Source organism: Cajanus cajan, chromosome 3 (assembly GCF_000230855.2).
Source record: "Cajanus cajan strain Asha chromosome 3, NIPB_CcT2T_4, whole genome shotgun sequence".
Classification (NCBI taxonomy): Eukaryota; Viridiplantae; Streptophyta; class Magnoliopsida; order Fabales; family Fabaceae; genus Cajanus; species Cajanus cajan.
The window spans coordinates 19,372,196-19,516,374 of NC_138519.1; the positions used below are offsets into that span (position 1 = coordinate 19,372,196).

Below are 144,179 nucleotides of genomic sequence, written 5' to 3' on the forward strand. Positions count from 1 at the left end.
TTATTTATACATAATTCTTAAATATAATAATTGTATAATAAAATTTTCTATTTTGAGAGGGATACATAATCCCTCACAGATTGTGACGGAATTTGTGACAAAATATTTAGAGAGGAATAAAATCCGTCACTAAATCCGTCGCAATTTTTTTTTATTAGTGACCCCGTTTGTGACGGAATTGTTAGAGACGGAAATTTTTCCATCACAAAATCCGTCACAAACTCTAAAAATAAGTAGTCCGTCACAAAAATAAAATTTTCGTCACAAAAGTCGTTACTATTAGTGACGATATTTTATCCGTCACAAATTTTCGTCACAAATTTTAATTTTTTTAGTAGTGTATGTTCTCATATAGTAAAACTCTAACAGTAATAATTATAAAAATTGAATGATAAAAAGGTTATAAATACCTTCAGTAAATCAGAAACCTTCTCAGCAATATATCTTTGTTCAATATTGACTCCCTCCTATGTTACTTATGAACATGAATGCACAGTATAACTTCATCAACACATTACACCTAAAAGTAAAACTTAATAAATTCTAGGAACAATATATATAAATTATTGCAACCAAAACTACATGCCTGGGTGGGTTCAAAACTATATACGGAATAAATAATACAAAAACACAATAACAAAACTCCAGCAACTTAGGTACTCACCAATTCCAGTTTCTGAATTATCAAGATTCCCCTACTTTTGATCTAGAGAAAAGCCAGATCCTACTTTTTCCTGAAACAGTTTTTAATAGGCAAACTGAAGTCAAGGCAATACAAAATTGCATTCTCTTAACATCACATCAGATACCAAACGTATCATGATTACCTTTATAGGATTCAAAGACACTGATGCTTTAGCATTATCTGACTCACTATCTGAATCTGCATTCCACAATTGGAAGAAATTCAGAAAAGAATACTATATATGTACTGAATAATAAGAGCAACAAACCAACAACGAATGAATTATCAAGCAAATTTGTGAACATGTGAAACTCCCAATGTAGCACTAGTAAATTTTTGTATTAGTCATTAAAAATAATATAGTTAAAAAAAATTATGAACATCAAGTGGTAATTTTTTTTTATTATCAGTATAGAAGTATAGCTATAATAACAATGTCAATTCTTTTTTTATTTGTCTTTTTTTTTATATATATAATACGATGATAAAAATTAAAATGTGATATTACCTTTAGTGTGTTTTCCTGACTGAAATATTTTGAATTTCTTTTCCTTCTATGAGTAACCCTTTTGCTTGCCAACTTGGAGAGACAGAGAGAGAGAGAGATCATGTCACAAGAAGCTAAACATGTGTCGTGATTTGCCAAAGCCCTGTCAAGTTACTAAGAAATAAAAGTCTATTTTTATAGCAAAGCATTATATGATAAAATTATATATGCAGGTAAGGATTCCAATTAGTGAGTCAAAATACCAATAAAGAAATTCAAAACTAACACTGGAATTTGAGCTTATAACAGAGGGAAAAGAAAGCAAGCTACAGAGACGGATCAGCACAAGAATTTCTAAGTTGAATTAGATACCTGTATGTCCCCTCTGGTTGCTTTACAACTGCATTGAGGAAAAAGGAAGCAGCAAGGCATCTGCGAAATTGAAGCATATCATCTCCACAAGATGAAGGATTCAGACCCATTTGTTGAACATGACCCTGAATCTGCCTGCAAATAGTATTTTAGAAATGAGAAAGCATAAATGTTTGGACTAGAGTACATTATAAATAATATTTTTATATTTAACTTAAAAATAATAAAATTACTTGTGAATGTCACGAGCATGTCTAAGAGACCGGCTATTAATAAAGTTTTCCTTGCACCATTTTCTATAAACCTTTTATAAAATAATGCAGATTTGGACTAATATTGCCGTAGAAAGATCTTCAACACCTATAATGAAATTCTGTTAGAGAAAACGAGAGAAAACGACTAAAATTGTTAGAGAAATATAAAATAAAAGGGATATAATTGTTCTCACCGAGTTCAGCCAGAAAATCAAAGGCATCTAGCTTCCTAAAACCACACAAGAACCAAATAGTAAAACACTAACAATTCTAACCAAGATCTTACCTATCAATTCGGGTAAAGATATTCTCAAAAGACATAACCACCACTGGAATCTCTCTAAATACAGACGACTCCTGCAGAGATTAACAGAAGGAAAAAAATTAAAAATCAAGAAGAAAAGGGGGAAAACCCACTACTATTAAATCAGCAAAACACTAACAATTCTCCCTTCTCTCTTCCATTCATCTACCACAACAAATTAAATTTAAAATAAAAAATAAAAAATCTGATTTCTCACCTTTATCTTCTTGAGTAATTCATATCCAATCATCCCCGGCATAGAATAGTTTGTCATAATCAAATTAACCTTCATACCCTCTCACCACAGAAATCATACAACAACATAAGCATCACTTCCAAGTGCCAAGTAAAAACCCCAAATTATTAAACAACCCAAAAGCCAAATTTGCTTACATCAAAACCAATGGAGCTCTTATCCCCATCCAACCCCAAATACTACAGAGCCATGCTCCTACTCTCCACCACCGTCACTGCCAAAACCAAAAACCCATTTCCAAAAACCATCAAAACCCGATCCAAGTGCAAGAGAAAACACCAAAATTTTCCACCTTTAGTTACATACCTTTGCAAGACGAGATTTTTAGCAAGCGTTCAATGACCTTGCGGTCGACGTGGCTGTCATCAACGGCGAGCACGTGCAACTTTCCAGCACCCATTTCCGGCATGAGAAGATCAGCGGCGGCAACCATGTTCCCTCGGTTGAATGAAGAAAGAAAAGGGGTGTGAGAAAAATAGGAGAAAAAAAGGGATATGTGTAGGGTTAGGAAATCGGGGACGGTGATGCGGTGGTTGAAGGAAGTGGTTGGAGTGGTGTTGGACGAGGAGAGTTTATCGAGCGCCGTGGAGTCGAGACGCACTTGAGCGCGGGACGTGGCGACGGCGAAGACGGAGGTGGAAGAGGGAGGCGCGGGTAGTTTAAGGGGGAAAATGTGAAGAGACAGAGAATGTGTGAAGAGGGCTCCCTTATGCCCTCTTTTAGGGTTTCTGAAATTACCCTTTTTCCCTTCTAGAAGGCTTGGGTCAAATTGGGCCCAAACTGATTTGAACATTGCAAAACAAGGCCCAAAACGTTTCCAGATTCCGTGGGTCATTTTCGGGCTCCATTTTGACCATCTTAGGCTTCGAATTAGGAGATGCACATTAGTGAGACATTTGTAGCTTTTTCTCTTAGCTTTCCAACGCCACCAAGATTGCTCAATTCGGAGTCCTGTAGCTCCAGATATGGCCAAAAAACCGAGAGAAGGTCAAACTGTCCAGAAACAGAAATTTGATTAGTTTTGCAATTAGGCCCATAATTCAAATGATAATTAGCAAACATGATAAAACCACGAAATTAACCCTAAATGTAAGAAGTAATCAATGCCTTAATGATATGAATTGAAACACTAAATTACGGCTCATCAATCAGTTTATAAGAAAAAGGACTACAAATTTTAGTTCCTAGTCAATCAAACCATCTTGAAATCAATTTTCTTTCCACCCTAATAGTCACAACTGCACTAATAAGCTTTTTCATACACAAAATTACTACAATTACAACAACATGGCTGAAGTTCAGAAAAACCTTGCACTTCCAATCATGAAAAACCATAACCATAACCTCTATCAGATAACCCCTCGCATTGGCCGCAACATCCATCAAAACCCTCATACAAACACAATGGATGCAAAAAAATTTGGAAATCACTCAACTCTCCAACTAAAACCAACAAGGAGAAAGCCTCATCTAAAGTAAATGCTATAAAACACGGGTTTGTGGAGTAGTTTTATATTGTTATAAATTTGTTGAAATGATTTTGTAATATAGCTTTGTTGAAATGATTTTGTAATTTTAAGGGAAATATGTTAACTGATATGTCAAATAAATATTCTAATTATTTTATAATAAATTAAAATAAAAATATAATAAAATATGTTAACTGATATGTCAAATAAAATACATTAAAATATTATAATCAAAAGAAATTTATTATTAAATCAAAATATTATATAAATCATAATTAAAATTATAATAAATTTTTCTGATATTAAATTTATTATATATTAAAATTAATTACAGATTTGTATCAAAGAAATTGCTACAGATTTAAGATTGTATTTATTATGTTTTATAATAAATAAAATCTAATATTAAATCAAAAGATTATAAAAATCATAACTCAAATCTAGGTAAATATTTTGATATTAAATTTATTATATTAAAATTAATTAATTAAATATTTGTATTTAAGAAATTGTTAAAGATTTTAGATATTTATTTTAAAGTTTTTATTTTATTAAATTAATTAAAAATTAATTAAATTTTATCACTTTTTAATAAAGTGAGTGAATGATAATCAATTAACTAAAATTCAAAAATATATTTTAATTAAAAATAATTTTTTGGTTAATACGGTAACTAAAAAGTATTATAATAAATAATTAAACTAAAAAAAATAAATTTTATAATGGTTATTTTTTTAATGATGCTAAATTTAATATTTTAATTATTTTACAATAAATTAAATAAAAAAATAAAAAAATATGTTAATTGATATTTTAAATAAAATATATTAAAATATCATAACCAAAAGAAATCAAGTATTATATCGAAAGATGAATAATTGATTTTGTAACATCCCAAATTTTATTCAATGAAAAAGGGTTATTTTTATGTATTTTAAATATTTATGAAATTATTAAAGGGTTTAAAAATGTAATATCCCAAATTTTAATAAATAAAACAAGTTATTTTGATTTTAAATATTTATTGAGATTATTAGAAGGTTTGTCATATTTTTATTTAAGTATTTTACTATTTACGTATTTTACTATTCATGTATTTTACTATTCACGTATACGTTTTTCACTATTCATAAATACGTATTTACGTATTTGTAAATAGTATTTTACTGTGCATGTGCACAGTAACTGGCGGCTACAGAGGGGCTGCGGATCTGAAGTTTATAAATTTTAATAAATTTTATTATTTTAATGAATAGTGCATAGTGCATAGTAATTTATAATATTATTTTAATGAATAGTGCATAGTGCATAGTATTTTCAAAATTTCTATAAATAGGGGCCTAAGGTTTTGAAAATTTAGAATTCTAGAGAGAAGGAAATTCTGGAGAAATAGAGAGAGAAAGTAAGAGAGAGAGAAGGAGAAAGAAAAGGAGGTTCTGCTCTAGTGCCTTGTTTAAGAAGAAAGAAGAGAGGAGATTCTGCCCAAATTTCTGTAAACCCAGGTAAGGGGGGGAGTGGGAAACCTCGCTTGGGGGTGTGGGAATAATTGTTAAATAGTTTGTTTGTTGGATTGGCTCCCGATCCCTTACCTGTTGTTTATTTCTTTGAATATGTATTATTGATGTGTTTTGTTTTATATCTTATTTATTTACATATTAGAATCTGTTATTTGAATGGAAGGCTAAGCCTCCTAAGTATTTATAAATTTGTAATCTATTATTTAAATGGAAGGCTGAGCCTCCTTATTATCTTATATTACCTTTTAAGCTTCCTACTTTACTTAAAAGATCTTAATATATTATTATTGAAAAATATGATACCTAAGCAACCTCTGGACTGTTGGATTGTTGGACTGTTGGACTGTTGGACTATTTGGACTATTGGACTGTTTGGACTGTTGGACTATTGGACTATTAAATTGGATTATTGAAATAATTCTTAATTATGAAATATGAATATAATATGTGTAACATGCTAAAGGTTGAGTCTGTGAATGTATGACATGCATCATATGCACATATTACTCCAGGTGTGCCGCTGAGGCCGCATACCCACGACTAACAAGGTGTACCTTTGAGTCACCCACGATATGCTAACGAGGTGTATGAACACCAGTGATAGGTGTGCCTTCGAGACACCAGTGATGTAACATGCTAACGAGGTGTATGAACACCAGTGATAGGTGTACCTTTGGGTCACCAGTGATCAATTCTGCAACTTCTGTATGGCGCCACATGCATACATTAGTGAGTCAAGTCAAGGAAATCATTATACATAAGCATATATGTGAGATTGATTATATATGTGAATTATATTGCGTGTGTGTGTGCTATTTAACTTTTATTTCTATATCTGCAACTGAGTGAGAAGTTTCTCACTCCCTTGTCATTTTTGTGTATATTTAAATTATGATGCAGATAATTAGCATGAGGCTAAGGATGTTGGTGGTGAAGCTTAGGCTTCTGTTTGGGTTTCGCTCTGATAAGATGTGACATCGGGATTAGCTAGACTTATAGTTAAATTATTATTATTTTTCTTTTGTAATTTTTATGTTATTTATGTTGAAAGTGTGTATTTTTGTCATATTATAATTTTACTAAAAGATTATAAGTTAATTCCTAACTAGGAGGCCCTGCCACCTTTACTGGGATTAATTTATAATCTTTGTTTTATAATAACTTCTTGAGTGTAATATTTATGTGTATGTATTATGAATGTGCATCTTCTACCTTATGATACTTATTGTTTTATATCATTCTATGAAAATCTTTTATAAATATAGTTTATGTTTATTAATGATATTGGGGTAGAGGGTGTCACAGATTTAGTATGTATATACCTAATTTTATTTAAAATGTGATCCCAGAACGGGCGTTCTGGTTTCGGAACGGTCCGTTCTGGTTGCAGAACGGGCCGTTCTGGCCGCAGAACGCTCCGTTCTGGAAAATATAAATATAAATATACGTGCTTCTTTTGTTGTTTTTCTTATATTTAAATATAAATGTATAATTTTAATATCTCTATGATTCCTATGAAAAAGCCTAATGGTGTGTTTGGATGAGAATTTATATAAGGTAATTTATTTATTTGAAGAATTTCAAATTTCTTGAGGTGAAATGTTTTGTTTGGATGAGGAATTTACAAAGAATTTGAAATCCAAACATTTGTGAAATTCCTTAAAATAGTATAATTTCAAATTCTCCCAAAAATAGCAGAATTTGAAATTCCTCATATTTGTTTTTCTTATTTCACCTATATATTTTATCTTTTCTTTTCATTCTTTTAATTATTAGATATTCAAAAATATTTTTAAAATTATTAAATATTATCTTATATTAATTTTTAAAATTCTTAAATATTTAAAAATTAGCTAATATTTATTTTTATAAAATTTATTTTAAAAATCTCAACATATAAATATATTTTTAAAATTAATTTTATCATGATGGAATCAAATTATCATATCTAACCTAATAATTTAAAATTTGAGATATTTGAATTGACTTAATTATCCAAACAAAATATTTTAACAATGATAGAAATTGAAATCAAAGTAATTCAAATACCAAGAATTTCAAATTCCTTGAATTTTTAAAATTACTCATCTAAACACACCATAAGGGAATGCAATTGTAAGAGACAATTATATGAGTAAGATATTTATTGTATGGATTATAGTACTTTGTGGGTTTTTAAGAAAACCCTGAGAGAAACAAATAAACTATGCAAGTTTATATTTTGCTTTTTGATTATTCTGTTGTATTCCTTGTTGCGTGAGATGTATGAATATCTATTTAATTCCACAAATACATGAGTTTTGATTTGAATTAAACATGTTTGGTATTTCAATTATGAAAAAGATTATGTTATTCAATTTTTGTTATTTGTGTTATGGTATGTGGGGTAGAGGGTGTCACACAAATGATATATTTATTATTAATAAATACATAATATATATATATATATATTATTTTTATAATATTATTCATAAATTAATATCAATAATATTATTAGTATATTTATACATAAACTAATAATTTGATAAATATAACTTATTATATATTAATATAATTTTACAAAAATATAAATATACATATCTTATCTACTATATTTATATTTTTGTAAAAGTATATTAATATATACTTACTTATATTTATCAAATTATCAATTTATCTATAAATATACTAAAAATATTATTGATATTAATTTATTAGCAATATTAAATTATTAATAATATATAAATTTTATTTATTTAGTAATAATAAATATATATCATTTGTTACATTAATAAAAATTATAGTATATGTTAACTTAAATAAGCAAATAATTGTATAATTTTAAATTATTATATATATATATATTAAAATTTTAAAATTATTAAATTTTTAATGGGAGAGATTCAAATTGCACAATTATGATTTTTGAGGGACTAAAATTGTTCAATTAAAAATTAAAGGACTAAAATTGCACAATTACAATTATTTAGGGACTAAAATTATCCAATTAAAATCTTAGGGATCAAAATTGCACAATTACAATACTTGAGGGATCAAAAATGTAATTAAGCCAAAATTAAATGAATATTCTTTTTTTTTTTTAATTTCACAAGTTTTTTTTAAATATTTTTAATGAATGTCTTAGTTTCTTATGTTCAAAATTGATAATTTTTTATTTAATTAAATGAATTTCATAATTTTTTCAGTCCTTTAATGAAATAAAATTTTTTAATTTTATTATTTTTTTAAAAAAAATTTAACATATTTTCTTTAATTATGCATAATTCTTAAATATAAAAGTTTCATAAATAAAATTTAATATTTTGAGAGGGAACAATTTGTCACAAATTTTTTCACAAAATATTTTAACCTATTTGTGACGGAATTTTGAGAGGGAACAATCCGTCACTAAATTTTTTCATTTTAGTGACGAAATTTGTGACGGATTTTTTAGAGACGAAGTTCATTCCGTCACAAAATCCGTCACAAACATTTTTTTTTATTTAGTGATGAAATTTGTGACGGATTTTTAGAGACGAAACTTTTTCCGTCACAAAATCCGTCACAAATATTTTTTTTTTGATTCAGTGACGAAATTTGTGACGGATTTTTAGAGACGGAATATATTCCGTCACAAAATCCGTCACAAAAGTCAATAAATTCTTGTCCGTCACAAAACTTAAAATTCCCTGACAAAATGCGTCACTATTAGCGATGCTATTTTTTCCGTCACAAAATTCGTCACAAATATTAATTTTTCTAGTAGTGTTAATTTATTTAAAAGAAAAAATTAACTTATGTATAAGATATTTTATAAAAGTTTTATCATATAAACTTATATAAAAAATAATTTAAATTTATAAAAAAAATAATTTTAACTTACAAAAAAAATATTTTTATATTTTTTCACAAAAAATATGTAACGACCTGCCAGGTCTCACACTATCTATAGCGTTCAGATACAAGTATAAAATAAAATCTCACTACCAAACAATTATATATATAACGAGAATACACAACTAAAAAATCCCATAATATATATATAACTAAAAGTAGGGAAATAATACCCTATACAACAACTAGGTAGTCAAAAGCTACCAATCAACTAACTACAACGTTAGCCCTCTTCCTGAGTCCCGAAGCTCACCTAGTCCAGTAGAGCACCTATCCTGATCTGCTCGCATACCAAGGTATGGTCATCGTAGTCCCAACCACATAGGAAAAACACGTTAGGGTAAGCTCACAACAATAAACATAAAAAAATAACATCAACATATAATAAACAACAATAGAATTCTACTTTCAACTTGCAACTTAAAGCAACACAACATCTACAACAATAGATATACAATATCATCTACTAGCAGCAATATTTTCAACACATCACACTTTATTTAAATTGGCCGCTTGTAATCGATATAGCTTTGCCTGGCCCCTATACCGTGGTCGCTTCATACACGTGCGCCTCGACCTTGCCCACACACGGGACCAACCAAGTCCTAGAGGAGAACAACACATCATCCACTCCAAGGGATAACTTTTCAAGGAGGGTTTATAAACAAATTGGGCTCTTAGAGCACCACAACTATCTCAATCCGCACAATGGAATGAGCAACTTTGAAAACTACTCCTCTAGTCCTAGTGATCAACAACTCATCACAACACAATCACATAGTATTTATCACAATAGCTCAACTATCAACTCATTCATACAACATCATATACAACTTGAATGCAACAACCCATGCAACATCAACTAATGCATCGTTACGTATATACAACTAGGATATCTCCAACAACTGAGGTTGAGCAGTCTAGGTGGTATAAACCCTACCGAATCCAGCATTTGACCTATCTCAACCGTTCAGGTATAGGACATCGTTAAGAACTCCGAAGAGAACCAGGTATAGACAACAATAGGTGATTGCTCAGGTGTGCCACTTAGACTCGGAGGTCCAGTACTACTGTCAGGACAGAAGGGTTTGGGTATGAGCCTACCACGGCCTTGGCTAGCATCACCAATCCACATATGGAGTTAGCCCACCCACTTTCCTCCAAGTACCACGCACCCTCCAGTACCTAGTCAAAGACTACATCTCTAACTAGATACCTTACTCAAATTGGTCATTCAACCATAACATGGATCGACTACTTCCATGTTGCCCATACAGTAATAAGGGATTCAACTTTAAACAACTTTCAACTTATCTCCTTAGTACTATGTATCTCAACATAGGACATATATCTTCACCATATGTCCCCAACTTTTCAAATTTACAACAATAGGCAGCTTTACAACTTTACAACAATAGGCAACTTTTTCAACTTTACAACAATAGACAACTTATACAACTTTACAACTATAGACAACTTATACAACTTTACAGCAATAGGCAACTTATATAACTTTACAGCAATAGGCAACTTATACAACTTTAAACAACTTTTACAACAATAAACTACTTCAACTTATACATCTCAACTTATTAATAATTCAACGATAGACAACATGTAAACAACTTAATTTCATCAACCACACAACCTATAAACAACTTAAGCCAACAACTACTCAACTCATCTTGATTAGACAACTTAGCAACTTAACCACGTTATAAACAATTTCTAAAACACAAGAACAGCTACATGCAACCACTAATTTAAATCAATCATCATCACAAATAACCACACAGTTCAACATAAAACCCAACTTTTTAACTCAATCTGCACCCAACAACTTAACCATTTTCAAGGAAAACAATACATGAAGCTTCCCTAACCTGAAGATTGGCTCAGCATTGCCAAGAGCTGAGAAGAAGTAGAATTTCCTTCCGAAGCTCAACCTGGAAACCTCAATCTTCCAAAAGCAAGCTTCCTGGCCCACAGTCATTCTCTCTAAAACTTCTCTCTAAAACATCTCTCTAAGTTTTCCTTTTCTCCCCCTCCTCAACCCCTATTTATAGAGGTCAAGAGTGGCCAGAACGACCCATTTCGAATCTGGAACGGCCCGTTCTGGGCTCCTTCATTATGTGTAAAATTCACATGTAGAACGACCCATTCTGAAACCAGAAGACCCGTTCTGGCACGTCCCAAACCAAAACAGCCCGTTCTGGAGTTGAATTTAAATAACAACAACCGCGTTTGGAACCGGCCCGTTCCAGTCTAGGATTTATAGGCCAATTTAGTAGTTTGGAACGACCCGTTCTGAACTACTAAATCACCTATCGCCTTCTAAAATACTTATTACGTTACAAAATACATATGAAAAATTATCCAAACATGTGCTTATTTTTCAATAGTGAAATAATATCCCAAAGTGACATGTAAAAAACGTGCCCAATAGATGAAATAAAAAGTGGTTGGCAAAGACCAATAGTAATCAATAATAATAAAAACGCTTCTGGCCTAGTTAACCTAACCTTTACATGTTTCTGTACTGACTACCGACAATATTTATCAACGTAATTGTACGAAAAATATATTTATTTTATATAATTAAATTTTATAATAAATAATTTTCTTAACATATAAATTATATTAATATTAGAATTTCTAATAAAAAAAATATGTTTAACATAAATTATATTTTAGATGTACGAAAAAAATTATATTTTAATATAAGATTCTTTTTAATTATAAATTTTTTGAAAGATAGTAAAATTTAATTTACAATAAAGATGAAATTTAATATAAGATTCTTTTTAATCTTTTATCTTATTTTTAAAGTTATTTTGGTCTTTTACTTTTTAAAAGCATTATTTTAGTCTTTTTATCATTTAAATTTAGTCAATTTGTTCATTTTGAAACAATGATGATTTTTAATTTTTGAAAACGACTTTGAATCTTTTTTAGGCTGATTCAAAATCTGTAACTTATCTCATTAAAATTACTTACATGAAACTATTAAACTCACACTACAAGAAAATTGTTATATAGTGACACACATCCTATAGTGACATAATATGTGTCACTAAAAACTTCTTTTACTTATACAATAAATATAATATATGTTGGTATATTGTTAAAAAGTGTGAGGATAAGCTATAGTGACACATAAAATATGTTGTTAAATCTCATTCAAAATCAACACTAAAATTGTGTGTAGCTATATGTCAAACAGATATATACATACATATATTATACATATAGTAACATTTTTTGTATGTCACTATATGTAACATTTATTCACTACAAAAAATATGACATTTAGTGAACACCAAAAAATTAGTCGCTAAATTCGGTCTTTAAATTGACTCTTTTTTTTTTTTTTTGTAGTGATTTTAGTGTCAACTAATGTTTAAACCAAAGAGTCATAACATTGATGTATATCTTGTGAAAATGAGTTCATTCAACCACTAGAAATTTAAATATCATATTTTTATTGTTAGTCGTAGAAATTATTTTTTCATGTGATTTTCACTATATTTATAACCTCTTTTTGATTTAAACATCAATTGATTTTCATATAGATAAGTCTAAAAAGACAAGTTTTATGTCTATAATTAATCAAAAATCGATTCAAAATTATGCCCAAAAATTGAAATAATCACTGTTTGGAAAGGAAAAATTGACTCAAAATTTAAAACTAAAGGACTAAAATAATTTAAAAAAAAATAAAAGATCAATATGAATATTAAAAATAAGATAAAACACTAAAAGTATAATTTAACCTATTTTAAATATTTTTTTCTTTAGAAAAAGTTTTTCAAGGATTTTTTTAATCTTTTATGCTTTTTAATTTATTATTTCATATTTACTTTTAAGTTAAATTTTAATATTTTAGAAGAAATTATTAATAGCTAAAAGAAATTACATTACATAACTAATTTTTTAGAGGTGTAATTTCAATAACTTTTCTATTAGAGGTAAATTTAGTAGATCCAACCATTGAATTAAGTGATCTTCCAGACATGATTATGTGTATCAAATTTCACATGATTCATATGTTATTCAATAATAAATATTTATGTATATTTTAAATATCATATTATACATTAACATAAAGTAATGTCATGAAGTAGCAAATCATTTGTGAATTGTATGAAATTTTGAATATTTGATCTAATAAGTAAGAATATCAAATACAACAATTTGATTGATTAAATTTGTATTTTACAAAAAAAAATTGTTTAATAGATCCTACCCCAATATAGACAAAGTCTCAAAGAAATCCTTCACAAGACTCATGTGGTAAGTACATCTAGAATCCATAACCCGATCCCTTTGCATTTTTGATGTCGATGCTACTAACACCCCAACACCCTCATAACCATATGAAACAACAACGACATCTAAAGAATCCACCAAGTTTTTGGATTCCTTGCCTTCTTTCTAAGGACAATCTCTCTTGTAATGACCAGTCCTATGACAAATATGACGTCTAGGTTTAAACTTGGTGTTACTCTTTCATTTTGATGTAGACTTCTTTCCCTTTGCTCATTTCTTCTCACTCTTCCCCTTTGAGACATTTAAGTTGTCACCACTATTCTTTGTCTTCAACTCTTGCTTATTTTGAAGTTCCTTAGTCTAAATTGAACTATGAACATCCTCCAAGGTAATGGCTTGATCTTTGACATATAAAATAACATCCTTAAAATTCTCAAAGGATTTTGGTAAATAGTTGAGTATGAGAAAAACTTTATCCTCATCTTCAAGCTTCGCCTCAATGTTTTCCGAATCATCAAGAATCTTGTTAAAATCTTCAAGTTGTTCTTGAATCAATCTTGCTTTTGTCATCTTGAAAGAGTAAATTTGTTGCTTCAAACATAACCGACTTTCCAAAGACTTTGTCATGTATAAAGATTCCAATTTGACCCATATGGCAACAATTGTCTTTTCTCTTGCAACTTCCCTTAGGGATTTATCACCAAGACACAAGATGATAACGTTTCTTGCCTTATCAATCATCTTGTTCTTATTTTTTTGCGTTAATGATCCAGACATTTTCGCCTCACCCTTTAGAGCTCCTGCAACTATCTATTGCAACAAGATAACTTCCATCTTTATCTTCCATAACCCAAAATCATTGTTCACCAAAAACTTCTCGATATCATACTTGGTTGTTCCCAATATTCAACCTTTCTTTCTCTTTCTTCTCCCCGCAGATGGTGCCATTTGTTGGTTCTAAAACAAGAAAAAAAAAAAAAGAGTAGACCCTATGCGAGAATAAGCCAAAACCATAGAAAATGAGAAAACCCAACAAGAATGTAAAACATAAACGTAAGAAAAAATGCAACAGCAAAACGAAAAAGATCGAGAGAAGAGAACACAACAAATTTATGTGGTTCAGCTAATTTGGCCTACATCCACAGATTCCACTTTTTGAAAAACAAGATCAAGTCTTTAGAATAAAGCAACCTCTTACTCTTCTCAGAAACTCCTTAATCTCTCTAACTGATTCTCGTTTCCTCTCTGCGTATCTTCTTCCTAGCCTTCCGTGCTCACACTTAGTACTTTGCTCTCACTTTCTCTCTCTATATCACTCATAGAAAGAATCCCCAAATATATATATATATATATATATATATATATATATATATATATATATATAAGACACTAATACCAAGTCTTATAAAATAAAACAAATTGAATCCATTAGACTAATAGAAGACAAATTATGTATAATATGAACCTATTAAATGAATAGAGATAGACCGATTGTATAGTCTAAATCCATCAAATAAAATAGAAACAAATTAAATTTATAATACTATACAAATAAAAGACTTTACGAAACATATATATGATATATTATATTTTGAATCATAATCAACAATATTCTTAGAAACTGTTTGACCCGACTTTTGTTTTTATTATATTTTTTTTAACTTAAAGGTAAAATTAAGTTGGGAAAAACATCTTTTAAAAAACAAGTTCTTAAAATCAAAAGTGGCTTTTTTCAAAGAGTAAATTGCTAGAGAAAAGCTTTAAATACCGTAAAATTTATAGCTTTTACGGAACTTTTTCCGTATCACCCTTGCTTCGAATCGCTATTTCATATTTTTATTTTTTAGTCTTGCTAATGCCATTAAACTACTGCGTTTTGAACTCTTTAAAAAATTAGCTCATCAGTGTTGTTTTGTCTTGTGTGCATAGATGCTTTTAAAAGACGAAACACCACTGAGTCAGCTACGATTTGTTATCTTATTATGTCTTTTGTGTTATTTTTTCCTGTATTTTGTCCATATCTATTCCTATATATCGATTTATTTATTTATTTTGCATTTGGAAATATAAAATTACCTACAATTTCTATGTAGCCCTTTTTCTCCTTGCTGGTGTATAATATATTGATTTGTAGCTGTTCTACTATATTGATTTGTTATTTATTTATTTTTACTGTTTCTTATTTATTTACCACCATTATTTATATAATACCTTAATATATCCATTGGTTCTTTAAGAGGATAAAATTAATTTAAGTGAAATTATTACTTGAATTACTTATTAAACATTTTTTAATATTGATATTATTGAATTATATCTAAATAAATTTTTATTATTTTCTTAAACATTTATTTTTATTTTATAAATATCATTTTTTTACTTGACATGATTTTTTTTTAAAAATAATATATTTTTCACCAAGCAACTTATAGTTTAAAAAAAAGTTTTAAGTTAAAAAAAATGAAAATTGAGAAACAACTTCTAATTTTTATTTTGAGTTCTTATTTTAGTTTTAACTTAAAAGTAACTTTTAAGTATAAAAAAATAAAAATATTTTAAATATTATATGCAAAATATTTTAAATTTCCTTCTCTCTTTTCCAATTTTTTTCAATATTGAAAGAAAAGCAAAAATTAGACTAGAGTTAAAGAAAGATTTTAATTTTTCTCAATTTTTCTTCCTCCCCTCCTTTTCTTTTAAAAATTAAATCAAACACCACAATTTTGTAAAACCACTTATCTCCCCTCCCCCGTCCTTCATCTCTCCCCATCAATTAAACACTATGATTGGACATTGATTTTTAATTATGATGAGAGAATAATATCATTCCTGCAATTTATTTTCCCAACAAACAAGATTTCTTTGTAACTATTTATGCGGAAAAGCAATAAAAACAAAGTGAAGAAAAACGATCATCCATGCTAGGGGAGAAATCATGAAACATTTTCCTTGCAGGCTCCAAAACTTTCCCATTTTGTGACCAATTGAGACAATGTAGTTGTCGAAAATCCATCAATTTTCATTGCACTAGCAGCAGCATCTTGAAGCACTTTCATTCTATTACGAATCTCCATTCCTTCGTCACCCACCATTAAACTCTTTATGGCTTTGGCAACTTCACACCTTTCCACAATGCCACTCTCACTAGCCTTTGGCCTTACGGCAACTTTGAGGCCATCAACTAAAATGGTTGCAATCATTCTCTGCTCAGCAAAGAGAGGCCAAACAATTGTTGGCAACCCATTGACCACAGCCTCAAGGGTAGAAAACCAACCACAATGACTAAGGAATCCACTTATAGCTTTGTGGCTAAGGATCTCAACTTGGGGTGCCCAAAATGGAATCACCAAACCTTGGTTTTTGGTTCTCTCTAAGAACCCACATGGTAAGAAACTCAAAGGATCTTCTTGTCTTGAGGACCCACCAAAATAATTGGCACTAGGTAAGTCATTTGGTTCTCTCACAACCCACACAAACTTTTGGGAACTTTGTTCCAATCCAAGAGCTAGCTCATTCATTTGGTGTTGAGAGAGTGTGGCTCCACTACCAAATGTGACAAATAGCACAGACCTGTGTGTTTGTTCATCTAACCATGCCAAACAATGTGACCCATTGTAGTTATTGTGAGTGATGTGACTCACATTTTGTACAATAGGTCCCACCATGTACACTGAAGGGTTACCCTTGCTTTCTTCCGTCATGGCCCTCAATGCCCCTTCTTCCAATTCCACAAAGCTATTGACCAAGATACCATCAACAACACGTAGTGCTTTGGAACGCAAAAGAAAATGCTTGTAAACTTCACTGGATCGATCCTGAAATGAGGTTGGGAGATCTCTTCCGTGAATTGGTATACAACCTAAAGATCCAGGAAAAAGATACAGGATATTAAAAATATGAAAATAGAATTGTAACAAAAAGAAAAAGATTAGTAAACGTTTGACATTTAAAATAAATAATTTAACTCTAATTTAATATAAAGAATTATTTGTAGAAAGATGAATTATTTTAAGAATCATTTAGATTGAAATTTAATCTTAAAGTGTTTATGAGTAAAAAATAGTAAAATTTAGGCTAAAACCCTATTTTGGTCCCTTATAATAATTGTTTGTTTCAATTTAGTCCCACTTTTATTTTTTGTTTCAATTTGGTCCCAAATAAATTAATTGGTTTCAATTTTGGTCCCAAATATATTAATTGGTTTTAATTTGGGAATTCCGTCCAAATTATTTAAACAGAGTTAACTTTTAGCCACGTGGATGTCATGTAGATACATACGTGGATGCCACGTGAATGACAATTTTTTTTTTGAAAATACCTGGACCCAGAATAGCCCGTTCTGAAACCGGAACGGACCGTTCTGATTACACTTTTGGTGTGTTAATTTTGCATCCGGAACGGGCCTTTCCAGGTACAAAATTAACACACCAAAAGTGCAACCAAAACGGCCCGTTCCGATTTCAGAACGGGCCGTTCCGATTTCAGAACGGGCCGTTCCGATTTCAGAACGGGCCATTCCGATTTCAGAACGGGTCGTTCCGATTTCATCCTTTTTTATATATAAAATATTAATAATTTTATAAAATATATATTATTAATTATATTTTAATTATGTTGTTATATCTAATAAAATAAATATATTAATATTTTTTTATATTTTATTTTATTATTTTTATCTTATTAATTTTTATCATTTTATTCCTCTAATTTTAAATAAGTTGCAAAAAATTATAAAGTGATACTTAAATATTTCTTCAAACAGAAAGAGAAAAAGAAAAAATTATTACTCTATTTATAAGACAATTTTATTTTATAAAAATAAGTAATTTTAAAATTTTTACCATAAAAAAATATTTTTCAAAATTATTATATTTTTTAATAAAATTAATAAAGAATATTGGTTTAATTGCATTTTTTATCCCTCAAATATTACAATTGTGCAGTTTTGATCCCCAAGATTTTAATCCCCAAGATTTTAATTGGGTAATTTTAGTCCTTAAAGAATTGCAATTGCGCGATTTTGGTCTTTCAATTTTTAATTGAACAATTTTAGTCCCTTAAATATCATAATAGTACGATTTTAGTTTCTCCTATTAAAAATTAATAATTTTAATATATATATATATAATGTTTTAAAATTAAACAATTATTTATCTATTCAAATTAACATATATTATAATTTTCGATATTATATCAATAATATTATTAATATATTTATAGATAAACTAATAATTTGATAAATATAACTTGTTATATATTAATATACTTTTACAAAAAATATAAGTATATTAATTAGAAATATATATATGATCTTATATATTTATATTTTTGTAAAAGTATATTAATATATATTAAGTTATATTTATCAAATTATTAGTTTATTTATAAATATAGTAAAAATATTATTGATATTAATTTATCAGTAATATTAAAATACTAATAATATATAAATTTTATTTATTTAGTAATAATAAATATATATCATTTGATACATTAAAAAAAATTATAATATATATTAATTTAAATAAGCAAACAATTATATAGTTTTAAAACATTATATATATATATATATATATATATTAAAATTTTAAAATTATTAAATTTTTAATGAGAAAGACTAAAATTGCACAATTATGATATTTGAGAGATTAAAATTATTCAATTAAAAATTGTGAGACTAAAATTACACAACTGTAATCTTTTAAGGACTGAAATTACTCAATTAAAGCCTTAGGGATCAAAATTGCATAATTATAATACTTGAACGATCAAAAACACAATTAAGCCAAGAATATTCTATTCTCAGTTTTAGAACGGCCCGTTCAGCTTCACTGGTGGTGTGTTAATTTTTGCATCTGGAATGGCCCGTTTCAGTTGCAAAATTAACACACCAAAAGTGCAACCAGAACGGCCCGTTCTGGTTTCAGAACGGACTGTTCTGGGTCTAGGTGTTTTCAAAAAAATTGTCATCCACGTGGCATCCACATATGCATCTACGTGGCATCTACGTGGCCAAAAGTTAACTCCGTTTAAATAATTTGGACGGAAGTCCCACATTGAAACTAATTAATTAATTTGGGACTAAATTGAAACTAATTAATTAGTTTGGGACCAAATTGAAACCAAAAATAAAAGTGAGACTAAATTAAAACAAACAATTAATATAAGGGATCAAAATAGGGTTTTTGTAACATCCCAAATTTTATTTAATGAAAAGAAATATTTTTTTTATGTATTTATTATGTGAATAAGTATTTTATTTATGTATTTTACTATTTACGTATACGTATTTTACTATTTATGTATACATATTTTTACTATTTATGTATACGTATTTTACTATTTACGAATACGTATGTATGAATAGTATTTCACTATGCAATTGCACAGTGAAGGGCGGCTGCACGAGGGACGCGGGTTCAAATTTTATAATAAATTTGAATATAATAATGAATAGTGCATAGTAATTTATAATATTATTTTAATGAATAGTGCATAGTGCATAGTAATTTATAATATTATTTTAATGAATAGTGCATAGTGCATAGTAACTTCAAAAATTCTATAAATAGGGACTTAAGGTTTTGAAAATTTAGAATTCTAGAGAGAAGGAAATTATGGAGAAATAGAGAGAGAAAGTAAGAGAGAGAGAAGGAGAAAGAAAAGGAGGTTCTGCTCTAGTGTCTTGTTTAAGGAGAAAGAGGAAGAGATTCTGCCCTAATTCCGATTCCTTTTAAGGAAAGATAGAGAGGAGGAGATTCTGCCCAAATTTCTGTAAACCCAGGTAAGGGGGGAGTGGGAAACCTCACTTGGGGGTGTGGGAATAATTGTTAAATAGTTTGTTTGTTGGATTGGCTCCCGATCCCTTGCCTGTTGTTTATTTCTTTGAATATGTATTATTGATGTGTTTTGTTTTATATCTTATTTATTTACATATTAGAATCTGTTATTTGAATGGAAGGCTAAGCCTCCTAAGTATTTATAAATTTGTAATCTATTATTTAAATGGAAGGCTGAGCCTCCTTATTATCTTATATTACCTTTTAAGCTTCCTACTTTACTTAAAAGATCTTAATATATTATTATTGAAAAATATGATACCTAAGCAACATCTGGACTGTTGGATTGTTGGACTGTTGGATTGTTGGACTGTTGGACTGTTGGACTGTTTGGACTGTTGGACTGTTTGGACTGTTGGACTATTGGACTATTAAATTGGATTATTGAAATAATTCTTAATTATGAAATATGAATATGATATGTGTAACATGCTAAAGGTTGAGTCTGTGAATGTATGACATGCATCATATGCACATACTACTCCAGGTGTGCCGCTGAGGCCGCATACCAGTGATGCTAACAAGGTGTATGATCACCAGTGATAGGTGTGCCTTCGGGACACCAGTGATGTAACATGCTAACGAGGTGTATGAACACCAGTGATAGGTGTACCTTTGGGTCACCAGTGATAAATTCTGAAACTTCCGTATGGCGCCACATGCATACAATAGTGAGTCAAGTCAAGAAAATCATTATACATAAGCATATATGTGAGATTGATTATATATGTGAATTATATTGCGTGTGTGTGTGCTATTTAACTTTTATTTCTATATCTGCAACTGAGTGAGAAGTTTCTCACTCCCTTGTCATTTTTGTGTATATTTAAATTATGATGCAGATAATTAGCATGAGGCTGAGGATGTTGGTGGTGAAGCTTAGGCTTCTGTTTGGGTTTCGCTCTGATAGGATGTGACATCGGGATTAGCTAGACTTATTGTTAAATTATTATTATTTTTCTTTTGTAATTTTTATGTTATTTATGTTGAAAGTGTGTATTTTTGTCATATTATAATTTTACTAAAAGATTATAAGTTAATTCCTAACTAGGAGGCTCTGCCACCTTTACTGGGATTAATTTATAATCTTTGTTTTAAAATAACTTCTTGAGTTTAATATTTATGTGTATGAATTATGAATGTGCATCTTCTACCTTATGATACTTATTGTTTTATATCATTCTATGAAAATCTTTTATAAATATAGTTTATGTTTATTAATGATGTTGGGGTAGAGGGTGTCACATTTAGTGGTATCAGAGCAAGTCGATTTTATCAACCGTGTGTGTTATGTGCTTATCATGACTCTGTTGTGTACTCTGACTATGTCTTGTTTGTTGTGTACTATGATGATGATGTTCGTCCTGTGTTGATATTGTTGAGTTTGAGATTGTTAAGTTAGTTTGTAATCAGAGGAATGATAATCATGATAGTGTTAGCCAACTCGAATTATTAGAACCTTGGATGGGAGGTGATATATTGAGTGTACTAAGAGTTTATGATTGGTGAAGTTTCTGACATCTATAGTTGTAGCAGGTTAAATCTAAAGGTGGTTGTCTCTTTGGTGAGAGATCGAAATGATGTTAATTCCCTTAAGTGTTATTATTGGTATGTTAATTATTTATGGTTTAGGTAGCATGTGAGTTGTTTTGATTGAGAAAAGTAAGGAGAGACTTGAATGAGAAATTAAGTAGTGAATTTGGAAAAAGTTGAGGTATTTTGTGGCATTAGATATATTGATACATTATTGCTATTTGGTGTCGAAAATATTTTCATTATAGTTTGTTATGATAGTATGAGTATTATATCGACAAAATTTATATTTTGAGGTCTTTATGAAGAATATGGCTTTAGATATTATCTTTTCAATAGAACTAGGATAAGATGAAACAAAAATCTAGAACTTCAAGTTATGACTGCCTTGGTGATTAGAAATTTAGTAAGCATTGAATTTATTAGTGGTGATATTTGAATCTTTAGCTAAAGAGATGATCTCTTGGAAATCTTATCTCTTCATAAAGAGTTGTAGCTTATTCACTTAACTTTCGTTTGAGATAGGTTTGAAATCATTTGGACGAATACAACTCTGTGTGTCAGGTAGATATATGCTATCATGATATTTTGAGTTGTTAGGCATAAAAATAGATTTAAACTAGATTGTCTAAGTATGAATTTGGATTGTATGAGGTGAGTATTTTAGACCATGAAATTTCTTGCGGAGGAAGATCTACCTAAGTTGTGCTTAAGTGAGAGATACTTGAGTCAATTAGTAAAATCAGGAGTCTTGTTTGATAGTTTATATGAAAATTCAGTGAGTAATTTTTTTTTAACAGCTGTTCATGGTTTAAACTGCTCTCACTATAAAAATTGCTTTTGCCTTCGTTTCTTTGGTTATTAAGATGTTTCAGTTCACTAGGTTGTTTCTTGCCTACCCTTGGAATCAACCGTAAGGATAATCTATATCAGGAATTCTTGAACCTATGTATATTTTTTAACTACCCAAATCATTTTGTTGCTTACTTCTTTGAATTACTTACTATTACCTTTGACTGAATTGACTAGAAAGGAGTTACATTAGTATGGGATAACAATTGAGGAAGTAGTTTTCAAACTCTTAAGGAAAGATTGACTAGTGTTAATATTACTAGATTTTAGTAAGATTATTGTGATATATAAATATGTCTCTGAAAATAGGTTTAGGAAGAATATTGTGGCAAGAAGAAAAGATAGTAGCTTATGTTTCTAAGAAATTGAAAATTCATGAGAGAAATTACCTTACCCATAACCTTGTTAGCGACTTTGTCATTTATACTAAGATTTGGAGACACTAACTATATGATTCTATGGTTGAGGTATTTAGTGATCATAAGAACCTTAAATATCTTTTGACCAAAGGGGTTGAATACGAGATAAAAGAAATAGTTGAAATTTCTTAAGGAGTAAAATTTTGATCTTATTATTTGGCTAAAGCCATTGTGGTGATTGATGTTTTGAGGAAATCTTTATCTTTCATTATGATTAGAGAGATGAATCTTTTTGGCTCAAATTAGAAATTTAAGTTTGGATTATAAGGTTACTTCTAGTATTGTGAGATTAAGTATGAACAACGAATGGATTGTTGAAGAAAATTATAGGAGCATAATTAGTTGATTTATTTTGGTAACAAGTTATAAGGCTATAGGTTAAGGTGATGGATATGATTATGACTTGGGTGAAGATGAAATGATGAAACTAGAGAACTGATATGGATACCGAGTGTACATTATGCTTAGGTACCTGATCTTTAGAATTGATCATAGAAGAGTTTGAATTGGTTGTAGATAGAGTAGTAAAATTAGTGATCTGATATGTGTATCTAATGCTTAGGTGTTGATGTTGTGGCAAATATCTGGATTACAATGATAACCAAATTATTATTTTGATGATTTAAGGATTGAATTTGATTGCAGAATTTAGAAACTTATGCTTGATGTGTAAGATTATCCTAGTAGCATTGAATTATTTATGTTGGAAGTAACTATCAGATTAATAGATGAGATTAGAGGAACTAGGAGTTAGATCCTTTATTAGTGACCCAAATAAGCAAGAGATTAGAAAGGACACAGTTGGATGTTTAGTTATAAAACTTGAAAGGACATAAGAGAACTCTTAACATTTATTTAGGAGTTACTAAAATGTATCAGAGTGGCGCAAGGGAAGCGTGATGGTCTAATATGGAAAGAGAAGTAGAGAACTTGAATCAAGATATGGAGAGTGAGTTTAAATTTGGAGTGGATGGAGTTTTGAGATTTAAGGATAAGTTGTGCATTCCTAGTGTGCTAGAATTTAATAAAGCAATCCTAGAAGAAGGTCATAAGAGTATCTTTAGTATCCATTCAGAAACTACTAAGATGTACCAAAATCTTAAGAAGATATTTTGTGATCTAAGATGAAGAGAAGAGTAAAGCAATTGTATATTTATGGTTAGCATACTAGAAGTTTTTAAGAATCTTGTAGCACTTAGATGCTCCATTTTGGAAGTAAGATGGTGAATAGATAGATCCTAGTGGAAGATTTGTCTAAGACGCTTAAGAAATTGATTTTGTTTGTGTTTAAGTGGATAAATTCGTCAAGATCTTTCCCTAAGCAAATCCTTTGAGGAAATTGATAAAAGTTGTACATCAACAAGGTAGTGATGTTGCATAAGAATTAGAAGTAAGAATGCAAAGAGTTTACCATTGCAAAAATTTCGGGGACGAAATTTCTAAAAGGAGGGGAGAATTGTAACATCCCAAATTTTATTTAATGAAAAGAAATATTTTTTTTATGTATTTATTATGTGAATAAGTATTTTATTTATGTATTTTACTATTTACGTATACGTATTTTACTATTTATGTATACATATTTTTACTATTTATGTATACGTATTTTACTATTTACGAATACGTATGTATGAATAGTATTTCACTATGCAATTGCACAGTGAAGGGCGGCTGCACGAGGGACGCGGGTTCAAATTTTATAATAAATTTGAATATAATAATGAATAGTGCATAGTAATTTATAATATTATTTTAATGAATAGTGCATAGTGCATAGTAATTTATAATATTATTTTAATGAATAGTGCATAGTGCATAGTAACTTCAAAAATTCTATAAATAGGGACTTAAGGTTTTGAAAATTTAGAATTCTAGAGAGAAGGAAATTATGGAGAAATAGAGAGAGAAAGTAAGAGAGAGAGAAGGAGAAAGAAAAGGAGGTTCTGCTCTAGTGTCTTGTTTAAGGAGAAAGAGGAAGAGATTCTGCCCTAATTCCGATTCCTTTTAAGGAAAGATAGAGAGGAGGAGATTCTGCCCAAATTTCTGTAAACCCAGGTAAGGGGGGAGTGGGAAACCTCACTTGGGGGTGTGGGAATAATTGTTAAATAGTTTGTTTGTTGGATTGGCTCCCGATCCCTTGCCTGTTGTTTATTTCTTTGAATATGTATTATTGATGTGTTTTGTTTTATATCTTATTTATTTACATATTAGAATCTGTTATTTGAATGGAAGGCTAAGCCTCCTAAGTATTTATAAATTTGTAATCTATTATTTAAATGGAAGGCTGAGCCTCCTTATTATCTTATATTACCTTTTAAGCTTCCTACTTTACTTAAAAGATCTTAATATATTATTATTGAAAAATATGATACCTAAGCAACATCTGGACTGTTGGATTGTTGGACTGTTAGATTGTTGGACTGTTGGACTGTTGGACTGTTTGGACTGTTGGACTGTTTGGACTGTTGGACTATTGGACTATTAAATTGGATTATTGAAATAATTCTTAATTATGAAATATGAATATGATATGTGTAACATGCTAAAGGTTGAGTCTGTGAATGTATGACATGCATCATATGCACATACTACTCCAGGTGTGCCGCTGAGGCCGCATACCAGTGATGCTAACAAGGTGTATGATCACCAGTGATAGGTGTGCCTTCGGGACACCAGTGATGTAACATGCTAACGAGGTGTATGAACACCAGTGATAGGTGTACCTTTGGGTCACCAGTGATAAATTCTGAAACTTCCGTATGACACCACATGCATACAATAGTGAGTCAAGTCAAGAAAATCATTATACATAAGCATATATGTGAGATTGATTATATATGTGAATTATATTGCGTGTGTGTGTGCTATTTAACTTTTATTTCTATATCTGCAACTGAGTGAGAAGTTTCTCACTCCCTTGTCATTTTTGTGTATATTTAAATTATGATGCAGATAATTAGCATGAGGCTGAGGATGTTGGTGGTGAAGCTTAGGCTTCTGTTTGGGTTTCGCTCTGATAGGATGTGACATCGGGATTAGCTAGACTTATTGTTAAATTATTATTATTTTTCTTTTGTAATTTTTATGTTATTTATGTTGAAAGTGTGTATTTTTGTCATATTATAATTTTACTAAAAGATTATAAGTTAATTCCTAACTAGGAGGCTCTGCCACCTTTACTGGGATTAATTTATAATCTTTGTTTTAAAATAACTTCTTGAGTTTAATATTTATGTGTATGAATTATGAATGTGCATCTTCTACCTTATGATACTTATTGTTTTATATCATTCTATGAAAATCTTTTATAAATATAGTTTATGTTTATTAATGATGTTGGGGTAGAGGGTGTCACATTTGGATATAGTCCCACATCGGTTAGGAAGGAGAACGAAGCATGCCATATATATGGGTGTGGACACCTTCCTTGTGTAGACGCGTTTTGGGGTGGCATGCGTGCCATCGCCAAGAACAAATCCGTGAGGGCTGCGGCCAAAGCGGACAATATCTACATGCGGGTTGCTTGGGCTGTTACATTAGTATCAGAGCCGGGGCCCGGATCGGTGTGCCAGCGAGGGCGCTGGACTCCCTTGAGGGGGGGTGGATATAGTCCCACATCGGTTAGGAAGGAGAACGAAGCATGCCATATATATGGGTGTGGACACCTTCCTTGTGTAGACGCGTTTTGGGGTGGCATGCGTGCCATCGCCAAGAACAAATCCGTGAGGGCTGCGGCCAAAGCGGACAATATCTACATGCGGGTTGCTTGGGCTGTTACAGTTTTAACCTAAAATTTAACAATCAATTGAAATTAAATTAAATTTATTATGGTGTGGTTATTAATAAACAGGATAAGGTTTAAGATCAATTAGTTTAAAATTAAAGTTTAAGATATATATTTTTAGATAGAGTAAAGTTCATGGATTAAATAATCTTTCCTAGAAAAAAGATATTATTCCGATCTTTCTTAAAACTAGGTTTAGCCTTATTTGTACTTGATCTATAATATCCAACTAATCAAGTAATAAAAGAAATTAAAAATTTACTGTAAAAATATAAAAATTTAAATAAAATCTCAAAAGATGTATGTTCCGGTATACCTAAAAGTCCCGCATCGCTTAAGAGTCGATGCTAAGGGTAGTTTATAAACACCCTTTCTCTTTAACCCACCGAGACGCCTTTTAAAGGACAAAACCGTGACGGCCCAACGAGTGCCAAAACGGACAATACCTCGGATGCGGTGACCCTAACGATGACAGTGGACTTACGGTAGGAACATTGGTGCTAGAAGGAGGGCCCAGACCACTCTTGCCCCTTAGCATCGACTGGGGGGCTTGTTCCGGTATACCTAAAAGTCCCATATCGCTTAGGAGTCAATGCTAAGGGTAGTTTATAAACACCCTTCCTCCTTAACCCACCGAGACGCCTTTTCAAGGACAAAATCGTGACGGCCCAACGAGTGCCAAAGCGGACAATACCTCGGATGCAGTGACCCTAACGATGACAGCGAACTTACGGTAGGAACAATGTACAAATAACTAAGAACTCTTAGTCTTATTTAAAAAAAAAAAACTAATAAAATGTTTAAAATCTTATAAGATTTCAAAACAGAAAATCCTAGTTATATATATATATATATATAGAAATTCTAATAAAATCTTTATCCATATCATTATAAAAATGGAATATCTATCATGATAGCTATTTTTGATTCCTATTTTTACATGGACCATTTTCTTCTTTATTTATTCTATAATTTTCTAAAATTGCCTTTTCTTTTACAAGTAATTTCTCATTTTGTAATTCTATTTTAAAACTACAATGATTATCTATAAAAATCATTAAAAAATTATTTTTTTCTTTTAATACAGTACAATGCAGACATAAAACACTTTTTTTTCTACTAATAAAAATAGTGGGAATATATTCCTAATGAAATTAGCAGATAAAATCTTCATAATCTCTTACATAAGTCTATTTAATGTAATCGATCCGATCACATTTGTTCAGATTGAGACCTATATTACTTCATTGTCCCTAAACTTTTGGAAAATATTTTGAGTCCTCCAAAATTATGTCCTCATTCCATTAAAACTCTGAGTGCTAATGAATATCATGTCTCGATTATTGTAATTCCTTTAAAATAAAAATAAAATAATCTGTCGATTGATAGTACCTGGGATGTTGATTGGTTCTTGCAGCTCTTTGTATTCACAAGAAATTGTTTCATGTAGTGTTGATGAATGTAAACAAAGTGAAGTTACTGTGGCCGCTGAAGGAAAAAAAATGTATGACAAAATGTTAAGTTCCTTGGCAAACGGTAGCAGTTCATAGGCAAAGTAATCTGCAACGATAGCTGCAACGTGTGATGTTGAGGTGATTGACTTGAATAATGCATCATGGAGTAATGGCAGAGACTGAGACTTGCAAGTGGAAGTTTGAGTGCTGGAACAGTTTCTTGAGGCAAGTTCACTGGAGGAAGAGCAATGGTGTGTATGTTTAGGGCTGAAAGAGAGGCAAAGGATGGATTTGGAGGCATTGGGAAGAGAGTCTAGCACTGGAATGATGAAGGTGATCCTAATGATGGGATTGAGCTGAATGAGTCTCTTGCAGAATTCAGAAATTGCTATTTGGTGGCTAACAACAGGAACAGAAACTACTGCTATGTGAGTTCTCCTCTCCATGGATACCTTGGTTTAGTTTCCTTCAATGCTGTTGTTTATGAAACATTCACTTCAAGAAATTTGAGTTGTAGCGACAAACAAAGGAGAAATTATTAGGTATGTAATGCAATTAAATAAAGAAAAATTTCATTAATTACTCCAGTAAAGTAGATTCACATGAAATCCACATTTGAGCATCCAAACAATTAAAAATATACTGATTATAAAATACAAGATTTTCAACAATGTTTAAGTACGAAAATAAAGGTAATCAACATAAAAGTAAACCTTATTCTAATCTCATTGGCCAGATGTCATATTATTAAAGCAAATCCATTGCTTCAGCTCTCAACATCTTGAGTGTCGATCTCATTATTGCTTACACCATTACCTAAAATACACCACAATAAATACGGGTGAGAAAAATGATTATTCACATATATGACACAAGAAAAGAATAACATATAGTCAATCCTCATACAATTTATAGTAGAAATAAATCACAATAATATTATCATTTAACATATTTGTCAACCAGTATCATCATACATGCTCACATCAATATAAATGCAATACAATCTCCTAAGAAACATAAACTTAGAACGTCATACAATGGGTGCACTTCATCAATCTCCTTAGACACCACCACACATGATCACATCATTTACATCACTTATGATCAGTGTCACACTGTGAATCATCACTTATGGCTAGTGTATAAAAATTTCCTTGTTAATTACCACTTGTGGTCAGTATGAATGTGTATGTAACATGCACCAATGCTTATGTCACCTCATCCTTTCATCATTTCTATCCATGCTAATGCACATTTAAATATAAAGTTACACCCAACCACATTTATACATCAACTCATCCAAATATAAATCATTCATACTCAATTATATTAATCCAAATACACACCATTCATACTGAATTATATAATATCATTACTAAACATTATACCATCCACATTCATCATCAAAATTCATCAATATATCACTACACCAAAAGTGGCATTAGATAGCGCTATTTAGAGAGCGCTTAATTAATAAGTGTTGTGTTTTAAAACATAAAACATTAAAAGAGTGCTTAATTAAATAAGCGCTATAATAAGGTTTTATATAAAGAGCGCTTATTAAAAAAAATGCTATCTTTGTATTATTTTATTTATGAAAAAATATGTTATAGCACTTTTTTAAAAAAGTGCTTTCTAAAAAAAATAAATAGATAGCGCGTTTGAATAGAAGCGTTATTTATAAGATTTTATAAAAAGTTTTATATAGAGAGCGCTTAATAAAAAAATGTTTTCTTTGTGTTATTTTATTTAGAAAAAATATGTTATAGCGCTTTTCTAAAAAAGTGTTTTCTAAAGAAAATAAATAGATAGCGCGTGTGAATAGAAGCGTCATTTATAAAATTTTATAAATTAATTATTTTTTTAACTAATTATTATGGCGCTCATTGAAAAATCAGTTTTGTAAATAAATAAAAACAAAGCACTTATTAAAAAAAAATGCTTTCTATTGGTCCCTCACGCTTTTTATTAAAAAAATTAATCTGAACAGATTTTTATTCACGCTTTCTATTAATTGGTCCCTCACGTACGTTCACATTGTTATACTGTTCAGATTTTTATTCATGTACTGTTCAGATTTTTATTCACACTTTCTATTAATTGGTCCCTGATGACGTTCACATTAATTGTTATTCACTGTTCAGATTTTTATTCATTGTCTCTAGCCTTTCAGTTCTTTTCCTATTCTCTAGCCTCTCGGTTCTTTTCTTATTCACTGTCCCTCTCGGTTCTTTTCTTATTCACTATCCCTCTCGACCTTCATGCCATAATCATCTTTATCCCTCCCGATTGTGAAATCTTCCTTCACCATCGTTGTTGTTCGATCGTAAAGTGTATCTCAAGTTACGCTCAGCAATCACGTTATTGACTCATATTTCAGGTTTTTATCATTAGGTGTTTCTTTTTTGTTTCTTTATCGAATATTTTTTTCCATTAATGCTTAACTTTGATACAAGTTTGAAACAAATATTAAATTTCGTTTCTTTTCTTTCTGTATATTAAATTTTGTTTCTTTTCTTTCTGTACTTTTTCTTTAATCAATTTTCTTTGATCAATAGATGAATGCAATGCACCGTGACAAATTACGTGATGAAGACGTTAATTTATGACAAATTTTAAGATGCTAATCTCTTCCATGAAAAAATCTAGGGCTTTTTTTTGCAAGATTCATCCTTGACTAGACTTTTTGCAAGATTCATTGAAGTTACGTTCGTTTCTTCTTATAAGAAATAAAAAAAGTGAGTTCTTGTATATGCGATTATCTTATTTTAGTCAAATATTGCATTTATTTTTTATTTTTATATTTACTATTTTTGTTTTTAGTTGCGAGTTTGCTGCGAATGATGTATGATGGATTTGTGTTGTTTTGAAATTTTAATAATTAGACAAGATTATCTCTGCTTTATTGCATTCGAATTTCTGGTTTTGTAACCTTTTACACTTACTATTATTGCATTCTTTCTGTAACCTTTTATACTTACCACTGTGCCACCGAATAAGAAGGGGCTTGGTTCATAGGGTTGTAGTGATTAGTAATCTACATATTTTACAAAAAAACATTCAATTAATCACAAGACACAAATGCACAAAAAAAAAGAAGAAGCTTTGCCTCCTATATTATCAAATATATGTACAAGGGAATGAAGTGGTTGAATCTCTTACTCTTCGTAAGACTTCTGTTCCCCACCCTGACAAAGGAAGAAAACACGAGGCACCTATAGAAGCAATTATCAACAAGCCTCACATTCACCTCACCCGCTTCAAGTGCCATTAGGGCACTCGGAATCCCCCCGAACAAGTAGTTCCCCCCCAACAGAAGCCTCTCCAACCGCGCCACTCCACCTGAGGGAAAAACCACCTTCAACGCATACTCCACCGGCAACATCCCCACAAGCCTATTCTCCTCCAACGACAATGACGCAAGCCTCGGCAACAGCGGCAAGAACACCGGCACAACCCCTCCAATCTCGTTGTTGCTCAGATCCACCGCCCAAAAGGCAGAAAGCTAGAGGTGTTCAAACAACAATGGCGGGAAACAATCCAAAGCCAGAAAGCCAGAGGTGTTCGGCAAAGACAAAGTCACTCCCACTCAGATCGCATTCATCGTCGACAGATACCTCTACGACAACAACTTCTCCTCCACTCGCTCCACCTTCAAAAATGAAGCCTCTTCCCTCATCGCCAATTCACCCATTCACGAGGCATTGAAGAGTTTGTTGACTTTGGGTGAGATGCTGGATGAGTATATATATCTTCTTGAAGGAGCAGAAGGTGATGTTGGATCAAGATTGGGTCGTTATGGAGCAAGAGAAGAACCAGGTTCAGATGCTGTTGCAAGGCATGCATAATGTGATGACTGCTGCAAAATCAGCGGTTGTAGCGGTTCCTCAACCAACTTTTAGTTACAAATCTCATCCAGGGAATCCTACTTCTGTGCAAAAAAAATTGAACACACCATCAGTGCCTCAATCTAGCAATTCAAATGCCGAGGGTGGAAACATGTCGACAGTACCAACAGTGAATGTATCTGACAGAAAGAGAAAGGATACTAAAACTGTGGATGCTCCTCCCGCTGCTAAAAAATCTTGTGGTAGATCATCCAGTAGGAAAATCCCTGTCCAAGGTCAAAATGCTCCTCAACAATCTGATAACGTTGTCAATAATACAATTGTAGCTCAGCCTTCAGCCATTCAGTCTTCATCAGAGAACTGCATACCCAGGCAATCACAAGTTCAGGGATCCAATGTTGCTAAATGCTTATTCAACCAGTCTACACCATCTGTTCCAAGTAATTCACCGGTTCCAAAGACACCACCTAGAACAAAATCTTCTCATAGTGATACACATGTATCCCCTTCTGAGATTTCTTCAGTTGCAACCGGTAAATGTGCAATTACACCCAGCCGTTGCACTGTAAAGCCTCCACCGACCAAAACCCGTTGAATGACAGCGTCACCTGCTGCAGCGCGGGAAGCTCGAACAGCGCAAACGGAACGGCGCAGTTTAGCCTGTTGGAGCTCAAATCCATAACTTGCAAATAGTTTAACCTTGATGTTAATATTATCAATGACTAATATGATAGATCAAGAAAAAATGGATCGAAAATGGATGTTTGTTAGTCGATTGTCAAAAGAATATGAAGATGGGGTGAAAGAGTTTCGTAGATTTGCAGTTGAGCATGCAAAAGATCCTAGTAGAATTATTTGCCCTTGCTTGAAGTGTTGTCATTCAAAGGTGGTTAATGCGGATGTGTTGGAAGAACATTTAGTATGTAATGGAATTGATAAAAGTTATTCATGTTGGACAAAACATGGTGAAACTAGAAACATGGATGTTGACCATGATTTACAAGATAGTGTTAATTATGCACCAAGCGAGCCCGACACAACATATGAGTTTGACCAAGTTGAAGAGATTGTAAATGTTGTTGAAGAGGATCTTCGTGATTGTCCTGAGATGTTTGACAGATTGGCAAGTGATGCAAATACACCATTATATGATGGTTGTACTAAGTTCACAAGACTGTCAGCAGTGTTAAAGCTACTCAAATTAAAAGCAGGGAATGGATGGTCTTATAAGAGTTTCACAGAATTACTCACCCTTTTAAAAGATATGTTGCCAAAAGATAATGTACTTCCTAATCGGATGTACGAGGCTAAAAAAATGTTAAGCTCCATTGGCATGACCTATGAGAAGATGCATGCTTGTCCTAATGATTGCATTCTTTTTCGAAATGAATACGCATCACTAGATAAATTTCCTAAATGTAATGTCTTGCGTTATAAGAAAAACAAAGTGGCAGCCAAAGTGGTATGGTACTTTCCTATAATACCAAGATTCAGGCGCATGTATCGTAGTGTAGAAGATCCAAAGAACTTAAGATGACATGTAGAGGAAAGAATATATGATGGAAAACTTCGACATCCTGCAGATTCTCCTCAATGGGCAAAATTTGACCATGATTACCCTAATTTTGGTGAAGAACCAAGAAACCTACGCCTTGCATTGTCTACTGATGGAATAAATCCGCATGGTATACAAAGTAACTCCCATAGCACATGGCCTGTTGTTATGATTATATATAACCTACCCCCGTGGTTATGCATGAAAAGGAAGTTCATGATGTTGTCTATGTTAATTTCTGGACCTAAACAACCAGGGAACGACATAGATATATACTTGGCTCCTTTGATCGAAGACTTAAAGTATAATTCGCCGCAATCTTCCTGTATGGTGCAACTACCTCTCTTTACACTTGAAATTGAAGTCGATAGAGTCACTCCCCCCTATAGAAATGGAGAAAGGTATATTTGGACTTGATGAACATAAAGAAATAGTAAATGGAGAAGTTATTGGAGAAGTTATTGATCATGGATGGCTGGGTGCTGCTGTAATTTCTATATATATATTAGGTATGTCATAACTTTGCATCATTAACTTTTAAACTTTAATTAGCTCGTTTATGATATTACTAATTCATTATTATATTGTTTTTCTTTCATAAGGTACCTGTATCACACAATTGTTAAGCCAAATCATATGGTGTTCTTCTTATCCCCTCAGTTAACAACACATGAATTACCTGTTAAAGAACGAATGCAAAAAGTAGTTAGTATTTTTGTTGATAATGGGGTGCTTGATAAGTTTGTTCTTGCACCAATCAATACAGGGTAAGACTTTTTTTATTGAGAACTTTATTAGCAATAATTATTTTGAAAGTTATAAAAAATTTAGATTTGTTGATTCACTTTATTTTTTTTAGCCAACATTGGGTGTTGCTTGGAATCAATCTTAAAATGGAGATAATTCATTATCTTGATCCATTGGAGAATGACATAAGTATGTGGCAAGATTTGAAGAATTTGTTTGACATGTAAGAATATACACATGGTTGACATTTTGTGTGTTTTGTTGTACTATATTTTTTACTTATATGTATATATATATATATATATATATATATATATATATATATATATATATTATCTTTATTAACTAGGGTTATACAAGCCTACCGAGCTCAAAGAGGAGCTATGGTTTCAGTCTAAGTCAAGTAACATCAATTGGATAACAATTAAGGTAAATTATAATTGTTATTTAAAAATCAATCACTGATGATAATTTTAATTATATTGATATTTTTGCCTTTTGGTTATAGTGTCTGAAGCAATCAAATGGCAACGATTGTGGATATTACATTTGTCGGTATATGAAGGAAATTATCACCTATTGTGAAGGGGGGACAATTCCAAAAGATGTATAAAATATATTGGTTCCTTATAATTCCTTTTATGTACAATCTCAGTTGGTTTATTTTTATTTTTTTTCAGTACTTCCCTAGATGCAGCGTGAAACGATATTCTAATGATCAAATCACAGAAGTTAGAGAAGATTGGTGTTTATATGTCATTAAAAAATGCTTGTAGGTTAGTATGTTCTGCTATAGCATTTTTAGGCCATGCCACTTTTCTTTTATGCTATTTTTTTAATCTTCATACATTTTATTTTATATTGTATCTTGGTGACTTATAATTTTTCTTTTCTTTGTAGAACCAATGGGGTGTGGAATATTCTAAGAGAGAGAACTACATGATATTGGACAAGCATTGATTATATGTTACTGTCGAGCTAATGTCAAATAACTAAATATAATATGTTAGGTCTATATACATTTCCTTTTTTTTTATTTGAGTCTAAGACTAGGAGTTGCATGGTAATGGACAAGCATTGATTGTGTTTAGATATATGTAATTATTATTGCAACAAACTAAATGTAATACATGTTAGGTTTATATAAACTAATCTTTTAATTTTGATGTATTACATTATACATTATATTTTTGAATCAAATTTGGCTACATTGTTGATTGATTGTTATAGTTCTATGTCTTGGATTTATTTTTGCATGCATAGCAAAATCAACAAGTGTCAATGATGTAAAAAAATTATTAAAAAAAGAATTAAACATATAGATAGAGTTTATATAAGGAAGCGCTTTCTATTGGCTAGAATATAAAAAGCGCGCTTTAACATAAAGTGTTGTCTATACATTCAAAGATAGAGAGCACTTCTTTTTAAAAGCGTCATGTAGGTACTTAGACATAGATAGCGCACTTAAAAGAAAGTGTTTTCTATTTGCATATACATAGTTAGCGCACTTAAAAGGAAGTGCTGTCTATACATTCAAAGATAGAGAGCACTTCTTTTTAAAAGCGTCATTTAGGTACTTAGACATAGATAGCGCACTTAAAAGGAAGTGCTTTCTATTTGCATATACATAGTTAGCACTTAAAAGGAAGTGCTTTCTATTTGCATATACATAGATAACGCTTTTTTAGAAGCGCTATCTATTAATAGACATCGTTCAAATAGAGAGCGCTTTTTAAGCGCTGTCTATCATTAAAATAAGCGTCATCTATTGATGTTTTTGACGTAGTGTATATAACATATTCATGATCTGCACTTGGCTTCACCAAATCCTAAACATTTTCATGCCCAACTTAATTATAATTATGTCCAGCGCTAAGAGCACCATGTCTCCCTCATGCCTAACATCAGGGAGTCACGCTCGGTGCTAAGGCCAAACAGAAACTCCCCAAAGTGGTCACACTCAACATGATACGTTCCACACCCGACTTAACCCCTTTAGGCTTCACATTCATCTATATGAATGCAAGTCCGACACCAAGGACTCAAGCCTGGTGCCAAACACATTTTCCATAAAACGTAGCACGAACAGAATGTTACCAAAATTTATAAGCAATCATGTAATCATCTTTTTACTAATTCAATCGGTCATAAACACTTATTTTTACACAAAAACACATCATACAACATCAATTCATGAATTCATATATCAATTAAAAATATCCCAATTGCTCAAGAACCTATTCAAATGAACTCAGTTATCTATCAAATCATCGAGTTTAGCAAACAATACAATAAATAAGTTCTCAATTCAATATAAAACCTAGTTGGATTGTTAATTACATCTTCAAAATAGAAATCGAAAACCTTAAGAATTTAGGGATTGCTCCCACTACCCATTCTATCTTGTAATCTCATACATGAACAACTTTTTTCCCTCCCTGTACCTTATTGTGATGATAAGAATAGTCTAATGCAGTTTGAAATAATTTTGAGTACTTCTTTTCAGAGTTCCTTCCTTCTCCCTTAAAAGTCCACTAAATTGGATCATCTCGACCCGTTTCTCTTCTCCCATTAAATCAAATAAATAAATATAATAAAATAATTTCTCATGTGTAAAAATAAATAATAATTTTGACTATAATATAATAATATTTAATGATATTATTATTTTAATTAAATAGGATGTTAGGGATGGAAAAAATACTCATACCCGCGGGTATCTGCGGGTAAAATCCGCTACGAATAATAAATGAATAGGTTAATTGGATATCCGCGGATAATGAGGACGGATAATTTTTTACCCGTTTATAAATAGGGCGGGGGTGAGTATGATGATATCCATACCCGCGAGTACTCGTTTAATAATATTTCTTAGATATTCTAATTATCCTTGTACCACATAACCCTAAAACTACACTCTCTCATCTTATTTTCTTACAAAAGTGAGGTTGATGAAGTTACTATCATGTGTTAAGCATGTTATAGAATTATGTTGGATGTAATTTGATTATTGATTTTCTAGCTTTGATTGGATCAATAAGATTTATGTATTTTAAGTTGTTTACTTTCGTTTGGAATTATGAGATTGAATTATTGTAACTTTGTGATGAGATTTTAACTTACTTGTGAGATTGATGTATTTTAAGTTATTGATTATCTTGCATTTTTATTATTATTTCAACAAAATTAACGTTAAATACAAGTTCAAAATTAACATTGAATTTTTATTTTTAATATTTCAATGATATTAAATATAAACTTAAAATTATTTGTAATATAATTTTTTAATTTCTTAAAAAATTTAGAAATATCCATGGATATTCGTGGGTATTCAAGAAATTCATAGATACCCGCTTAATGAATACCTGCACGGATATGGAGTGAATATGTGGGATCATTTTTCATCTAGCGGGGCGGGGGTGGGTTTACTATTGCCCGCCCCCATGGGGCCCATTGCCATCCCTAGATGTTACAATGGTTTAAGACTATGAAGTGTATGATCTTAGTTAATTATTATATGATATATGAAATTGTTTTTAATAATACTTCTTTATATAGCATATAGAGACTAGTTAAGAATTATGTGGTTTAAGATCACCTAATAATATTTTCTAAAAAAGAATATTTGTTTGGTTACTTTCTCCAAAAAATTCTTATAGAAGAAAAAAATAGATGAAAAAATGAAATAATTTTTTTCATAAGTTAAAATTAACATATGTATAAACTAATAAATTTGTAGAAGTTCTACTATATTAATATTTTTAAAATCTTATTTTTAAATATGCATAAACTAGTTTTAGTTTATAAAAAAACTGTTTTAATTTTTCTTTGTATTTTCTCCCAATAAAAGTGTTTTTTGGAGAACCTTATTTTAATTATAGGGTCAAAAACTTTCATTACAAGTTGTAAATATGTAGGTATAGTTATATGTGAGCTAGACATCGACCCAGAAATATTGGTTGGTTAATATATAAAAAATCTGGAAACGACTAATTAATTTGCTAGTTCTTAATTTGTATATATTGGTATAACTACTCCAACTTAATTATTTTTTAACACCCTCAAACCCTACATTTACTCCATTGATATCAGTTTGTCAGCACGTTAGTTTATTTGTTTATAAAATTATTGTCAATTAGTCACTTAAATTACTTTAGTACGGTAACATTATTTGCTCGAGCAAAATTGCTTTTAATTAGTGAAAGATAATTGTGATTTATATAATAATTAAAATATATTCTTAATTCTTACAGAGTAATATATTTGTTTACAGAATGTTGAAAATATATTGTTTTGTCTCGGTCCTTGACTCCTTGTTGATGAAAGGGTTAAATATCTCTTTTTTTTTTTCTTCACAAATATGTTCCTTTTAGTTATCTGTTTTTAAAATGTTGATAATTGTTAAAATATGCATATAATTTTTATCCAATTAGGTAATTATTAATTTATTTTATACTTTTAAATCTTGATTTTAGTCACAAAAATAATTACTCAAGAGTTAATTTTTGTTTAAGATTTAATTGCTTAAATATTATGTATTTTTAATATTTTTAACATTTAAAAAAGTGAAAGATTAAAAATTGACGTTTTGAAAATAAAGACTAAAATTTAACTTTTACACAATTATTGAAAAATGAAGACTAAAAACTAAGTTTTACACAATTATTGGAAGAAGAAAAAAATTCAGTTTTAAGTTTCCAAGAATATAAAAATATTCCATGTATCAAATATCCCTTTAATGAAAATAGGTCATATATATGATCTGTCTTTCAAAAAAAAATTTCTTTCCTTTTCAGCATCTTAACAAAAAATTAGCCAGACAAAGACGTCCGTACACTTTGTGCTTGCACTGTACTAAAAGATTTTTTTATAGGAGCGATTCATAAATAGTTTTAAAATAAAATAAAAAAGGAAAAAAAATAAGCAGTTACTTATAATAATTTTAGGAGGAAAAAAGTTGCACAAAAAAAAACATTAAAAGAAAAAAAAATACTAAGTAGAGGGTAGTTTTTAGAGAGTTGTAGAAAATAAATAAAGATAAAAATCAAAATCAAAGGAGATATATTAATAATATGGATAAAAGTCATATAAGAGATATTTTCATTATCGAAATATTATAAAGAGCCAATTTATTTAGAGAAAAAAAATGAACATTGATATTTGTAGACACTAAAACATATTTAAATCGTATATATAATATTAAAAAACTACTTTTTATATATAGTACGATAGTAATACAATTTGATTTTTTTTTCACTACAAAAATATTATCAAATTATGAGTAAATATTATTAATATTTTTTTATATATATTATATCAAATGTACAATAAAGTCTATATGTTATTAAATATTTTTAGTAATATTTTTTCATATTAATGATAACATTTTAAAAAATATTACTAAAATGATATTTTTTTAATATTATTAAATTTTTATAAATTTTATGAAATGATAATTAGTTTTAATATAGATAGTGTTGTCATTTATATATATATATTTTTTTCTACAAGTCTTTTAAAGTATTTGAAGACATCCTAAGTTACTTATCACCACATCTAGATTGAATATCAAATTTTTTTTTGTGTAATTCTTTTACTCAATCTCAAATTTTAATTTTAAAAAAATAAAAATGAATAATATTGATATAAAAATTATTATTATACTTTTAATAACATTTTCTGTAAAAAAAAAAATATTACAATAACCTATTAACATAATCAATAATAACATTTATTAATATAATTACTCAAATTTAGTTAAAAACATCGGATGTTAGCCGTATGTGAATACCATGCATAAAGTTTTAACCTAGCTAGTAAAACCAATAGTAGTGACTCTAGTGGATACTAATTTAGTGATTACTGATTAGTGTATACCATGTGAATGAGAATATTTAAGAATCGATCAAGATTTTTCCCCCCTTATTAATATGTATGTGTATTTAATAGAGAAAAAAATATGGTTTCAACTTGTTTTTAGTACATTTAATATTTCTATTCAATTCAACTTCTCACGTTGAATTCCCTTTTATTATCCAATCCGTACTAAATCTACTGCTGGTACTGGGCACATGAATTTGCATATTATATACTTCATCAAAAATCGAGGTAATTGTCGACTAACGTTAGCCATCTTTTATTATAGAAACCAACTTATTAAATTGCAAATAAACAAACAGTGTCCAGTTCCAGCGCTGAGAGAGAGATTTTATATACAAATTGATTTTAATATACTTAAACTTTGCACTTGATCCAAAACATAATGTGGTTTATTATTATTTCGTATGAAGTGGATATAACTTTTACGTGCAGCGTAACGCAACTCTCGGGACAAAAGTATGGGGTAATTCAATCGGTTAAGCAATGATTTATTCGAATTTTAATATACATATATCAAATTTATTTTTTATGAATAAAGAAAATATTGTTTTAGTTGATGTGAACACTACAATAAATGCTAAATATAGTGATTAGTGACATATAAAAAGTGTCATTATAAGAATAATATATGTAGGTATATATCTATTTGGCATATAGCTACATACAATTTTAGTGTTAATTTTAAATGAGATTTAACAATATATTTTGTGTGTCACTATAACTTATATTCACACTTTTTAACAATATACTAATATATATTATATTTATTGTGTATGTAAAAGTAATTTTTACCTATACAATGTGTCAAATATATGTTATTATATAGTAATTTTCTTGTGGTGAAAACACTAAGAAAGGTGAGTCTCGAGAAAGAGAAAGAGTAAGAAAAACAAGGATGAAATTACATGATGGAATATTGAAAGTTATCGTATATATATCATTCTCAAGGACGGAGTAAGACATAAATGATGGGAGAAAATAATATTTGTTAAATAAATATATAACACATTTCTTTGTTATATAATGTGTCCTATTTGAAAGAAGAAGAAAAAAAGTTCTCTATCAATAATGTTAGTTTTTTAATATATTATTAATTATCTATTTTTCATTTATATATTTCATATTATTATTTAGAAAATGATTCTGTGTTGTATCATTTCTAGTAAAAATAAAATCATAAAGTTAAAATTTTAAAATTATTATTATCTTTCATTTATTTATTAGTTTTTTATTCGTATAAAATAACCTAGAATGGCATTTATTGTAAGACAGGGAAATTGTAAGATAGGGAAATTGTAATTAATTTTATATGAAAAAAACATTCATATTTAGTTATTTTGAAATGTTAAATGTATCATTAATCTATTAAAATACAAAACACATTTTTCCTACATGTCATAAAATTCATTTATATTTAAATTAATACCAAAACTTTTAATATTTCTCTTTTCAATATATATAATTAATAATAATTAATAAGAAATCAATCTTAATGGTTGTAAAAATAGAAAGTGTGAAAATAAAAACTATCACGATGAATTTGAGCTTTTTTAGATTTTACCGACTGATGACATAAATCAAATATAGTTTCCAATTAATGCTTCATAACATGAAGTTACCTCATGTGATCAATGTGTCCATGTTGCATTCTCAATTGCATAATTTCATATTCTACAAAATTTTGTGAGTGAAATATAGTTACCAACTAACGAATGTCATCCTCTAAACTAAGAATAAGTAATTATAATATGTTATCATTAAATTTATCATTCAAATTCTACAATTGAGAGTCTATCATAATATTGAAATGTTTGTGATGAAAACTTTAAGAAAAAGTAGATTGATGTAACTTCTTTTTCAAGTTTCTTGCATGAAATTTTCACTTCTTGAATTTCTTCAAGTTTTTTCAATGGCTTTTATTGATGTTAGAAAGTTGTGACACCCTCTATTAATATATGTAGATAATTGAAAACTTCTTAAGACATATAAAAATACGATAAGTTCATGCTCAAATAGTTAATTAGTTGAAACGTTCAACTTGGGGGTAAAGAGTCTTACAAAACAAACTTTAAAACAAACTGCAGACTAATGTATAAATATAAAACTAAACATAACTTTTGTACTAAAAATTAAATCAGAATATCCTTAATCTAAGTTTCAATGTCACATATCATATTAGAGCCCTCCCAAGATAAGGATTAAGCCTCATCACCGACATCATTAACATCTTGATGAACATTACCTCCAATAACATACATATAGCTAAGTCATGGAAGCAAAGAGGAGTGAGAAAACTTTTCGCTCTAACTCATGGCATGAAATAAAAGATAAATAGTTAAACAAAATCCATACATTACTAATGCAATAACATGACAATAGCAATATTTATCATTATCAATAACTCATATATCACCATCACACAATCACTCATTTATACACATCGATAATAAATAATTTACATGCAAATATGGAATGCAATGGATACAAACTCTCAATTTGCATGCATGTGATACCAATATCAAGATATACATAATACATATAAAATGATTTGCCAATTTGTGTGCATATGATACATGTTACACAGACTTTTTGTATCATGAAGTCATTATATATATATATATATATATATATATATATATATATATATATATATATATATATATAGTCAATGATTTGCCACACATAGATTTGTCATGCATGCTCATAATTGTTATCAATTATATATACACTTTACCATATACACAATTTGTCAATAGGATTTAAATTACTCTTCACATCTCTTAGCTCTCATAAGGAACCATCTTTTAATATACAGCTAGTGCCCGATGGAAATCCATCTACACTCGCTGTAGATCATCTAGAGAACACTCATAGCTTTTGAGATAACTCACATCTAGTGTGACCTATGTCATGACAACAAGATAGCAACAAGGAATCCTATAAAGCCCCCACACCTAATAAGCCTCAACTCATGCTCAACGTGAGTATCACAAATACTTGCAATCTCAAAAATGCATGACGAGGTGTGCCTTACACTCGGCGTAAACAGAACAAAGAGTGAACTTTGCTCTCTAGCACCATAGCGCCGAGCGAGATGTAAAATGCATGACGAGGTGTGCCTTACACTCGGCGTAAACAGAACAAAGAGTGAACTTTGCTCTCTAGCACCATAGCGCCGAGCGAGATGTAAGTGGTACCCGACGCCATGTTAGAAACACAAAACTTGCAGAATTTGTGAACAGGGAATCCAAAAACATGCATTCATCATTTCAATCAATAAAAATACTTTAAATTACTCATGTAATGCATCTATAAGATAGAAATTTCATAACCATTCTCACGCATACTCTTAAGGTTTCCACAATAACCCACAAGCAACTCAATACATACCAAAATGGGCTCAATGCATGAAATTATTGATATATAACCATAATTAATAACACTTCAAGAACAACAGATTCACATGGAAAACAACTAACAAGAACAAAAAATAATTGTGATTTTCTCTTCATATAATGTATACAACATACAGAGGTTAGGGGCCAACCTCACTACCCATCAATTACCCCACACTCTACGATGTTTTCAACTTTACTATTCATCTATTAGGGATTCCACTAACTTTTATTCCATTTGTCTAGTAAATTAATGCTACTGATCTCACCGAAAATATGAATGTACGAGTCACTTCGATATTTTCGTCTTTATTGTTCATCCATTAGTAATCTCTTAGACTTTTGTATCATCCGTCGTACAAATTAAAGGTCTCACTAGTACAAAAGGGGTGTACTACGTCAGACATTTTCAGCTTTTTACGTCAGAAAACATACCGACGTAGAAGCGGGAGACGTAAATTTTACGTCAGATTCGCAAAACCGACGTAAATTTACGTCGGACATTACTACATCCGACGTAAAAAAGTAGGAAAAAAAATAAAATAAAAAACATAAAAATGCCAGCAGAACGGGCCGTTCTGCTTGGAGAACGAGCTGTTCTGCTTGCAGAACAGACCGTTCTACTTGGAGAACGGGTCATTCTGCTTGCAAAACAGGTTGTTCTGCTTCCAGAACAAGCCATTCAGCTTCGTATAACAACTTAAAAGAAAATTTCCACTACCTATACAAATAGAACAACCAAAAAATCAAATAAAACAGATAGCCAGAGTAGCAATGCGAAGTAGAAAAGTGTTAAGGAAACCTTGATTCATACCTGAGGGGCAGCAATAATGTGCAAATGAGTAACAAAGGGTTCATCCCTCTGCAAAAGACAAAAAAAAACGATTTAGTAACAAAGGAGAGGGAGAGGGTTTAGAGAGAAAAAAATGAAAAGTGAGGAAGAGTGAATGCGCGCGGTGTGCCTCGCGCTCTCTTATTCAAATTTGCGTCCTTTTTTACGTCGGACCTGGTAGGGTCCGACGTAAAAATTCCAATCTACGTCGGACACAACACACCTCCGACGTAGATTGGACTTTTTACGTCGGACCCTACCAGGTCCGACGTAAAAAAGTTTGTAAAAATTACAAAAATGCCACTGCATTTTTTTTACGTCAGATTTAAGTACTTCTGACGTAAAAGAGGTGACGTAAAATGCTAATTTTCCACTAGTGTCTAGATCTCCTCGAAAGAATGAATGAACGTGATCGCTACGATATTTTCAACTATATTGTTCATCTGTCATGATATGCGCAAACTTTTGTATCTTCCATCATACAAATCAATAGTATAGATCTCACCAAAGATATGAACCAACAAGATCGCATCAAAGTTTTCAAGTGAGAATTATCACTCCCCCTTACCTCTATTAGCAAATAGCGAAGCAAGTGAGTCTCCCAGATAATCTCCCCGTGTCTCCTCTCCTCTTGGTTCTTCAAAGCATAAAAAAAAGGTGAGAGCATGAGCAGAAAACTAACATGTCTCTATTTTTAATATTAAACCTAATTTTAACCTCCCCTTAACTCATCCACGATTACTCAACCTTAATTCTGATTATAAATCTCCCCGTCATCAACATTAACCATTCATTCCACTCAAGGTATATCAATTATGAAATAATATTCATGCAAATGCATGTACTTGACTTATATGCATGTGGTACCAATCATTTCATCATCATCTTCTCAAGGAAGTCTAGAAGTCATGGAATAGAATCACCACACACTAAGTAATCCCCCCAATATATTCTCAATTAGGGGATGTCTATCAGGATATAGTCAAATTGTCACTGAGTGAAGCCATCGAAACGTCAAATCTACGAGGTGTTACAATAGAGATGGCACAAAACACAATTAAAGTTTACAATGAAAATGGAATCAATATGTCAATTTAGGTAATCTTATATCATCATTATTTAACATCAATGTAATTATTCTTTTCCTATTATTGATTTGTTTCTTTTGTTTTCAAGGTGCATAAAGAAACAAGACAGCTCCAATTTAAGGTGATTTCAAACTAAGATGATATATATAGTGGACTTGTGTGTTAAAGATAATGTCATTGTACATGGAGTTGAGACTGTTATGGATGCTTATGAGGTCATGAGAAAAGAAATAAATGCAAGGGAATCACTAGTACAGAATGTACATTCTACGTCGGTTATTTTAGGGGTTTTACGTCAGAAAAACCTTCGATGTCAATGCGGGAGACGTAAATTTACGTCGGTTGTGATGACCGACATACATTTACGTCGGACAAGCCAAGAACCGACGTAAAATTGTGATTGCACAAATTTAATGCATCTAAAACGGGTCGTTCTAGTTGCAGTCATTGTGTGTTACTTATCCATCTGGAATGGCCTGTTCTGGTTACAAAATGGCCCATTCCAGATGAATAAGTAACACACAATGACTGCAAGCAGAACGGGCTGTTCTAGTTGTAGAACGGCCCGTTCCAGATGCAAAATCAACAAATTAGCTAATGCAAGTCAGGATTTTTGAAACGAGAAGAAATGAGAGGGTGCAGAAGAAAGTCAGGATCTTTACTCTCTTGTTTAGAAATAGCATGCGGGAAGAGAGAAGAGAGAAGAAACGAGAGGGTGCAGAATTCTTTATCAACGGGAAGAGAGAAGCAGTCAAGAGGGTGCAGAAGCCTTCATCAACGGGAAGAGAGAAGCAGTGACGAGGGTGCAGAGGCCTTCATCAACGGGAAGAGAGAAGTAGTGAAATCCACTTTGTTTCTTTTTCGTGTTGGTCAATTAAGCACCTTTACCTGCAATGTGTGCGTATAAAGAAACCTTTTTTTTACGTCAGACCCCCTTATTTTTGACGTAAAAAAGTTCACAAAAATTATAAAAATGCCACCGCATCTTTTTTATGTCAGTTTTATATATGTCCGACGAAAAAGAGGTGACGTAAAAGACTAATTTTTCACTAGTGAATTAGGTTTAGAAGGTGCTAGTGATAATATAGATTTAGATGAACCAGACTTTACTACATAAAGAAGGAGGCAATCTACAACTTATACTATCACACAATCTCAAAAGGACAAAGACTGGAGAAAAATATGGAATAGTTAATTTGTTAAAAGAAGTAGTTGAATCTATAAAGTAGTTTGTTCAAGTATTTGATGTTACAGTTGATGATGATGTTTTTATTCAAAAAGTACAAGTTGAGGTAGCTTTGATACCAAACCTTAATCAACATCAATGGACTAAAGTTTTTAAATGTTTATTTGAGAATCCAAAATAGTTAGCCATTGTGAAAGCTCTTCCAATTGAGAAAAAGAAGGCTTGTGTTTTAACACATATTTCATGATGTAATTTTTATTCATAACTTCTTCATTTTGATTATTTTGATTGATTATTACAAGTTAACTTCCTAACTTTTTTTTTATGTATTTTGTATATTTTAGGTTTGAGACTTTTATGTATTCCAGCAATACTTGGATGTTACTATTAGGTTATGTACTATCCGTACCACGAAGCTGAGCTTGAGCTCAGTATCATAGCACAGATTGACATCGGACATGCGCCACACGACATCGGCCAAGACAAAGGCTCATTATCTGAGCAAACCGTAACTTATCTCGGGTCCAAGGCCCAGTGAAACCCTAATTCACACTAAGGCACATGCATTACTTATACGAGACCCATACATCCACAAATACTAACTTTAGCATCGGAGTCTCTTTTGCAGGTACCACCCCCGCCTTGGAATAGCAAGCGTACCCAGTGAAAGAGGCTCACAAATCTTGCCCAGAAGATCTTCCTCTACGATCGATCTCCGGTAAGAACATTTGGTGTCCACCGTGGGGCCAATCAAGACATCTCTTATCGGCCACGCTTGTGGTTTTCACCCAAAGCCATAGTAGACGAGCAATAGACGACCTAGATGCACAACTAGAATGGAAGGTCAAGCAACATTGAGGAGACTGATCGAGCAGGTCGACCAAATGCAGCAACAACACGCCGTCGACCTAGAGAACATCCGTGCCAGGCACAAAGCCGACCTAGCGGCACTGCGCGTTGAGAATGAGCGCATTCGCGCACAGCTTCCTCAGCGCCCTTCTGCTCAACCCCCTCAACCGAGTAATCAAAACGAGGAGGAGGGACACTCGGTCTCCCAACCACCAACTGCACAGGCGGTGTAACGTAGAATGGGCCGTTCCGGAAGGAGAACGGGCCGTTCTGGAGGGAGAACGGGCCGTTCCGGAGGGAGAACGGGCCGTTCCGGATGAATTCCGGAACGAGCCGTTTTGATTTTAGAACGGGTCGTTCTGCAGGTGATTTTTGTGCGTATTGAGGGAGTTCAGAACGGGCCGTTCCGGTATCGGTACAGGCCTTTCTGGCCAATCTGAAAAGTCTATAAATAGGGGTTGGGGGCCTTCAGGAGAATGTCAGTATTAGAGAGAAGTTTTAGAGAGAAGATCTCTGGGTCTGTGAGCTCCTTTCTCTCCCAAATTTCTCTGTATGACTCCTTTCCTTCTCTAGATCACTAACGCCTTTTGGCTTTTCTTGAAATTCAGATTAGGAAGCTTACTTTGGGAGGATTGAAGTTCCGGGTTGAGCTTCGGCAAGGAATTCTACTTCTTCTCAGTTATTGGCTATTTTGAGCCAATCTTCAGGTGAGGGAAGTTAGAGTGTAGATTGAATAAGTTATTTTTATGTTGTTTATATAAGTTGACCTTATAGATGAATTTTAAATATGTTGTATATTGCTGAAGTTGTTTATAAAGTTGTTAAGTTACATTAAGTTGATATTGTAATTACTATAGTTGTTTAATTAAGTTGTTTGCATGTTGTAAGTTGTCTATTATCGTTAAGATGTATATTGCTGTAAAGTTGATGTGATGTCTATTGCTGAAAAATTGTATGTTGTTTAAGTTGTTATGCTTATTTAAGTTGTGAGTTCATTGTGTTGTTCAAGTTGAAAGTTGATTGAGATGATGAGTTGAAAAGTTGTGTGTTGTGTAAGTTGTTGAGCTGATATATGTTGTTGATTTATAAGCTGATTAAACTGTGATGATAAGTTGTTGATCACTAGGACTAGGGGAGATGTTTTCGAAGTTGCTCATCCCATTGTGTGGATTGAGATAGTTGTGGTGCTCTAAGAGCCCAATTTGTTGAAAAACCCTCCTTGGGAAGTTTTCCCTTGGAGTGGACGTTGTATCGTTCTCCTTTAGGACTTAGTTGGTCTCGTGTGTGGGCAAGGTCGAGGCACACGTGTGAGTTTTGGTTGTTTAAGGTGAGGTTTTTGGGGCATGTGATATCGACAAAGGGGATTGCAGTGGATCCAGTCAAGGTGGAGGTTGTGATTCAGTGGGAGCGTCTGAGGACTGTTACGAAGATTGAGAGTTTTGTTGGGTTAACGGGTTATTATTAGAGATTCATAGAGGGTTTCTCTCGAATAGTAATGCCTTTGACTTAACTGACTCGGAAGGATCAGCTTTTTGTTTGGATGGACGCTTGTGAGCAGAGTTTTAGGAATTGAAGGGGTGATTGACTACTTCTCCTGTTTTGGTGTTACCTAACACTGGTAAGTATTTTGAAGTGTCCTGTGATGCTTCTCACTAGGGGTTGGGCGCTATGTTGATGTAGGGAGGGAGAGTAGTGACATGTTTTAAGGCAACTTAAGACTCATGAGAGGAATTATCCTACTCATGATTTGGAGCTTGCAACTGTTGTTTGCTTTGAAGTCGTGGAGGCACTATCTGTGTGGTGTGAGATTCAGTGTATTTAGTGATTAGAAGGAGTTGAATATGAGGTAGAGAAGGTGGATGGAATTCCTAAAGGACTTTGATTTCCAGTTGATGTATTATCCTGGGAAGGCGAGTGTGGTAGCAGATGTATTGAGTAGGAAATCCATTCATGTGTCAGTTATGATGATTAGGGAGTTGGAACTGATTAAGCAGTTTAGAGATTTGAGACTAAAGGTGGAGGTTGTTCAAGATCACATTAGTTGTTGTATGATCACCATAACTAATGAGTTCTTGAGACAGGTGGGAACTAAGCAATTACAGGATCCAGAGTTGTTGAGGATTTTGGGATTGCTTGGTACTGAGAGGGCAGCTGGTTTTAAGCTTAGTGCTTTGAGCTTAGTGCTGATGGAGATTCCCGAGTGGAAGTATGATAGTGTCACTATGGACTTTGTGGTTGGGTTGCCTAGGACAGCTAGGAATAGTGACTCTATCTGGATGATTGTTGATAGGTTGACAAAGTGTGTGCACTTTCTTCCTGTCAAGAGGTGGTCCTTGGAGAGACTTGCACAGTTGTATATTAGAGAGATAGTATGGTTGCATGGAGTGCCTTCCAGTATTATCTCTCATAGAGATCCAAGGTTTACTTCCAGGTTGGCAGACTCTGCATCAGGCTTTGGGGACGAGGTTGAGGTTGAGCTTCGCTTATCATCCACAAACAGATGGTCAGTCGGAGAGGACAATTCAGTCATTGGAGGATCTCTTGAGATCTTGTGTGTTAGATCATGTGGGTAGCTGAAAGGAGGTGTTACCATTGGTAAAGTTCACTTATAATAACGGTTATCACTTGAGTATTGGCACGACGCCTTTTGAGGCTTTGTATGGCAAGAGGTGTAGGATTCCATTATATTGGTATCAAGAGGGTGAGTCAGTAGTGGTTGGTCTAGAGTTAGTTCTTTAGACTACTGGGATGGTGAGATAGATTCAGGAAAAGTTGAGGGCTACCCAGAGTCGACAAAAGTCCTAGCTGATAGGAGGAGGAGACCTCTAGAGTTTGAAGAGGGAGAACATGTTTCACGTTTCATAGTTGAGGAAGTACATCAGAGACCCGAGTCATGTGGTAGAGATGGATGAGGTGCGAGTTAGAGAGAACTTGACCTATGAGAAAGGATTGGTAGTTGTGGTTGATCCCAAGTTGAAGGAGCTTCGTGGCAAGTCCATCAGCATGGTGAGGATTGTTTGGGATGCAGCTACTGGTGAGGCTACCAGGGAGGTGGAGAGTCAGTTCAAGGAACAATATCCATTCCTCTTTTCAAGTAGACCTATTTTCGGGGACAAAAATTCCTGTTTGTTGGGGAGTATTGTATCGTAGAGAAAAAAAAGATTCAGTATCCAGAACGGGCCGTTCCCAAATTGGAACGGGACGTTACAAACTACTGAAGGAGAACGGGCCGTTCTGAAAGTTGAACGGGCCGTTCTAGAGGGAGAACGGGTCGTTCCGGAGGGAGAACGGGCCGTTCCGGATGAGTTCCGAAATGGGCCATTTTGCAGGTGATTTTTGTGCGTATTGAGGGAGTTCAGAACGGGCCGTTCCGGTATCGGTACAGGCCGTTCTAGCCAATCCGAAAAGTCTATAAATAAGGGTTGGGGGCCTTCAGGAGAATGTGAGTTTTAGAGAGAAGGTCTTTGGGTCTGTGAGCTCCTTTCTCTCCCAAATTTCTCTGTATGACTCCTTTCCTTCTCTAGATCACTAACGCCTTTTGGCTTTTCTTGAAATTCAGATTAGGAAGCTTACTTTGGGAGGATTGAAGTTCCGGGTTGAGCTTCGGCAAGGAATTCTACTTCTTCTCAGTTATTGGCTATTTTGAGCCAATCTTCAGGTGAGGGAAGTTAGAGTGTAGATTGACTAAGTTGTTTTTATGTTGTTTATATAAGTTGACCTTATAGATGAATTTTAAATATGTTGTATATTGCTGAAGTTGTTTATAAAGTTGTTAAGTTACGTTAAGTTGATATTGTAATTACTATAGTTGTTTAATTAAGTTGTTTGCATGTTGTAAGTTGTCTATTGTCGTTAAGATGTATATTGCTGTAAAGTTGATGTGATGTCTATTGCTGAAAAATTGTATGTTGTTTAAGTTGTTATGCTTATTAAGTTGTGAGTTCATTGTGTTGTTCAAGTTGAAAGTTGATTGAGATAATGAGTTGAAAAGTTGTGTGTTGTGTAAGTTGTTGAGCTGATATATGTTTTTGATTTATAAGCTGATTAAACTGTGATGATAAGTTGTTGATCACTAGGACTAGGGGAGATGTTTTCGAAGTTGCTCATCCCATTGTGTGGATTGAGATAGTTGTGATGCTCTAAGAGCCCAATTTGTTGAAAAACCCTCCTTGGGAAGTTGTCCCTTGGAGTGGACGTTGTATCGTTCTCCTCTAGGACTTAGTTGGTCCCGTGTGTGGGCAAGGTCGAGGTACACGTGTACAAAGCGACCACAGTAAAGGGGCCAGGCCGAGCTATACTAATTACAAGCGGCCAGAAGTTGAGATACATAGTACTAAGGTGATAAGTTGAAAGTTGTTTTAAAGTTGAAAGTTGTTTTAAAGTTGAATCCCTTAGCACTGTGTGGGGGACATGGAAATAGTCGATCCATGTCATGGTTGAATGACCAATTTGAGTAAGATATCTAGTTAGAGATGCAGTCTTTGACTAGATACTAGAGGGTGCGTGGTACTTGGAGGACAGTGGGTGGGCTAACTCCACATGTGGATTGGTGAAGCTAGCCAAGGCCATGGTAGGCTCATACCCAAACCCTTCTGTCCTGACAGTAGTACTGGACCTTCGAGTCTAAGTGGCACACCTGAGAAATCGTCTATTGTTGTTTATACCTGGTTCCTTCGGAGTTCCTAACGTTGTACTATACCTGACCTGGTGGAGATAGGTCAAATGTTGGATTCGGTAGGGTTTATGCCACCTAGACTGCTCAACTTCAGTTGTTGGAGATCTCCCAGTTGTACATGCGTGACGATGCATTAAATATTAAGTTGTATATTGTTGTTGTTGTTGTATTAAAGTTGCTTCTAAGTTGTATGAATGAGTTTGGTTTTATGTTGTACTGCATGGTCGTTTGTGATGATGATTGTTATGTATTTATTGCATGATTGTTAATATGTTGATTGTGTGGTATGGACTATTGTCTGTACTTGTATGATTGATTTTTTTTAAACTCTAGCTGACCCTTCTGTTTCCATGTGGTGGAACTGCGATGATCATACTTGGTATGGGAGCAGGTCAGGGCTAGGTTGGAGTCGAGGTGACCGTACCACGAAGCCGAGCTTGAGCTTGGTATCATAGCGCAAATTGATATTTAACATGCACCTCATGACATCAGCCAAGACAAAGGCCCATTATCTGAGCAGACCGTAACTGATCTCCCGCCTAAGGCCCAAAGACTAACTTTAGCATCAGAGTCTCTTTTGCAGGTACTACTCCCGCCTTGAAACAGCAAGCGTACCTAGTGAAGGAGGCTCGCTAATCTTGCCCAGAAGATCGTCCTCTACGACCGATCTCCGGTAAAAACAGGTTAGTTACTTTATAAATTTTATAATTAGCTTCCATAGTTAGTGTTCATAGATAATGTTTTTGATAATTAACTTCCTCATTTTTATACTAGATATAATGCTAACAACCTATTCTACCTTTTTTTTTCATCATTTCCTCCTTTTAACATTTCATAGATATTTTATCTATTGTTTGTTATAATTGAGAAATGATTGGGTTTGTTAGATAGATTTGGTTCACGACTAAAATTTATAACACTTTAATTATCTTCGTATCACTAATTTTCAAGTGTTTTACCTTAGAGAAGTAGCTTTATATGTTTTGCCAGATTTTTCTATTTAGTTTCCCTTTTTCTCTTTGTTTTATTGCATTCTTGTTTTGGATATTAGTATTTTGTCTAAGATGGGTATAGTTCTAGTGTAACTCTACTAGACATCTATTATAGTTTATCACATCTTGTGTATATTTTAAGGGTGATAACAGAAAGGCTTGATACTTAACTTTTGATTTCCTTTACTATTTTAGAAGTGTCACCAAAATCCTTGAAGTATGATTCATGTGAAATAGGAAATAAATTTCTACATATGTGAAACACATCCCATTTCTGAAATGTCAAAACCATAATATTTCTGGACATTTAGTAGAAATGTTCACAATATGTTTGATCAAAGGGAAATTACCTCTCATGCTCTTTTGCAATATGCATTATCTTTTAATTTAATTTGTCTATTTCTTGTCTACGTGAATGTGAGTGGGAGCTCACTATTACATACAGGAACTTTTTCCTTTAATGGATTTATAATTTTCTTTCAACAGAAAGGAAAAAAAACACTATTATAGATAGGAATTTTTTTAGCTGGGTTGGTGCCTTTGTATTAGACTTTATTTGCTAGTTGTTAGCATTTCTATGTTGAAGTGCAACTTTCTTAATTCAATTTTCATTTGTTATAAATTAGTAGAAACAAGTTGACTACGACTAGGGCTAGTGAATTAATGAGTGTTTTTAAGTTTAATTGATTATATATATAATGATGGATCCACTTATTTTAAGAATAAGTTTTTGTTGACTTACTTTAATCAATAAATCATGTTTTATATCAAATTTATATAATCTAACCGTTGAATCAAAAGTTTTTAATATATAGACCAAGTCTATAAATTTTTAAAGAATTTGAAAACTATATGATACTTCGTTATATAAATTCAAATCAACATATAAAATAATTTTATGATTATCTATTAATTTGAATTAATGAAATGATATGTACCAAATATTTTTTAATTTTTTTAAAAAAATTGTACATTTGATCTATGCGATAACAACTTTTAATTTAATGTTTGGATCGTTGAATTTAACGTAAACTATGAGTTATGAGGAGATGAAATTTTATGGTTTTGAAAAGTCAAATTTTATCAACTATTTGTTGAATAGATTAAAATGAAGTTGTGATTTTCATGTCTTTCACAAGCTATCTTTTGTTTTTGTTATCTTGATCTGGACAAACATACAATTGGAATCTCATTAGTGTTTTTAATCGTATGTGATATTATGATTTTGAACCATCTATAATCAAAGTTAAAAATTTTCTATTTTTTTTAATTTAAAATGAACTCACTTCGTATTATGAATCAATGTATTAATCATCTTGTGGATGTTAATAGTGTTTCGAAGGTTTTAAGTGTATTGTGAATTTAAAATATTTCTTAAATTTATAAAAAAAATAATTAAATATAATATCTAGTATTGTTTTTGAATTATTAAAAATTTTCTAATATAAAAATTAATTTTCAATCATTAAATATTTTTTAAGAAATTTAATATTAAAACTAATTTTTCAATAAATTTTTTAAAATAAAATTTCGCTTCGATGAAAATTGAATATTCTATTAAAACAAGATAATTAAAATACAAGATATTAAAAAATAATCTATCCAAATAAAATATTTTTAAAAAAATAATTGAGTAATTCAAATTTTAAAAATTTGAAATTACCTAAATTTTTAAAATGTCTTATCCAAACACACCATTAAGCAATTTCTAAAAGATCAAGAAAGTTTATCAAAGATAATTTTTCAACAAAGAATTTTTCGAGCATAAACAAGGGAGAAAACGTTTCTACTTTATGAATTTTTTTTTACATCGATTGAAACCCTCTCCAATTTCCAGGTGAGCCTACATTTTAACAAACTAGCTCCTTCGTAATTTGTCAAAGCTTGGGAAAATATCTTGTGATTACAAATGCATAAACAATTTCTTATATATATATATATATATATATATATATATATATATATATATATATATATATATATATATATATTATTGGGGTAAAATCGTTAAATTTTGAAGTAATTGGAGGACTCTCAAAGGATCATTCGACAAATCAAAGAAGAGAAGTTATAAGCGGTTCGAGGAGGTTACCTACATTCGCGTGACTAGCACTAGTGCAAAAATTGAATTTAAAATCGGAGTTTTAAGATCGGTTACAAGGTAACCGATCTTAAAAGTGACGCGGTGGCAATTTTGTAAATAATATGAACACTTTTAAGATCGGTTATTTTATGACCGATTTTAAAAGTGCTACTTTTAAAATCGGTTATTTCATAACCGATTTTGTATGTAGTATACAAAATCGGTTCTTAAATAATTGATTTTAAAAGTATCGTCAGAAACCTTTTATATTTCCCTCCATTCTCATTCTCTTTAATTTTTCCCTCCATTCCTTTTTTTACTCTCTCGCGCTCTCATTTTCTAAAGTTTCCAATAAGGTAAATTTTGTTGTCGTTTTCATCTTCTCATGCTCTTCTTGTATTTCTTTTCGTTTTCTCATGCTCTTCTCTTGTCTCTATTTTCGTTGTAGGTTCAATTTTGGGTAAATTTTGAATCTAGAACGGTCCGTTCTACAAGGAGAACAGGCCGTTCTACAAGGAGAACATGTCGTTCTTCAGGGAGAACGGACCATTCTGCAAGGAGGACAACCCTTTCTTTAGGGAGAACGGGTCGTTCTGCAAGGTGAACGGGCCGTTTTGATGTCCGTTCTGGATTGGTTAAACTTATGTCAAACTATGCTAGAATGACCCATTCCACACTATCTTTTTAGGCCATTTTAACAACCTGGAACGGCCCATTCCAGTTTAATTTTTTTCGCAGCCAGGACTTTTAAGATCGGTTATAAAACAACCGATCTTAAAAGTTAACTTTTAAAATCAACTCTTTTAAAATTGATTACGAAACCGATTTTAAAAGTTGAAAATAACCGATTTTAAAAGCCTTTTTTCCACTAGTGTAGCAGGACGATTATGGACCATAAGGGATTGATATATATTAACCGTTTCTCGAAATTAAACTTGAAGACCTTGAAGGAATTACTCGAGAATTGAAAAATGCAGCAGGTAGTTGCGGGAAGTTAAGAACAGTTGAGAAAGGTTATCCACGTCGCATAATGTGGAGCGGTTACACATACCACGTCGAACCAATGCAAAAGTATCTACTCCTCCCTATCCTCTATAAATAAGCGAGGTAGGCCCATTTCAGGAGGTCAAAAATTCAATACTTACACACTTATATACATATATTGCCTACGTTCATGGCTCCCATGCACACTTATATGTTGTTCATTCAATTCATTTAAATGTCTATATGTATGAATCTCGTTTCATGATAGTCACCAAGAGCATCTAGAAATCTTTACATGTTAAAAAAATGTTAAAATTGAGCCTTGATTGGTTTAATTGGTTAAATCATTGTATTTGGTGCACGTGAGCTTCATTCAAGAAAGCTTTTGCACGTTAATAACATATAGAAGTTAGCTACATAGAAAACTTCACTTGATATACATACCTAAATTGAAAACTTTGCTAGCTCGAATAAAAAGAATTCATAAACAAATTTCACCGCAAACAATTATATAATTTATATCTATAATAAATATGTAAGATAATTATGTCTCATGTGAGAAACATGTGATGTATAAAGGGACTAATAAATAAATAATTAAATAATTAGGGACTAAATCATAAATGGGCTTAATGAAGCAGTTTTGAGAATAATTGTTATTTGATAGGAATAACAATCTTTAGGGGTTATAAATATCCACTAATGTAAATTAAGGTCCACACCCTTGATAGAAAATATTCTCTCAAACTCTAGTCATCACGAAAGATAGAGAGAGTAGTAAGAAAAATCAAAGGGAGTGAAATCTTGATTCTCTTCTCAAAAAGATTAAAGTACTTTAAGGATCAAAAGAGATTTGCATTATGGAGAAAGATACATACTATTTCTTATTATTTAGGCCTGGGCAAAAACTTCCGGCCGATCCGAAACCGGCCAAACCGACGATCAGATCGGGTGAAGCGGATTAATTCTCAGGTATTTCGGATTTTTTCTGAAGCAAATTTCGGGTTCAAACGGGTTTTAACGGTCGGATTCGGTGTTAGAATTTTCTCATCCGATGCACCCGAATCCGACCGTTCGTCTTCACCGTTTATTTTCTCCGTCTCTTTTACTTCGTCTTCTTTCTTCTTCTTCACTCCGTCTTCTTTCCTCTTCTTCTTCACTCCGTCTTCTTTCTTCTGCTTTTTTCTTCTTCTTCACAGTGTCTTCTTTCTTCTTCTTCTTCACTCCGTAAACATCCTCTTTTCTTCAACTTATTCCTGCCATGGCTACCGCCGCTGAGAAGCTCCCTGTTCTGGTTGATGAAGGTGGTGATGTGGAGATCTGAAACTCCGTGATTTCCCCCAAATGAAGCAGTAACAGAGACCGGCAAAGAGTGATGAAGGATGGCGGCACGAGACGCTAGAGGAAGCTTCTCAAACCGATGAATCCATCCGATGAACCCGTAACCCGCACGGATTGAACCCGCTAAAACACGAGTTCTTCGTCGGTCGGAAATGGCTCCTGATTTTTCTTAATCGGTTTCGGATGATTTTAAGAATTTTGGTCCGAAACCGACCGTGACCGACCGATGCTCAGGCCTATTATTATTATGTGAATATCATGAATTTCAAAGATCCTTTTAATTTTCTATAATTGATGTATTAGAAAATCATAAAACTTACAAAATAGACATCTAAAAAAATAATAAATACAATATACTTTGTTGGTTTACACATGTTTTTTTTCCTAATTTTATGATCAACTACAATACTGTTATAAAACAAAGGTTTTCAGTTTTCTCTCTCCCATTCACGCTCTCGACATCCAATTTCATATTCGGTTTCCTTCTCTTTTGTTTAATCCTTTGATTTTTATTCTCACTATTTTATTTCAATTCTTATCCTCCAACATCAGTTATATTGATAAAAAAAATAATAATAAAAAATAACAACTATATAAGAACCCATTTTTAATTCCAAAAATAAAAAAATACATAGAAGCACGTCTTTCCATTAATATAACATGGTTAAATCAATTGTGCAAAAAATTTTAGATGACATTTATTTCAAGTTATCCTTCGAACATTTTTGGAAATAAATGAATAAGAAATACGTTTTCCCACGTTGGTTAAAGGTTACAAATTTTATTCCTAAATGTAGATCATTTTCAAAAATAAAATTACTTTCATATTCTCATAATTTTATTCTCAAGAGAAAAGGTGGATAAATTAATTTCCATGACATGATAATCAAAAATTTTGTTCTTATTTATTTTAATTAACTTTTTTCGTATTCATTTTCATAAAAATATTTCTATCACTAATTAAATACATTATTATTTTAATGTACTCGAGAATGTCATTCTCAATTCTCATCATTATATTACAGAGAATACTCGGAAATAGAAGTTACACCTTAGACTTTATTAGTACATCATGCAACTCCCAAAGTTAAACGTTTCCATTTGTGCACCAACTGTGTTAGGGTTCTTGTTGAGGATCCATCATCCTTCAACGCATTAGCAGCAGCATCTTCCAACTTTTTCATTCTCTTACGAATTTCTTCCCCTTCTTCACCCACCATTAGATTCTTTATAACCCTAGCTACCTCTTCCCTTTCCACTATACCCTTCTCATTCACCTTAACCCTAAGAGCCACTTTCAAACCATTTGTCAGCAAAACAGCATTCATCTTTTGCTCCGCAAAGAGTGGCCATGCTATGAGTGGAACCCCAAGCACAACACCTTCAAGCGTGGAGTTCCAACCACAGTGACATAGGAACCCACCAATCGCACCATGACCTAGGATTTCAACCTGAGATGCCCAATAAGGAACCACCAAACTACTCCCTTCTGTTCTCTGCAGAAACCCTTCTGGTAAAAACTGAAAAGGGTCCTCATTTTTAGCACCAATGTCGTTAATGATTCCAAACTTGTTTGGTGGTCTTAACACCCACAAGAATCTTTGGCCACTTAGTTCCAAACCCAAAGCAAGCTCGTTTATTTGGTCATGAGAAAGTGTGCCACCACTTCCGAAAGAAACATACAAGACGGAACTGTGTTGTTGCTTGTCTAACCATCTCAAACATTCTTTGTCACTTTCGTCGTTGCATGCCACCTTTTGCTGCACAAAGGGTCCAATTGCATAAACAGAAGGGATTCCTCTTCCTTCTTCTTGTTGTAAGGCCTTTATGGTCTCTTCTTCTATCTCATAAAAGTTATTGACCAATATACCATCAGCTAAATAGAACCTTTCATTACCTTCAAACAAAAAGTTGTTAACCAATATACTATTAGATTGATATATTCATGATTATTCTCGTATCTAACCCAAAAAGATCAAAGGTTATTGTGATATTTTGGAGTCTCACCGGAATGAAATTATTACATGATTTTTTACTAGGATGATCGATCTTAAATTATTTCCACGTGACAAACTTTCGGATGTTATCAATTAATTTGGAAATTTTAGTGTGTTTAGATGAAGAATTTTAAAAATTTAATATTCTTAAAATTAAATTATTTTGATTTTTTTCTATCATTATTTAAATATTTTATTTGAACAAATTAATTTAAATTTTTGAAATTTTAAATTTATAATTTGGATAGGACGATTTGATTTTCTACATTGACAAAATTGATTTTAAAGACACACATATATATATATATTAAAATTTTAATATTAAATCTTATGAAATTAAATATTATTCATTTTTTTAGTATTTAAAAATTTTAAAAATTGATATTAAATAATATTTAATATTTTTAAAAATATGTTTTAATATTCAATAATTGAAAAAAATATTAAATGTCCACTATAAAATTTAGTATTTAAAAATTTAATATTTTCACTTAAGGAGTTTGAAAATTTTGATTTATCTTATCTCTCCTAAGCCATTTTTGGGTTGTTGGATTTCAACAATAGTAAAGAATATATCTTGGGTTTAACAATTTTAGGGTTGAGATGATATAGACAAAATTTCAAACACTATTTACTAATTTCTCCTCGCTTAGAAGCCCAAGGCCCTAGTTATTGTTGCCACCAAAAAGTAAATAAAAATATAGCATTTCATTACCTTCAAGAAACTCCTTGTATGCTACACCTGATCGATCTTGAAGAGGGTCCGGTAGATCAGTCCCAAGAATAGGAATGCAACCAGGAATCTCCATAGGTTCTAAAAGGTCTTTGTACTCACAAGAAATTGTCTTGTCTAGCATGGAAGAATACAAGCATAGTGATAGTAACATAGCTGTGGATGGGAAATACGTGTAGGACAAGGTATCAAGTTCCTTGCCAAAGTGCAACACTTGTGACATCAAACCATCAGAAATGACTGCAACGAGTCTTCTGCTAGCATGCAGTGTCTTCAATGCATCATAGATTAGAGGTAAAGAACGAGAGATGGTGACTTGAACTTGGATTGCGGGGTGAGTGTCATGTGGAAGGTCCTCCAAGTTTATTGGTGGTAGGAACATGTAGTTAATTGTTGAGGGAAGAGAATCGAAAAGGGATTTGGTGTTGTTGCAAGGTGAACCAAATGTAGGGTTGATGCATGTGACATTGATGTCATGGTGGAGATGAACTAGTCGCTTGGAGAACTCGAGAATTGAACGTAGATGGCTGTATACTGGGACCGTGACTATGGCTATGTGAGTTGTGGCAGCCATGAAAATGAAATTTGATCGCTTGATGTGCACTTGGTTCATAGAAACATTGATGAATTTATAGAAATGCAAGAGTTCTAAATTTACTTCATGTCCCTTGGTTTGAAACATCTTCTAATATGAAAATACAAACCGAAGGATTTTGGGATTGTACCGTAAAGGCACCATAAGTTGTTGTAGAGGGGAACTGTAGTTATTGGTGTTTGTGGAAATTTATTAAGCTAATTCTACAGATAACGTTACGTTTGCATTTGAGGTTTTTTTTTCTTCTTTTTTATGAGTCATTTTCATTTGAGTGCATGATTCATGGAGAGATAATACAATTAATAATTTCACGCGTTTGTTAAAATCTTTGTTTTGAGTTTTGAAATAGTGGGAGTTAAAAATCATTGATATATAAATTAGTAGTAACTTAAACGAAGATAATGGAACCGACAACTTTTAACCAGAATCATAAGAATCGATGATGACCAGTATTTTAGTCTTACAACATTAATTAATTAATTAATAATAATAATAATAATAATAATAATATTATTATTATTATTATTATTATTATTAATTGGGTGATTCAAGTAATACGTGTTTGTTTTGTGGATCACGTGATATTGTTGGATCCATTTAAACATTAATTAAGAAATTAAAATTGAAAAATTATAATAAAAAAAATTGGCTAAATTGATTTTTAGTCCCCTTACACTAGTGGAAAAAGGAGTTACTACGTCTCTTCATTTACGTTGGAAACTAGCACACCCGACGTTGTAAAAACGCGGTGGCAGTTCCGTAAATAATAGGAGTTATTTACGTCGGACAAAGATGAGTCCGACGTAAATGAGATAATTTACGTCGGACAGTAAAGCAGCCGACATAAATTATCTCATTTATGTCGGACCCATCTTTGTCCGACGTAAATAACTCCTTAAATCATGGGCGCGCACTATGGATTTCAAATCGTAGCATTCTTCCTCATTTTCACGTTCTCCCGCGCGTTGTGGATTCTTCCTCATCCCTCCGCCTCCTCCTCAAATCGTGGTTGTCTTCCTCATCTTCACGTTCTTCTATTTTTCTTCTTCGGAGTTACGTTGTTTCTTCTTCGCGTGTTGATGGAAATGGCTTAACCATACATCCATCTGTTTTTCTATGAGGTAGTGACCACTCCTTAACCGATGTTTGTGTTTTCTGGGATGTATTTGTCGTAATAATGTTTGTGCATTTCGTGTTTGTGAAGCTGCAGAAGTAAGTGACCACTGCCTGGGTTTATCCAGCAGAACGGGCCGTTCTGCTTGGAGAACGGCCTGTTCTGCTAGCAGCACGGCCCGTTCTCCATGGAGAACAGGCCGTTCTCCAAGAAGAACGGCCGTTCTTCAAGGAGAACGGGCCGTTCTCCAAGCAGAACGGCCCGTTCTGCTTGCAGCGTTTTTTTTTTTTATAAAATTTTTACGATTTTTTACGTCGGGCCTTTGTGTGTCCGACGTAAATTTACGTCGGTTTTTGACCCCCGACGTAAATTTTACGTCTCCCGTAATGACGTCTGATGCTTTTTCGACGTAAATGGCTTTAAATGCCCGACATAAAAGGGGTCTTTTGTACTAGTGTTATAATAACCAGAACCGAGACTCTCTTTATAAGTTTTACTATCTAAACTACTAGGGTTGAAATTTATGGTCTAATTTGGTGTAAATGTTTCTTTAAAGTGATTTTATCTTTAAATTTTTAAATAATAAAAATAATATTAAAAATTAATATTTTTTTAAATATAAGACTTGAGATCAAAATTTTAAGATTTGAGAGTTAAAGATAACATTATTTAATTTAATAAATATTGATAATTTTTAAATATTTTTATTAAATAAAATATAAAAATAGGGAGTGTCTTGATTTTATTAGTTATATATAATATTATTACATGAGTCAGTTTTTTTTTTAAATTTTTTATACAATGCTAATTTATTTGAAACTTAAGAAATAATAAATTTACTTAATAAAAATAATATTTTAATAAATTAATTATATAATTTATTATTTGATATATTTTATACAATAAATATAAATATATATCTAGTATTTTAACTAGTACAATAAACATACATGTTCATTATCTATACATCTATACATATTATAAAGGGAATAGTAAAGTATGTAACCGCTTTTAGTTTCCATTTTTTAGCAGACCATTATACCTTTCAAATAAAAAAAAAATCATATATTCTCTAAATAACTACATACAATCTTTTAATATATTTATTGTATATAATTATTAAAGACACGAAGTGTCTCAATCCCTCTAGTATATAATAAATTATATATATATATATATTTGAATATAAAAATTATATTAAAAATTAATATACATATATATTTTTAAATATAAATTATATTTTAAATTTATGGTAAATAATTTATATCGTATCTATTCATATTATAAAGGGGATAGTGAAGTATGTAACCGCTTTTAATCTTCATTTTTTAATGAACCATTATACCCTTCAAATATAAAAAAATCATATATTTACTGTATATAATTATTAAAGGCACGAAGTGCCTCAATCTCTCAAGTATATAATAAATTATATATATATATATATATATATATATATATTTGAATATATAAATTATATTGAAAATTAATATACATAAATATTTTTAAATATAAATTATATTTTAAATTTATGGTAAATAATTTATATCGTAATAATTTTTTGTATATTTATTGATAATTTATTTTAAAATATTAATATTTAGTTTATTTTAAAATATTAATATTTAATATCGTAATAATTTGATTAATATTAATATTTAGTATTAATATTTAATACTGAAATTTATTAACGGTCAACTAACAATTCTTTAACAAAAATTGCAGATCAGAAATTATAAGAAGATAAGTGTAATTTTAAAAATAACTAATGTTACCAAAAAAAAATTATGATTTTTAATAAAAAAATTATTTATTAATTTTATTTTGGTACAGGAAACTTTTTTTTTAGTACAGAAATTGTTTATTAATTTTATTACAGATGGAACATTCATTAGTATAACTTTTTAAAAGGGTACTTTTATTTATTCAAAACGGGAATAAATTAATCTTTTCATTGTTTTTATCACAGATCTTAACCCTCCAATAAATTTTATTAATATAATACTATATTTTTATTAAGTGAAAGTTTAAAATTAAGAATTAATTGTGAGATTTTCACACTTGAGAATCTCAAGTTTTTTCTCCTTAAAAGAGATTTGTTCCCAATTCAAAACACATCATGACACCTTTTGGTTTAGTGCGAGTTGGTTTTCGCTTGGTGTCTATACATAGATATTGGGAAAGTAACTATTAGTTATTTATTTTTGTGCTTTATGACGTGAAAAGATAAGAAAATTTGGATTACAAATGTAACACCGCATGTTTTTATTATTTATTATTTAAATATATGATATGTGTTATTTTAAATGTTATTATATTGTAATTATAATTGTTTTAGAATTTTATAAGGATCAAGAGATCCTTGAAGTTACGTTGTTATTCGGATTGTTTTAAGTTGAGATCAAAGTTGACCAAGTTTGAAGGAAAGATATTTAAGGTTTTATTCAGACTTGAATTCTATAAGTTCATATTCTAAGAAAATTTAGAGAGAAATTTACAAAGATAGGCTCTAGAACTAAAAGAGTTCTTTTCTTCTTTTAACTCCATAGAAACGTCTCAATACTTCCTTATAGCAAAGTCGTGGTGTTCGATTAGAGATTCAAAGTTAGAAACTGAGAATCAAAGGTCGAGGTTGTCACATGGCAAACTCTTGGGAAGCCTTCATTCTTCGTCGTTCTTTTTTCCTTTTCTTGTTTTTGAGTGATTCAAGGTAAGAGAAACTTGTAGTTTGATTTTCTAAATTCTATTTGTTGATTTTACTCTTGTGATTCATGCTTTTGAAAGCATATAAGTTGAAAATTGAAAGGTAGAACCTTGAGTTCTTTGTTCTTGGGGTTTGTTGGTGAAGGGAGAAAAATTGATGATCTTGTGGTCCATTGTTGTTGTATGTTGCTTTTCTTTCAATTTATTATTTGTATAATGCTAGTATGTGGTGGATTCTGGGTCAAATGCATGATTCATGAAATTGGAAGAGAGAATTTTAAGTTGTTGAACTTGTTCTTAAGACATGCATGTTTTCTAGGCTTGCTCACTTAGAGTTGGCCTTTGACTTGGGTTACTTGGAGCACTTACTTAGTCACTCTAAGGGAATTTTTATAGCTTAGAGTGAGAACTCACTCGCTTAAACGAGCTGGGGTGGCCATTTCAAGGGTGTTCTTTAACTTGGCTCCCTTGGGGCGCTCGTTGGTTACTTTGAGCGAATTTTCATCACACAAAGCACAAACTTGCTTGCTTAAACAAGCTAATCACATCTCCTAAAGATGCTCTCTGTCTAAGCTCGCTTAGAGCAAGTTGTGAGCACTTGGAGTGAATTTCCATTTGCTCAAAGTGTAACATCTCAAGTTTTCTAAAATTATTAAAAGGATGTTTTAATTAATTAAATGAGTTTTAGAGAATATTTTAGAAGCTTTAAATAACTGAGTATTTATTAGTTTGTGAATTTATTTTGTTATAGAAAATATTTGAAGAAAATATATATTTTAATTAATTATGTAATTAAATATATTTTAGAAAATATGTGTTTATATTATAATTATTTTATATATTCTATTTTATTTATATTTGGATTTGGAGAAATATGTTTATTTTATTATTTTATATACAATCTATTTATAAGTTTTAATATTTTAAAGGAAGGGGAGTATAACCATAGTTTAATGGTGTTAATGGAGGGCACTACTAGAAAAATTAATATTTGTGACGGAAAAAATAGCATCGCTAATAGTGACGCATTTTGTGAGGGAATTTTAAGTTTTGTGACGAAATAGAATTTATTGAATTTTGTGACGGATTTTGTGACGGAATATATTCTGTCTCTAAAAATCCGTCACAAATTTCGTCACTGAATCAAAAAAAAAAATTTGTGACGGATTTTGTGACGGAAAAGTTTTCGTCTCTAAAAATCCGTCACAAATTTCATCGCTAAATAAAAAAAAAATGTTTGTGACGGATTTTGTGACGGAATGGACTTCGTCTCTAAAAAATCCGTCACAAATTTCATCACTAAAATGAAAAAATTTAGTGACGGATTGTTCCCTCTCAAAATTCCGTCACAAATAGGTTATTTAAGTTAACATATACTATAATTTTTATTAATGTAACAAATGATATATATTTATTATTATTAAATAAATAAAATTTATATATTATTAATAATTTAATATTGCTAATAAATTAATATCAATAATAATTTTAGTATATTTATAGATAAATTGATAATTTGATAAATATAGCTTAGCATATATTAATATACTTTTACAAAAATATAAATATATAGTAGATATATAAGATATGTATATTTATATTTTTGTAAAAGTATATTAATATATAATAAGTTATATTTATCAAATTATTAGTTTATGTATAAATATACTAATAATATTATAGATATTAATTTATGAATAATATTATAAAAATATAATATATATATATATATATATATATATTTTATGTATTTATTAATAATAAATATATATCATTTGTGTGACACCCTCTACCCCACATACCATAACACAAATAACAAAAATTGAATAACATAATCTTTTTCATAATTGAAATACCAAACATGTTTAATTCAAATCAAAACTCATGTATTTGTGGAATTAAATAGATATTGATACATCTCACGCAACAAGGAATACAACAGAACAATCAAAAAGCAAAATATAACTTACATAGTTTATTTGTTTATCTCAGGTTCTCTTAAGAACCCACAGAGTACTCTAATCCATACAATAAACATCTTACTCATATAATTGTCTCTTACAATTGCATTCCCTTATGGTGTGTTTGGATGAGTAATTTTACAAATTCAAGGAATTTGAAATTCTTGATATTTGAATTACTTTGATTTCAATTTCTATCATTGTTAAAATATTTTGTTTGGATAAGTCAATTCAATTTTTTTTAAATTTTAAATTGTTAATTTGGATATGATAATATGATTCTATCATGATAAAATTGCTTTTAAAAAGATATTTATATGTTGAGATTTTTAAATAAAATTTTATAAAAAAAATGTTAACCAATTTTTAAATATTTAATAATTTTAAAAATTAATTTAGATAATATTTAATAATTTTTAAATTATTTTTGAATATTCAATAATTAAAAATATGAAGATATAAGATAAAATATATAAGTGAAATAAGGGGAAAAAATGAGGAATTTCAAATTGTTACATTTTTGGGAGAATTTGAAATTCTACTACTTCAAATAATTTCACAAATGCTCTGGTAATCGATTACAGCAAATGGTAATCGATTACAACGGTTTAGTTTCAAAATGTTGGAACGTTGTAGTTTAAATTCAAATTTTGAAATTTTCATCTTCTGGTAATCGATTACATGGAATGGGTAATCGATTACCAGAGCATGTTTTAAAGAGTGACTTTGAACATATGAGATTCATCCTTTGGTAATCGATTACATGTAATGGTAATCGATTACCAGTCTCTTAAAAACAATAATTGCCTTATTAAAACTTAAAATATTGAAAACCTTTATTTTCAAAACCTTATTAATATAAATCATATTTGGGTTTTCTTTGAAATTCTTTATTTTAAATGGCCAAGAACTTTATGCAATATTTCTAAAGATTTCTTTTTACATATTAAGCTAGGTTGACAAGACTTATCTAAAATATTTTGAGATTTTTGTTTCTTGGTCACCTTGCTTTAACTTGACCTCTTGTTTTCTTTAACTTCTTTGGCATCATCAAAATCCTTTAGATACGTTCTTCCACATTCTCTCCCTTTTTGATGATGACAACATACTGTAGATGGAAAGAAACATAAAATAGTGTATATCGATCACTCCCCCTTAGTCTCCCCCTTAATAAATCATTGTTTGATGTTAATTTTTATATTGTAAAAATTTGACTTTAAATAGACAGTTGTAATGATCAGATTAAATTGTTCAATTCAAAATATCTAATATTTGATCAGGACCCTTCTTTCCTTTTCTCTCCCCCTTTGGCAACATCAAAAGGAATGAGACAATATATAAAAAAAATTGAATAAGATAAACAAACACCATTCAGAAACAAAAGTACAATATGTCCTATGAGCAAAATAGTCTGAGTCAAGCGAGCAGAATTAATCTAAAACATACTAATCAAAGATCCAGAAATTGACTAAAAAATATTCCAAAACATAAGATAAACTAAAATAGCAAATAACAGAATCAGAGTCAACTAGCTACTCGGAAGGGCGTCTAAGAGATTTTACTTCCTCCTCAAGACGAGTCATGCGAGTGTCAAGAGAATCAAAACGTTCACCAACATAGAACCGAAGATCTCTAATTTCATTGAGAACATCCGAGAGAAGTGCTGATGAAGGATCTTGAGGAGGTGGTGACGGAGTTCGATCGTCAATGTCTACTGCTTGAAAATCCCGCTTCCTGACCCAGGTGTTGTCCAGTGTTTTCTTGTACCCAAAGGAAGCAATTGCATTTGCTCCAATCTCAAAGACCCTCTTAACTGGAACCCAGGTTTCATCTTCCAAAGGAACTTTAAAATGTTCCAAAATAGTAGTTACAAAATGTGGGTATGGAAGAGAAGCATTAACCCGCAAGGCCTTCTTCATTCGACTCCTAATCAGAAGAGCCCAACTAAATTCCCGGCCAGTGATTAGAGCCCACATCAAAATTAAGTCCTCTTCTGAAGCCTGGACAAGGTTAGTCGTGCGTGGAAGCAGTACCCGAACAATTATGTAATGCATGATTCTATAATCAAATTTCATTGAGCCAGCCAATAATCTTCCAGTCATGTCAACATTATCCACACAAATCATACTTCGGGCATTGGGATGGGAATATTCTGGTTTCCATGTATCCGGAATCGTTCCCTCAAACAGAGTACCTTGATCTTTTAATTTTGATAAATCCCGGAACAGAGACTGATTTATCACTATTGGAATCTTTTTAACCTCACTGTAAAGAACTCCATTCCTAATTTCCAAATTGCTGTAAAAGACCCTAACTAATTCTGGATAAACAGGGTTTTTCATAGTGTAACACCCCAATTTTCAAAAAGGTTATTATTATTATTATTATTATTATTATTATTAGATGGTATTTGGTCATAATTATTTTAATAATTATAGAGGAATATTATTTTGTACGTTTTAAATAATTATTATTTTGGACAATTATTTTGTACGTATTAAATAAGTATTTTTTTTAGCATTTTTAAATAAATATTTATATGTTTTAAGAGAAGGTTGATTTTATATGATATTTTGTTATTGAAATTATATTATTATATTTAGGGTCAGAAATATATTATTATTATAGAGAAAAAATATTTTATAATATACATGTATTTATTTTATTTAATTATTTTGAGGAAAATTAGAAGTGGGTTAGAAGAGAAGGAAAATGGGTTGGGTTGACCCAGTCCAATGGATTAATTTTAAGAAAGGAGTCAGGTGGTGTTAACCCTATCTGCCTCATTTGCGTTCTGAAGGGTTAGGGAAAAAAAGAGGAGAAACAAAGAGCTCTAAGGAAGAGTACTCAGGAACGATCTTAGATCACACCAAGACCATTCATCTTCTGCTCATCCAGGTACGGGGGAGATGGGTTTCTTCATATGTGAATATAGGGGTGTTCGGGTAGTGAGGGCAATCCCTAAGTCCCTCTAGGAACTCTATTTAAAATTATGAATGATTATCTGTGCAATCGATGTTCTAAATTCTTAATTCATTTGGAAGAACTTATTTCTTGAATTGTCTTTGAATTCCATTGGGGCTTTCTTGTTAATTCTTTATCCTTAAAATTGATGACTTGAATTTTATGTGTTAAGAAGAGTTTAGATTTTTTTTTTGTAAAACCAATGGAAACCAATTTTTGAGGCTTGAGATGTGTATGGATTGATTTGGAATGTATGAAGAATATAAATGGAGTTAAACTGAACCAACGGGGTGTAGAAGTAGTGAAAATTGGTAAAAACCTTGTTGAAACTCGTAAAACGCAGGTTTAATTTCACAGAGGGGAGTCTGGGTAGAGATTTGGGCGCTCAGCGCCAGTTTTGGGCGTCGGGCGTCGGGACCCCGATATACGTTTGTAATTTTGCGATATCTTTCTGTGTAGTTATCCAAATCGAGTGCCGTTTGTTTTGTTAGAAACTAGACATCTGGGGCTACCATTTAGACACAAGAATCATGTAAAAATATTAATATTTGATCAAGTTATGTGAGTTGCAATTTGAGCCTTCCAATCTGTGTGCGAACACAACATCAATTTTTGTAAGCCCTTAATGGTAACCTAAACGACTTTATTAGGATTTGTGTTCTTCATGAAAGTTGTAGATATTGATGTTAGGATTCTAATGGAGTTGGGATCACTAAGAAAGGATATGTATATCTCGAGTTATGGTTAAATTATTAACTGAATGTCATAGATATTGTGATGTGTGTGAAGAATTATGTGAAATTTGTGGTCTATGATGTTGATAACTTAATGATAGGTACCTAGCATGTGAGGATGATATTGCATGGATTGTTATTGACATGTGATGATGTTATATAATGAAGATGCATTAATTATGAGTTACGTGGGATGCATGAGTTGCATGAGACTTATGAGTTGCATGTGGTGCTTGAGAAGCCAGACGTGGCTATATTGCATTGGACCCTGGGCCCAGAGAGGGGTTGAGACAGGGGGGACCATGACGGGAGGCATTCCATGCGTGGGCCGTTGGGTGTTTAACTGCGCAGCTCACTGACCACAGAGGGTTTAACGGTGGGTGGATTGCCTTTGCACGGGCCGCTGGGTGTTTAACCGTGCAACATACCGGCCCTGGGAGGGTGTGAGAACGGTATGCCCGCATTGGCAACAACTAAGGGAATTGACGAGGTATGCCCATTGTGCGGAGTGCCAAGTTGAGACTCTTAGGAGAGGAGATGTGTATGAGCATATAGTGATTATGTGTATGAAAGCTTGTATGATTGAAAAAAAATGATGTTTGGTAATTATATGAGATGTATTTGTTGTTTATAGTTAATGATGATATTTTGGTGCACGGTGTGGGGTGGGAATTGGGTAGCTCTATGTTCATATATGATGTTATCTATCTCTCACCGTCCTGTTTTTATGTGGTTTTCTTTTAGGTAAAGATGAAGGCACTCATAGTGTTGAGTTCTAAAGGGAAAGGGTTCTGCTCTGATAGGATGTGACATTGGGGCATGAATTTAGGATGCTTTAGTTATGAATTGTTATTTGTCGTTTGAGGAGACTTATTTTTAGGAGTTTTATATTCACCTTATATTTGTAAATTCTGGATCCCTTTCATTTTTCTTTAGAGACCTTGATAATTTTCTTTTAAGAGTAAAACTTTATTATTATTATTATTATTATTTCTATTTATTTCAAGACTTGTGAACCTATGAGTTTTTATTAAAATATGTGGACCCTTCTTGATGTTATATTTATTGAATTATTCTTATTGTTGTTACTTATCTATTATGGGGTAGAAGGGTGTCACATTTAGTGGTATCAGAGCAGGTCGATCCAATCGGCCGTGAGTTATGAGTCTACTATGCTTGTTTGGTAGATGAATGATGGAATATGTTTTGCTTTATGATGAGGATAATGATGATGATGATGATGTTTCCCTTGTGTTGTTAGTGTTGTGCTTACACTTATATTGTTTTCTCAGAATTTGGCTGAAAGACATGATATAGCTTAGTTGAGGCTATTCATGATTGCTTATTTGTTTTGATACTTCTTGCTTACGTAAGAAGTAGTGGTTAAGTGGTATCGCTCGTATTGCAAGCATATGTGCCAGTAGTAGTGGATGAAGCCTTGCTAATCAACTAGAAATTATTGGGACCTTAGATTTGGGTGAGACATTGATTTGTCGAGAGTTTACGGTTAATGGAGTTTCTAGAATCTATAGTTGTAGCGATTGAATCCAAGGAGGATGTATATGAGAATTGGAGTTTTGGTATCCATGATGAGAGATTGAAATGTTGGTAATTCCCTTGAGTGTTGGTGTTGGCATGTTTACCGTTTATGGTTTAGGTAGCATGTGAGTTTTATTTTCTAAGTCTGTTGTGCTAAATATGTGAGTTGTTTGGTTTAGGATTGTAGTGAGAAGCTTGAATATGAAGTTGAGGTGTGAGTTTGGAAGGGTTGATGTATTTTTGTGGCCTTAGATATATTGATATACTATTGCTGTTTGGTGTAGAGGATATTTTCACTGAAGTTTTGTTGTGCCATTATGACTACCATATTGACAGATTTAGATTTTATGATCTTCATAAAAGTTGTAGCCTTAGACGTTATCTTTCCAATGGAATTGGAATCAGGTATAACGGAGGTCTAGAACTCCAGTTATAGCTACTTTGGTGATCAAAGGTCTAGCTGTAAGCGCCGAATATATCTGCTGCGGTTTTTGAAATTTTTAGCTAAGAAGAGGATCTTTTAGAATTTTATGTCTTCATAAGAGTTTTAACTTATTCTCTTAGCTTTCTTTTGAGATAGGTTTGAGATCATTTGGATGAGTATAACTCTCTAGGTATCATTTTCTTTGATCATTGTTGAAGGGATATGTATGGTGTCATGATATTTTTGAATCGTTAGACAATGCAAGGATAAAAATTGATTTTTGTCATGATTCTAAGATGTTAGGTGGATTGAGAGGTTGTTTAAGATTGTATGATGTTATGTGGTAAAGTTGATTCATGCTTTATGGTGTAAACGATGATTGATTCGTATATGCTTAGGGATAGTATATATGAAGATTTTAAAGTAGGTATTCTAATATGATTTGATATGCATGTATGTATATATGAGGATAGATGACTTTATGGATCAATTAGTGGATGTTTGTGTATTAATGAGATTGATCTTAGGATGTGATATCACCATATTAAGAGTTAAGTGTGAAGATATATCCAAGATAAATTTAGGATAGATTATCTAAGTATGATTTTTGACTGTATGAGATGAGTGTTCTAGGCCATGTAATTTTCTTGCGGAGGTATAACGTAGATCTATCTAAGATAAAAGTTGTGCTTAAGTGAGAGATACATGAGTCTATTAGCGAGGTTATGAGTTTCTTGGATTAGCTCATTGTTGTTGGATATTTATTGAGTAACTTTCTAAGATAGCATTACCTTTGAACATATTGAGTAAGAAGAGTGTTATTTTTGTGTGAGATAGTAAGTGTGATAGTAGTTTCCAAATTCTTAAGGAAAGATCGACTAGTGCGCTAGTGTGAGCATTGGCCGATCTTAGTAAGCCTTTTGTGATATATAGTTATGCTTCTAAAGATATGTTTGGGAGGAGTATTGTGACAAGAAGGAAAGGTAGTAGGTTATGATTTTAGGCAATTGAAAATTCATGAGAGGAATTTTCTTATCTATGACCTTGAGTTAGTAGCTTTAATATTTATACTAAGATTTGGAGACATTATGTATATGATTCTAAGCTTGAAGTATTTTTTGATCGTTAGAGCCTTAATTATCTGTTGACTGAGTAGTTAATTATGTGACTAAAGAGATAGTTTAATTTCTAGAGGACTAATATTTCAAACTTAGTTGTTAATTGAGTAAAGCTATTGTGGTGACCGATGTTTTGTGTAGGAAACCTTTATATTTATCTTCCCTTATGATTAGAGAGATGAATCCTTTTGGCTCAAATTAGAGATTTAAGTTTGGCTTATAAGGTTACTCTTAGTAGTGTGAGACTAAGTATGACTTGAGTAACGAATGGATTGTTGAAGGAAATTGGAGAAGCACAATTTTGGTGACAAGATATGAGGCTATAGGATAAGGTGATGGATAAGAGTTTGACTTGGGTGTAGATGGAGTGGTGAAATTAGATATCTCATATGTATACCTAGTGAACTTACGCTTAGGTGCTTAATCTTTAGAGATGATCATAGAAGTAAAACCAATGTTGTAGCAGATGCCTTGATTATGATAACCTCTGGTATATCGTTTATGATGATTTAAGGGTTGGATTTGATTGAAGAATTTAGAGACTTATGCTTTGTGTGTGAGATTATCCTTAGGAGCATTGAATTGATTATGTTGAAAGTGACTAGTGAATTAATGGATGAGATTAGAGAAGCCTAGGAGTTAGAGCCTTTCTTAGAGAACCAAGTGGAAAAGATTGGTAGGAGTGTAGATAATTTTTTTGAGTAGAATCGATGTTATTTTGAGGTGCAAGAACAAATTTGGGTACTTAGTAACCTTCAATTAAGAAAGATGATTTTAGAGGAAGGACATTCATTTAGGAGCTACTGAGATGTATCGGGACCTTAGGAGGATGTATCAGAGTGGTGCAGCGGAAGCATGGTGGCCTAAGGTGAAGAGAGGATTAGAGAAATTGTATGCTCGTGTTTAGTATGCAAGAAGTCTTTTGGAATTTTGTAGCACTTAGACGTCCCATTTTGGAACTATAATGGTGAGTGGATAGACCTTAATTGTAGGTTTGTCTGAGATACTTAAGAGATCGATTCTATTTGTGTTTTAGTGGATAGACTCGCCAAGTTTACTTGTTTTACCTTTAGATATCCTTTGGTGAAATTGATAGAGTTGTACATCAATAAGGTAGTGAGGTTGCATAAGGATTAGAAAGTAAGAAGAGAGAAGTCTACCATTACAAAAATTTCGGGGACGAAATTTCTTAAAGGAGGGGAGTATTGTAACACCCCAATTTTCAAAAAGGTTATTATTATTATTATTATTAGATGGTATTTGGTCATAATTATTTTAATAATTATAAAGGAATATTATTTTGTACGTTTTAAATAATTATTATTTTGGACAATTATTTTGTACGTATTGAATAAGTATTTTTATTAGCATTTTTAAATAAATATTTATATGTTTTTGTAGACCCCTAAAATTGTCCGGGTCGGAAATAAGACTCGAAGACCCTCAAAGATCGAAGGAAAGTCAGCCAGAAGGACTCCTAGAAGACCATAGGATGGCTATCTGTAGGTTTAGAGGTCTTAGAGTAGCTTAAAATAAGGAAGTGGAGGGAATGAAGCCCAATACGGCCGTACTAAACTTAATACGGCCGTATTGAAGCTTCAACACGGCCGCAGTGAACTCAATACGGCGTATTGAAGTTTCTGAAACTTCAATACGGCCGTACTGAAATCAATACGGCCGTATTGAAGCTTCAATACAGCCGCAGTGAACTCAATACGGGCGCATTGAAATTTCTGAATTTCAATACGACCGTATTGAACTCAATACGACCGTATTGAAGTTCAAAAATTTCAATACGGCCGTATTGATTCTGTAGCCCGTATTGCGCCTATTCCCTATAAATATGACGTCAATTGGACGTCATACCACACTTTTACACACAGTTTTAACCCTCTTCTTGAGTATTCTGGGTTTTTTTGAGCAGTGCTCTGCCTAGAAATCACTCGGAGAGTTGATCCGACGAAGTTCTTGAGCCCCGAGCCATTTTGCTTGAGGATCGAACCTAGTCGAAGGGAAATCCTCCGGATTTCCATAGTTAAAAGTTTTTAGGAAGGAGCGAGCGAGCTTGTAGAGCGAGGGAACGCCAAAAAGCTTCCCAGTTTTACGAAATATATAAAAGCACGCTTCAAAGGTTTCTTCTTAAATCCTTCCTTTTACTGCTTTCTGTGTGCATATTTAAACTGTCATCATGTAGATAGTTAATTTATAATTGCTTAGAATAAATAGGGGTAATTTAGTAATTTTACGCTATTATTTTAGAAATAATCTGTCATAGGGAACCCGAAAGGGGCGCTGTGGGGTGCTAACACCTTCCCCACGCGTAACCGACTCCCTTACCCGACTCTGGTTGTAATGGCCGAAGTCGATTTTTGAATCGATTGCCTTATCCCTTTTTCCAATGTTTTGAGTAAAACATTGGTGGCGACTCCACGAACCCTTTTACTACGAAAACCACTAATCCATGGAGGGTTCCGCTTGGGATTAACATGGATTGGTGAGACATTTAATAAATAAATTGGATAAGATCGACAAGGTCTCAGTTTGAGAACAAGTCGTTCTAATAATCCAATACATTTTCAAAACTAAAATAAAAGCGAGCACGACCGTCTTCGCGACCGCCGAGGCCCGTTTGGGCCGGTGGCGACAGATGGCGACTCCACTGGGGAAGTGTTCGAGAGTCAGTCCCATTTAGTGACAGATTGTTTTTAACAAATAATAGTTAAAAATTACTTCGTTACCCCTTGCTTGTATGATAACATGATTTATTATATGGCTTTAAATAACTGTTGTATGTTTAAATTCCGCAATTGTTTGAAATACAAACTGTACACAAACCTTTGCACACAACAGTTCCCTCTATACCCGGGGGCATGAGTGATTAACCATAGGGAGTGGATGTTAGTACGGCCGGTTGTCGAATGGGTCTATAGGTGCCCGTAGACCGTTGTCGGAAAACATCACTCAAGGTGATAACCATGAACTTGAGTCCGACGGTGCGTTGGAGCTTTCCATCGACCTACGATGAGAGGAATTGGGTCCCTATAATGGGGGCACCTTGGGGGCCTTGGACTGGTGAGAACAGTTAGAACCTACCTTGAATATGCACCATTTCTGCAGGATACCCCTACCTCGTGATTCGCTCGTGACTGTTCGTGGATAAGTGAATTGTGTGTGCATTTTTTATGTGACATTGTATGAGCATATATTTACACCTTTTAAACATACAACATTCTTGTTTACAATAAAAAATAAGAATAAATAGAAATAAAGATTTTCTAGTACATGGTGTTAACATCTGCCTCCATTGCATTCATATAGGTAGTTTCCCTTTTCACCCAAAATATACAAAAATACAAAATGCTCAAAAAGAAAAAAATACGTATTTATCCAAACCAAGCAATATCATGCATCATCTTAGGAATATCCCGAAAACATGATAATGCTTAGTTGAATAAACACTATGCATGCATATTCATCGCCATCATCTCATATCATGCATTGTATTGTAGATTATGGAGAGGTCTAGGGAGGTGCAAAGGCCATTAAAGAAAGTGGACTTCCTATTATACCGTGCTGAGAGGTTGGATCACCTCTGTACCTTGATGTCAAGAGAGGCTCACGTCGAGTTTGAGAAATCTTATGGGCGAGTTCTCGATTTGATGAGGATTTGTGTGGATCCAGCTTTTCTGAGGGCATTGGTTCACTTCTGGAGTCCCGATCTGCACTGTTTTGAGTTCCCCCAGTTTGACCTGGTTCCTACTCTAGAGGAGTACGAGCTCATGTTACGGTGGCCTAAATCAGCTGGGGTCTACCTTTTTCAGGGGAACCATGTGGCCGTAGAGAGAGTAGCCACTCAGGTCAAACTACCACTACGATCAGCTGCCTTAGTAGGGAACGGCAGTATCAAGGGTTGGAAGCTTGCTATGATCGAAGACCACCTTTCTTCCTTGGCTGGTGAGGGAGATTGGTTAGCTTTCAACAAGACTCTTGCGTTAGCCGTGTTTGGGACGATCCTATTCCCCTTTCACGCTAACACAGTGGACCATGCTGCGATGGACGCTTTCTTTGCTTGGGACGTACATATGAAGAGTCCCGTGCCCGCTATTCTTGCCGACACCTTGCTATCTGTTCATCTATCTCAACAGAAGCAAGGGAAGATCATCCGATGCTGCACCTCCTTGCTATATGTGTGGGGCATCACACATTTCTACGCCTCTAGTCACATGGGGACTTTGCCCGATCCGTTGAGAAGCTTCTCAAAGATCCCCGTCTGCCGCCGATATGCTTCCGAGTGGAAGGATGAGATGGAACAGTGGAGTATCGAGCACTTCACGTGGGTTTGCCCTTGGTTCCGTCCGAGCCATGTACTGACAAGATGCGGCAGTTATTCGAGCATACCGTTGATGGGCCTCAGAGGTTGCATAACCTACTCACCTAAATTGGTTATGAGGCAACTAATGAGGACCCAAATCATTCCTACCATAGAGGAGCTGGGAGGGTTGTGTTTCTCTTTCGATCCCGAGCATCAGAGAGATATGCACGCTGTTATAAGAGCGTGGGAGAGACCAACCTATGAGGGAGATCTCGAGCTTGAAAAGCCTCGGGTGTCCGTTTCCATTGATTACGAGAAATGGAGGAATGAGAGGGGGGTGTCACAACCATCCACCTCTTGTGCAACCACGACTACAAGGAGGGTGTTGCAAGAACAGGTCGACGCCTTGACCAAGAAACTGGAAATCATGGGAGCTCAGATGAGAGTTCTTGAAGAGAAAAACGAAGAATCCAGTTTCACCATTGATGGTCTTCAAAGGCAATGCAAGAAGAAGGACCATGAGATAGAGCGGCTCAAGGATGAGTGTGCTAACCTCAACGAGGTGACTACTCGGGCATCCAAAATGCCAAAGGTTGAACCGAGTAGTCAACTCCAAGAAGTCAATGTGAAGATAGCACGCCTTGAAGCCGAGCATGCAAAGCAGGCACAGTTGATCAAGGACATGCAAGATGATTTGTTTCTGACTCGATCCGACGCACAGCAATGGCGGGAAGTCGCTCAACGACAAGCCGCAAACCTTTCCGATTTCTGCAGAAAGGAAAGGGAAGGATTGGCACAAATGGCCAAACTCCAAGAGGAGAAGGATCGAGCCGAAGACGAGCTTAATGAGCTACAGGCCATGATCAACTACTATACTCAGAAAGCGAAGGAGGCTCAGAAAATCAGTGACGATATGAGCCAAGCGGTCCATACGCAGATTGAAGCAATGGGTCGTCATGTCGAGGAAGCCGAAGATGAATGGCAAAGAAATATGAACCCGCCTGTGGGTTTTTACCGGCTTTTCTCTTATTGTAAAAAATTGCTTCAAAGCATTGTATAAAAGTTGAACACTTTCTTTAATGAATAAAATCGTATTTTTGAGATTTATTGCCTTTGCATCTCATTAGTCATTCATTTTGCATTTATCTCTCCTAGTAATTAATAATAAAGATTAATAAAAAGAAAGAATTAATCGATGCGTATGTTCAGAATGGATCGCACGCCATTTGTGATAAAATGCAAACCAACAACTGTGCAAAGCGAACGCACGACGACGCCGTTGTTGGTAATCAAGACAGAAAAAGGGGAAGGTCCCACGCCGTTAAGGATTGTCGCTCCAAGACCTTTCCCTTACGAATCGAATAAGGCTGTGCCATGGATATACGACATCCATACTTCTGCCGACAGTGATATCTCCAATATCACTGGACTTGGGGGCATGACTAGGAGTGGCAGGATCTACACTCCCGAAGATCTTCATGATAAAGCTCCCAAGAATAAAGAAAAAGGAAAAGATAAAACCGAGGAAAAGGAATCCGAGGAGGAGCCTGATGAGCTGTTAAAATTCATCAGACAGAGCGAGTACTCCATTGTGGATCAACTTCACAAGACACCAGCGAAGATCACTTTGTTGTCGTTGATCCTAAGCTCCGAACCGCATCGGCAAGCTCTGTTGAAAGTCTTGAACGAGGCATATGTATCACACACCATATCCCAAGACAAATTTGAGGGGATTGTTAGTCACATCACGGCTAATGATCACCTCACCTTCACAGATGAAGAGATCCCCACCGAGGGACCACACCATAACAAGCCCTTGCACATCTCTGTAAAGTGCAAGGAGTATCACATCGCGAAGGTCTTGGTGGATAATGGATCTTCCTTGAACGTGATGCCAAAAAGAACGTTCGATCAGATGGCAATCAAGGGAGTCCAAATGCGCCCAAGCAACATGATCGTTCGAGCTTTCGACGGCTCTAAAAGAGAAGTGGTGGGAGAAGTCAGTCTTCCAATCCAAATCGGACCCACTATCTTTAACGTCGAATTTCAAATAATGGACATTACTCCTGCATACAGCTGTCTCCTCGGCCGACCTTGGATTCATGATGCGAAAGCTGTACCCTCTACGCTCCACCAGAAAGTCAAGTTCATAGTGGGTGACAAACTGGTGACTGTTCAAGCTGAAGATGACATACTCATCAGCAAGCCATCCAACATACCTTATGTGGATGCAGCAGAGGAAGCTTTGGAAACCGCCTTCCAAGCATTGGAAATTGCCAATGTTGAGACGTTTCCCCGAGAAATGAAGAAGGTAGCCCATATGCTCACAAAGCACGGATACTTGCCTGGACAAGGACTTGGCAAGGATTCCCAAGGAATTCCCGAGCTACCCATCATTAAGGAGAACTCGGGGAAACAAGGGTTAGGATACAACCCCGTTAAAGATCAAAGAACGAAGAGGAATCAAGATCCTCCTCGACGTTCTTTAAGCCAGATCTTTAAGAAGGCTGGTTCACAAACGTCAAGGCCAGCTGTCGTCATCAAGTGTCCTTTTCCTTCTAATAGGGATGTGTAAATTCAGTGACTATTAGAGATCACTCCTCGGGGACAGCCCGACCCCCGAGCCTCGATAGGGCACATGTTTCCACTATGATTATAATAAAATCATTCATTATTATTTCTTATTGCTTCTTTTCTCGCTTGCAATAAAATTCTAGACCGCGTTATTTAACCCTGTTTGAATAAACATGAATGAGGTTAAAATCATCTTAAAAAATAAACCCACATCATTTTGCGTGGAAGTGTGCACGACAACTTGGAGCACCTTTTATAATTAATATATTTATATTTTTGTAAAAGTATATTAATATATAATAAGTTATATTTATCAAATTATCAATTTATCTATAAATATACTAATAATATTATTGATATTAATTTATCAATAATATTATAATAATAATAATATATATTTTTTATTTATTTATTAATAATAATTATATATCATTTGTGTGACACCCTCTACCCCACATACCATAACACAAATAATAAAAATTGAATAACCTAATTTTTTTCATAATTGAAATATCAAACAAGTTTAATTCAAATCAAAACTCATCTATTTGTGGAATTAAATAGATATTCATACATCTCATGCAACAAGGAATACAATAGAATAATCAAAAAACAAAATATAAACTTGTATAGTTTGTTTGTTTCTCTCATGGTTCTCTTAAGAACTCACAAAGCACTCTAATCCATACAATAAACATCTGACTATTTTAGTAGTTTAGAACGGCCCGTTCCACTATGGGAACGGGCCGTTCTGTATTTGCGTATTGATCATAAATCTGTTCCGCTTTAGTTTTAATAGGCTATTTTAGTAGTCTAGAACGACCCGTTCCAGTTTGAGAACGGCCCGTTCTAGCTACTTAAAAATCAAAATATTACAAAAATTAATTTTCATAAATATTCATTATTAAAATACTAATAATTATTAAAAACCTTTAAAACATTCTATAAAACTCATTAAAATAACTATAAGAAGATAATGTCCACAAATATAAAATAAATAATAATTAACTAATTTTGTTGTTTATTGAAAAATGTCTTTCTAATTTCATAGCATCAAATAATTCAAATAGTAAGAATTTAAAATTATTTAAATTTGTAATATTTTTCATCCAAACACACATGATAAGGATTATTTTCCTTATCTTCTTATCTTGTCCAATATATATATATATATATATATATATATATATATATATATATATATATATATAAAAGCAAAACTCAATAACATTATTGATTAAAAGATAAAGTATACAAATATGTAATTAATATTGAATTTTATTTATTATAAAACATAATAAATAAAATCTAAAATCTAGAGCAATTTCTTTGATACAAATATGTAATTAATTTTAATATATAATAAATTTAATATCAAAATATTTATTATAATTTTAGTTATGATTTATATAATATTTTGATTTAATATTAAATTTCTTTTGATTATAATATTTTAATATATTTTATTTAAAATATCAGTTAACATATTTTATTATATTTTCATTTTAATTTATTATAAAATAATTAGAATATTTACTTTAACATCATTAAAAAAATAATCATTATAAAATTTATTCTTTTTTAATTTAATTATTTATTATAATACTTTTTAGTTACCGTATTTACTAAAAAATTATTTTTAATTAAAATATATTTTAAAATTTTAGTTAATTCATTATCATTCACTCACTTGATTAAAACGTGATAAAATATAATTAAAATTATTTATTATAATACTTTTTAATCACCGTATTGACTAAAAAAATATTTTTTAAAAAAATATATTTCAAAATTTTAGTTAATTCATAAAAAAAAATTATTGTAAAAACTAAAATTAAATAACTTAGATAAAAAATGACTATAGTTAATAAATTAATGTAGAATTTGTTTAAAAAAGTGTTTTCAAAAAAATCTGAAAATAAATACAAAAATAATTTCCCTTGCGCGCGGCCCTGAAGCTGAAACCCTAAAAAGTCTCGCGCGCCCCTGGGATAAGCTCATGACCTTCCGTGGGCACCACATCCGGCCTTACGTGGTGGGAGACTAGTGCTTCCCCCTCCTTCCCTTCCTACTGACCCCGTTCTCCCCGAGCGACATGGGCACCCCTGCCCAGAACCTCTTCAACGACATGCTCATAAAGGGAAGGTCGGTGGTGGTGGAAGCCATTGCTCTTCTAAAGGGCCGGTGGAAGATTCTTCAGGATTTGAACACCGGGGTTCATCACGGGCCTCAGACCATCGTCGCTTGTTGCGTCCTGCACAACCTCTGTCAGATTTCCAGGGAACCCGAACCCGACCTCTGGAAGGAGCCTGATGAGACTGGACCTCCTCCCATGGTATTTCTTTTGTGTTGGAATGGGCAGCTTCTCTGACCCATATGAAGCGCAGGGACTAGCACATTTTTTAGGTTTCGAAATTTACTTCATTTAGGTCATTTTTTTAATATGCATGTTATTGGTGAGTAGGATCCACTTACTTCACTAATAATTAATCTCTATCAAAGAACTTGATTCATCACCTTTAGTGGGGTTGAATCCGTAATTTAAAATCAGCTCATATACCATAACTCTTATGGAAGCCCTATTGTCTATCTTCTCTAAATCAAATTCAGGATTATTACCTGTCTTTAGTCAAGAAAGTTTTCACTATTTGAGGCACCTTGTGTTCACTGCTTGATATATTGGTTTGGAGCTATTTGCTACTTAAGTTTAGTGTCTGTAATGATATTAAAAATCTCTTGATGTGCAGTTATTAGAGCAGCTGCCCGCAGTGATACAGAGGTAGTTTCTGAAACCACAAAGGCTGGTGGCCTACGTGGAAAATTGAATAAGGTGGTGTTGGCTTAGTGGTGGCTTAGACACATCAGTCATTGTTCCATGGCTAAGGTATAGATGTTTCCCCCTTTTTACCCCATTTTTTTTTATCAAACATCCATTGCAAGTTTGCAATATTGGATATTTCCTTCTCTTCGCATATATTCTGAAATCTGAATGACAAATCTCAGGGACTTAGAGATGAGTTATTTTTTTTTTGAATTATTGATTTCTCTTTAGAAAATAATGTTTAAATATTTATTAGAATTTGTAAATTGAGATCAGAGACCATTTTGAGATTTTGTAGATGATATGATTGGGTTTAAACTAAAAAATGATGTAGTTTTGTAATAAAGCATGGAAACTATAATTGGTGATCCTTATTTTTAAGAATTTGGGATGTGAACTGGGATATTGAGCAGTGGATACCCTTGTCATTTTTACCTGTTATTGTATATTTGTGTTCTTATTATAATATTTTATTGATGATTTTTGCATTACAGAGAATTATGGTTGTGAAGTTGTTTGCTTCACTACTGATGTTGGCCAAGTATGTTCTGAATTTTAAATTCATTTTCTGTAATTGAGATTTTTGTGTAAATTGTGTTGGAAAATGTGTTTTAAGGTTATAAGCTTCTGACGAGGGGAATTACTTTATGCAATTTTTGTTACAATGCCGCATCATCTTAACAACACTAAATTTAATAGGGTATAAAAGAATTAGAAGGTTTAGAAGTGAAAGCAAAAGCCAGTGGGGCCTGTTAGTTAGTGGTAAAGGACTTGAGAGAAGAATTTGTTAGAGATTATACATTTCTTTGCCTGCGTGTTGGTGCAGTTTATGAGAGGAAGTATTTGCTTGGGACCTCAATGGCCCGCCCTGTAATTGCAAAGGTACTTTTGCTCAAAGTTTAATATATTTATCTTCCTTGGTAAGGCCATTTCTTCTGTTAGCTCTTAGTGCAGTATTCCCTCTTTTTATATTGAAGAAGAATTATAATGACAATGATAGTGGAATATACTTATCTAGTTATCTTTATTTCCCCATTTTATAAACATAGATTGATTGATATCTACTTATTGATAGGCGATGGTTGATGTTGCCAAAGAAGTTGGAGCTGATGTTGTCTCTCATGGGTGTACAGGGAAAGGAAACGATCAGGCATGTCTTACTATTAGTCTCACAACACTAATTATGTCATTTATTTTATGTTAACACTTTACTATGTAAACTTTTAGGTTCGATTTGAGCTCACTTTCTTTGCTCTGAACCCCAAGCTAAACTTTTAGGTGCAAATAATATTTTATTTTGAGAATGTTCACGTAAAAGTAATTTTGTTATGATACATTGTTTTGTTATGATTCAAGTTTTTTCCTTTGTGGACTACCCAAGGAAGAACCTATTACTGCTTTCAAATAAGGAGTTCTCTATGGAATCTATGATGATTTATAGTCTCCAGATCTTGGAATAATTCTGAATTCTGATATTATTTACTACTATGGAATTGCATACAAGCTTTTTCCTTTGTGGACTAGGTTTTGTTCCACTTTTCTATATACTTTTTGTACATCTCTCTCGAATAATGATATTACTTCGATGGTAATTAGTATGCCACTAGACCAAATGATTCTCCGAAAAACTTTCTTGCTTGTCTAAAATGATGACTCCCTGCCAAAGTCTGCATGTGTCTAACTACCTAATTCTTCAAAAATTTATAAACAAGCATATCCTAATCCCTATTAATACAAATTGTTATTGGATTCTTTGACATCTAAACAATTTTGAATGTAACTCTGCTTCTCATAAATTAGTATAGTACTCCCTCTAATCCTTTATTTAAGAAACAAATGACTAATTAATCAAGACCAATAAAAGTAGTTAAGGTATTACATGAATAATGTCATAAATTTAATTTTATTCTAAAAAAATCCTTTAAATTGAATGGTTTAAATAGTGGTTACATTTAATGACACTACTAATTCCAGAGATAACTTTTTTCTACCAATGACTGTAAATGGTATTGTTAATAGATTAATAAACACATCTACTTGCATTGCATGAGAGGCAAAGAGACTTTGTTAGAATCAACACAACGCCACTATGGCATACCCTGTAGTGGGCAGGGGCTGTTCTGCACCGATAGACTTTCTATAGTGCACTATTTAAAGCCTTGATCTTAAGTTAACCATTCTTAAATGAATTTTGATTTTACTGCTGCAGGCTGCATATGTAATAAATGGTAATTGCAAGAATGTCATGAACATGTCGCATCCTGATCAGGTGGAGCTTTGGGGCTCTGTTTTAAATGGTACAGTTGCTAATTACTTGATATTAAATCTGATACTTTGTAATTCTTTTATTCTGTTTCTTTCCAGGATAGGCTACTTGCCTTTGTTGATTTCGCTTTTGAAGCCTCACTTCAGCACCGCGCTTCCCCCTGGAGTTGACACCATTTGGTTTGAATACAAGGGCCTTCCTCTTAAGTGGTGCGTAAATGTATCATAATGCTTTTCCATTGAATATATATATATATATATATATATATATATATATATATATATATATATATATATATATATATATATATATATATATATATATATGAGTTAGGATTTATTGATAATAGTCCACATTATGTATACTTTCTAATTAATTAAATAATTTTGGATACTCTCCCACTAATATATTATGTTTTTCTGAATTCAAGCTCCCAACAGAAGATCAACTAAAAACCGTTCTTGATAAAGTGAAAGACTTTTTCAGAGATGCAAAGGAATCTTTTGGGAAGATAACATTACTGGCACTACTGCAACAGAGGATTCAGACGAAGATACAAAAGAAAAAACCAAGTGAGTTTATTATTTTAATTTTAATTTATTTTAAAAATAGACAAACACTCAAACACATAATGTCTCTTCTTTCCTGGCATAATTGAATGTAATTGCTACAATAAATTTTACAAAATATTTTTAATCTTTTTAATAATTAATTTAGATGTAACATCTTGCTAACTTACACTTGTGCTTGAGTTGTACTAATTTGATGATCTTAAATTTTATAAAGTTTTACTTAGATACAAAGAAGAATTTAAATTTTAAACTCGATGGCTCGTTAATTTTATAAAGTTTTCTGGTAATCGATTACAATAAATGGGTAATCGATTACCATACAACGTTTTAATAAGTAATTTATTGTCTGGTAATCGATTACAAGAAAAGGTAATCGATTACCAGAAAACCTTTTAATAAGTAATTCGTTGTCTGGTAATCGATTACAAGAAATGGGTAATCGATTACCAGAGAACGTTTTAAGAAGTAATTCATTGTCTGGTAATCGATTACAAGAAAAGGTAATCAATTACCAGAAAACCTTTTAATAAGTAATTCATGTCTGGTAATCAATTACATGTATAGGCCCAGTTAGTGACGGATTTTATCCCTCGCAAATTGTGACGGATTTTGTGAAGGAGTCCAATCCCTCTCAAATAGCATTTGTGACGGACTATCAATCCCTCTCAAATAGCGAGGGATTCTTTCATCACAATTTGTGACGGACTCACATACATCTCAATCCCTCTCAAATAGCGAGGGATTATGCGTCATCACAATTTGTGACGGACTCACATAGCTCTCAATCCCTCTCAAATAGCGAGGGATTTAATACCTCACAAATTGCAAGGGATTTAATCCCTCACAAATTGCGACGGATTTTTATTAATTTCTAAACATTTATTGTTACAAATTAGTGACGGAAATTATATTGTTTGTGACGCCTTAATTCCGTCACTAATTGTGACGGAGAAAATAATCCGTCACTAAATATTTTGTGACGCCAAATTTTGTGACGGAATCATTTCCGTCACAAATTCCGTCACTAACTTATTTGTGACAGATTTTATGAAGATTAGTGACGGATTTTTTCCCTCTCTAATTTTAATTTTTCTAGTAGTGGGGTTAAATGTGGGTTAAGGGTTTTATGAAGGGGTTACGTTAGTTTTATTTTCATGTTTTTCACATTTCTCTCTTGTGTTTCATGCTCTAAAAACTGGGAGAACTAGAGATAATTGAAGATCACCCCAAAAATCTACGTGCTATTCATCGAGGTAAGGGAGAGTGAAGATTTTCTCCTTTGGAAGCCACTTAACCTATTGAGTTGGGATTACATTTCATTTTTACTTGTGTATACATGTTTAGGGTTTAGGATATGAGAAGATAGATGCATGTGTTAATCATTGCATGTTGTATTATAAAGAAAATAGTGATAAGGATGTTTGCTCAGTATGCAAACAACCGCGATTTAAACCAAAGGCAAAACATTCTTCAAAATAGAAAGATGTCCCTTACTCAGTGTTGAGATATTTCCCCATTATTCCAAGACTCCAACGTCTTTTTAAGTCTAAAAATACTTCAAAATATATGCATTGGCATGTCGATGGTGTGCGTCAAGATGAATCAATTATGACACATCCAGCTGATGCTGATGCTTGGAAGAAATTTGACCATACCCATCCAACATTTGCACAAGAGCCGCAAAATGTTAGGCTTGGACTTTGCACAGATGGCTTTAATCCATTTGGTAATTCAAGTACCTCATATTCCTGTTGGCCTGTTTTCCTCACACCATACAATCTTCCCCCAAGTATGTGTATGAAAATGGAATATATATTTCTCAGTCTTGTGATTCCTGGACCAAAGTCTCCCGGTAGAAGTTTAGATGTGTATCTTAGGCCTCTAATTGATGAGTTGAAAATCTTATGGAACATTGGGGTTAACACTTTTGATGCATGTAGGAAGCAAAATTTCATTATGAAAGCAGCTTTATTATGGACAATAAGTGACTTTCCAGCATATGGAATGTTATCTGGTTGGAGCACTCATGGGAGACTTGCTTGCCCCTATTGTATGGAGCATAGTAAATCATTTTATCTGAAACATGGAAGGAAATGTTGTTGGTTTGATTGTCATCGTTAATTATTGCCTATTGATCATCAATTTCTTTGTGATCGACACTCTTTTAAGAAGTCAACTGTAGTAAAATCTTTACCTCCACAAGAATTTAATGGCATGGATGTCTTAAATATGGTGAATCAACTTCATTATATCACTTTTGGCTTGAAGGAACCCAAACAACAACAACCTGGCTTTGGTACAAGGCATAATTGGGTGAAGAAAAGCATATTCTGGGAATTACCTTATTGGTCCACTAATCTAATACGACACAATTTGGATGTCATGCATGTTGAAAAAAATGTGTTTGACAATATCTTCAACACTGTCATGGACATAAAGGGAAAGACGAAAGACAATGCAAATGCAAGAGCTGATTTGAAAGATATTTGTAAACGCCCAAGTTTAGAGTTGATATTTGAGAATGAAATGTATAAAAAGCCAAAGGCGACATATGTCTTGAATGATAATCAAAGAAAGAAAGTGTGTGAGTGGATAAAACAATTAAAATTTCCAGATGGATATGCATCTAACATATCACGTTGCATTAATATAGATGAAGGAAAGATATATGGAATGAAAAGTCATGACTGTCATGTTTTTATGCAAAGACTAATTCCTTTGGCATTTCGTGATATGTTGCCAAAGCCAATATGGGGAGTATTAACAGAACTCAGCTTGTTTTTCAAAGAAATTTGTGCACATGAGATACGTACTTCTTTCATGGACAATGTTAAGGTTTCCATTATTGAAATAATTTGCAAGCTTGAAAAGATTTTCCCGCCAGCATTCTTTGATTCCATGGAACATTTAATTGTGCATCTCCCTTATGAAGCCAAGGTTGGAGGACCAATGCAGTACAGATGGATGTATCCATTTGAGAGGTTCATGTTGTACTTGAAAAAGAAGGTTCAAAATAAAGCAAGGGTTGAAGGATCCATTTGTGAAGCTTATATTGTGGAAGAAATTTCTAATTTTGCTTCTATGTACTTTGATCCAACTATACAAACAAGACACACTCAAGTTCCTCGAAATGATGATGGTGGTGAAGATGCCAATGGTGATGATAAGTTGTCTATTTTTAAATACCCATGTCGTCCTATTGGCAAGGGTCAAAAAATAATATTAACAAATAAAGAGTTTGAAATTGCTGAGACATATGTTCTTGTAAATTGCAAAGAAGTGGAACCTTATCTCCAGTAAGTTTGCTCCCTAATTTCTCAATTTTGGTAGTTTATAGTGAAATTAGTTTTCTTATTAATTTTATTATATGTATTAGACAATTTGAGGATTCGCTAAAGGAAACAAATCCCAATAATGATGAGGATGAAATAGTGGAAACTCGCGATAAAAACTTCAGTAAATGGTTGAAACATCAAGTGAGTCAACTTACTCATAAATGTATATAATGTTCTTTTTAACGTTCATAATATATACTAAGTGATGCAACCATTTTTTCTCTTTGAAATCATTTATAGGTAAGTACAAATCAAGTTGATGATCAAATGATTAAAGAGATAAGTTATGGTCCATCTAAATTTGCAACTTCTTTTAATGGATTAATAGTTAATGGATATAGATTTCATACTAAGGACTATAGACATAATAAAGCCACCATGAATAGTGGGGTATGCGTTCGGGGAAATATATATGGTGAGAATGATTTAGACTATTATGGAATTATTGAGGATATATTAGAATTATCATATCTTGGACATCAAAGAGTAATTATCCTACGCTGCCACTGGTTTGACCCAAATGGTGTCACTATTGATGAAAGATATGGGTTGGTTGATATCAAACATAAATCAAAGCTTCAATCAGATGAGCCATTTGTTTTAGCTGAACAAGCACAACAATTTACTGCACAAGATACCCACAAAGTGGGGGTAGATCTAGTGATGAATGGTGGGCAGCTTGCAAAGTTAGACCGAAACTTTTTATGGCTGAGACATTAAATGATGAATTTGGTGGATCAAATGAGCTAACTTATAATGATTATTATCAAGATGATGGATCCATAAAAGCACACCAAAGTGTTATACACGATGAGACGATACCATTGTTTGATGGAATTCCTCCAATGGAAGAAGTAGGCAACAATGATATACATCATCCAATGGACAACTTGCATCATGATCACTTCATTGATGATATTGAAGATGATGAGATTGAAGATATTAACGAGTTCATAGATGATGAGGAATTATATGATTCAGAATCTAGTTATGATTAACAACTTGATTTTGAAAGGTGATGAATATATTCTAAAAGGTTTTAGTTTCAACATATTACACGTAATTACTCATTTTTTAGTGTTAAAATAAGAAATAGATAAAAGGGTTTCTAATTGGTACTAGTATTGCCTTATTTGATTACTTGTGGTTCTTTATGACTTTAATTTCCCATATAAATGATCACTTTTTGTTGTTTTAATTTTATGTAGGTAATCATTATGCCAACTACTCGAGGAAGAGGGCGTCAGGTTAATCAAGCCAATAATCCTCATCAGCTCACTCAAATTGCTTCGAATCCTCCACCACATGTTTCTCATCACTCACCTCGTACACTTTTAGAATAACATTTTAATTATTAACTCTATATTTATTTAAATGAAATGGATAAAAACTAACTTTTCTTTACTATGTTTGTCTAGGTGATGGATCTACTAGTTCATTAGCTAATGGTGGTGCTACATCAGCTAGTGGCGGACAATCATCTGATACCCAACATCTGATAATCAACAACCTACTATGGTGCCTTCAAGTGAAGATTCTAATGTAGAAGTTGATAGGAGGAAAATAATATCCGTGGAGGCAGTTTCTAAACCGTAAGTAAAATTGAATTTATGAATATGATTAATACTTTAAATTCATGTTATTGAACTATTTGTGGTTTGAATTGAATTATAGGAAGAGGTTTGCTCAACAATTTGTGACTCGTTATATCATTTCTAAGGTAATGTCAAGGATGCCTTATGCTGCAGATTGTTGGAAAAGTTATTGCCCTGAAATGAAAGAAATGTTATTTAATGATTTTAAGGTAAGTAATTAATCTAATAGTATTATATATTATATCATTATATCAACAACTATTTTTTTTTACTTCAGTTGTATTATTGCAGGAAAAATATCGTTTTGCATCAGAATATGATCGTGTGATGGCGAGGGAAGTTTGGGAAAAAACATGCATGGATAGGTATTCTGATCAATTGTGTAAAGACAGTGATAAAGCAATAAAAGTAGAAAACTCAAGAAATTATGAGGATTTAAGGGCTCACAAGCCTAGAGGGATGAAAGCTGAAATATGGAATGGGTTTATCGACATTTGGAAGACACCAGAATGGCAAAAGAAATCTATTGCTGGAAGACAAAACAGAGCTGCCCAGCTTGAAGCAATGGTGCACACAGGAGGGTCAAAAAGCTTCGGGCAACACAAAAAAACTATGGTAATCAAATCATATTAAATTTTGTCAATAATTAATGAGTGATGTTTGCTTTATTCCTATTCTAATATAATTGTTTTACTTAGATAATCCATGGTAAAAGTTACTTATTTTTTAGATTTATTAATTTAGCTAATATTTGGAATTTATTACAATTAAAATTGTGTTATTGATGGTGTGTTAAAAAAATTTCTTTACCCATGGATTTTTTTAAGTGCAGTTTTTTTTTTTTAATTCTTTAACAAGTTGTGAAAGTTGAAGGTTTTGAAAATTAATGAGTTTCATTGGTAAATTTAATTACTTACAATTTGTACTGTAATATTTTACAGGAGGCATAATAGAATCGTCCTGTTTCTTATCGTGAAGTGTATAACAAAGTTCACACAAAAAATGATGGCGAATTTGTCTCAACTAGGGCAAAGAAATTTATTGTATGTTATTTTATATTTTAAGATTGATTATGTACTTTTTTAACCTCTTGCTATTTCACTTATTTTTTTTTGTTTATTATTTGTAGGAAACATATGAAGAATCAATGACACAAAAATATGGAGAAGACACTTCATCTCATCCTGTAATTGATTATGATCTTTGGTTAAAAGCTGCAGGTGAAAACAAGAAGAAAAGAGTGCATGGCATGGGACATAGCTTGGATCTTGGAACTAGTAGCTCTACCCAAGCTTCATCTCCAGAGGTTGTAGGTTCCTCTACAAATCTTACGCTTATGACAGAAGAACGAGTCACTACAGTTATAAATAATGCATTGGCCTCTTTTTTGCAAACACAATTACCATAGATGATGAGACAAATAATTCAGGCAGTTTAACCATCAACAACACCATCAACCAACTAACATAGGGAGGATTAAGGACGAGATGATGATTTCACTAGCTTAGGTTGATTACTATTTAGGATGACTCGTTATTTTGCTTTTCTTTTTGTAAGACATTAATTAGTTTGGGTTTCTTTAAGATAGTATGCACAAGTTGGATTTTGTAAGACATTTAACAATTTGGTTTTGTAAGAGATATTGCTACATGTAACTTTTATTTTAAATCATGTCGAATTGAAAAAAAATTATGTAGTTGATTTAGATTTATTTAAAATATCAAATTAAGTGGCATATCTACAGGGATTCATGAGAGAATAATGTATATATATAGATAAATTAGGAAGGTTTCGCGAGATATTAGCGATGGATTCGCGAGGAAACTCAAAAGATATGTTGTGAAGGTTTCGCGAGGGATTAGCGTGGTATTCGCAAGGGAACTCAATCCATATGCTTTGATGGATTTGCGTGGGATTAGCGAGGGATTTGCGAAGGACATATTTGCGAGGTTTTAGTGAGGGATTTGCGAAGGACATATTTGCGAGGGCTTAGCGAGAGATTTGTGAAGAACATATTTGCGAGGGTTTAGCGAGGGATTTGCGAAAGACATATTTGCGAAGGATTAGAGAGGGATTTGTGAAGGACCTCAATTGATATATTGCTACAGAGTTGCGAGGAATTAGCGACAATATCGCGAGGGATAATTGCGACGGAGTGGCGAAAGATTAGTGAGGAAATAATTAAACAATATTTTGCGATGGAGTAGCGACAAAGTAGCGAAGGATATCTTGCGAAGGTTTTGCGACGTTTTAGCGAGGAAATATTAAATGCAATTAGTGAGGGAATTTAGGTTCTACATTTGCGAGGCGATAGTGACGAATTAGTGGCACAAATTTGCGATGGACTAGCGAAGATGGTTGCGAGGGAAAAGCAAAGGAATGTAGCGAGGGAATTGCGGGGGATATGCAGCCGTCGCTAATTAGTGACTTGAATTTAGTGAGGGAATAGTCCTTCGCAAATCTCTCGCTAGTCCCTTGCCATTTTGTTTAGCGAGGGATTTGCGAAAGATCTTTCCTCTCTAATTCGCAATTTTCTTGTAGTGACAATTCTTGAGAAAATTCATAGTTTGACTTGAGAGTGGAATTATGCTTCTATACTCTTCTTTTGAGTATGAGATGTTATGATTAAGTTGTATGTATGATTGATTTCGTAGAGAACTATGGTCATGAATCTACGAGTGCATGTAGTTCCTGTAAGAAACTCTTGCTTTATAGAGCAAAGTAAAGATTGATGTTAATTGCATAAATATATGAAATTAATTATGTAGTAATAGGCTCTAATTTGACATCTTATCTTTTGGATTTGAATTGAAGTTATTAAGGAATGATGTAGGGAAGGTAAAAAACCTATGAATATTATAATATCCAATTTTGGACTATCATAACTTGCTCAGCAACCTTAGACTCACTCTAAGCGAATTTAGCTCGCTTTAAGTGACCTCGGTCTCGCTCAAGCGAGTCCTAACAGAGAACTTCAGATAGCAGCTCACTTCGAGTAAATTTTATCTCATTCCAAGCGAGTGAACCTCGCTTAAGCGGATGATTGGCTTGCTTAAGTGAGTAGATGACCAAATTTTCTTTTTGTTTTGTCTTGATAAAAGTTTCAACCCTAGATGTTAGCTTTAAAATGTCATTTGAATCACCCAAAAAGGAGGTCTAGAACTCAAATTAGGATCAACTTAGTGAGTGTAGGCTGAAAAATTGCAATTTTGTAATTATTAAAAATAGTAGATGACAAAATTAACACTTAAGGTCAAGATAGAAGTTGTATTATATTTCTAACAAAATTGAGATTAACTTGATATCATACATATAACTTCATATATTGTGTTTAGACCCTACAATGTCGTAGGAGCTTAAGATAAGGAGATACAATTTGAGAGTTGAAATTGTGTTATTTTATCCTTTAAGTATTTAATATTCACTACTAAAAAAGCGTCATTTTCCTGCAAATTTTTCTACAAAAAAATATTCGCAGATTTTTTTTTGCAAATTTTCTTGCAATAATAATTTTACAAAAAAAAATTGCAAATTTATTTGTGAAAAATAATTTGCAAAAATTTCTTACAAATTTTTTTTGCAAATTTTTCTACAATTTTAACGATCATAGAAATCTTTTTCCATTGTAAAAATTTGCAGAAAATGTTATAAGAATTTTATCAAAGCAGAAGGAATTTTTAGCTAAGTCTCCACGTTAATCCTTAGATCCACGCTTAGCCTTAACTTGGAAGAAAGTCAAGGAACAAACTTCAATCTTCACGCTGAGCGTGGAAACTGGCGCTAAGCACCAGTATTTCAGAAAGTCACTCCTTTCCAAACCAATCCCTCATGCTTAGCATGGCATCTCACGCTTAGCGTGAATTGTGCTAACATGTCATTACTTAGATAAGACAAAAAAAATTTATGACCTAACAGAGCGAATTTCGAGGAGAGACTAGGAGAACCTTTCTTGGAGTCTGGGTGGCGGCTGGAGAGCTCTAGAACCTTCAAGATAAAGTTTCTTCCTTTCTTTATCATTTTGTAGAGTTCTCTATGTCTATGTGTAGCTAATCTCACCTTTGTTAGGGTTTGATGTAACTAAACTCATTCTTATGTGTAAACTCTAAGTGATCAATCTTAGTTGTTATTCAATTTTATTGCTCTGTTTCCTGTGCATAATGCTTGTTATGGTTTGATCACCCTTAACTTGAACTTGAGGTTTTTAAGAGATTGGAAAATGATTTTAAACCTTTGAATGGAAATAAAGTAGATAATAGTGCTTATTACTAGGAATAGAGTAAATGTCATTAGTCTTTCTTAAGCTCTGGTTTTGGAAGCTAGTTTCTTGGTTAAACTATGCAAGGAATTGATAGGTTAATTTAGCAACTTAAATTCCAACTTGTAAGGGATTAAGGTTGGTTATTTTTGAGAGTGATTGATAAATTTTGAATGATAACTATTTTGAGCTCATTGATAAACATGAGGGGAAGGTTTAGTGAAGTCAATCCCCAACATTTATTAATATTGTTTTAGAATCAAGTTTTGCACCCTAAGTGTTTACAAAAATACAAAAAAGAATTCTTATAACATTCACATTGTTTGCTTACATTATTTACTGCAACAAATCAAATTCTTATTTCTTTTTGGTAGCTTAGTCAATATAACGAGTGATTTTGTAAAGTGTTGCGCAAATCCCTTGGGATACGATACTCATACTTACATTAAACTACTTATACGATTTGGTACACTTGCCAAGAAAGATAATAAGTTTCTTGCCCTAAAACGAGGTTTCTCACTCTCCTCTTACCTGGGTAAGCAAAAGAAAATGGATGCATGGTCCTGGGGTGATTTTCTTCCTATTCCTGTTCTTCAAGCTTTGAGCGTAAAATGAAACGCATATGTGAAAAATGTAAAATGAAGGAGCGTAAAAAAAAATTTGTTCAGAACTGCTCCTTTTAAAATATTAACTCCTCTATAACCCTATAGTTAAACATATTAACTATAGTTAATCCCTTCCCTGTTATTTAATTAAATTATAAAACATTGAATTAAAATATTTAACTAAAACACCTTCTATAATATTCCAAAACATGTCAAATAATTAAAATAAATATTAACACAACTTTTTTAATTAATACAAAAATAAAAAAATATTTATTAAATATTTTATGAAAAATTGAGTGTTACACCTCTATATGTCACTATTTTAGATCTAGAAGAGTCAATAAGAGCTTGTCACATGGCAAGACAAGAAAAGTGTGACTTATGTCATTATCCTAGATCTAGAAGAACCAATGGGAGATTGTCATTTGGTATGTTATGTAAAGTATGACTAGACAAGGTTATGTGGCTTGTTAACTTCTTAGATAACTTATGAGACATCCTTGTTCCTTTCATGTTGGACGTCCACTTGGAACCAAGGGAGGATGCTCATAAGTCACTCAAGTCAAATAAGTCTAACTAGTTTTTACTAGTTAATCCCTCCTAAAATACTATTTACACCTCTAAAGATAAAAAAAAATACAAGAAAATAAAATTCTTACATTACTTGACCAAAAATACTAGGTTAAAAAATAAGAAAAATACTTACAAGAAAAAATATACATAAAGAGAAAATGAACTAAGTTGTTAACCTATAGCTCAAAAAGAACTTAAGCTTTCTATCTTCACCATGAGTTCATTCCTTTTACATCTCCCTTGACATTGTCCTTGTAATAGATGATTTAGAACTACTTTGATTAATGTGACATTAGAGTTTATGTTTCTTTTTAAGAACCTTAGTTTTAGATATGGAGTTGTTTTATAATATTTAGTTTTTAAATCCTTTTTGAGAACTTGTAAAGATAGTTATGTTTGTTTATTTCTCTTTCAAAACTCTCTTCTTATTATTAAAGTAAAATGAAATTTTATATATTAAAATGATAGTGTAAATGATAGTGTCATTTACTTACTCTATTTTTCTCTTCGTTCTCTTTAACTGACTTGCTCTATTTTACTCTATTTAGTTGAGTTTGTTCCTCCTATATATAACACAGAAAACGCTTGAAATTTCAATTTTTAAGTATTAAGTTTTTTATAACACGAGTCAAGAAAAAGGAAAGATAAAAGTTGAAATTGATATCATGATATCTACAATCAACTATAAATCTTCAAGACTTTGTAATCAATTTAGATTTATTAGAATATATATATATGATGAATTTGAGTTAGGGTTCTTATGAGTAGAATGAAACTCAACAATTATTTTATTTATTTATTTACTATGAATTTTTATTTTTTAATTTTTATATTATAAAATTAAGATTTTTTATATTTAAAAAAAGAAAATTAACATAAGACATTGTATTATCTTAGAATTTAATACTAAAAATATTTCTTCGCGAGTGAATAATTGAAAGTAATTACAAAATTTTAAAAAATATTTTATACCTATAACAAATTTCAGATATATTTTTTCTTCTCTGAGTTGATGTTTGTAAATTTCTAAGATATTTTAAATGAATAAAAGTGGATGAAAGACACATTTTTACCCAAATACTGATATAAAATATAAGAACATATTTAGTTATAAGAGAGTATGACATCTACTCCACTATTTTTTAATCATTTATAAATTCACAAAATCTTGCAGAATCTATTAAAATCTTAACTTAAAAATTTTATAAAATCTATTAAAATCTTAATTTTTAAAATTTTATAAATCTTACAAAATTTTAAAAGTCATAAAAATTTTATAATTTTTTTAAAATTTAAAGGACTTTTTAGAAAAAAATTAATTTAAAATCATAATCTAATAGGTCACTTACACATTGTTATTAACTTTTTATGAAACCAAATATTTGTTCTGACAAGCCTAAATCAAACTTTGCTCTGACTATTTTTGTCCAAAGAAGTAAAGTAAGTAACCATCGATCATCATTTCATTTTGATCCGTTTTCCTTCCCACTACCCAAACTCCCCTCCCTCCCTCTCTCTCCCAAAATGGATTCAGGCGGCGTCGTAGGAGCCGCGAGCCACCCTCCACCGCAGTTCTACCAAAACGTCGTCGTAATGCGCCACGGCGATCGCATCGACAACTTCGAGCCCCACTGGGTTTCCCAAGCGGCCCGGCCCTGGGACCCACCCCTGGTCCAACAGGGCCTGGCCCGGGCCTTCGTCACGGGCCGCCAGTTCCGTAACAACTTACCCTTCGCCTTCCACCGCGTCTTCGTCTCTCCCTTCCTCCGATGCGTCCAAACCGCCGCCCAAGCCGTCACCGCCCTCGCCGCCGTCGCCGACGACGCCAACAAACTCACCGCCAATGACGTCACCATCGATCCCTCCAAACTCAAGGTTAGAATCGTCTTTTCCTTCTTTTGCAGAGTGGCCGATTATAAATCTCGTTTCGCTAAATTCTTATGCGTATGTATGCGATGTTGTATTGTTAGGGTAGTTGTATGAGGAAATCATGTATGATGGTTAATTTTTTTTTATTTTTTTTTGTAAAATAAAATAACTCCAATTTTGAAAGTTGATCAATTCTTCAATCATTCGATCATGTCTTTCGCCGAAGAAACCCAAATTTAGAAGATGAGATTAGTTTTGATCAAATTTAAGTTAATGAGTTTAGTATTACTCTGTTAACCAATTTTTTGTGTGGACTTGAAGGTAGTTTGTTTTGAAGACGTGCGTTTGTAATATGATGATTGAGTGAAAAAAAGTTTAATTATATTTTGATTCCATTAGATTCATCAACTTTAACTTTTAGTTATAGTTAAAAATGTTCCATTTTAGTCCGTATGGATACTGTTATTTTGTTGCTTTTTAGTCTCTGTCCGCAAGTTCTGTTGGGACTAAAAGGGTAAAGTTTATGAAACTATGCTTAAATAATAAAATACTTAAATATGCTTTTTAGTTCATCAAATTTAAGGTAAATTTTTTTTTCAGTTTTTCAAATTTAAAACTGATCTCTTTAGTACCTGTAATTTCAAAATATCTTGTTTTAATGCCTATATTCAAATTTTGTTAAAAACTTTGTCAAATAATATTGCATAAAATCTATCTATTAATGTTCCTATTAGTAAAAACATATTAAATCTATCTGATATTGCATAAGTGTCTCAATATATCACTTTTGACTTGAGAGACTAAAAACAACAGTTAAAAACATATTTAAACCAAAATAAAAACAGTTTGTATAAATAAAGGCTATAATGAGGTATTTTTAATTATAAGGACTAAAAAGTAAAGCTGATGAAACTATAGCCCACAAAGGTATTAAACGAAAAAAACATTAGATTGTTGTAGTTGTGATTATTTATTCTAAATTAAATAAAAATTATTCTAAATATGACTTTCTTTAAAATAAGTATTGGTTGAGTTAATAATTTTATTGTGTTGTGTTTAGTACAATATTGGATATGATTCGGATCATTATCTTCAATAATGTAGTCTTGTTGGAAAGGCACGATGGAAAAATTCACAATGAATTAAAAAAAAATGATCTTTCTTTTTAGGACAAGATCGTAATTTGTTATTCAAGAGGAATCAACAATTGAAAGTTTAGCAAAAATTTTAATAATAAAATTCAGCAATGGGACTGTAATCCGTTACTTCTTGTACCGCAATTGAACTTTCTTATTTCTGTCACTGGTTTAACAGTATAAAATTCAGTCTGACAAACCTTTGATTTAAAGAGGTGGTTCTTGCTGTGTACCAAGGACAAGCATTAATTTGTCTTTTTATGCATAATAGATTTTCCAGTGAGGTTTCTGCACACAATGATTCTGTTTGATTTGTCTGTTAGGGATGTTTGACTTTGACGGATACATGTTGACACCTAGTGGTGAAAGCTGCATGTATACGCATATTGTATCATGGAGGTTCAGTTTCATCTGCAGAAGTAGAATTTTAGAGTTATGTAGGTGAAAGTGTAATTTTTATGTTTCTCTTTTATAAAATTTTAACATGACTTACAAATCCTGAGTAGATATATCAGCTATTGAGTTTATAAAATCCTAACCCTCACTTCCACAACTGCAGGTCTCTGTTGAATATGGGTTATGCGAAATGATGAGCAGGGCAGCAATCAGGCTTGAGGTTGCTCCTAAAGATGGAAATTGGGGTTTTGATATTTCGGAGCGTGAGGCCTTGCTTCCGGCAGGGACAGTAGATAAGAATGTGGAAAGGGTCTATAAGGAGGTATGGAGAGCTTGATCTTCTTTTTCAATTGCCTAGTTTTTAGGCACTTGACAATTATATAAGTGTATCCAAATATCACTAGGGCTGATGAAAACTTTTTTGATTGAGGAACTTCAGTTGCCCAAGTGGGAAGAGGATCCAGAATTGCAAACAAGGCCTAGATATAAGCAAATAGTTAAAGACCTTGCAGACAAATATCCAACTGAGAACTTGCTGCTTGTTACACATGGTATAGTATTATTCCATCTGGAAAAACATCTTTATATGGACTTGTTTAGATAAACTTTACCACTTCTTGGAGAAAAAAATAGGAAGAAAAATTGAAATAAGTTTCTTTTCTCCATAAAGTAAAACTAGCTTATGTAATAACTAATCTGTAATTTTTGAGACAAGTTATATGAGAGAATTTTTACAAATTAATTTATGCATACATTAATTTTAACCTTTGGAGAATTTTTTTTTATTTTTCTTTCTTATTTTTTCCTCCTAGAAGTGTTTCTGGGGAAGTTTATCCAAACAGCCCTCTATGTGAATGCAATATTTTTCTAGTTGTTCCTCATGTTACATTAATGAACAAGAATGAAATTTACTACTGTAAAGCAAGAAAGTGCTTGAACCTGAACCCGTTGAGCACTGAATGAAGAAGGTGCTCTATTTTGAAGTGTGCAAGAGATTTTTGCAAATGGAGTTCTAATCACATTGCATCTTTTGTAGGGGAAGGAGTTGGGGTGGCTTTTTCTTCATTCAAAAAGGGTGCTACGGTGTACGAAGTTGATTACTGTGGATACGTCCAACTCAGACGCCCAATTTTCAAGAAAGACCAATCATTTACTGCAGGAGAATTTGAAGTACTTAATGACAATGGTCAAACTGGCGTACATTTCTTCCTAAAACAAACGTAATAATGGCGATCCACACGTTTGAGACCTGATTCTCAATTATTACTCTGGCTACTTCATATTCGAGTCCACTCTATTGTGAATGCTTGATTGACTAAGAAAATTGAAACACCATTATTCTTCACTCGTGGGATATTTGCTGTCTTGATTGAATAGTAAACATAGGAGGGGAAAAAAAAAGTAGTAATAGAGCTTTGTTCGTCCATTTTATTCAGAATAAGTTACAAGATACATTACGCCATATGAAATTATGGAAAATTTGGTTTATGATTAAACTCAATGGTAATGAATGATATGTGTAAACAATTATACTCGTGAGAAAAGGCTTGGTTTTTAATGTTGTTGTATTTAGCGAATGTTAATCATAGCTCTGGTTATTGCTGGTGTGCAAATATGAAACTTGTCTGTTGGAATAGAAAGGAAGAAAATGCATGTAATGATATTAGTTTTGCGTCTGTTAAAAGCTGTTCGTTGACCTTATTCCAACGTGATTCAGTCTTAAAATTCTAACATGTTCAATTTACTTTGAAACGAATTAGTTTTCTCAACTGCACAATCATGATAATCTTTATGAAAAACACAATCATGATCATCCTTATGAAAAGCACTCGAGTGTTTGGGTGGCTTATTTGTTTAATTTCTTATGATTTCAATTATTGAAGTGTTTCTAATTGATCTGGTTAAGGTTAGAAAAGCACACTTAGCCATATGATTTTTCAGGAAAAATTGCTATATGATTGTTCTAAAGTTCTGTGGTAATTATTCACCTTTGCGTGACAGGTTATTCATGCAAAAAGTTCATTACCATTTCTATCACATTAAGCAAGTTTAGATAAAGTATAACAAATCAAATTACTAAAAGAAGTTCAAATTAATTTATGCACTTAAATTTATGAAAAAGTTAATTGAGAAAGTTTCTTAAAGAAGTTAAATCATATTTCTCTTATAAGAATTGGTATTCTTATGTTAGTAAATAGCATGCATATGAACAGTAAAGTGTTTTTAACTTGATCACAAGTTGACATGAATGACTATTAATTTTTAAATAATCATTTTAAAAGTCATATTTAACATGATTTTTTTATTGGATAACGGTGTAATTTTTATATTTTTTTTATTAAAGTTAGCTAACTTAATTATTTTTATTAGTCTTGATAAATTATTTATTTATTTCTTATTTAAAGGAACAGATGTAGTCGTATTTTCATGTGGACATAAGCTTTATCACAAACATTTGTTCGTAATACTTTGTTTTTATTTATTTAAGCATTAATTGTAATGGTAGATATGTTAATTTTATCCTATTAGAAAAATCATTTATTTTCTTTTCCTAGTACATTTGGAGTAATTTATGTAAATTAGACCTAAGTGTAGGATTAGGACTCTGCTTTAAAATGACAACGTTAAGAACTTAAGATTAGAATCGAAGAGTCCTAATAAATGAAATTTTTTACTTAAATTATACACAAACGCACTTATTCTTATTATCTGAACACCTTGACAACTGTTGGACAGATGATGGGGGCCCAAGATTTATAATATATATTTTTTTTTGTTTAAACGTTCAAGTGTTCAACATATCTAAGAGAGCACATAAACATGACACGAGCCACCATTTTAGGATGAGCAAAGGACCAGTTGCAAGCCAAAGTCATATATATGCACTGTGTTGGAAATCTATTTATAATTTATAATTTTAATTAAATGCTTTTATTCAACTTTTAATCCGTGAAAATTTGGTTCCGTTTCATTATCTTTGACCAAGTCTCTCTCTCCCTCTGTTTTTTCTTTGGAAGTTAGAAATTGGTTGCTGCACGTAACAAATTGGTTGTTGTGCATGTTTCATCTTTGCACGTCGAAACATTTTCAGTTTTTAGGGCACTCTGTGGTGTACTGATGGCCTATATTTTATTTTTCTGCTTCTTGAGATAAAGATGGGATACAAGCTTATACTATATATTAGGGGAAATGGGATATTACTTTATTATAAGCAAATGTTGGCACGGTTTTACGAATTTCACCAAATTATTTACCAAAATTAATATCTAAATTAGACGATTTTACTTTGGTTTAAGACTATATACAAGGCTATTCATATGACCTTTGACTGCAATATAAATTCTGGTTGAATATAATGAAAGAAAGCACACTTCGAAAATAACTGTTATTTGGACCCTGTTATAATATATATTAAATATTATCTCCATACTCATCTATTAATTCTTTTGTAATCTCGTTCGAATAGCAAGTGAATATCATTCTGTTGACAACTTTAATAATAATTAAAGATCCCACTATAATATAATTTATATCGATATACTTTATATCAATATTATTAAAAAAAATAATTTATATCAATATATAAACACTTTTTTTTAACTAGTCTCCACTTTTGTTTAAAATTAACTAGTTCTCTATCAATTTTTCTACTTCTCTTCTTTGGAAACATCTCACATTCATTTTTTTTCAATCGATTACCTGCTATTGAGTGACTCTTTTCCCTTTAATTAAAATAATAATATATAATGGGTGAAAACCTTCGTCCTATAAGTTATTTTTTTTAGTTGAGTTAGATGAATATCGAAATTCTAAGAAAAATCATTAGTTAATTAATTAGCATATATTAGCAATAAAAAAAACACCAGTTCATCATATTATTTTACAAAGATCACATTCATATATATGACAATTAGCAAACTACAATAACTCCACACAACCCAATAGGACAATTTGGCCATCAGAAAGACCAATGCAATGTCGGTCTTTGAGTATCCTATGAATGACATCAGTGATCAACAATACCATATTTTAACAAATGACCAAACTCTAAGTATGACATAATTTTTAGTGCGACACAACAACACATGGAATAAACGACAAACACAGAAGTCAGAGATTAGAAGGGCTCTCAGTTGGGTCCATATGATCAAACATGTCCACAGGAAAATCATCGAAGAAGCTGTCACTGTTTCTGGAGTTATCAACCGTGTCCCTCGTCCCTATTCTGCAGCTTCCTGGTGACTCAAAGAAAGTTCCAAACTCAGATGCATCAAGGGGACCAAAGTCTTCAATGAAACATGGCTCATCCATTGAGAATGCGAGATCATTGTGCAGTTCTGGAATCTGAGGAAAGGCAACGTGCTGATTCTGTTCAGTGTTTTCGTAGCTATCGAAAAGGGTGAACTCTTGTTCAAATTGGGTTGTGTGAGAACTAGGCAACTCGGGCTTTATTAGATCTGGCAATGACACCATTTTGATAACCTCGGAATTCTCGAAGAAGGGTAGTGAGCATGAATGAGGCTTTGACGATGGTTCTCCCTCTGATGATGAACTGAACTTAGGAGCCTACACAAATCAGCAACTTAATGTTATGCCTATATGAAAAATTTTCTATAGTGAAAAGAACACTGCCACATACATTTTACTTATTTTTTTAAGAGTAAATTATAAAAGTATCTCGAGATTTCGTTAGATTATACAAATATTTACTTTTTCTATTACTATAATAATCCTTTAAATATTTAAAAACCATTGCATTAGCATTCCTTATACATTATATTAACTCTCCTTAATTATTTGAAAATTCTAATTCCCGTAATAGAGTCACTGTAAATGTTTTTCAAGAAATTTTCAGTGGAATTATTTTTTTCTTTTTCAAATCTGCTACTGCATTCTCTGGGGAAAAGAATTGTTAAGAATATGGGGCATCTGCAATAATAGGAATACAAGTAGAGGAATGCACATAGAGTAACATCAAGGTTTTTTAAAAACTATCCGTGACCAGATTTCGCCACAAAATTGAGTAACTTTATTAAATAGCAACTGTTTTCAACTTTTCATCGGAACAAACTAGTTCTTGAATCTTCAAACCTGATTTACTCTGTCAAAATTTCAGTTATGATTTGCTTATGGAAATTTGTTTTCGAGTGAATTCATCATTGAATAGAATCTTACCATTTTCAGAAAAACAAATTAATTTTGAAACTGAGTTCTTGAAGAAAAAACATAATAATGGATGTAGAACAAAAGAAAAGCCCGGAAATAGAGGAAACTTTGAATATAACTACCTCCAAAGTTGGAACATCAACAGAGGTAGGAACTTTAGTTTTGTTTTTCTGCGATTTTGTTGCTGATGTCTGCAGAATCCTAGCCAACCTCTTTTGCCTACTGCTCCAGAAATTTTTAACATCATTGTCTGTTCTCCCTGTCAAATAAGTTGCAATCTTAGCCCACCTGTTCCCAAATTGTGCCTGCAACTCTATCACAACCCTCTCTTCTTCTAGTGAAAACTTGCAACCACTTCAGGAATTAGGCCAGGAGAGACACCAAAAGACAAGAATCAGATAAAAAACATCAAATTATTTCGTCTGTAAACTTAAAATAATATCATAATTTTTGAAATACAACAACTTTAGACACTAAAAACCTTATAAGTTTGTCCCTTAATGTGTTAGCTCTTAAGGACTAAAATTTGGATAAAAGACATGGACAAAGTGCTTGTTTGATTTCAGGTTTACGATCTAAAATTAAGTAAGAATCACATCAAAATAGATGTAAAAGTAACTAATCCTTGCTTCCACATTCAACAAAAACTGAGGTGAATCCAAATTAATATGCTCAAAACCTTTTCATTTTAAAAGTTGGGAACTAAAGCCAAAATAAGTCATTTTTTCGTGGACTAAAATTACCATTAAACTTAAAAAGGAGAAAACAAGCAACTCAATCATCGAAAAATCATCGAACACAAGTGCCAGTAACAAGCATGAAAAATACATGGACCAACTTCTAGTAAAAACTTGAACCCATGCACTTAAGGTACGTAAGACCAAGACACAACCCCAAAACCAAAAGGCCATGCCAAGACAATATTTTCCAAACCCCATTAAATAAAAATGTTATTTTTAAGCTTAACACAAATGATCCGAGACTAGGAACAATGGGAAGCAACGTGATCACCTCATCATTGCAAGTTTTCATCAAACAAACACAGGTGCAAGTAACAACAATGAACTACACACGTATATTTACCCATTATGAAGAAACATTGACTCACTTCTTAAGGTTTGGTCGAAGCTTATTGACCCAACGAAGACGACACGACTTGCCAGTTCTTTGAAGAAGGCCTTTGGATCGAATGGAGCTCCAATCTCTGGGGCCATACTTCTTCACGTGGTTCAGTAGCACCTCATCTTCTTCAGCTTTCCATGGACCTTTCCTTATATACTCTTCTTCTTGCTCTTTTTTCCCGTGCATTTTCAACTCATACCCCAAAAACAAGATCAACACCACACTAACTTCTCTCCGATTTTCGACCTTTTTTTGTCCCCCTTAAACTGCTGCTTTCTCACACACTATACTATGTTCTATACGCTTTTACGTACGGTTATGCATGGCGGTTATTGCCTCATTCCCACTAACTTGCCCACGTTCTCTCTTTCTCTCTTATTATTGAATAATGTTATTTTTTCTTTTCTTTTCTTTTACAAATCTCTTCTACCTCATTAAAATAACACATTTAATATCTTCAAATGTAAAACACATTCGATAGTTATTATTAAAATGAAAAAGAGAGTAGGAGGATGGGTAAAAAGTGAAGTAGAAGGATTTAAAATTATTCTACTAAAATTATTATTGACTAAGAAAGGAGGGAGAATGTTTTATGTTCACATGTATTCCTTATATATTTTAATAATTTTTTAATAATTTTTTTCACCATGTAATTTCATTATTATTCTTCAATAAATAATATCATAAAGTAATATTAAAACTGGTATATTCTTATACTATATTATAATTAGGAGAGAAAAAGATATTTTGTGTTTCTATTATTTATTTAAAATATAAAAATAAAATAAAATAATAGAAATTATATAGGTATTTGCAATTGAAAGGTAGGTGGTTTGGAAATAGCTAATTATAGAGGTAAAAATACTTTCAAAATGTATATAAAAAAGTGTATCACCTTTGTTATAGATATTGTTGTGGATGTAAAAATAATATGGTATTTTAAATTTAAATTTTTTATAATAAAAAATATTGTAAATACTACATATATTAACGAGTGATTTTATATATATTAGTAAAACTGAAACATTTCATGTCTCGTCATAAAAAAAGAATATAAAAAATTAAGAAAGTAAAAAGTGTGCAATTAAATAAATAAGTTAAATGGTAAAAAAAATTAATTTAATAAATTAGTTATGAGGTAAAAGAGTAAAAAAAAATATGGATACTAAAATAAGATATCCTTTATTAATGTTAAGATTATAGATACATATTAGTTAAAGTTATTTATACTGATTAATATATTATAACAGTTTTTTTTAACAATATATTGATTGTTTTAAATATAGTAAACACACGCATTAACGTGTGACTGTCACTGTTCATAAATATTTTTATTAGTATAAACAAGAGGTATTAAGTGTCTCTATTATTATTCATTAGTAAGATTAGTAGGGTTCACGCACTTTGTGTCTCTATTAAAAATAAAAATTAAATAATAAAAATATATTTATCTAATTGGTATTATAATTAATCTATTAATTTTAAGTTTTTAAATTTAATTAAAAAATAATTTTTTTAATTTTTTAAAATAAAAGAATATCATGATAAAAAAAAGTAGAGATCAAGGTGATTACTAAAAAAGGTAAGAGAAAATATAAATTAAATAAGAAAATAGTAGAAGAAAGTTAGTAAGAGAAAATGGTTTAGAAATTGTTATAAAAATAAAATTTTCCAAAAAATATGTATTAAATCACACAATCGTGATTATATATATATATATATATATATATATATATATATATATATATATATTATAGAATATAGATAATTAAAATAATAAATAATTATCATTCTCCCTCTCTCTTACTATTATTACTCACAAATTAAATAATATCAATACTTTTCTATTCTATTGTTTCACAAATCTCGTCTGCCTTATGAAAACATTAATAATAACAAATACATCAATTATCTTAATTAGAAATATAAAACACATTCGATACTTTATAAAAAAAAATAATCCAAATAGCAACCAAATTAGGTAATAAGTAACATAAATTTATTTTTTAATTTTATTATATCAGAGATGAAATTTGTGGGTCCCAACAATTAAAGTAATTAACTTTTTTGTTGCTATACAACAACATTAAAATTGGTTGTAAATCGGTTTTGCAACTTAAATTTTCGCAACTACTTATATTCGGTTGTTAAGTAGTTTAGTGACTGATTTCCCACTGATTGATATTAGCATAGTTTTAAAAATCGTATCGGTCATCGAACCGGTTAGGGTATTGGGTCAGTAAGTTAAAGGTTGAATCGGTAGGTCACTAATTGAATCGTATGACTAGGTTTTTATTAATTTTTTAAAAAAATATTTATGTTAAATATATTTTATACTTATAAATTTTAATAAATTCATATCCTATTTTAAATTTAATTTTCATCTTATTTAAAATTATCTTCATTTTTATTTTGTATAAAGAAGTTCATAAAAAAAAATTACATGTTAAATTGTATATTAATAAAAATTAAAAATATAAATAATATGTACATATATAATATGCTTGTAATTGATATCACAAAATAAAATATGTAATATCTACATAGATATTATATTATTAAATATATAATTTAAAATTAATAATATGCTATAAAAGTTATTTAAGTTGCATATATTACAAATAAATATATTAGAACAAGTAGTCATTGTTATGTTTAATAAAACTCTTTGTTCTACCATTAAAAAATTCAATTCTCATTGTTATTTTTGTGATTTGTGGTCCCTTAAAAAAAATAAAAAATTTTGTGGTTGAACCGGTTTGACCCACTGGTTCACTGGTCGGACCGGAAAATTGACCGATTCAATCCAGTTTGAAATGGGTCAAATGCATAACCGATCTAACTTAAGGTTCGGATCGGCTGGACCACCGGTTCCTGGTTCAACCAGTCCGACCGGCCAGTTCGATCTGATTTTTAAAACACTGGATATTAATGGTCATTAAAATGCGTTTTTTAATTATCATTTATGAAAAAGTGTATATTGAGTAATTTATCTGCCCAACAATCATGAATTATTGTAGAACCGTTTAATTCACCTGATTAGTTGCATTAAGTATATATTAACACTTAGTGTTCATTCCAATCAACTCACCTTATTTTGAATCTTGGGGAAACCTTCTCTTTGGGCCATCAAAACCCTTTCTTAATTTGCATTGTAAATTATCTTGACGACAAAAAATTCATCCTTTATAATTTAGGGACAATGAGTTGCCATCAATGCCCACTATGACATTATAAAAGTCCTTTATGGGATTAAGAAGTTTACATCTACATTTTGTGCAACATTTTATATGTAATACACCACATGTATCAATAAATATGATGTTGAACAACCATTTTTCCTTAAATCAATTTGGAATTTTTTTAGGATTACTTAATTCTATCACCAAATGATCTAGAAGATTTGAAAATGTTCCTTATGACTCCTCACTTAAAACCCAATAATTTGGAAGGATATATCCTTGACATGTACCTTCATTTCTTTGATAAATGATTCTATGGCAAAGATCATGATATTATTGAATTTTGTGTAACATGTAAATGTTTGCAAAGCATTTTCTAATAAACTAGTGATGAAAGTAAGTTTCATACAAAGGTACATAGTTCTCATCTACACCAACTAGTTCAACATTAAAAAACTCTTTACCCCAATATGAATTTTTCAAAATTTAATATCTTACAATGTTTTCACTGCAATTTTTCCTAGCCCACTTCAAAAATTTTAGACACAAAAGTAGTTGATTTTATATGATTGCCAAGCTTTAGGTAAATTGAGTATGTTGTGCTAGAGAGAAACACTATTATTGATAATGAAAATGTAACACCCTAATTTTTTTTAAATTATTAAATGACATTTTAATTAATAAAGAAAACTTTATAAAATAAATTAAAGGCTTTCTAAATAATTATGACTATTTTTATTAAATAAAGAAAGGTTTGTGAAATTATTTGTTATAATAATTATTAGAGATAAATGTGTTTTATTTTTTTTTAATGTATTTTGATTATATATTATGATTTTAATTAATGTATCAACGAAGGGATATTTAACTCAAGATCGATATTTTAACTTGAAGAGTTAAGTGTAGGTTAAGAAGTTATGAGGAGTTATCATTAATAATGCAAGACACTCTCAAGGAGAGCGAGATTGCAAGAGACACACTATAGGCTTGTGTCTATCGCCTAATGATCATCAAGGTACTAGGGTGAGTGCAATTCTCTCTCTAGGGTTTGGGTCATTTATTAGGTAATGAGTTTGGCTCTAACCCTATTGTCTTTTCTTTTGTATTCTTGAGAGAATTCATGGTTTTGATTTGTATGATGGAAATTTGTGTTTCTTATTGTTCGTATGGGCTTTGTGTATAAGACTCTAAGTTTTTCAAATTATTAAAAGGATATTTTAATTAAATAAATAGGTTTTATAATTATTTTAAAGATTTTTTTTTAAAATGACTATGATTATTTTTGTTAATTAAAGAAAGATTTATGAAATTATTCATTATTATTAGGGATATAATTATATTTTATTTAACGTATTTTGATTAGATATTGTGGCTTTTGATTATTTTAGAGATTTTATAGATAACAATGTTTTAAGATAAGAAAATAAACATTTCAAAATTATATTATTCGAAGAGATATTATTTTATGTATTTAAAGCAAAATAAAAATTTTAAAATTATTTATTTGAAGAGATATTGTCTTATATATTTAAAGAAAAATAAGGATTTTGAAATTATTTATTTGAAGACATGTTATCGTATGTATTTATATATAAGATTTTGAATTAATTAATTGACCTAGTATTATATTCTGAGTAATATTTCAAAATTAATAATAGTAGTTATTATTTACTTATTTTCAAAATAGTGAGAAATAATTAATTAGGATAATAATATATTTTGAAAGTTATTTATTATTTCAAAGATATATTCTTGATTTAATTATTTTTTATAATTGCGAGAAATGATTAATTGGGCTTTTGTCAATGGGTTAGCGTCTCTATAAATGTGATAGTAGAGTTAGGGTAGGCTCACTTCACATTATCATTAACACATGTGTCGCGCTCTAAAGAATGAGAAGGAGAATCAAAACTCATAACAGAACACCTTGGAGATCCATATTCTTCATCAAGCGTTTATCAAGCGTTCATCAAGTGTTCATCAAGGTAAGAGAGGAGTGAGTAGTTTTGCTCTAGGCATGACATGTATGTTAGGTAGTAAAATTGACCCTAATATCCCTTCTTTATTCCTTATTGTTCTATTTAATATTGCATAGTTGTATATGTCTCTAATCTCATAATTAAACATGTAATTATGAAGTTTGGATTGCCTGCGGTTCCCATGGGAATTCTAAATGATTATTGTGTGAGTAGTTAATAAGGGTATATAACTAGAATGTGAAATTGATGTTGTATTTGAGTAATTAATGATATAATAAAGTAGTATTAGGCTTTAATTTATGTTTTTACCAATTGGATTCAGAGAAAAAAATTTGGTTGTGAGTTGTGTCTTGTTCTAAAAATTTGGGTATGAATGTACTTTGGTATTTATATGATTTCTTTGTGTGTGAGTAATAAAATTAAGTTTTGATAATCAAGTCAAAAATTAGACATTAGGATTATAGTTTAGACTCAAGAATCACATAAAAATATTAAGAAATGATCGAATTATGTGAGTTAAAAGATGAATCTTATATTATGTGTGCGAAATTTAACATACATACGTTATAAGCCTTTTAAGTAAACTTAAATGGTAGAATTAAGTTTTTTAATATTCATAAAATTTTTATCCCTAGATGTTAGCTTTCAAATGCCATTGAAATCACTTAAAAAGGGAGTCTATAACTCAAGTTATGATCAAATTAGTAAGCAAATGTCAGGCTGTTAGATTTAGGCTAAAACATTATGATTTTCTATTTTTTAAAGATGGTAGATTACATAATTAGCTCTTGAGGTCAACATAGAAGTTGGAGATAATTATGTTATATTTCTAATTAAATTAAAATCAACTTGATAACATATATATACCTCTTGATAAGGTGTTTGGATCACCTGATGTCTTAAAAGATTAAGTTGTAAAAATGTAGTTTATGAATGGTGTTGGTGAATAAATTTACCTTTTAAGTGTTTGATCTTACAAATGGTTTGAGGTACTCATATAAATGTATAGGAAAGATAAATTATGGGAGAAGTTAATTGTTAATAATTTATTATGTAAGTTGATTACTAACGACTTAAGGTGTTTTGATGATAACAATATTTAAGGATTTAATGTGATATTGATAAGGTTGCTAAACTAGTTAAGCTAATGATCCAAATATTTAGTGATGTTGATTTCTTAATGACTATGATCAAGGTGTTAACATATGATTAGACAATCTCATAATCATTCTATATTGAGGTGTATCGAATAATGTTGTGTAATCATTATACTACATAATATTGATAACTAGTTGTAGTGTGCAAGTATGCTATTGATATGATATATCGTGAGCTATGTACGAATTGATTAATGTGCTTTGACATTGATACAATTGATGTTTATGGATTTTGTGAGGGTCATATGACTAGAAGTTTAAGCGAGGCTTAACCATGGCATGATATGATAAGATGTGTGATATGTATGTGATCATGTGAAATGTTATGCATAGAGTTTGTTTGACATACATCATGTGCATAAAAGTATTTTTAAGTGTACGATATGAAATACACCACCAAGGAAGCCCTCTTGTGTAAAAGCTCAAGGATCAGTCCTTGGGGATAATTTGGTTTGGAAGTCCTAGTCTTGCCCTTTGTGTGCATAGGATGTATCTTGTGCGACTCAACTATCCTAACCACACCCTGATAGCATATATGTCCTTCAAGTGAAAGTGCGCTGAGGGTATGACTCGGCATATACTCCTAGATTAATCTATGTGTATTGCTAGCTACAATACACAAGTGTTATATATATGATGTTTTTACTGGTGCCACATGCATGCTAACATATAATCCATGTCCATTTCATAATGCATCTTAATGTTATGTGGTGCTTAATTATTATGTCATGAAAGGGTGAAATGAGTTATTGTTTCCCACTCCCCTTGTTTTGTTTTGCTCTTCTTGTATATTGTTGTAGGTGATTTTCAACATGATGTGAAGGATGTTGGTCACGAGGCTTAGTCTTCATAGAAGGGTTATGCTATGATAAAATGTGATATAGGGACTTGGTTGGAATTAGTGTTTCTTTAGTTATGTTTTGGAAAATGGTTATTTTAATGTATTATATTTTATTTGGATATTAATTGGTTTTGTTTTGTTAAATGTGATATTCTCTATGTTGAACACGATGGATTTTCATTATGATAAACTTCTTAATTTAATTTTATTTATTTCAAGTATTATGGATGTAGGGTAAAGGGTGTCCCATTACGGGTGATCTTTGTATTATATATGATATGAATTGTGTTTCTTTGGATTATTTGTGAATCTTTGAGTGCTTGTAGAAACTCTTGATTTATATAGAAGGGTAAAGATTGATAAAATTGATGATGAATTGTGAAAGTGATGTATATATTTGGTAATTGATGGTATAAAAGTATGTTTAGAGTGTTAATTATGCTTTTAATTGATTGAATTGTGTTGGGTGTGATTTGTGAGATTTTCACACTTCATTGTAGTGAATTTTTCCTTAGGCAACAAAAGGCATGCTTGTGCACCATGTTGCATGCCTGTGCAAAAGAAGTTGAAAGGGTCCCATGAAAAATAAGAATTGGCATAAGCGTGCACCCATTTGCACGCCTATGAAAACATTTGAAATCATCAAATTAGATTTTTCAATCTTTACAAAAGTTGTAGCATTGGATGTTAGATTTACAATGGTGTTAGACCAAAAAAAAAAAGGTATAAGACTCGAGTTATGAAAAAAATTAGTCAGAAAAGGTCAAATTGTAAAAATTTAAGCTAAAATATTGTGGTTTCATAATTTTTAAAAATAATAGATGATAAAATCAACTATTGAGGTCAATATAAGTTTTAGATGATTGTCTATATTTCTAATAAAATTGAAATCACCCTTATATTGTAAGTATAACTCCATATATTTTGCTGCTCCTAGGCTACCTTGTATTGGAGTGCCTTTTTGTGATATTGGAGATTAGTACCACATACATATAGAGTTAGTAGCATGTGTTTCACGAGTCTTTGAATAGTGATCTATATGATTTTGAGTTTAATGTGTTTAATGTACTGTTATAAATATTGAGGATTGGATAATTTGTATTGATGAGTTGTGATTATGTAATGTGTCAGTATACTATATATGTCTTATATATGTTGTACATATATGAGATATGTTTTCACTCCTCTTGTGTTTGTCTTGTTGTCTCTACAAGAAAAGTCCAAAATAGTGACCAAATTTAGCGACTAAAATATACTAGTCTCTAACTTGCGACCGATTTAGCGATTGATGTGCAATTCAACCATTAAATTAATGTTCAGGTATGCTTAGGGGTGCCATCCAAAAGGAGCCCAAAATAGTGGGCTAGGCTAAAAGAGATTAAGAGGATTGAGCCCATGTTAAAGTTAGTGGGCCTAAACTCATCTTGAGCTATAAGCTAATAAATCATTAAGCCTAATACCTCTCACATACTTGTATATAATTTTCTTATTTTAGGTCTTGTATTTTGGACCAAGTAGCATAGGAACTTTATTGTAATTTTTTCTCTTTGTGTAATTTTGGGCTTAGGAGGTGTCTGTTAGAAAAGAATGGTTTAATCCAAGAGGGGGATGAATTTGATTCTATGACACTTAAAAATTTTTCAGTTCTAAGGATCTTTATTTCAACTTTAAACTTTTCTAATATGAATTCTCAAAGAAGTTCCTTGAAAGACTTGCCAATGGGAATGAGTCCTATATGCTTTCTTGATTAATCTTGATTAAGTACAGTGTTAAGAACAACTAATATGCAATACTTTGATTCAGTTTAAAACAATGTTATGCATACAAACATATTAATCAAGATTAGTCACTTTAACACTCAACCAAGATTTTACTCAATGTAAAAGATAAGGGTGAGAGAAGAATGAACAAGAATTTTATCCTGGTTCAGCCACTCCACATGTGACCTACATCCAGTCCTCAATCGTAACCTGATCAAGATTTGTTCCATTATCTCAATGAAGAAGTTTTACAAGCATACCACACATGCATATACTCCTACATTCAAGATAACCACTTTCTTGCCCCCAAGAAAGCACTTCTCGTAGAAACCCACTACAAGAATTCCTTACCACTTGAGACACCTACTCAAGATTTCCCTTACACTTTACACAAAGAATTAAAGGAACGAATTCACCTGGAAGCTGAACAAATCAGACTGTGAATTCCAAACAAATCTTAATCTTTCTCTCCCAAGAATGTAGTGATGATGATTATCTCTTTCAAAGCATGTCACAAAATGTTTTTCTTCTTGGTTTCACAAAGAAAACACTCCAAGAAGGTCACAAAGACTTCACAATATCAGTTTTTCTCTTTTTGATTCTCAGTTCATCTCACTTCTTAAGTTTCAAAGTGTGTGAAAGCTATTTATAAAGTTTTTAGATCCAGATAATCGATTATTTTAAAGAATAATCGATTATTTTGTTCTTCATGGTTTCTGGAAATCACTCAAGAACAAAATAATTGATTATTTTGCAGGATAATCGATTATTCCAGAGAGTACTTCTTGGAATAATCGATTATTTCACAGATAATCGATTATTATAGCAAGAATCTTTTTACCTATTGCTGGAATAATCGGTTACACTTAATGATAAACAATTATTTTGAGTTAGCTTTCAAAAACTCAATTTTATACTTCAAAAATCTTTCCAAGTATTTTAAATCATCATCATACTCACTCTTAGGGGGTGTATTGGTTTAGGATTTCGTAGGATTTTAAAAGACTTTTTTTGAGTAAAAAAGTCAATTGGTATTCAATCAGGATTTTATGTCACTTAAAAACAATCCAGTGGTATTCAATCTAGATTTTCAAGATTTTTTAAAGAGTCCATTAAAATCCACTGGTATTCATTTGAGATTTTTTACAACTTAAAAATAATCCATTGGTATTCAAAAATATAAGGATTTTAAAGGATTGTTGTGTGAGAGGGATTTTGAAGGACTTTCTAGTGCTATCTATAAATACTAGATTCATAAAACAATCCCATCCAAACCCAACGGATTTTGAAGGATTGTTTGAAGTGATTTTTCAAGTGTTTCAATAATTTTCAAGTGAGTTTTTCATTTTTTTTTCTGTTCCTGTCTTCTCCATTTTTTCTCTACTAATAATACTATACTATTATTCATTGCTCATATATAATATTGTAGTACTGTTCTCATCTCATTCTCCTATTTTGTGAAACTCTGATATGTAAATGATAGTGTCATTGACATGCTCTATTTTTCTGTTCGTTCTCTTTAATTAACTTGCTTTATTTTATTCTATGTAGTTGAATTTTTTCTTTTATATAATAAAAAAATGCTTGAAATTTCAACTTTTAAGTTGTAATTTTTTTATAACACACGTCAAGAAAACAAAAAGGTGAAAGATGAAATTGATATCATAATCTATATATATATATATATATATATATATATATATATATATATATATATAAGATGAATTTGTTAAGGTTTCTGTGAGTAGAATGAGATGAAAATGGATCTTAGTTGGGGGAAGAACCCTCTCAGCATAAAAACTGTTAACTCTCTCATTTCCTTGAATTTGTTACTCTTATCCCTCCTTTTATGACTCAACAATTATTTTATTTTTTTTACTATGAATTTTTCTTTTTATTTTTATATTGTGAAATTAAGATTTTTTTTTTATATTTTTAAAAAAGAAAATTAACATAAGACATTGCAGTATCTAATTTTTTAGGGTTTAGGATTTATGCCTTCATTAGCTTATTTTTAAAAAAATAAAATATTGTTAAAATATTTGTTAGAATAATTTACATTTATAAATATCGTTAAAAATTATCATATAATATATAACTAAAATAAATAAATAAATAAATATATATATATATATATATATATTCTATATCTAAATACTTCCGTTTATATAAAAAGATTATATATCTAAATATTTTCTCAGTATCGAATATACTAATTTTTTTTATATATAAAATTATCTTTTATTTCTATATTTTCGTTTTTACATTTTTTTTATAATGATTAAGATATTTGATCCATTTGGATAGCCAAGATATATTCGATCTTGTATAATTGGTGCGCTTCTAAAGATAGATTTATTGATTTTGTCTCTTATCCATAATTATTTATATAACTGGTTTTCAACATATATTATTTTAATAATTCAAATGGGAGATTCACATGGAAATAATAAAGAAAAAGGAAAAGAGAAAGAAAACTATGAAGCTTGGACCAAGGAGGATTCCGATGAATTGTTACAATTGATAGTGGATGCTATAAAAAGATGATAGAATATTATGGAGAATTATTATTATTATTTATCTAGACATTATTGGTTTTTTTTATAATTATTTTTATCTTTGACTCTTTTTAAATTTGAATGTATGAATTTTTTTTTAAATCTTATCAAATGTCAAAACTCCACAAAATCCCACAGAATCCATTAAAATCCTGATTTAAAAGTCTTGTAGAATCCATTAAAATCCTGATTTTAAATCTTGTAGAATCCTGCAAAATCTTAAAAGTCATGAAAATCCTGCAAAGTCTTTTAAAATTCGCAGGATTTTTTTTCACTAAAAAGGTCCTTTAAAATCCTAATCCAATACACCCCCCTTAGTCAATTTAGATTAAAATTAACTCATGCACAAAGCATACACATGCAAAATAAGCTAACCAAAATAATACAACACATAAGAACTTATAAGCTACTCCTATTACACATCATGATATTCATATCTTCTTCTTGACTGGTTTGTGTCCTTGGTCAGCTTCAAACTCTTAGAATCCATCCTTTGTTATCATCAAAACTCTCATACTCCAGGGCTGAGTTGATTCATTTCTCCATGAATCTCAACAGTGTCATTCATTTTTAGGCAATGTGATTAGCATTTGATTTTAATTCTTAGCACATGTGGCTGTCCAACATGTGATGTGAATTTCAAATTCAAAATCCAAGCACATGGAGCCAAAAACAAGTCACACATTCTTTGTTTGCCACATGGCCTTCTCTCATTGGCTATTACACATCTTAGATCTTGAAGCACATGGAGCACATGGCTTCAAATATTGGTGGTTTAGACGTCCAAATTTGAATTTCAAATTCAAATTTGGCGCCTAGATCAACTAAGGCTAAGTAACCATGATTATTTCTTAACCTTGGTTGCCTAGCTTGTTCCATAAGCTTTCTAGATCTATTTAAGACTCTTAGCTCCATGTATGCATCACTTTTTGATGATATGAGAATTAGAGTTTTGAATTCTCTCTCAAAATATTTTAGGAGAATTTTCTCTTTAAGCATTTTCATCCAGGGAACTCTCCTTGTGGCAAATGCAACCTTTCTTGCTTATCTTCTCTTTTGAGAAGTAGTGCACCCTTCACTCTCTTGTTTCTCCACATTTTGTTTAGTTTCTTTGATGATTTGATTCATGGATGAAGATTGAAAAGCTTGGAGGATTCCTTTGAGCATTCGAATTCCAATTCACTATGGAGTTTCCATCATTTTGGCATAAGAGCCTTGGTTCTTCCATTAGGTGTAGTCTTATAATTTTCTTTAAATTTCTTATGTCAAATATGTTCTTGATTGTCTTTTAGTGTGTTTTATAGTTAGATCTAAATCTTGCATGAAAATCGATAGATCTTAATTACCTTGAAAATTTTAGTTCACAAAACTTTTGATCAAGTGTTCTTAAACAAATCTTTGTTTTTTTTTTTTGTAAGATTTGTGTCATGTATGTTCCTTTTTAATTTGCTAGGGTCTTGACTCATATGATAATGATTTGAAATTTGAAAATCCATGAGAAGATTGCATGTTTTCCGTTTCTCAATTAATTTCAAATTTGAATTTCATCTTCTAATGGAAACATATTGTGACAAGATTTATTTTTTTAAAAAAAAGTCACATGTACCTAAAAAAATCAAAAAGTAAAAAAAAAATATTCAAGAACAAAATATTACAATTGTAATTGGCCTTTTTTTTTTCCATTGTGGAAGTAGTCTTAAGAGATTCTATGTGTCTATTTAAGACTTCCACCTTTTTTTGTAATTATTCTTTAAATTCTTTCATTTAATTTTCTTATTTCACATTAGGAGTGTTAAGAAGTTCCAAAGGTTTCATTAATACTAATAGTTGGCCAAACATTTTCTTAAGTAGAATTTCTTTTCCTTACACCTTGCACTTGTATCATGAGTCATCCTACTCTTTCACATAGTGGAAGTGATTCAACTTCACCAACAAGTATTTCAAAAATCATGCTTCAACTTAAATCACTTAAACTATGGAGAAAATTGAAAATGATAGCTAAGGAAAAAAAGAAAGAATAGAAAGAGAGACTATCATAACTCAATTAGAGGAAGAAACAAAAAAGGTGAGAGGAAAAGAGAGGTTGTTGAAAGAGGAAAAAAGAAGAAGCATTATAGTGGATCTTTTAGTGGTTCGGCTAAGAGCCAAAACTATTAAGAAAATAGTCTTAACATGAGTGAATACTATCAACCTCACCCAAGAAAGACTAGGCCTAAGAAAGAAAAATAGCCCAAGGGGAGGGAATCTTGAGTAGATCTCTCTTACTTCCATGGCAAAGATGATATAGAAGCCTATCTTGATTGGTAGATGAAGGTGGAACAACTCTTCACTTGTCATCAAGTGAGTGAAGAAAGAAAAGTTCCCTTGGCCACCCTTAGCTTAGGGACTTAAATGACTTAGTCCAACTTTGCATCAAGGTAGAGTAACACATTTTGGGAAAGACTTTTTTTAAGGGAATCCACTAAATCTACACCCTATCATAAGAAAGACCATAAAGAAGATGAGTACTCTTTCAAGAGTCATTCCAAGATTGAGCCATCCAAGGAAAACATGAATAGAGAAAACCTCACCAAGAAAAGGAAAACCTCAACACTAGTTCTAAGATTGGTAGTATCAGGTTTTGCAAGTGTTTGGTGAGAGACCATATTTCCTCTCAATGCCCTACCAAAAAGACCATGTTAAGGGGAAAAAATAAGGACTTTATAATAATTTTTTCTCTCTATATAATTTTAGGCTTAGGAGGTATCATTCATTTTTAGGCCATGTGATTAGCTTTTGATTTAAATTCTTAGAACATGTGGTTGTCCAACATGTGATGAGAATTTCAAATTCAAAAACCAAGTACATGGAGCCAAAAACAAGTCACACATTTCTTACTTATCACATGGCCTTCTCTCATTTTGTGCATCTTAGATCTAGAAGCACATCGAACACATGACTTCACATGTTGGTGGTTTAGGATATCCAAATTTGAATTTCAAAATAAAATTTGGTACCTAGATCAACTAAGGTTAAGCAACCATGCTTATTTCTTAACCTTGGCTGCCTAGCTCGCTCCATAAGCTTCCTAGCTCTATGTATGTGTCACTTTTTGATGATATGAGAATTAGATTTTTGAATTCTCTCTCAAATTTCTCTCGAAGTCTCTTAAGAGAATTTTCTGTTTAAGCACTTTTATCAAGGAAACTCTCCTTGTGTCAAGTGCAACCTTTCTTGCTTATCTCCACTCTTGAGAAGTGGTGCACCCTTCACTCTCTTGTCTCTCCATGTTTTGCTTAGTTTCATTGATGATTTGACTCATGGATGAAGAATGAAGAGCTTGAAGGTTTCCTTTGAGAACTTGGATTCCAATTCACCATGGAGTTTCCACAATTATGGTTCTAGATTTGAGGTGTTTAGTGATCATGAAAGCCTTAAGTATTTATTTGATTAGGAGGAGTTAAACATGAAGCAAAAGAGATGGTTAAAATTTCTTAAGGATTAAGATTTTGAGTTGAGTTATCAGTTAGGTAAAGTCAATGTGGTGGCGGATGCCTTGAGTGAGAAATCCTTACATCTATTAGCCTTGATGATTAGGGAAATGGGTTTGATCACAAACTTTAATGATATGAGCTTAGTGTGTGAGATTACCTTGAGCAGTGTGAGACTAGGTATGTTGAGAGTAACCAATGATCTATTGGCTAAAATTAGGGAAGGCTAAAAAGTTAATTAGATCTTCATGGCTAGAGTGGAATCTATAGGACAAGGAAAAAATGGTGAATTTAACATAGGAGTTGATAGAGTACTGAGATTTAAGGATAAAGTTTGTCTATGTAGTGACCCCAAGCTTAAGAAGTTGATCCTAGAGGAAGGGCATAAGAGTAAACTTAGTTTTTACCTAGATATCATTAAGATGTATCAGGATGTGTATGCATGCTTAATATGCCAAAAAGTGAAGATAGAACACCAAAGGTAAGCTTGTAAAAGAAATAACAGCATATAATGAGCAAACAACATCATCAATTGAATTCAATTGGAAACAACTTAAATCATTTCATCTTTCACATCTTCAACAAATTAATAATTTAACAACTTATCATCTTTAAACAAATTTACAACATAAATCAACTTATAAACAACTTAAACATCATAAATAACATACAACTCAATGTAAAGAAAACTCAACTCAATCATCATAACATCATGCTTCACAATTTTATTCCTCTTAAACAACATAGATAACTTGACAATCCAACATACACAACTTAATCAATTTTATGCATATTTAATTTGATCAACTTGTACAACATTCAACTTTAATAACTTAAGCAACTTTATGCAACTTAACAACTTTATTAACTTAAGCAATGTTACAACTTTAACAACTTATACATTGTAATGCATTTTCAACTTAGGAGATCTCTTATAACTTAGTAAGCAGTTTAAGTGGCTTAACCCTACTAAATTACAAATTCAAGCATGATGACCTATTTAACAACTTTAGGCATGGTGACTTGTTTAACAACTTCAAGCATATGGTGACCTGTTTAACAACTTATTTGGTTTCTTAGATTTCACCACTTAAACTAAGAAAGTCTAGTACTATTGTTAGGAATAGAATAACTTGGATATGAGTTTATCACAACATTGATATGCATCAACTAAACATGTATGAAATTAACCCACTGCCACTTTCCAAATATCATGCATCCTTTTAGCACTCAATCTCTCCCTGACTTCGTGCCTTGCTCAATGATTACATATGAAAAGTATGGCTTGGCTTGTCCCCATACCATTCCAACTTAAAAACCTTTAGGAAACAACTTCCCAATCAAGAGACGACTTACTCACTAAAGGGTTTCAACTTTGGGTTTGTAAAGTATCACTACTTATATCCACACAATATGATATTTTAACTTCTAAACAATTTTTCTCTCCTCTAATTTTTATGAAACTTTCAACTTAAAACATGCATAACATACATATATTACAACTCAACAACAACTTACAACATACAACTTTCAACTTAAATAACATTCAACATATCGCCATTTAACTTAAACATCCTCAATTTCAACTCATTCATCTAAACATGATTCATCTTCATACATCATCATCGTTCAAGTATCCTACAACATCATAAGCAAGTTACATTCACAACTTAAGCATATTTACTTAAAACATTTTTTAGTAGCATAAAGTGTATCACATTCATCTTAACACCTTAGATTATTTCATAACCTTCCACCTCATACAACATGTCTAAACAACTCAAAAATTACATCAACTTTAACAACATGAAATAAACCCACATTATTCAAACAACTCATTTTATACCATCTCCAGTTTATCATCAATAGTCATCAATTATTATAGAATATAACATATATGAGAAAATTACATCATAAAAGCATTAAATATCTTTTAAGTCCTTAAATTCGCATAGCCAAGATAATTTGGCCAAAACAATTTGACCCCAAATTCTTCACTACCTCAAATTCATTTGGCCAAGAAAATTTTCCTATCCAATTTGACTCCAAATTGGCCTTTGCTCCAAATTTTTCTGGCCATGAAAATTTGGCCCAGCCAATTTGATTACAAATTAGCCTTTACCCTAAATTCACCTGGCCATGAAAATTTGACCTAACTAATTTCCACTTGAAACACCCTTCAAGTGAACCTTTCCAAATTTCATTCAACTAAAGATATTTGATCCAACCAATTCACACTTTAGGTGAATTTGCCCAAAATTTTCCTATCTAAGGAAATTTGGCATAGTCAATTTGGCTCTAAATGGCCATTGCCCCAAATTTTCCTTGCCGTGAAAATTTTCCCAATGAATTTGTGGATATATCACTTGCAACTTCACCATTTTTGAACTTCTGACCTTATCAACTTATCTACAAGTTCAAGAATTGAAATCAAAACCACGAGAATGATTATAAAAAACTTATATATAACATAAATCTACCATTAAATCCAACATGCAACATAGATTCATCAAGAAATCATCAATTTTGGGTCTTGGGATCATCAACCCCAAAACTTCTACTTCACCATCTTTAACAACTACTTCAAAATCAACAAATTAAGCCATCAATGAGAAAATCAAACATATGCAACATGAAACAACATTAAACAATTAAAAAATTAAACAAGATTCTTTTACCTCGATTACTTCAAGAAACAAAGAAATTAAGGAAGAAGGGGGGAAGAACCATGAGACCCTCTAAGATTGACTTCTTCATAAGAATTTAAACTCCAAAAGCTTGAATATTAGTTTCTACAACTTTACTCAACCTTAGGGAAAGACAAGGAAGCTCTTAGTACAATCAAAAGAAGAATCAAACTTCTTTAATTATAAAGTCTATCTCTCTAACTTCTCCCTAAAAAGTTTTTTTAAAATGAACTTATGAAGCTTCTCTCTTCGCAAACCATATATAATTTTTCGTTCTTGGTCAACTTTGACCTCAACTCTAGTAATTTTTTTTAAAAAAAATTAGTTCTTGAAGATTCCTTGATACTTTGGAGCTCTTAAAACAACACAAAACACAACATAACAACTTGACATCATAAATTAACATAACACATATCATGATGCAATAAAAATATAAAAGATATAGCGTTACAATATCTAAAAAAATGATCTTACAGGTTTGAATCAATACTAATCATATATTTTTTTAAAAAAATTTTAAAACTTATTTTAAATACTTTATGATAAATAAAAAATTCGATTTGGATTATGAATAGTAATAAAATTATTTTTAATAATAATTTTCTTAAAATATAATTTATTCATTTATATTAATTTATAAAATTTTATATATTGATATTTAAAATTTTATACTCTCTTCGACTATACAACTAGATTGACTTGATGGTACGAGGTTATTAGTATTTATAAGGTCTTGTGTTTAAATTCAATTTTGGTAATTGAAATTCTTATAGATAATTTTTTTAAAATACGTCCACTAGTTCTTAATATAAGATATAAATAATTAATGTATCAATATAAGTAAAATTAGTTGACGCATTTAATTTTCATTAATAATGTTATAAATTCAAATGTTGTTTCAAAAATATTTTTTTGAATTGAATAGTTTAATTAATTATTATATTTAATGACACTATACCTAATTCAAGATTTAATTTTTTTATTAATGACTGTAATTTGTATTATTAATAGATTAATAAATGCATCTAGTTGTGTGAATGATAAGTAAGTATCTTCTTAAAAAATATTTTAAAATAAATAAAACATATAAAAGGAAATTAAAATTATATATATATATATTAAAGTAGGTCTATATTTCTCATAATTAGTGTAAAAAAACTACCCATTTATATATTAATCATAGTTTTTTTGTTGTAACATTAATTTAAATTAATCAAGAGTTTTAGTAACAAAACAAATTAATCGAGAGTATTATATTAGTTTAACATTTTTTTTTCATTAGACTTAAACTTCTTATTGTGTATGGTTAAATTTTTATTAATAAAATTTATACTAAAATATTATACTTGGTGTTTTAGGTGTAAAAAGAATGTTAAAAATCTACAAAATAATATTATATTATAATTTTTAGTGGCACAAAATATTAATATTATATTTATTGAATAATATTTTATATATTACTTAATTATTATTATCATTTTATTAATATCATTTTGAACTACGATCAAATTATTTAAATTATTAACTTTATCAATTCAATAAACAGTTTAACTTTTAAACATTAATAATTATACATATACACACAACACACATATATATTAAATATATTATCATTAATATATAGAGGGTTGGTAAGAGAGATGTCCAAAAAAATATGAAAAATTCTAACATCTAACTCATCCCTTTCTTTCCCTAAAAGATCTCCAAAGCACTTTTTTTTTTTTTATCAAAAATTGAAAATCTTATAGAATATTCTTTTGTTCGTGAGAATGCTTAGAGCTTAGAAACATTTACTCCTTTACTCAATCATTATAATATTTTCAAGAGACAAAGATCTACTTTCATATTTATCTTTAAGCTTATCACTACTAAAAGACTTCAAGTTAAAGAATATGTCCAATCTTTTAGAATGGATCAATGTTCTTTAGTTGTTAACTTTGAAGAATAATATGTCAATATATATCAAGATACACCAAGAGCTTATCAGACAATGGCAACATGAAGGTTACACTCACCTTCATTATGGTACAATCAAACTGATTCTTTCTCTCCGTTGAATAAGAGGTCTACTTGCCTTGGTGAGAATTTCTCTTTTAGACTCTAGCTACCTCCACTATGAGAATGCTATAATTGGGACTATCCTAATTACAATACACGTTGGAAGTGTAGTCTTGACTATCTTTCCTAATTATAATAGTTTGAAAGATCCCACTATTCCACTAAAGGTTCAAGTTCAAATCATTGGAGTAGACCAAGTAACTAATGTCTTATAAATCACTTTTTATCACCAGATAATTAATCTATAGACTATAAGACTATATCATCAAGTTCTCATTACCTACCAATAATAATGGTGTTTTGTTTGTCCTAACCAACAATCAAGATGAGACTTCTTTAATCATTCAAATCCCTTGGAATAGCTCTAAACAACAATTACAAGAACTCATTCTTTCAAAATGAATAACTAATAATGACAAAAATGACTTTAAATAAATTTATAAATAAAACTATAAAAATCATCTGTAAGAGACCTAATGAAATTTTTAATAATAGTTCATCCTCAATTTTCTAATCAATAATATTTTTTTTATTTACAAAAAGGAAAAGGATTTCTATTTATATTATTTCATAAGTGGATAGTCACTTTATTTATATTGATAAAGTGAATATTCATATAAAGTGAATATTCATAGTGAATATTCACTTTATATGAATGTAGATCCTAATATGTATATAATATTATTTAATATTTTAAATAGACGCGAGACCAGATTGGTGTTGCAAACTGACTCTCCAACTTATTAGTCTTATTTCTCGAACATTAATGAATAAGAGAGAACCATAATAAATTTTACATTAATTATTTCTATTTTTAATTCTTTTTTTTTTTTTTTTGTTGTTGAAGAAACTCCAAATTCTATTACTTTCAGTTTTTCGTTGGTGCCAATTGCCCCTAAATAAACACATAAAATTAACCTCCAATATTCCACCCGTGAATTTCTAGCCTCCATCCAAGCCTAACCCACAGTTTTAATTTTTAAACCCTCTGATTACCGTGAGCCCAGCTAAGCCAAATCCAGCGTATAAAATTGCAATCTCGTATTCCAATTCCTCAGTGGCCACAAACAACATTAAAGCGTAACGAACAGACACAGATCTGCCGTATGATGCTAGATTTGTGGTTCCAGCTCTTTTCACTCTCTTAGTTCATTGGTTTTATCAACCAAAATTGTACCTTTCAAACAAAAGCATCATCTCATCACTTCACTCTCACTTTCACAATTCACATCATCACGTTGTAACAGCACAAACATGGAAGTTGATGGCAGGTTTCTGAGCACATGTCTCCTCCTTGCGGCCACAATCCTTGTGGCCAAACTCATATCAGCCTTCATAGTGCCCAAATCCAGAAAGAGGGTACCCCCAGTAATGAAGGGGTGGCCCCTCATTGGAGGGCTTTACCGGTTCCTCAAAGGGCCAATTTTTATGCTCCGTGAGGAGTACCCTAAGCTTGGGAGTGTTTTCACCCTGAAATTGTTTCACAAAAACATCACCTTTTTGATTGGCCCTGAGGTTTCTGCACACTTTTTCAAGGCCCCAGAGAGTGATCTTAGCCAGCAAGAGGTGTACCAGTTCAATGTGCCAACTTTTGGACCTGGGGTGGTGTTTGATGTTGATTACTCCGTGAGGCAGGAGCAGTTCAGGTTCTTCACTGAGGCTCTTAGGGTGAACAAACTCAAGAGTTATGTCAATCAGATGGTTGCAGAAGCTGAGGTATATGTTGATCTTTTTTTTTTTTATCTTTAGTTATTGATTGATCTAATAATGTGATGATGTTGCCCCGTGTTGATGTGTAATTGTGTTTTCGATTGGTTTGTGAATTGTGACATTAGGTCTTGAAATTGATTATTGTAATCAGGAATTTGTTTTCCATTTTGTGTGTGTGCGTTTTAATTTCCTGTGATTTTGGTGGCATCTTGCATGTGATGATGGGATGGGGGAAAATTTTGTCAACCCCCTTCTAGTAAACTTGTCAATGGTGAGGCTCATAGTTTTAGATCCATTGTGTTATTGCTTTTGCTCTCAATTTTCATTGACCTACTTTATGTAATACACGTTTGTGCTTTCAATTCAATGATTCGGTGGGATTTGGTCTAGCCACACCTGTAGTGTATGTTTGGAAACCGTTATTGGGCATTCAATTCGATGATTTGGCGGGACACGCCTGCTATGATCCGTCGTGTAGTGTATGGTTGGGAAACGGTTTGACATGATGCAAACGGGAATTCCACGTGTAGTGTATGTTTGGAAAACCGATATTGTGCATTCAATTCAATGATTTGGCGGGATTTGGTCAATGGCCACGCTTTCGATGATCCATGGTGTATGGATGATCCATGGTGTATGGTTGGGAAACCGTTTCACGGGAATTCCATTTGTAGTGTATGTTTGGAAAACTGTTTGACTTGATGCAAACGGGAATTCCCACTTTTCAAAGCATAAAAATAGGAAGCAAGTTGTTGCATATAAATGACTTTGCTTTATTAGAGTGAAAAGTGTGGTATTATAATTTATAATAAATTACATGGACATCTTTTGAAGTTTTGTGAGATTGCAGATAGACTCCATGTTTTTTCTACTACTACACTAACTCCTTTAATTGTTTTAAAAACACGACATCAACACCCTTTTAGACAATACATTACCTCCCTCAATTATTAGTTGTTTGAAAAACATTGTGTGTTTCCCTATAAAGGATGTTATTATAAATGCTAAAAATGTTGGGAGTTACGAGCAATCCACAAAACTTAGAGAATATTAGTGTAATTACTCTAATCTATAATTCTTGCAAGTAAATGGAGTATAAATTAACAATTTCATAATTCATAGAAAATGTGCATACATTTTTATCACAATAACAGGCCACTGTATTGACTCAATGCTATAACTTTATCTCTCATCTTAGAGTTGGCTTTTTCCTATTTTAATTGAAAATAAAATTTTATGCTGCTGCCTGAATTCAATCCCATATTAAGTTGGTGAAGCTCGTTCACTTCCATTTGGACTTGACTAATGGTGAAATTGCATTAAACCTGGCAGTTGATTGTTTTGTTTCTTTATGTTGTTAATAGTAAACTCTTTCCTGTAATTGTTGTTGGTTGTTTACCAATGTGGCATTGAAGATTGTTATTTCCAAACACAAACCCAATTTGCAGGACTATTTCTCAAAGTGGGGACCTAGTGGTGAGGTTGATTTGAAGTATGAGCTTGAGCATCTGATCATCTTGACGGCCAGTAGATGTCTCTTGGGGCGTGAAGTTCGTGACAAACTCTTTGATGATGTCTCTGCATTGTTCCATGACCTGGATAATGGGATGCTTCCAATCAGCGTTCTCTTCCCATACTTGCCAATCCCAGCTCACAAGCGCCGTGACCAGGCACGCAAGAAGCTGGCTGAAATCTTTGCAACCATCATAGCTTCTCGCAAAAGTGCCAACAAATCAGAAGATGACATGTTGCAGTGCTTCATTGACTCAAAATACAAAGATGGTCGCCAAACGACAGAAGCTGAAGTGACTGGACTCCTCATTGCTGCGCTATTTGCAGGACAACACACAAGTTCTATTACCTCCACTTGGACTGGTGCATATCTGCTGAGTAACAACCAGTACCTTTCAGCTGTGCAGGAGGAGCAGAAGAAGTTGATGGAGAAGCATGGGGACAAAGTTGATCATGATGTTTTGGCTGAAATGGATGTGCTGTATAGGTGCATCAAAGAAGCTTTGAGACTCCACCCTCCACTGATTATGCTGCTGAGAAGCTCACACAGTGATTTTAGCGTCACGACAAAAGAGGGGAAAGAGTATGACATCCCCAAGGGTCATATAATTGCCACATCACCTGCTTTTGCAAATAGGCTAGGTCACATTTTCAAGGACCCTGACAGGTATGATCCCGATCGGTTCGCTGTTGGGAGGGAAGAAGACAAGGTGGCAGGTGCATTCTCCTACATTTCATTTGGCGGCGGCAGACATGGATGCCTTGGGGAGCCTTTTGCTTATCTGCAGATAAAAGCAATTTGGACTCATCTGCTGAGGAATTTTGATCTTGAGTTGGTGTCACCTTTTCCTGAGATAGATTGGAATGCCATGGTTGTAGGAGTGAAGGGAAAAGTTATGGTCCGATACAAGCGGAAGGAGCTCTGTTAATCAGTAGGATCTCATGCTTCATTTTCTGATGTGAATTTATTTTAAGCAGTTTTTGTTAGTTTTTTCTGGTTCAACTTCTGTCCAAGTTCACTGTTTATTGGACAATGGATATCTAGAATCTTGGTTTTAATTTTTTCCTTTTTTTGTAATTGTGGTAAGTGATTTAAAACTTACTTTGGTATGTGTATTAGATGCTAGGGTGGTGCAAGTAGTTACTTGGGTTCAAGTGAAATGATTATAGTAAACTTATTTTTCTTCTGGTCATACACTACAAAAAAAGTTGTGGATTATATATCTACTGTCTAGCACAATTTTTTGTTGTTGGTAGATTGTGATCTAGGAAAAATCACATTATAATTTGTTTATATAAGTGTAAACTGAGGGATGCATATTATGTGAGGAGTGGTTTATTATGAAGGATGAAAGGAAAAAACAATGTAATACAGCCCAATAAGTTTCGGAACGGCAGCAGTGTGTGCTCGTAATGCTTTGTCACAGAAGGTTGTGGACAACAAAGCGGATGCTGGTATTGTTGTTTTCCCCGCCTTTTTGGATAGGAATTTTTCGGTGTTTTATCAGTCTCTACTCTAGCCTTTTAATACATTGTTATTATTATCCCCGTGTTAACAGGGCTAGGTTTTTTTTTTGATTCGAGGGAATCACTGGTACTAAGAGGGTTCACAACACTTATGCACCCTATTCAACCAAATGAGCTAAACTCACTTGGTAACAGAGCCAGGTATGGAATCATACTTGTGTCTAATTATCTAATACATTAATTTGCTGGAATATGCATATAAATTCAAGTCAGACTTGATGAATATAGCAATGACTAGTTTGATCTCCAGGATTCTGTCACAGGACAAGGAGCATTTTGCTAAATTAGCTGTGGATGTTGTAATGACTAAAGGTGAACTGTTCCTATCCTTCTGAGTACCAGTTCAGTTTTCAATTTTAGCAAATTCAGCTTATAGTGTCTGTATTGTTTGTCAAGTTCTTTTTGACTACCATGGAACAGTAGAAAAACTTGGTAGTTTTTGAAAAATTATAAAGAGTAATATTACACATGTAACAAAATTTTTACATACTTTTGTGTTTATCTTTCTCTATCACTTCATTTATTATGGAGTTATATTATTGATGATGGAGAGAGATTGACACAAAATTTTGTAATGTTATACAACTTTTGTTGTATGTGTAACTTTACTCTTATAAATATTCACCCCATTTTGGGTGGAAAGTGAGAGGTAGAGAGAAGGAAGGTAGATAGACAAGGTGATATTTGATAAATGATATGATAAGAATAAAATTTGGGTGGAAGTGAGTTGTTAGAGAGTGGAACGTGTGCTGTAAAGTACTCATTATTTTTTGCTGGGTTATCTCAGTTTTTCATTTGGAGTAGTGATCATTCCCTTTTCTAAGTGGTTTAAAAGTAGTAAGTGTTCTTTAGTTGACTTGTTAATTTACAATAAAGTTATTCATTTTTTTACTGTGCAAAGTGTGCTCACGTGATTATGCCTCAAAGGAATTTTTTATTAGTGAGCTATAATGTGGTAATTTAACTTTGTCTTTTCATGTTTTCATTTCTTTGTATCTTGCTTTTGAATGATCTGTTTGAAATGCAGGGAAGCATGGATTTAGAATTGAAGGCTATAATCAATATTGAAGCACTTTGTTTTCATTCTTAGATGAAGGCTATATAATCAATATCTATTCATGGTGAATTATATTACTTCCTTTAATGCTGTTTCCGTACGAAATACTAATTATTGAAATTGTACATCAGAATTGAAGCATGGCTCGATTAGTTTAGACTTGAAGTGATTAAAAAAGTGAAAATTAAAGGCTAGGATACATGTAATTAACTAGCCTATAAAAAGCTCTGGTTCTCCCTATTCCTATAGACTCCAAAATACATTACTACCTCGTGCTTTAATAACAAGCAATAAGTTAGATTTTTCTTTAGTCTTAATTATAAATAATAATTATTAATTTTTAAAATTAATTAAAATTAAATTTCTATTATACTCTTTATTTATTGTTAATTTTATTTTTTTTATACATTTATAACTAACATTAAATATAACAATCACTTAAAAGTAAATAGTATATTTAAAATAAAATTTGAAGTTATGGTAAAATTAATTAAAAATAACTATATTAAGTAGTTTTCTTGATTTTAATAATTTGTTCAATGTTACTTATAATTAAAATTGAAGATAGTAATAGCTTTTAAATGAAACACTTGGTCGATTTGGTTCATTCAATAGTCAGCATCTTCATGAATCTTCTCAAGATGAAAAAAAGAAAAATAATGAAAATGGTATAGAAGAAAAGGTTAAATATATCAGGTTGATGTAGACATAGCAACCCACATAAACATTTCTCGAAGGTGGTGCATTCATTTGGTTCTCCATTAACACCAATAGAAATTCTGATGGAAAGAAAAAAATTCCTAGTTGAAATTAAACTTGCATAAGTATTTGAGGCCTTAGCAGCATGCTCGGTGATAGGCTTGCATCAATAGTTCAGTATAGTACTTTTGGGAAATACGGATGTAGTTATCGACTTGTTTTTCATTTTATGATCTGCAAGGATTACTCGTTGTTCTTGTAAAGATTATTACGCCATATTGTTCCCTTATACTGAGTTTGCTCAGTTTCCCTAAGTCTAATTAAACACCTTCCCTGATCTTTTTGTTTTATAAATTTTATTTTCATTTCACGGGAAAGAAAGATTATATATTATTACAGGGGGTATTTTCTTCATTCTACTTCCATTTTTGTTTATTTATTTATCCTATGATATGATGTAACCGATTATTTATTCGTTGGTTAACATTATTTTTAAAACAAAATGACTACATGTGATTATCTTTCATTTGGTTTCTATGCTAATTTTTTTATGCATGTTATGACGACATATAATCGCCAATAAATGTTGAATTAAAATAAATTGAGAATTCATATTTTGGCAGTTTAAAGTGACAAATAAATACTAAATTAAATAAATTGAACATGTATTTTCTGGCTGTTTTAACTGCCAATAAATATTTATCATTTTCTGGCCAAAAAACCTGTCTGAACAAAATATGCCATTAGCCATTTTTGGCGGACAAAACATAGAACTTGTTTCTCAAGAAGATATGTGTTGGTCTCCCACCTTAGTCTTCACCTGATCTTATTCATATTCTAGCCAACTGAAGTAACCGGATCTATAAAGGTAGTTCTTAAGAGTTTAGGATGTACGTGTACCATCATCACACATGTGCAACTATTATTAATCCATATTTGTTCTATAATAAACAAGGTAGTTCTAGTACAAGTAAATGGGAAATGGAAGGGTTATGGCACAATAATTTGATACAGAATGGGTGGATCAATATATGATTTTTGAGTTAACTAAAGAGTAGATCAATAACACGGTAAAAGTTGAAGATAGTGAATATTAGGACAGCAACTCCCACTATAGTAGAACTGGTTCTCCAAGGGTCACGAAAGTAAACCCACCTTAACGTGCCCATAGCCCATTTCCAATCATTGTTGTAGTGATTATTAACGTCTTCCATGATTTGGTGGTAGCATGTTGAATTTGTCACCACATGTTTGCAAAGACCATTAACCAAAGTTGCTAACTCCTTATCACTCCCTAGTTCATGGACAATAGCTTCTTTCTCAACAAGCAACTCTGCATCATCTTTGGTGTGAATAAGAGAGTCAATTAGAGAAACATAGTTGCAAATGTAAGGCTCCTCAGGATAGTGACACTGCTCAAAGGCTACTAGGTTCCTAAGAACACATTCTGTTGTGTGGTCCACTTTTAATTGGGGTATTTGAAACGTGGCTTTGAACAACTTGCAGCATGGCAAGCAACCCAAGCAAAGAAACCAGCTGAAGAATCGCTTCTTCTTAAACTTTATGTCAAGTAAGCATCTATCATTAACCTTCTCAAAGCTGATCCCAGCCTCATTCAACTTTGTTGCAGTCCTTAGCACACACTCCTTTTGAGAATGGTCTGTCTGGCTTCTCAGTTCGTTAGGGAGATAGGAATTTCTAATTAGATCAGTGAAATGTAGTGATTTCTCCCACTTACGTAACTCAAACTTGTTTTCTGAAGATTTCTGATGAGGATAATAAGATCTAAAGTATTTTTGAGCAAGCTTAATAAATCTGGTATGCGTTTTGACACTGCTAGGGACAACTTTATCATATAGTTTTTCCAACACTATCATTGGAAGCTGATTCTCAAGCAGCATCAAGTCACACTGGATACTTTTGCTGACACATCCTTGAGTCATTAGATAGTCATCCCTATATTCCCATTTTTTGTCTTCTCTTAGAAACAGCTCCATGATGAATACAGCATCCAACAGTATCAACTCCACAAATTGCTCCTTGCTGATATAAGAGAATTTCTTTTGGTAACACTTGCGTAGTTTTGGCTCTTCTTGTTCAAGGAAGGATTTGTACTGCACTAAATTAAGCTCGCTTTCTAGGCGTTCCCTGAAGAAGTGAAAATATCTTTGTTTGTCCACTTGCATTTCCTTTAGTTCTTTTTTCTTGTGGTGCACAGGGCCAATTGAGACCATTAGAGGAGTGTAGGCCACTTTTTTCACCTTCAAAAGACTAGAAGGTACCTTGTAGATACAACATTCAGGCCACAATGCAGGCTCAATCTCTTCTGGGATGTTAATTATGTGTTGGATTTGATGTTGAACAGAAGAACCCATGAGATCTCTTTTTCTTTTCCTGCTGAGCAAACACATCAACCATCAGATAAATGTGAGCATGTTTGGATTCATGTCAATTTTGGTTGGTTGGATGTGGATAAGTGGAAGTAACAATTAGTTGCTTTTGTATTAATTTTAATGTGATTATTATTCAAACGTAGATCATGAATGTGAAACCAAATATACTCTAAATCACTTGTGATTGATACAAACTTGGAGCCAAAATTTTAGCTGTTTCCATTTTCAAATTTTGAAGATTTAGAAAATATGTTTGTTTGGACTTTTAGGGGCTTTTCGCTCATGATTTTTTCACCAAAAGGATCACAGAATCTTTTAGAGGCTTCCTGAGGTTCATATCATCTCCACTGTTTACTTTTTGAAAATTGTTAATCTTGTTTCTTTAGTGCATTTGCAATGTAGAGATATGAACTTAAAATTTACGTATCTTTTTGAGAAATGACTCACTTTAAATGCAAACCACTTTTTAATATTCTTGTAATGTAAATAAGAAAATCCATGCTCTCATCAAGTAAAGGAAGTAAAAAGACAACTATAGTACAGATATGCCTCTTCACAATAAGATAACTGACTTTAAGAAAAAGGGCAGATTCCACTTATATATACACCAAGGATCCACCCATCATCTTCATGTACAAACACAGTGCATACACCTCTCACAAAATTGGCTTTGCGACTTTGGCTAAAGGCATTCTTGCTTTGCAAAAGATAAAATTAAAAACTTTAAATATCCACTACAAACAGAAGTAGGACCAGAACACAAGAAGGGGAGGAAAATCACTAGTGAAGAAACCAATGGCAACATCTCAAAACAGTTAAAATAAAACAAACAAAAGCAGAATGAAAAACCAGAAGCAGAACACAGATATGAGAAGTGTGAATAAAAGCTAGAATAGTCTTTTCCTCATAAAAAAATCATTGCACAGTTTTACAGTGAAGACTAATGGCTCCATAAACAGTGGCATAAAAAGAGTGATAAACAAAATTAACTGCTAAAAGTATCTAATAGGCATTATCTTATCCCAAACTAGTGTTAACTAAAATGCACATTGTATGAACCTGAAAAACTGTATCCTCCAACAAGTTCTCAGTTCCAAGCTCCTGGATCTCCACTTCTACACTCTTTTTCTCAGTCTTTCTGGTTTGTGTACTGAAACTTTATGAGTGTGCCTTGTAGATGTAGTAAGTGAAAATTCAAAATGTCAAAGAAAATATAGTGCTTGAAGAAGAAAAGTCCTGAACTACTTTAGGACAAAATTGATTATGTTGATGTTCTAATTTTGTTTATTAATGCTTGGCGGACTTAATGATAAAATGAATTATTGGAAGATTGGGAAATATTTTGCATTATTGAAATACGTACTACTTTTATTACTTTGTCAGTTCATGATGAACAGTACTTTAATGACGAGTGAGTGATTGGAGTTTCGTGGACCCAAAAATTGATTGCATGAAAATATCGGTAGTTCTGTGAATCAAAGGCTAATAACTTTTAGACGTCATCTAAATCACTTACATGAGTAATCAACATGAGGTGAGTTTTTTATTTTATTTTTTTTTAAAATTTGGTTTAATTATTTGTTTGCTTTTGTTATACAATATTGCATCTGATTGTTTAAACTTAAAAAAAAATGTATTCGTAAAATATTTATATTTTTTTTAAAAGTAAATAGGAGTTACTTCTTAAAAATATTAAAAAACTATTTATTTAAAAAAAAAGTCTAAAAATTCAAGTAAAAAAATTACTTATTTTATTTAGAAGTGCTTTTATGATTTTTTTAAAAAAACAAAACATAGGCATTATATTTTTAGTTAGTAGATGGTTAATTCAAGCAAATTAATTATGTTTTTAGTTAGTTTTTATATTATATAATTTAATTCAATAATATTTTTATCATTGATTAAATTGGTTAAACTTTGTTATCTAATCTTCACTTATTTGATTTTTAATTTGATGTTTGAAAACTTGTTAGTTGTAACCTTGTCCTTTTCATCATTTACTGATTGGTTTGCATTATATATATATATATATATATATATATATATATATATATATATATATATATATTATAATAGTTATATTGAATCAAATTATTTTTATATGGATTTTCTTTGATAATAGTATCACCTAGCATGATCAAGTCGACCTAACCTCATGCTTAGTTTGAACGAGCCAAGCTAGACACAAGTTCACCCCTTAATAGGCCCCTGATCCATTAGTTCCACAAGGCAAAATTTAGGCAATTCATCCACAATGTCTGTAGGATTATTTTCGTGTCACATATCTATTAGAATTCGAGATCACATTATCAAGAACAATATCTCCACTTATCAAGAAAATATTTCCTAAATCATGCAACATTATTTCTAAGTTTAGAGATAAGATCGATTACCTATATATGAGACACCATGTATCACTCTAACCCTAATTCACACTTACCTATACTCTCTTCAAACTTGAGCATAAGAGTATCTTTGTAGGTGTCCCCCCCGGTGTCAGTAATCGAATTGTGGAGAACACCCTCTCTTCTATTAGAGCACTTGCAAATTCTGGTAAGAACAGTAAGTATATTTAGGGTTTTTTTCAACCTTTTTTTATTTTTATTTTTGAATTGAATTTTTATTAAGAGGAGGGATCCGTTTACTCCAGGAGTAAGTATACATAGACTTACTTCGTTCAATAATTCATGCTTTACAACAAATCTTAACAATCCAACCGCTGAATTTAAAGTTCTTAGTGCATAAATCAAATCTGCAAATTTTAAAAAAATTTGAAAATCATTTGATACTTCGTCACATTAATTCAAATTGACTAATAACTATAAAAATATAGTATACGTTGATTTGAATTAATGAAAAGAAGTATCAAATGGTTTTCACATTTTTTTTTAAATTTACAAATTTGATCTATGCATTAAGAACTTTAAATTCAATGGTTAGATCGTTGAAATTTAATGTAGAGCATGAGTTATTGAACAGAGTAAGTCTAGGTAAACTTACTTCTAGAGTACATAGATCTCTTCTCATATATTAATTATGACACTCTTTTACTTTGAATAATTAAATAAAGGATTTTATATATAATACAATTTTATTTTCAAGAATGTGTATAATGTAAGGCTTCTTAAACAACAATTCTTAGTAAAAGGGTTCATTAATCTTTCAACAACTCTATACATTAATAAAAGAAACCATAACTAAACAATGTATAAAGTTAAAAAAAAAAAGGCACAAACTGCGTATTTGAACAAAAATTTAACATAAAACATGAACAATTAAAACTTGAATAATTCTAACAAAATACTAAAACTATAATTCCCTGCCTCAATGTCAAATACATCTTCCTATACTTGATCTATTCCTACAATTGACGATTAGCCCAAACATAAGCAACACAAGCATAGGGAGTGAGCATACATGTAATAACCCGCCATGATCTCTACACTACATGGAATCACCCTACTAGATAGTTTAACTAAGAGAGAGATTATTTATTGGATAACAATATAAACATGCATCTGAATAATAAAATAAAAACCACATTTATATGAATAAATATAAATATGATGTATATACAACTATCCAAAAGGAATAATACTTCTCTTAGTGCCAGTCAAGCACATCCTACCAGTTATCTGAAATGGTAACTCTAACACTAGGACAAAAACTCCAGCATCCAGCAACAACCCGTTCAATGTTGAATTTCAAGAAGATATAGAGTAACCTAAGACTTTAAAGCTACAAGGGAAGGTTAACAAATCAAAATATTGCAAATTTCATAGCGAGTCGAGCATGATACATAAGATTGTTTTTAGTTGAAGGATGTAATCAAAGAACTTATTAGAATAGGCCCAAAAGTCCAAGTGAAAGTTCAAAGTAAAGTTGATCAAGGAGCTTGGGGAGGAATACACCACTGTTGACACCTAATTTTGTTCGGGACATGCAAACAAGGAAATGGAATTTTAGTACGAGAAAAAAAAATTTGTGAAGACTCGAAAATAACATCAAAATGGACCAATATGACATTAGAAGGCTCAAAGCCCATAAAGGGGTGAATTAGGAGCCCAGAATGGGCCGTTCCAAAATTCTAAATTGGCCTAGAAACCCTAGGTCAAAACGGGGTGTTCCCAATCCGGATTGGATCGTTTTGACCCCAGGTTGTTATGAGGTAAATTCAAATTCAGAATGGGTCGGGGCCGATGGTGAAGTGCCTTACAGGAAGAGGTAAGGTAGCGCTCTAATTTCAAAATGGGCCACTCTAGATTCAAATTTTGCTCTTAACAAACTGACTCAAAATGGGTTGTTCTGGTGACCAGAATGGGCCATTCCAGTCAGGCTTGACGCTTATAAACACAAGCCTTAGGTACAGTGCTCGGGGACCGAAATTGGATAGGAAACAAAGCGAAAATTGCCTGCTAGAATATGATATAGCTCAAAATCTTCTTTTTCTCTCCCTCTTTGTATTTCTTGAGATTTGTGAGATGAATTATAGTGTGTAAGGCAGCCAAAAAGTGCCTCAAGACCACTATATTGGAAGCATACTTTATAAAAGCACGTTCAAGAGGTATTCTCATCAAATTCTTTCTCTATCATTTACTTTTTCTATCATAAACATTGCTACAAATAAAGCGACCCTGTAGACATTTTAAGTTTAAGCATATAAATTTTGAATTAAGGATGTAAATAACTATTAATAAAGGGGACTAAATATTTGAACTTTTATTCACTATTATGCTAATTTCATCATTTGAACTTACATGTAATTGACCCCCCGAACCCAATTTTAGCTATGATGACCATAATTGATCTGCGAAAACCTTTTCCTTTTTCCAATATTTTATGTAATATATTGGTGGTGACTCCTTCGAACTCTTTTCTAAAACCATTGATTAGGGATTAGTCTGGTTTTGGGCATTCCCTAATTGATGAGATTTTCAAACGGAGGTTTAAACCATTTGTGAGTAAGATCAAAATTTTTTGGATTCCAATAGATGGTGACTCCACTAGGGAAGCTTAAAGAGGCTCAGACCCAAATAATGATGAAATTAGCAAAATAAGAATAATAGTTCAAATATTTCTCCCTTTACATTGTTTGTTTTGTATGAATTTTATTTGGCTTTAATACTTGTATGCTTGTTTAAATTTTTCACCTATTTGAAATAAACAATTAATTATACACAAATCCTTACACACAACAGTTCCCTCTATACTTGAAGGCATGAGCGTGTAAACATAAAGAGTGGTTAATGTATGACCGGCCTGAGAATGGCCTTAGAGCCTGCGAGCCTTGTCAGAAATCACACTTAAGGTGATAACCAGCTACTCTAAGCTGAAATACTATGTCAGACCTTAGAGTTTGTCAGGTGACGGCAACAGAGGTACCAGGTCCCTATAATAGGGGCACCTTGGGAGCCTGTAAGGAATAGTAAGGATAATTAGAACCTTCCTATACAAAGCACTTTCTTTGACAGGGACCGTAGACCATGAATTTGAACGTGACTGCTCGTGGATGTATATTGTTTGAGCATATGATTGTTGCATTATTGTTTGTTCAAACCATTTGTTTTTTATATATAATTCCCCTAAGATAAAAAATAATAAATGTGAATATGCAAAAGAAAACATGTTTTCCACCCATATATATGGGGTTAGTGAGGAATTTCTAACAAAAACAAAAATGAATCAGTGTAACCTTTGTCACATTATAAAATATTACAAAAAAGAACACCGATGACCCACCTTCACAAAGGTGAGTCACCAAGTCTTTGTTAGAAACCTCCTTCAAACATACTCATTCAATAAACCTAATAGAAATCTACAATTGTCCCTCGAAGGTGGCTTTTCAACATTTCATACTCACAAGGGGCTCAAAGGATAAGAGCTACAGAAGCCTTAGAGGAGAAAAATGGTTTTGCTGAATGAAGAACTCAAGTAGCTCAAGGAACAAATGGCGAAGATGTGCGAAACTATGAACAAGCTACAACACGATGATAATAGTCCTAATAACATTGGGGATTTTTCCAAGGATCACTTGAATGCCTTGGAGGAAAGACTAAGAGTTGTGGAGGGCCAAACCTTCGACATTTAGGAAGTCGCAAATATGTGCTTGGTGTATGACATCCAATTCCCACCAAGTTTAAAATCCTCGATTTCCAAGAGTACATCGGGACCATTTGTCTGAAAGGATATTTGACGATGTACTATAGGAAAATTGCCGCCCATATAGGCAATGAAAAGCTCCTAATACACTATTTTCAGAAGAGTCTATTTGATGTTGGTCTCAATTAGTACATGCAGTTAAACAAAGGGAAAGTCCAGACTTGGAAGTAGCTCGTTGATGCTTTTCTCTAGCGATACAAGTACAATATCGACCTGATTGCTAACAAGTAAGATTTGCAAAGTTTGAGCAAGAAAGATGATGAGCATTTCAAGGCTTATGCGTAGAGATGGAGAGACTTGGCTGCACAAGTGGAGCCCCCGTTGTCCGACAAAGAGACGGTGATGATGTTAAAAACTCCTTAAGTGGGACCTATTATGACAAAATGATAGGGAATACATTGACCCATTTTGCCGACATAGTCACTATAGGCAAAAGGGTCAAACAAGGTGATGAGATTCCACTTGGAAGTCTCAAGAAAACTTCAAGCCTCTCGGAATTCCTTAGAAGAACATCAAGGAAGAAGACTCCAATTGGCTTCAATGTGACCTAGGCTTGCTTCTAGCCAAGTCCGGAGAAGAAAGAGTTCCCAACTCTACAAGGAGAGGAGCTCAAGTAGGATAGAGTTTAGGAGGTGTGACTTTCGGAGAAGGAGATTTCTAAAGAGAGAAAACTCATCAATTAATTCCAAAAGTAGCTACAAGTCTCGGCCATATAGAATATATAGGGAAAATTAGGTCAAAGTGAACCATGGGTTAGCCTAAGGTTAAGTGAAACCATGGTATGGTTTCTTAACCTTAGGCGCCCAAAATTTGAATTCAAAATTCAAATTTTGAGAGCCAAACCCGGAACCTCCCATGTGCACCTCATTTGGAATGTGATTTGCCTTCCATTTGAGTTGCATTTCGGTCACACCATGTGCATGTGTGCACATGGCCGAAATGCATATCAAATGCAAGGCTAATTACATTCTAATGATAATTCACATGCAACCTTAATTAACCCTAATTTCAAATGACCTTCAAATGAAATGCCTAACCTAAGTTGCCAGAAATACAAGGCCCAAAAAGAAATACAAGGCACCAAGGCCCAATCCTACACTAACCCTAATCTAATGGGCTTGAGACAAAGCCCAACAAAATAAAGTGATGGGCCTTTCTTGGGCTTGGGCCCACTCTTCATGCATCCTTCTTGCCATAACCCTAGTAGTTGGGCCCTTAGCCCATGGGCCTCCTCCATCACAAGGGCTAAAAAGCAGGAAGATAGGGAGGGCCCCGATGAACTACAACCCCAAAAAATCCTATGGGAAGAAGAAAGAGGAAGAGGTCAATGTTATCATTATTGTGACCGATCCCTCAAGGAATCGAGCTGCACCACAAATCGAGCCAAGGAATGGAGAAGGTTGTGGACAAAATTCCTACCACCCATGCGAAGTTACTACCCCAACTTCTGGAGGCTTCAATGTTGGTACGACTATCCCCATTGAAGAAGTTTGATCCACCTTACCCAACATGGTACAGGCCTAAGGAATGGTGCGATTATCATTCTAGTTCCCCTGAACATTCGACAGAACATTGCAAGGCCTTAGAACTTCATGTGCAAGGGTTTATAGATGTTAGGTGGTTAATGTTCCACACTAATACACCTAGTATCGACAAGTAGACGCTCTCCAAGCATGATGAGTAATGACCTTGGAGTGGTATTAGAAAATTTCCCATTTTATTCTCAATAACTACAAAAAAAACTTTTAACAAGCGTACAAACTATTAGAAAATATATATTTTTTTGTCATATAATGAAGGTATGTAGTGCCTTTTTGTTCCATTAGTTACTTATAATTTTCATTTGATATATATATATATATATATATATATATAATTTAATAATATATTATCTTCATTTTTGTTTATAAGACTTAACTTAGAATAATTATTTTTTCTTTTATATCAGACCTAATTTATATTGTCTCATAGTAATTATTTTTAGATTAAAATGTATTATCTTAATTGATAAAAAAATATTAATCATAAATTCAAAGAGCATGCACCCTAATTAATTAAAAGAAAGATGGATATTAATTATAAAAGAGAAATAGTATATAAAATTTATACTTTAATCTAATTGATTAAAAGATACATTAATTAGAAAAGAAAAATAATATAGTAGCAATTTTAGAAAGAAATATATAAATTGAATAAATTTACATTGTTATAAACTAAATTAACTATTTTTTTTTTAATTTTAGTGAATTAGACAATTGAATCTTTATATATATAATAATAATAATAATAATAATAATAATGTTCTTACCGGAAATCCGCTGTAGAGCTGATCTGCCAGGTAAGATCGGTGAGCCTCCTTCACTGGTACGTTGATGCTCCAAGACGGGGGTGGTACCTGCAAAAGAGACTCTGATGCTAAAGTTAGTGTTTGTGTGAGTATTAGTCTCGTATATGTAATGCACGTACCTTGGTGTGATTTAGGGTTGTCTTGGGCCTTGGGCCTGAGATAAGATATAATATGATTAGATAACAGACCTCGTTTGGGGCGAGATACTTGGGAATTAGTTATGATTCACCTAAATGTCGAGTTGATGCCACGCGGTGCGCGTCCGAGGTCGGCTTGTGTTGTGGTGCCGAGCTCGGACACTACAAGAAAAATGATTATTATCTACGGAATATTATCTACGGAATTTTTTCCGTAGATAATGTTTAGTTATCTACGGAATATTATCTACGGAATTTTTTCTGTAGATAATTTTTAGTTATCTACGGAATATTATCTACGGAATTATTTCCGTTGATAATATTTAGTTATCTACGGAAATTTCCGTAGATAACTTATCTACGGATTTTTCCGTAGATAACTTATCTATGGATTTTTCCGTAGATAATTTATCTACGAAAATTTCCGTAGATAACTTCACCCATAGATAAATTTCGTAGGTAAAACATTTTATTTGAAATATCAATTAACATTTTTTATTATCGTTTCATTTTAATTTATTGTAAAATAATTAAAATATTTAACTTAGCATCATTAAAAAAATAATCATTATAAGATTTAATTTTTTTAAAATTTAATTATTTATTATAATACTTTTAGTCACCGTATCGACCAAAAAATAT

At 31.9% G+C, this 144,179-nt stretch overlaps 8 protein-coding genes, 3 long non-coding RNA genes and 1 pseudogene across 14 annotated transcripts; 6 read left to right on the forward strand and 6 right to left on the reverse strand.

The window, feature by feature from the left end:
• Positions 1 to 23: 23 nt before the first annotated feature.
• LOC145955662 (uncharacterized) lies at positions 24 to 2,833 on the reverse strand. Of its 2 annotated transcripts, XR_014432315.1 has the most exons (5): positions 2,665 to 2,833; positions 2,320 to 2,572; positions 2,085 to 2,155; positions 665 to 1,904; positions 24 to 520 (listed from the first exon to the last, which is right to left on the reverse strand). It is a non-coding gene; the product is annotated as an uncharacterized LOC145955662 (long non-coding RNA). The 2 variants fall into 2 exon arrangements; XR_014432314.1 differs by having other exon boundaries at positions 24 to 1,904.
• Positions 2,834 to 4,614: 1,781 nt separating this feature from the next.
• On the forward strand, positions 4,615 to 6,582 carry LOC145955664 (uncharacterized). Its single transcript, XR_014432317.1, has 2 exons — positions 4,615 to 5,329; positions 6,245 to 6,582. It is a non-coding gene; the product is annotated as an uncharacterized LOC145955664 (long non-coding RNA).
• A 9,141-nt stretch (positions 6,583 to 15,723) lies between these two features.
• Positions 15,724 to 19,004, reverse strand: LOC145949276 (hydroquinone glucosyltransferase pseudogene; annotated as a pseudogene).
• Positions 19,005 to 19,497: 493 nt separating this feature from the next.
• LOC145955663 (uncharacterized) lies at positions 19,498 to 26,816 on the forward strand. The gene is made up of 2 exons (XR_014432316.1): positions 19,498 to 25,184; positions 26,082 to 26,816. It is a non-coding gene; the product is annotated as an uncharacterized LOC145955663 (long non-coding RNA).
• A 298-nt stretch (positions 26,817 to 27,114) lies between these two features.
• On the reverse strand, positions 27,115 to 28,813 carry LOC109791453 (hydroquinone glucosyltransferase-like). Its single transcript, XM_083071688.1, has 3 exons — positions 28,306 to 28,813; positions 27,398 to 27,477; positions 27,115 to 27,129 (listed from the first exon to the last, which is right to left on the reverse strand). Exons 1-3 carry the CDS (start codon positions 28,811 to 28,813, stop codon positions 27,115 to 27,117), a joined length of 603 nt encoding a protein of 200 aa, XP_082927814.1.
• Positions 28,814 to 32,165: 3,352 nt separating this feature from the next.
• Positions 32,166 to 32,810, forward strand: LOC109791454 (uncharacterized). Its single transcript, XM_083071689.1, has one exon. The coding sequence runs from the start codon at positions 32,166 to 32,168 to the stop codon at positions 32,808 to 32,810; it is 645 nt and encodes a 214-aa protein (XP_082927815.1).
• A 26,082-nt stretch (positions 32,811 to 58,892) lies between these two features.
• On the reverse strand, positions 58,893 to 61,243 carry LOC109791456 (hydroquinone glucosyltransferase). The gene is made up of 2 exons (XM_020350753.2): positions 60,535 to 61,243; positions 58,893 to 59,719 (listed from the first exon to the last, which is right to left on the reverse strand). The coding sequence occupies exons 1-2, from the start codon at positions 61,232 to 61,234 to the stop codon at positions 58,893 to 58,895; spliced, it is 1,527 nt and encodes a 508-aa protein (XP_020206342.2). The 5' UTR covers positions 61,235 to 61,243.
• A 27,220-nt stretch (positions 61,244 to 88,463) lies between these two features.
• Positions 88,464 to 90,304, forward strand: LOC109810217 (uncharacterized). The gene is made up of 3 exons (XM_083071690.1): positions 88,464 to 89,545; positions 89,626 to 89,725; positions 89,825 to 90,304. Exons 1-3 carry the CDS (start codon positions 88,464 to 88,466, stop codon positions 90,302 to 90,304), a joined length of 1,662 nt encoding a protein of 553 aa, XP_082927816.1.
• A 7,736-nt stretch (positions 90,305 to 98,040) lies between these two features.
• On the forward strand, positions 98,041 to 101,584 carry LOC109788472 (uncharacterized). The gene is made up of 4 exons (XM_020347202.3): positions 98,041 to 98,490; positions 100,180 to 100,338; positions 100,456 to 100,567; positions 101,053 to 101,584. The coding sequence occupies exons 1-4, from the start codon at positions 98,140 to 98,142 to the stop codon at positions 101,238 to 101,240; spliced, it is 810 nt and encodes a 269-aa protein (XP_020202791.1). The 5' UTR covers positions 98,041 to 98,139; the 3' UTR covers positions 101,241 to 101,584.
• A 2,307-nt stretch (positions 101,585 to 103,891) lies between these two features.
• On the reverse strand, positions 103,892 to 106,679 carry DUO1 (myb-like HTH transcriptional regulator family protein). The gene is made up of 3 exons (XM_083072118.1): positions 106,291 to 106,679; positions 105,305 to 105,536; positions 103,892 to 104,582 (listed from the first exon to the last, which is right to left on the reverse strand). The coding sequence occupies exons 1-3, from the start codon at positions 106,488 to 106,490 to the stop codon at positions 104,127 to 104,129; spliced, it is 888 nt and encodes a 295-aa protein (XP_082928244.1). The 5' UTR covers positions 106,491 to 106,679; the 3' UTR covers positions 103,892 to 104,126.
• A 20,275-nt stretch (positions 106,680 to 126,954) lies between these two features.
• LOC109788471 (obtusifoliol 14-alpha demethylase) lies at positions 126,955 to 130,411 on the forward strand. The gene is made up of 2 exons (XM_020347201.3): positions 126,955 to 127,712; positions 129,155 to 130,411. The coding sequence occupies exons 1-2, from the start codon at positions 127,251 to 127,253 to the stop codon at positions 130,145 to 130,147; spliced, it is 1,455 nt and encodes a 484-aa protein (XP_020202790.1). The 5' UTR covers positions 126,955 to 127,250; the 3' UTR covers positions 130,148 to 130,411.
• A 2,987-nt stretch (positions 130,412 to 133,398) lies between these two features.
• LOC109788465 (UPF0481 protein At3g47200) lies at positions 133,399 to 136,188 on the reverse strand. Of its 3 annotated transcripts, none has more exons than XM_020347196.3 (2): positions 135,954 to 136,188; positions 133,399 to 134,895 (listed from the first exon to the last, which is right to left on the reverse strand). In XM_020347196.3, the coding sequence occupies exon 2, from the start codon at positions 134,874 to 134,876 to the stop codon at positions 133,545 to 133,547; it is 1,332 nt and encodes a 443-aa protein (XP_020202785.1). In that variant the 5' UTR covers positions 134,877 to 134,895; positions 135,954 to 136,188; the 3' UTR covers positions 133,399 to 133,544. The 3 variants fall into 3 exon arrangements, with proteins under 3 accessions (XP_020202785.1, XP_020202783.1, XP_082926765.1); XM_020347194.3 differs by having other exon boundaries at positions 133,399 to 134,898; XM_083070639.1 differs by lacking the exon at positions 135,954 to 136,188 and adding an exon at positions 135,467 to 135,934.
• Between the last annotated feature and the right edge of the window lie 7,991 nt (positions 136,189 to 144,179).

What these genes read in the sequence shown, in the direction of transcription:
- LOC109791453 (XM_083071688.1), bottom strand. Translation starts at nt 28,813, where the DNA reads ATGGAGAGGAGAACTCACATAGCAGTAGTTTCTGTTCCTGTTGTTAGC. An exon ending in AGAACCAATCAACATCCCAG is followed by an intron (nt 27,478 to 28,305) that starts GTACTATCAATC and finishes TGGGACTTTTAG; the next exon opens with GTATACCGGAACAAGCCCCC.
- LOC109791454 (XM_083071689.1), top strand. Translation starts at nt 32,166, where the DNA reads ATGGAGCAAGAGAAGAACCAGGTTCAGATGCTGTTGCAAGGCATGCAT.
- LOC109791456 (XM_020350753.2), bottom strand. Translation starts at nt 61,234, where the DNA reads ATGTTTCAAACCAAGGGACATGAAGTAAATTTAGAACTCTTGCATTTC. An exon ending in ATACAAGGAGTTTCTTGAAG is followed by an intron (nt 59,720 to 60,534) that starts GTAATGAAATGC and finishes TTTTGTTTGAAG; the next exon opens with GTAATGAAAGGTTCTATTTA.
- LOC109810217 (XM_083071690.1), top strand. Translation starts at nt 88,464, where the DNA reads ATGGATGTCTTAAATATGGTGAATCAACTTCATTATATCACTTTTGGC. An exon ending in GAAGTGGAACCTTATCTCCA is followed by an intron (nt 89,546 to 89,625) that starts GTAAGTTTGCTC and finishes TATATGTATTAG; the next exon opens with ACAATTTGAGGATTCGCTAA. An exon ending in GTAAATGGTTGAAACATCAA is followed by an intron (nt 89,726 to 89,824) that starts GTGAGTCAACTT and finishes AATCATTTATAG; the next exon opens with GTAAGTACAAATCAAGTTGA.
- LOC109788472 (XM_020347202.3), top strand. Translation starts at nt 98,140, where the DNA reads ATGGATTCAGGCGGCGTCGTAGGAGCCGCGAGCCACCCTCCACCGCAG. An exon ending in TCGATCCCTCCAAACTCAAG is followed by an intron (nt 98,491 to 100,179) that starts GTTAGAATCGTC and finishes CCACAACTGCAG; the next exon opens with GTCTCTGTTGAATATGGGTT. An exon ending in TGGAAAGGGTCTATAAGGAG is followed by an intron (nt 100,339 to 100,455) that starts GTATGGAGAGCT and finishes GAGGAACTTCAG; the next exon opens with TTGCCCAAGTGGGAAGAGGA.
- DUO1 (XM_083072118.1), bottom strand. Translation starts at nt 106,490, where the DNA reads ATGCACGGGAAAAAAGAGCAAGAAGAAGAGTATATAAGGAAAGGTCCA. An exon ending in CTTCGACCAAACCTTAAGAA is followed by an intron (nt 105,537 to 106,290) that starts GTGAGTCAATGT and finishes TAATTCCTGAAG; the next exon opens with TGGTTGCAAGTTTTCACTAG. An exon ending in TTGATGTTCCAACTTTGGAG is followed by an intron (nt 104,583 to 105,304) that starts GTAGTTATATTC and finishes TGATTTGTGTAG; the next exon opens with GCTCCTAAGTTCAGTTCATC.
- LOC109788471 (XM_020347201.3), top strand. Translation starts at nt 127,251, where the DNA reads ATGGAAGTTGATGGCAGGTTTCTGAGCACATGTCTCCTCCTTGCGGCC. An exon ending in AGATGGTTGCAGAAGCTGAG is followed by an intron (nt 127,713 to 129,154) that starts GTATATGTTGAT and finishes CCCAATTTGCAG; the next exon opens with GACTATTTCTCAAAGTGGGG.
- LOC109788465 (XM_020347196.3), bottom strand. Translation starts at nt 134,876, where the DNA reads ATGGGTTCTTCTGTTCAACATCAAATCCAACACATAATTAACATCCCA.